The sequence below is a fragment of the Ornithorhynchus anatinus genome, chromosome 16, assembly GCF_004115215.2.
Source record: "Ornithorhynchus anatinus isolate Pmale09 chromosome 16, mOrnAna1.pri.v4, whole genome shotgun sequence".
NCBI lineage: Eukaryota > Metazoa > Chordata > Mammalia > Monotremata > Ornithorhynchidae > Ornithorhynchus > Ornithorhynchus anatinus.
Genome location: NC_041743.1, coordinates 43,216,777 through 43,330,336, shown reverse-complemented (window position 1 = coordinate 43,330,336; position 113,560 = coordinate 43,216,777). Strand labels below are relative to the sequence as shown.

At 50.6% G+C, this 113,560-nt stretch overlaps 3 protein-coding genes and 3 long non-coding RNA genes across 28 annotated transcripts; 3 read left to right on the top strand and 3 right to left on the bottom strand.

Annotated features, from left to right (window-relative positions):
* Positions 1-10,197: 10,197 nt before the first annotated feature.
* SRRM1 (serine and arginine repetitive matrix 1) lies at positions 10,198-40,841 on the bottom strand. 15 transcript variants are annotated; one of them, XM_039914392.1, is made up of 20 exons: positions 35,467-35,556; positions 34,640-34,762; positions 34,210-34,339; positions 33,682-33,825; positions 33,171-33,316; positions 32,219-32,389; positions 30,726-30,841; positions 29,146-29,349; positions 28,712-28,906; positions 28,204-28,323; positions 26,183-26,457; positions 22,829-22,909; positions 21,947-22,033; positions 19,565-19,709; positions 19,133-19,174; positions 16,681-16,788; positions 15,604-16,077; positions 14,627-14,822; positions 12,398-12,625; positions 10,198-11,286 (listed from the first exon to the last, which is right to left on the bottom strand). In XM_039914392.1, the coding sequence occupies exons 6-20, from the start codon at positions 32,372-32,374 to the stop codon at positions 11,182-11,184; spliced, it is 2,532 nt and encodes an 843-aa protein (XP_039770326.1). In that variant the 5' UTR covers positions 32,375-32,389; positions 33,171-33,316; positions 33,682-33,825; positions 34,210-34,339; positions 34,640-34,762; positions 35,467-35,556; the 3' UTR covers positions 10,198-11,181. The 15 variants fall into 15 exon arrangements, with proteins under 15 accessions (XP_039770326.1, XP_028936187.1, XP_028936197.1 ...); XM_029080354.2 differs by lacking the exons at positions 33,171-33,316; positions 33,682-33,825; positions 34,210-34,339 and adding an exon at positions 40,753-40,841 and having other exon boundaries at positions 10,198-10,959; positions 11,161-11,286; XM_029080364.2 differs by having other exon boundaries at positions 33,171-33,825.
* On the top strand, positions 18,428-23,356 carry LOC107547859. The gene is made up of 2 exons (XR_003765027.2): positions 18,428-19,404; positions 23,239-23,356. It is a non-coding gene; the product is annotated as an uncharacterized LOC107547859 (long non-coding RNA).
* LOC107547858 lies at positions 26,433-30,170 on the top strand. 4 transcript variants are annotated; one of them, XR_003765025.2, is made up of 4 exons: positions 26,433-26,767; positions 27,820-28,125; positions 28,490-28,666; positions 29,377-30,170. It is a non-coding gene; the product is annotated as an uncharacterized LOC107547858 (long non-coding RNA). The 4 variants fall into 4 exon arrangements; XR_005660935.1 differs by having other exon boundaries at positions 26,436-26,910; positions 28,490-30,170; XR_005660934.1 differs by having other exon boundaries at positions 26,437-27,417; positions 28,490-30,170.
* A 4,376-nt stretch (positions 40,842-45,217) lies between the features above and the next one.
* Positions 45,218-55,477, top strand: LOC120638899. Of its 2 annotated transcripts, none has more exons than XR_005660937.1 (5): positions 45,218-45,326; positions 45,995-46,085; positions 52,672-52,764; positions 55,223-55,318; positions 55,439-55,477. It is a non-coding gene; the product is annotated as an uncharacterized LOC120638899 (long non-coding RNA). The 2 variants fall into 2 exon arrangements; XR_005660938.1 differs by having other exon boundaries at positions 45,992-46,085.
* On the bottom strand, positions 52,094-64,934 carry LOC100078321 (non-compact myelin associated protein). Of its 3 annotated transcripts, none has more exons than XM_029081563.1 (4): positions 64,901-64,934; positions 52,911-53,006; positions 52,655-52,739; positions 52,094-52,236 (listed from the first exon to the last, which is right to left on the bottom strand). In XM_029081563.1, exons 2-4 carry the CDS (start codon positions 52,993-52,995, stop codon positions 52,095-52,097), a joined length of 312 nt encoding a protein of 103 aa, XP_028937396.1. In that variant the 5' UTR covers positions 52,996-53,006; positions 64,901-64,934; the 3' UTR covers position 52,094. The 3 variants fall into 3 exon arrangements, with proteins under 3 accessions (XP_028937396.1, XP_007666143.1, XP_007666142.1); XM_007667953.3 differs by lacking the exon at positions 64,901-64,934 and adding an exon at positions 62,255-62,341; XM_007667952.3 differs by lacking the exon at positions 64,901-64,934 and adding an exon at positions 53,719-54,152.
* A 12,050-nt stretch (positions 64,935-76,984) lies between these two features.
* On the bottom strand, positions 76,985-105,842 carry RCAN3 (RCAN family member 3). 3 transcript variants are annotated; one of them, XM_039914284.1, is made up of 6 exons: positions 105,743-105,822; positions 98,656-98,725; positions 97,059-97,324; positions 82,246-82,419; positions 80,394-80,565; positions 76,985-79,312 (listed from the first exon to the last, which is right to left on the bottom strand). In XM_039914284.1, the coding sequence occupies exons 3-6, from the start codon at positions 97,251-97,253 to the stop codon at positions 79,128-79,130; spliced, it is 726 nt and encodes a 241-aa protein (XP_039770218.1). In that variant the 5' UTR covers positions 97,254-97,324; positions 98,656-98,725; positions 105,743-105,822; the 3' UTR covers positions 76,985-79,127. The 3 variants fall into 3 exon arrangements, with proteins under 3 accessions (XP_039770218.1, XP_028936336.1, XP_028936337.1); XM_029080503.2 differs by lacking the exon at positions 98,656-98,725 and having other exon boundaries at positions 105,743-105,842; XM_029080504.2 differs by lacking the exon at positions 98,656-98,725 and having other exon boundaries at positions 97,059-97,321; positions 105,743-105,832.
* Positions 105,843-113,560: the final 7,718 nt, after the last annotated feature.

The following is a 113,560-nucleotide window of genomic DNA, read 5'->3' as shown; positions in this document are numbered from 1 at the left end:
GGAGGGGCGTGGCCCGGGCGGAGCGCGGACCTATCACTGATCTTGGACGCGGAGGGGCGTGGCCTGGGGAGGAGAGCGCCGAAATACCCTTGTCCCGGGCGCGGAGGGGGCGGGGCCTGGACGGAGCTCCGACCTATCACCGGCCCCGGATGCCGAGGGGGCGTGGCCTGGGCGGAGCGCGGACCTATCACTGATCTCGGGAGCGGAGGGGGCGTGGCCTGGGGAGGGGAGCGCCGAACTACCCTTGTCCCGGGCGCGGAGGGGGCGTGGCCTGATCGGAGCTCTGACCTATCACTGGTCTCGGGAGCGAAGGGGGGCGTGGCCTGGGGCGGGGCGCTCCGACCTACCCCCGTCGAAGGGGGCGGGGCTTGGGCGGGGCTCTGACCTATCACGGGTCCCGGTCGCGAAGTGGGCGTGGCCTGTTCGGAGCTCTGACCTATCACGGGTCCCGGTCGCGAAGGGGGCGGGGCCTGGTCTGAGCTCCGACCCCTCCCTCGTCCCGGGCGCGGCCGGATGTTTAATAATAATAATAATGTTGGTATTTGTTAAGCTCTTACTACGTGCAGAGCACTGTTCTAAGCGCTGGGGGAGATACAGGGTCATAATAATGTTGGTATTTGTTAAGCACTTACTACGTGCAGAGCACTGTTCTAAGCGCTGGGGGAGATACAGAGTCATCAGGTTGTCCCACGTGAGGCTCAGTCTTAATCCCCATTTTACAGATGAGGTAACTGAGGCACAGAGAAGTGAAGTGACTTGTCTACAGTCACACAGCTGACAAGTGGCAGAGGCGGGATTCGAACCCATGATCTCTGACTCCCAAGCCCGGGCTCTTTCCACTGAGCCACGCTGCTTCCACTATAATCTAAAATCTGCAGAGCACTGTCCTTTGTGTTTGGGAGCTATGGAAGGTTGGGAGTTTACAAGTGCTCAAGGGATACAGAAGAACTGAATCAATCAATCAATCAATGGTATTTATTGAGCATTTACTGTGTGCAGAGCACTGAACTAAGCGATAAGGAGAGTACGGTATAACAGAAGAGGTAGGCACATTCCCCGCCTACAGAGAGCTCACAGTCTAGAGGGGGAAGTGACAATCGTGAGGAATATGACCTGGAAAAGTAGAAGTTAACCTGGGAAGGCTCCTTGGAGGGGAGGTTCCCTTTAGCCGGCTCTAATGGCGATTTGGTTTGACTGGGGTTCCCTGAACCCCCGTCTGTGAGGTGGTGCGGTGGTTAGAGAAGCAGGGTGGTTCAGTGGAAAGATCACGGGCTCTGGAATCAGAGGGCACGGGTTCGAATCCCAGCTCGGCCACTTGTCAGCTGTGTGACTTTGGGCAAGTCACTTCTCGGTGCCTCAGTTCCCTCATCCGTAAAATGGGGATTAAGACTGTGAGCCCCACGTGGGACAACCTGATTCCCCTGTGTCTTCCCCAACGCTTAGAACGGTGCTCGGCACATAGTAAGCGCTTAACAAATACCAACATTATTATTCCCACTCTCCCGCCACGGATAAGCAGGAAGGGAATGAAGTCATCCATGAGTTCAACGTTCCGGCTCCGGTGGCACCTCTGCCTGGGAATCACCCCGATCCCACATTTCCCCTCCACCAGCCCGAGACGGATGGCCGGAACTAAAGCGAGACCAAGCCTTCTCACTGCACCTCCATCTCGTCCATCTCGCCGCCAACCTCTCACCCACGTCCCGCCTCTGGCCTGGAACGCCCTCCCTCCTCATAACCGACAGAAAATGACTCTCCCGTCTTTCAAAGCCTTCCGGAAGACACATCTCTTCCAAGAGGCCTTCCCCGATTAAGCCCCCCTTTCCTCTTCTCCCGCCCACCTCCGCGTCACCCTGACCTGCTCCCTTTATTCATCCCCCCGTCCCAGCCCCTCGCCACTTACGTTCATATCTATCATTAATTTATTTCTATTAATGTCTGTCTCCCCCCTAGACTGTAAGCTCGCTGTGGACAGGGAATGCATCTGTTTATTGTTGTATTGTCCTCACCCAGGCGCTCAGTACCGTGCTCTGCACACATTAAGCGTTCAATCAATACGATTGATAATAATAATAATGTTGGTATTTGTTAAGCACTTACTATGTGCAGAGCACTGTTCTAAGCGCTGGGGGAGACACAAGGTAATCAGATTGTCCCACGTGAGGCTCACAGTCTTAATTCCCATTTTACAGATGAGGGAACTGAAGCCCAGGGACGTGAAGTGACTTGCCCACAGTCACACAGCTGACAAGTGGCAGAGCCGGGATTTGAACCCATGACCTCTGACTCCCAAGCCCGGGCTCTTTCCACTGAGCCACGATTGACTGACTGAAACCTGAAAGGTTGGTGGTGGGGGTCTCTTGGGGGCCCGAGCGAGAATTGGGAAAGACCTCCTCAGGAATAATAAGATCTACCAATACATCAATCAATCATATTTAATAAGCGCTTATTGTCGGCTAACCCCTTCACTAAGTGGGAGGGAGAGTACAGTAAGGAAGGGTTTGTCCACATGGGACTTATCTCCGTCCACACGCAACCTATGGTCTTCGGGGGGAAGTGGACATTAAAGGAGATTAGGCGTAAGGGAAATAGTAGAGCGTAAGATTTACCTAAGTATCTTGGGGCTGGGGTGAGGATCAAAGGATTTACGGCATCCATAGCCAAGTGCGCAGTTGACTGTAGAGAGGACAGAGAGAGGAAATAAAGGGCTTAGTCTCCTCTGGGAAGGCCTCTGAGAGGAGATGTGATTTTAGGAGGGTTTTGAAGGTGGGAAAAGTGGTCAGATATGAAGGGAGAGGGAGTTCCAGGCCCCAGGGAGAATTGGCGTAAGGGGGTCAGTGGCAAGAGAGTGGAGATCGAGGTGCAAAAAATAGGTAGGGGTTGAGGAGTGGAGCGTGTGGGTTGAGGCGTAGTAGAAGATCAGCAAGGTTAGGTAGCCGGGAGAGAGGGATCACCACCATCGCCAAAAGACATTTCTTAATTAGTAGGCGAAGTAGCCGCAGTAATTAGAGCTGTTCCTTACCCAAAATGAGCTTATACTCTAATAGGAGAGACAGACATAAAAGAAATCAATTAGAGTAAGCAAAATAAATGATTGACTGTACAATTAGGCATTCCTTGTGCGTGGCTGGCCCCGACGAGGCATTTCCAGTTTCAGATACGTTCAGAGAAACTTCGTATATCAATACACAGTCAGCTGTACAAACACCGGCAGGAGGGCGTGCTGAATTTTCACTCTGCACAAGCAGCGGGGTGAGCATTTTTGTGGCGTGCGTGGTGAATGGTGGAATATTCAGGTGGTGAAATGCTCCGCTGCTCATCTCTGTTCTTCCTCTGCTCCCCATCGTCCTACTCCCTCCCTCCGCTCTACCCCCTTCCCCGCCCCACAGCACTTGCGTATGTTTCTACTTATTCATTATTCTATTGATTTGATTAACGATGTGTGTTATCATGTGTATAATGATGTGTATAATTATGTGTATTTATCTATTTTGATGCTATTGATGCCTGTCTGGTTGTCTTGTTTTGTCGTCTGTCTCCCCCTTCGAGACTGTGAGCCCGCTGTTAGGTGGGGATTGTCTCTATCTGTTGCCCAATTGTACTTTCCAAGCGCTTAGTACAGTGCTCTGCACACAGTAAGCGCTCAATAAATGATCGAATGAATGAAAGAGGGGATCAAGTTAATCAGTCGGCCAATCAATGAACAATACTTACTGAGCACTGGGCTGGGCTGCTCAAGGCCGCAGGAGAGGGAAGGCTTTTGGCCTGGTCTGTGGAGATGCTAATGGCCTCTGAGGAGATTTAATCCAATTAAAGTCATGGCCCTGAGCCAACGTGTTCCTCAGCTCAGGCTCCAGCCAGAGTCCGGGGAGGAAAATGGAGCCAGTGGTGACCGGCTCAGAGGCAGAGCCCAGCAGGGCCTAGATGGGATCGGGGTGGGGGAAAGGGGGTGTCTACTCCCCCCTTTCCCTCTGCTCCTCCCCCTCCGCTCAGCACTGTGCTCATTTGTATATATTTTTATTCCCCTATTTATTTTGTTAATGAAGTGTCCATCCCCTTGATCCTATTTATCGCTATTAAGTTGTCTCGTTTTTGTCCGTCCGTCTCCCCCGATTAGACTGTAAGTCCGTCACTGGGCAGGGATCGTCTCTATCTGTTGCCGAATTGTCCATTCCAAGTGCTCAGTACAGTGCTCTGCACATAGTAAGCGCTCAATAAATACTGTTGAAAGAATGAATAATAATATTGGTATTTGTTGAGCGCTTACTCTGTGCAGAGCACTGTTCTAAGCGCTGGGGGAGATACAGGGTCATCAGGTTGTCCCACGTGAGGCTCACAGTTAATTCCCATTTAATTCATTCAAAACCAAGAAAAGTGTAAAAAAATACACACTGGAGAGACAACTTGGGTTTTACTATGGGAGCGGAAGAACAATAAGCTTCCTAAACTACTGCCAACAATTTATTGCACAGAATAAATATACCTTTCAATATTTATCACTTTATACAGTTAGTTAATCCCCATTTTATTCATTCAATAGTATTTATTGAGCGCTTACTATGTGCAGAGCACTGTACTAAGCGCTTGGAATGACAAGTCGGCAACAGACAGAGACAGTCCCTGCCCTTTGACGGGCTTACAGTCCAAGCGGGGAGGTAACTGAGGCACAGAGAAGTGAAGCGACTTGCCCACAGTCACACAGCTGACAAGTGGCAGAGCCGGGAGTCGAACTCATGACCTCTGACTCCGAAGCCCAGGCTCTTTCCACTGAGCCACCCTGCTTCCCTTCCAGTGTCCCTCAACCTGCCTAAGGCCAGTCCTGGGGAAGGACTGCAGGGATGGGGTTTCGGCTCCCACCGAGTTTACGGACCATCCCGGCACCACCCAATAAGAAGAAGCAGTGTGGCCTGGTGGATAGAGTCAGAAGGACCTGGGTTCTAATTCCAGGCTCCACCACCTGTCTGCTGTGCGACCTTGGGCAAGTCGCTTCGTTTCCCTGGGCCTCAGTTGCCTCATCTATAAAATGGGGGTAAAGACTGTGACATGGGACGGGGATTGTGTCCAACCCGGTGCACTTGTACCTACCCCAGTGCTGAGTACAGTGCCTGTCACATAGTAAGTGCTTAAAAAGTACCATTTCAAAAAGAAGATTGATTATAATAATTGCGGTATTTGTTCAGTGCTTATGGGCTATGCCCTGTACTAAGTGCTGGGGGACACAGTCCCTGTCCTATAGCTCCTGGTCTAAGAAAGAAGGAGAAGTCAGCTAGAAAGGCTGCCCTCTTCAGAGCAGAGGAGGCTGAATTCTATCCCCCTCTAGATGGTAAGCTAACAGCGTGGCTCAGCGGAAAGAGCCCGGGCTTGGGAGTCAGAGGTCACGGGTTCGAATCCCGGCTCTGCCACTTGTCAACTGTGTGACTGTGGGCAAGCCACTTCACTTCTCTGGGCCTCGGTGACCTCATCCGTCAAAGGGGGATTAAGACTGTGACCCTCACTTGGGACAACCTGATGACCCTGTATCTACCCCCAGCGCTTAGAACAGTGCTCTGCACATAGTAAGCGCTTAACAAATACCAACATTATTATTATTATTGTGGGCAGGAATGTGTCTGTTGTCCTTTCCCAAGCACTTAGTACAGTGCTCTGCACACAGTAAGCACTCAATAAATACAATTGAATGAGTGAATACCTCTATTTCTCTCCTCACACTCTACCGCTTCTCCCTGTAATTTATTTTAACGTCTGTCCCCCTTTCAGACCATAAGCCCCTTGAAGGTAGGGGATCATGTCTACCAACTCACACTGTACTCTCCCGAGCGCTCGGTACAGAGCTCTGGACTCAGTAAATATCTGTTGATCACTTACTATGTGCCAGGCACCCTTTTAAGTGCTGATTAATCGGGGGAGAGGAGGGGGCCGGAGCTGAGGGAACAGGCGGAGGAAGGATGGGGAGGGGGAGGCCTGGCCTGGTTCTTTCCCCAGCTGGACCTCTGCTCTGTGCCACTCAGTGGCATCTGGACAATGGAGCCCGTCCCGCGGGGATGAGGAAACAAAAGGCAACCTCCCCGGGCCCCTTCCCTCCCTCCCCGAGCCCTGGGCCGCAGCTGCACCGACACTGCCGGGGGCCTCCCCGTCCCCACCTGCCCTGACTCATCCCTGACTCAATGGCCCCACTTGTGCCTCTCGGAGGCTTGCGGGTCCGGAGACACGGTCGCCCGCCCGCTGCCAGAGGGCCCCGTCGGGATGGCTCTCCTCTCGGGAACGCCGCTGCCGAGGGGGACGTCCGGGGTCCCGCGACAGCGGACTCTGCCGGGCCCCCAACTCTCCGCGGGTCCTCGGGCCCGGCCCTTGACCTCTGTGACTCCGTTGTTGTCCCTGAATAGCCTCTCCTTGCTCTTCCTTACGGTTCGCCCAGATGGGGTGAAGAGAAATGAGAAGCGGCATGGCCTAGTGGCAAGAGGGAGAGGACACGGGTTCTAATCCTGGCACCATACCTTGGGCAGGTCACTTCACTGCACTTCAGTCACCTCATCTGTAAACTGGGGGTTAAGACTGTGAGCCCCACTTGGGACCTGATTACATTGTATCTACCAGTGCTTAGAACAGTGCCTGGCATGTAGTAAGTGCTTAGCGAATACCACAATTATTCATTATTATTATTACTATTAAATGGGTTCATTCATTCGGTCGTATTTATTGAGCACACTTTAACAATGATAACCGTGGTATTTGTTAAGCTCTTACTACGCGCCAAGCAGCGTTCTAAGTCCTGAGGGTAGATACTATCCCGGCTCTGCTGTGCGATCTCGGTGAGAAGTCGCCTCACTTCTCTGGGCCTCAGTTACCTCATCTGTAAAATGGGGATTGAGACTGTGAGCCCCACGTGGGGCAGGGACTGTGTCCAACCTGATTTGCTTGGATCCACCCCAGGACTTGAAACACTGCCTGGCACGCAGTAAGCACTGAACAAATACCGTAATCATAATTATTATCATTACAAGGTAGTCGGGTTGGACACAGTCCCCGTCCCACCTAAGGCTCACAGTCTTAATGTGCTTATGGGATGTGGGGCTCTGTGAAGCGGCGTGGCTCGGTGGAAAGGACACAGGCTTAGGAGTCAGAGGTTATGGGTTCTAATCCCGGCTCTGCCACTTGTCAGCCGTGTGATTTTGGGCAAGCCACTTAACTTCTCGGCAGTTACCTCATCTGTAAAATGGGGATGAAGACTGTGAGCCTCATGTGGGACAACCCGATTACCCTCTATCAACGCCAGCGCTCAGAACAGTGCTCGGCACTTAGTAAGCGCTTTACAAATCCCAACATTATTATTATTATTACTAAGCACCAGGGAGTGCAGTACAACAATAAACAGACACATTCCACAATGAGCTTTGTGTTCGTCTCCCCGGGAAGCGGGCTATCCCCTGCCGGCTGTGCCCACGGGGCACTCTCCCCTGGCTCTGAATCACCCACCCACAGCCCCGGCAGCCCTTGCTCACCTCAGACAAGAGGAAGGTCTGTTTCCCCGAGACGGTGGCCAGCCTCCAGAGGAGAAGCCGCAGCCCCTCCTGGTCTCTGGTCACGTCCAAAACTCTTCCGGAAGGCTAACCTAACTCCCTCACGTTGCCGGTAAGGCGTACTTGGAATTAGGGGACGGTGGGCCGCTTTGGGGGTTCTCTGAATCCTTTCTTCCAGTGAGCACAGAGGGCACAGGCCACGCTGCTTCTTGTAGGACGGTGTTTGAACAGCCCCTCCCTTTGCCCGGAGAAGCTTGCTTGGCCTAGTAGATAGAGCACGGGCCTGGGAGTCAGAAGGATCTGGGTTCCAATCCCAGCTCCGACACCTGTTGGCTGTGTGACCTTGGGCAAGTCACTTCTCGGTGCCTCAGCCGCCTCATCTGTAAAATGGAGATTAACGCTATGAGCCCCATATGGGACCCGAACCGCGTCCAACCTGATTAGCTTATATCTCCACCGGCGCTTAGATCAGCGCTTGACACATAGTAAGCGCTTAACAAATACATCATTTATTTATGAAAAGCTCTGGGCTGCCATCCGCACACAGCTCCACCCCCGACCCCAGGGCTGGGACTGCGGAAAGCGAGGCAGGCGGGATTCACACTGAGCGTGAGGTTCCCCCAGCGGCAGAGGGGATCCGGGAAGCCAGGCCCGCTCCGCCCCTGCAGACCCCCGCCCCGTCTTGGGCTCAGTTCTGTAGGAGGAAGGCGGTGGCGGTTTCCTGTCTCACAGATGTGGTGAGATCATCGGCTGATGAGGGTAGAATCCTCCGGGCCGTTGTTCGTTCTTGCTACGCTGAACTCCGTGTACCGGTTCAGGGGTGGAATCCCCATCGCACTTAACGGGCGGGAGGCTTGAGGGGACAGGACATTCTGCCTCAGGGATCCCAACTAAATATCAATCAAGAGTATCATCGGCATTTCTCCTTTACACAGGTTTTGGGTAGCAGCAATTAGCCCCTTTGGGTTACTTAGTAATCTGATTTTACTCTGGCCTTCCTGCCAGATGCGTAACTCGAAAGAAAACTTAGAGAAAGGCAACTAGGTAGCGCTTTTGTTCTAGACCACGAGCTCACTGTGGGATTCTGTTGTATTGTACTCTTCCCGGTGCTTCCTACAGTGCTCTGCACCGGGAAGCGGTTAATAAATGCCGTCGATTATCCTGGAAGAGAGAGGCAGATATTCTTATTCCTGTTTTATAGATGAAGAGGACTAGCCCAAGGTCACTCGGCTAACCAGAGCTGGGAGTAAGATCTCCCAACTCTGACCTTCTCAGAGTTGGACTGTGTCTATTTTCCACCTGTGGATTCTTTATTTAACGTCTGTCTCCCCCCTCTAGAGTGTGAGCTCGTTGCGGGCAGGAATGCCTCTGTTATATTGTACTCTCCCGAGCATTCAGTACAGTGCTTTGCACACAGTAAGCGCTCAATAAATACAACTACTCTGCCGGGTTTTTTCCACCAGATTTCTTATGATGATGCCTTCCTTTCCCCAGCAGCAATCTTCCACCAGAAAGGCAGACTCTTCAGCTTCCACAGATTAGCACAACAGCCCCAACAGAGCTAATAATAGGCGTTTGAGAGGCAGTCTTCACTAAGAGCCGAATGGGGGCTTATCCGGATATAAAGTATTTAAACAACCGGGGACAACTTCCCAAGGGAGGTGTGAACTGCGGATGAAAGTCTCTCAGGCTTCCAGCCCGTGCTACTGTCCTCCGGGAAAAATATCCCAGACCTGGGGTCACTGAGTGACTGGAGAAGACATCTGAGCTCTGAAGATGGAGCCAACTATTTCGAGGAATGAAATCCAGACATCAAAGACAGACTTTCTTTTAATGAGGTCTCAGCCTCCTCCTCTACTGGACTTTTCATGGCTATTGGGAGTCAGGAGACCCAGGTTCTAATTTTAGCGCTGACCCGCTCTGTGACCTTGTTAGCCTCGGTTTCCTCATCTGCAAAATGAAAATAAGATACTTGCTCTTCCTATTTCTTAGAATGTCAACCTCCACAAGTTTGCCCGGAGGCTGTGGATACTCAAAGGCTTTTGCTTTCTCTGTTGGCTCGGCGATGACAGGGAGATGTGTAGAAAAAAAAGGAAAGAGGCGGGGAAGAAGTGCAAACTCAAGAGCGCTGGATTTTCAAAACTTGACTAGTCCACCATTCACTAGTTTAATCATTATGGTATTTGTTAATTGTTTACTGTGTGCCAAGCACTGTTGTAATCGCTGGCATAGTCACAAGATAATGGGGTTGGACACAGTCTCTGTCCCACATAGGACTCCAACTCTTAATCCCCATTTTCCAGATGAGGGAACTGAGGCCCAAAAGTGAAGTGATTTGCCCAAGGTCACCCGACAGACACGTGGCAGAGCCGGGATTAGAACCTGGGTCCTCTGGCTCCCGGGCCGTGCCTCTCCCTCTAGGCCACGCTGCGTCCCTAGTTCCCCGAAGGGGCACTTCAGGTGCCGTGGACGGCCGGGGGTTGATTTTGACGGGAGCATCCGTCGGGTCACACTACCTTCGGGCCGTCCGCGAACAGGTCGAACCAACCTGGCGGCCAGAGCACTCTCAACTCGGAAGGAAATTTACCTTTCTCTGCGCTGAGGGAACTTGTAGGTTTCTGTGGCTTTTCTGTGTGCTGGAGCTGGCATGGAGTTATTACTGTTGAATGACCAAACGGGATTTTAAATTTAGAAATTTATTCTGTTTAATCCACAAGCTTTATATAGCTTTAGTTTAAAAAAAAAATAAAACAAAAACAAAAAACCCCCAAAACAAAACAGTGAAAACATGACAATATCCAAAATCCAGACCCTTCCATCTTTCAAAGAAAAGAGCTCTGAAAGTTACATATACCAATGGAAGAACCATGACGAGACAAGAAATATGAATGGGGCAACATCATTTCACAAAACAAAATTTTATGGAACTGAAGGAACCTTTCTGGGACTCTAGTGAACTGCCCTTAGAAAAGAACAATTGGGAAAAAAAAAGGAGAGGAAAAACCAAAAAAAAAAAACTTCCAGTGTTCCAAATCAACTTGTTACATCGATAGAAACCCCCAGTGTCCTGGCAAAGAAAAAAAAACAAAAAACAAAACCAAAAACAAAAACATGCTTTCATTTATGTAGCATCCTAGAGTTCTAATCTTGATTCACTTCAGCAGAAACTACACAGGCAAGAGGAAAGAGATTGTGGCATGAAAATATTCTTTTATACTTTCTTGGTAATTAACAGTGGCTTCACTTCGGGGCAAGCTTACAAACCACAAAAGGTTAGAAGCAATCATAACTTAAGTACAGGTGCTAATAAAAGGTCCAAAATGTCTGCATCCGGTCTGGTGCCTTTAAAGAAACCCGACAGCTGCCAGCTACGCGTTGAAACCGTCCAGGTGTATTTCTTCTCCCTTCCGAAACAGGCTCGCTCCAGATGAAATGACGTCGGCTGTCAATGAAAGAATGTCACTAGTACACTGTGGACACCTTTTTGCAATGTAAATCCATGCCCTTTTTTTGTCTTTTTGTTTTTTTAAACATGGTGAACCTCAACCTAGCAATTATTACAACAAATGTTATAGTCTAAAGCTCAAACACAGTTTAGCGATTTTTGAAATTGAATTCAGAGTACAAACCAAATAAAATGTACATTATAACAAACGTTGCCCGCCTAAGACGGGGGTGACACTTGGGCCTTCCTCATCGACCTGAGGGCCTTCTCCCGCAGGTGTTTCTCTAAGTCGTCGAGGTTATCCTCCGCTTCGCTTTCCGTCTCCTGAACACAGAGAGGGGGTCGCGGTTAGTCTGAGGGGGGCAGCGGCCCGGGGCCGCTGCCGGGTGGGGGGGACGGGGAGGGAAGGAGACCGACAGACCATCGCCTCAGGTCGTCGCCTCCGTCTGGATTATCCGGGGCTCAGGTGGGCAGGTAAGGTGACGTCTGCACGGATCTGCTCTAAGAGGCCTAAGCTCTTCCCCTATGCACTCACCTCCCCCCGCCGCCTTCCCAAAGCCCTCTGACCCCAGCCCCACAGCATTTATACTCTATTTATTTCCCCTACCTTTAACTTGTTTTCAAGTCCGTCTCCCCCCCGTAGCCCGAAACCTCTCGGTGGGCAGGGACCGTGCCTACCAACTCTATTAAACTGTACTTTCCCAAGCGCTCAGTACACTGGTCCCGCACACAGACAGTGAACGTTCAGTAAACACCACTGATTGATCCCTCTGGAGCCGAGAGAACAGACTCCAAAAACCAGGGGCAGCAGAGTCTAGGGGCCAATCGGTGGTATTTATCGAGCGCTTACATGGGTGCGGACCACTGGACTGAGAGCTGGATCCCATCGATTCTTTGGGCCTCAGCTTTCTGAGGGAAAGGCCACCTTGGGCGGAAGGGGGGCAAAGGGGATCGCGAGCAGCTTGTGGTGGTTGGGTGGGAGGGGGTAACGCTCAGACGACCCCCGCCTGGCCGACCACCCCGCCAGGCCGCTCACACGAGCCCCTTCGACCCCTTTCCGGCAGCGGCCAATTCGAGGAAGCCACGAGTGCTTTTCAGAATTGCTTCCTCAGAGCTGTGGATGAGGAGAGGCAAAGAACGACGGCTGATCTCTAGACCGTCAGCCCGTCCTGGGCGGGGAACGTGCCTAGTTCTGTTGCACCGTCCTCTCCCAGGCGCTCAGCACGGTGCCCTGCCCGTAGCAAACGCTCAGTAACTACCAGTGACGACCAGTGACTGACCGATCCATTCAGCTGGGTACCCTCTACGGATCCCACGGCTCTGTCCCGAGCTCCCGCCAGCCAGAACTGCGCTTCCCCGTCCGAGCGCCTCGGAAGAAGCCGGTAGGGCCGGAGGACGATTAGGGCGCGTCCTGGGGGACCCTGCCAACACCCACCTTTTTGGGCTCTGCTTCTGCCTCCTGTTCTTCCTGGACTGACGTGCTGACGGCAGCAACGGCGGCGGCGGCGGCGGCGGCAGCGGCGGCAGGGGCGGCCACTACGGTTGCCGTCGCCGCGGCCTTTTCCTTCTTATGCTTTTTGTGCTTCTTGTGCTTTTTATCCTTTTTGTGTTTCTTGTCCTTCTTCTTCTTCTTCTTCTTCCCGCCGCCTTCTTGGTCGGAATTCTGGAAGAACGGAAACGGAGGCCCCGTCGCCGTTAGAATTTCGGCTGCTGGGGCGGCGAAGCCCTCGCGCACGAGAGGCGACCCCAAGGAGCTGGAGGGAGCGAGCCTGGTAAAAAACTTCCGACGTCCGACCGGTGAACGAATCTTTCTGCCTCGGGGTCAGCTTTGACGCGTACGGCCGAGAAGCCGCCGAGGCCCAGGACTGCATATCTTATATATGTATATCTTATATAGATATATCTATCTATATCTTATTACGGTGTGGCCTGAATCGGCACCTATCCCCCTCTAGGCTGTAATAATAATAATGTTGGTATTTGTTAAGCGCTTACTTTGTGCAGAGCACTGTTCTAAGCGCTGGGATAGATACAGGGTGATCACAGTTAATCCCCATTTTAGAGATGAGGTAACTGAGGCACAGAGAAGTTAAGTGACTTGCCCACAGTCACCCAGCTGACAAGTGGCAGAGCCAGGATTCAAACTCATGACCTCGGACTGCCAACCCCATGCTCTTTCCACTGAGCCACGCTGCTTCTCTAAGCTCGTTGCGGGCAGGGCATGTATCTGTTATTTGTTGCACTCTCCTGAGCGCTTAGTACCGCGCTCAACACAGTAAATACGACTGATTGATTGGATCAAGAGAGGGTCGGCACCAAACCCCAGCAGATTTCACACTCTGGGCTACTAACACTTGGTTTGGGCTACGAGGCGACCACATATTTTTTTAAAAAAAGATCGAAACCTCGGTCAGGATTCTCGACGAGCGAGGCCAAAAGCAGGTTCTGTTGTAATTCAGTCCTCTACCTTCCCTAACACCTATCATGCCGCTTGCATCGTGCACTTTAACACACAGCAGGGCACTTTCAACTCAAATATTTCCAGCACCTTTAAAACTTCCCCTGAAAAGCATGATCCTTACTCATAAGGTTGTCTGCCCCAAGGGCCCCAAATGCCACATGAAACAGCCCAGGATCTGTGATCTTTACAGCCACTCGGGGCTGCCTGAAACAATATTTAGATGAGTCATCCAAGTGGATGATCTGATTTTAAAAGCACGAAAGTTCCACCCGCAAAGGGAAAGATAGCAAGGAAGAACAACTCGTGCTTCACTTCTTATCTTACGCCCAATTTACGGGTACAACTTCGAAGAACCTTCCTGCCGCCAAAAAGAAACCCCCAAAACAAAACCCACCACTACCAAAAAACAAACAAAACGCTTCTAATTCATTGGGCTAGGAATATACACAATCACCCTTAGCACCTAAACACTCCAGCACAAAGCTCTACTAACCCTGTTACTTAAGCACTCACCTACATCGCCCATTATAATAATTCTGGTATTTGCTCAGCGCTTACTGGGTGCCAGACACTATACTAAGCACTGGGGTGGATACGAACAAATCGGGTTGGACACAGTCCCTGTCCCATGTGGGCCTCGTTTTACAGATGAGGAAACTGAGGCACAGAGAAGTGAAGTCACTTGCACCAGGTCACACAGCAGACTAGTGGCGGAGCCACGATTAGAATCCACAACCTCCTGACTCCCCCTTCCCTGACTAAGCCCTCCTTTTCTCCCATTCCCTTCTGCGTCGCCCTGACTTGCTCCCTTTAATTCATCTCCTCTCCCAGCCCCACAGCACTTACGTCCGTATCTGGCACTCAGTAAGCACTTCAAATACCACAATTATTATATATGTAATTTAATTATTTCTATCAATGTCTGTCTCCCCCTCCAGACTGGAAGCGCGTTGTGGGTGGGGAATGTGTCGGTTATATAAGGTTACCCTCTCCCGAGTGCTGAGTACAGTGCTCTGCACACAGTAAGGGCTCAAAAAGATGGACGGATTCGCTACTCTTAGGACGTCCGGGTGGACGAGGTCCGAGCGGCCCACCGCGACTCGGTGCTGGGTGAAAACGGCCACCCAGGAACCCCAGCGAGTACAAAAGCGGCGGCCAAAGATCCCGCTCGTTCTTTCCGCGACTGACGAGACAAGCACCTACCCTTGCTGGGGACGGGCTCGGGACGGGACTTTTAGCCTTTTTTGCAGGCACTGCCGGGGACCAGTTTGTCGACGGAGACCGAGACTGGGTCGGAGATGGAGGTGCTTGGTGCTTTTTGGCCACTGGCTCGGGGGATCCGGACACCGACCTGGAGGACGACACCCTTCTCACGGATTGGGGGCTCGGGGAAGCGGCCCTGGAAAAGAAGGCGGGGGGGGGGCGCTGAGTTCGGCCACCGGCGGCGCGAATCGGTGGCGACCGCTGCGCTTTCCGACTCTCCTGCTGTACCGGTCGGTTGCATCTCCTCTAAAAGCACGCTTCCGTTTAGCGCCGGCTAAAGCTCGGACCTCCCACCCGAGAAACGGCATGAGCGAGAGGGTGCTCGAGGCCTCCCTCTTTCTGCCTACACCTACTAAATCGCGGCGGGAGGAAAGCGGGCCAGGTGCCGGCCGCTGAGGACGTCCAGACGACGTTTGCAGCTGGGCCCCAAGGCAGAGCTGTTCGAACGGTATTTTTGGGGTGGCCCTCCTGAACCAAACAGCTGCGGGGAAAGTGGGATCCCAGGCAGCCGCCGCACCGCGCCGGCACCCTACCTCCCACCCAACACCCCGAGAGGTGCCACTGTGGGCGGGGGATGACGACAAGGAGGTCCATCTAGCCCGGCACTCCCTTTCTACCCTCCCCCTCGTCATTCTACCCGGGGGAGCCTCAGCCTCCAGGAACTAGTTTCTCAGAAAGCACCCCGAGAACCCACGGGGGTCTTCAAACCGGTTCCCCCCGGGGATTTGCGGCCTACGGCTACCGGCTCCTTTCCTGACAGAGTAAAGGAGAAACTTGACGACGGTAAAACCCACCCCAAAACCGAAGCGGACCCATCCTCCTGCTCTCCCCGTTGCCCCAGCCCCGGTAGCACTGGGGCAGCTGGGCAAGTTCAAGCGGGTCTGAGGGAGAGGGAGGGGAAGAACGCGATACTTTACTTTTTTGTCTTTTTGGGTTCTGGGGTCCTGGAGACTCTGCGGATGGGCCTGGTGCTGGGAGACGGGGACTGCCTTCTTTGGGGCGAGGACGAGGGTCCCCTGCGAGGCGGCGGCGGCGGCGGCGGGGGGCTCGAGGAGGGGTGAGCCGCCCGAGGCCGGGGCGAGGGGGAATGCCGTTTGTTTGGGGGCGGGGACCGGGCTTCCCGGGAGGACTTGCTCGGGGGGGAGCCTTTCCTATGCTTGGACGAGAGCGAGGGGGAACGTCTCTTTGAGGGAGGGGGGCTTCTCTGCTTCGGTGGGGAGTGGGAGACGCGCCGCTTGGGCGGCGGAGACGGCGACGCCCTCCGCTTGGGAGGCGGCGGGGGGGACGCCGTCCTTCTCTTCGGAGGCGGGGAGGGGGAGTATCTCCTCTGGATCGGGGGAGAGTATCTTCTCGGAGAAGGAGAGCGCCGGCGTGGGGGAGGAGAGGGAGACCTGGAACACACACCGAGAGGACACGTTTCCCTTTAGAAACTTAGGTTGGAGATCGGAACTGGGGGCCGCCGGCCCACCCGCAACACCTTCCGGGCCCTTTGCCGCTGGCAAGGGGGCGGAGGGAGAAGACGAGGAGGAGGAAGAAGGGTACATTCCCTGCCACTTCAGGCAGAGGAGAGCTTTTTCAGAGTTGCCTCTTTCAGGGCTTTAACTGGGTAATGAGGACTTGCGCCTCAGAGCCGCCCTGCTTTTGAAGCAGACACCTCTGGAAGAAGCCTTCCTCTTGGACGGCACCCCTTCCCCGCCCTCGCCGCATGTCCCTTTGGGTGCTGCTGCCCTTTGGGGACCACGCCCACTCCAACGGCCACTTCTTTATGCCTCGCGGTCAGGGAACGAGAACCTCCGCCTGCCCCCTCCGGTGAGCGTGTGCCAGACCCTCCCACCAAATGCCCCGGCGGGGCAACTTCCGGCCCCAAGAGCGCTCGGGGCAGAAGAGGAAAGGAGGAGACCTTCGGGGGTCCCTGGGCCGCGTGACCCCGAGCGGCCCGGCTTCTCCTCCCTCTGGAGGATGGAGGGACCCCGAAGCCCAGCCCCGAGAGTTACCTGCGCCGAGGGGGTGTCGGTGACCTACGCCGCCGAGGGGGAGGGGCGGGAGAAGGAGAGCGCCGCCTCCGGGCCTGGGGTGGGGATGGACTTCGCCGCCGCCTACTACTAAACAGAGAGGGAAACCAGGTTAAGCAGGGGAGAACCGGCTCCTTCTGGTGCCCCCGATCGGCCTTCGCTGGGGCAGATTGGGGCGCCGCGGAGGCAGACTGTTCCGAGGAATAGTTTGGGCCTCTGACCCTCCTGCCTCCCCGCCGGCCCCCTCCCCCGGTCACTTTCTTTAAACGAGCCGAGGAATCCAACAAGGCTTGACTGCACTCTTCCACGCGCTTCGTACAGTGCTCTGCACGCGGTTCGCGCTCAACAAGGACCATCGATTCCACGCCATCCGCAGCAAGCTCCAAAATTTTGCCCAGCCCACTTTTTCCCAGACTCTCTCCCAACTCTCCGGGGGATCGGAGGATTAAATGCAAATAAAGAAATGTATGAAACCAACACCTTCTAGTATTCATTCAGATAAATTTACTCCCACCCACCGCTGGAGTTCCAATTACCCAGAAGACAAATCTGACGGGTCAACTTTCGACTCCCTGTCGTGGGCAGTGCACGTGTCTACCAACTGTGCGGTCTCGGGCTTTCCCGAGCGCTCAGTACGGTGCTCGGCACACGCTAGGCGCTCAGTAAATACCACTGGCGATGACGACGACGGCAGCGGTGGTGGCGAGCACAGGCCACCCTGCTAACGCTCACCAACTCCGCACAGAGTGCGCAGACTCGGGATGTGGTCTGGAAGCCGGGAAGGGCCCGCTGAAATGATGTCGGGAGCCCAGGATGGGCCGGAGGGAGAGCCACCTAGACACAGAGTGGCAGCAAACAGAGCGACCCCACGCTCCGGCAAAATAGGAGACGTCAGCACCCGGGAGGCGACACCCCCAGACCGGGGAGCCGCCCCTCCCGATGGGTCCGCCCCAGGGGAAGGGGCTCGGTCAGGTGATTGGCATCGTGGACCAGGGCAGATCCTTCTCTCCTACCACCTGCCTTACCCTCTTCCCCCAGTCGAGGCCAAGCCGGGTAGAAACCGGCACAGGGATGGTAAGCGAGACCGCGCCTGGCACCGGCCCCGAGGGCTCTCTGGTGGCCACGGACCGTAAAAGCAGCCGTGGCCGAGCACCAGTTCCGACAGAGACGCACCCTACCGTCCCCTCGGCCTCCCGACGGAAGAAGGTAATTTTCCTATCCTGGTCCAGATCGATATTCGCTAACACGAATCTCTAAAACCCACGAGACAGTTGCTCCCCTAAGAGCCGGGAGGCCCATCAGGGTTTGAAGCCTGGGAGTGGGAAAAAGAGGGTGGCCGGTCTGCAGCTACCTGCCTCTTTGAATAAAACTGGGGTATTTTTCTTTCAGAAACAGCCCGGAGTCCAATCTCAAATAAACGCCTTGATGCCTCAGGCTTAGAACAGATGTCCCCCGCACCTAACCAGAGGACTAAGGCAATCCACGGAAGAATGAAAGACCGCACGGTTCCGAGGGCAGCCGGGCCCACCTCCACAGGTTGGAGGGCGTTTACCACCCCAAATCTCAGCGGGGTGAAAACTGAGGCCGAGGCAGGGGAAAACCGTCACGGGAGACTTTCCGGGATTATTATTTTCGGGGGGGGGGGGGGAGGGGGGGGACAATCCGCCACCCCTTCGACGGTCCCCGGATCCGGGGCAGTGGGGAACGAGACAGTTGCGTTTCTCCGGGCCCTGATGCCGTGGCTGAAAAGTCATGACGTCACAGAGCTCGAGAGCTCGGCTCAAGTGGGTCTGCCAACTGGTAGTGCCCCACAACCACAGGCAACTCTGATCTGGCCCTCCGGCCCCTTCCCAGGAACATCCCACCCCCCGCCCTCGGTCTGAGATCGGACCAAGGAATCGGGGACACTGGGATCAGCTCAGCAGTCTCAGGGGCTGGACTTCCTGGGCGAGTGCTGCTGAGGCTCTTAACTCCCTTTCCTTTCGAAGAATCTAGAAGGGACCCGTTAAATCCCTCTACTCATAAATTTCCACCTTCTCGGGAATCCGTATCCATTTCCTCCCCTCCGCCTGTCCACCCCGGGGCCCCGGCCGTCAGGTGGCATGCAGACGAGTCTCAGGGCCGCCTCAGGATCTGACTTTTGGGAAGTCGTCTTGTAGACCGGCTTTCGGTCTGTGCACTTTTCCGCCGGGTACCCGATCTGCGAAAGTCACCACGGACTCCGGAGACAAAAAGACTTCAAAAACGTGGCCACGAAATCCTCAAGAGGGGAAACCAAGGCAGGGAACGCCCGGGGTCGATGTCTCCTCGACCGATCGCCATCGGATTACCGGCTCTGGGTCTGCCACCCCTAGCTACGATGCATAGAGGCCCTAAGGAACCGAGGTCCCAAGCTTTAACACTTCATTCTATTTCGGAGTAAGTTCTAACCAACCTTTTAATCATTGGCGATTGCCATCTCTTTCCCATCTGCATCCTGAGAGCAGTGGAGAAAAACACATGTCAAGAATTCCATTTACCACCGATCGGCTTTGACACAAGATACTGACGATACCCTTGAAAGCGTTCGAAAACTTCTCGACGCTTCAATCAGTCTTTGGTCATGCACGTGGAAGACACAGCAATCTGAAACTTCTGATCGGATCGGTGCCGGTTCCACCAACCACCAAGGGAGAAGCAAATCCGTCGCCCCTGGCCGTCTGGCAGGTAAGATACCCCCCTCCGCTCGGCCTTTTGATGCCACGCTGTGCTTCAACTCAGGATTGGACTATGTTTCCCACCCACCGGAGAGTCGGGGATGTAGGGAGACTGACGGGGCAGGGGAGGGGGAGGCAGCGAAGGAAATCAAAGAAGGAAATCAAAGTACCGTGGGGAGGAATCTTTTTGGCGTTTCCGAGGCGACGGAGACGGGCTCCGGGAAGGTGAATGTCGTCGCCGCCTACCCACTTCGCCGTTTTTCACATTCGACCTCTTTGGTCGCTCCTCTTCCGAGGAGGAGGAGGAGCCAGAGTCTAGAAACACACACAGAAATGGCCATTAATGTTTTTCTGCTCACACAAAGTGCCCTCTACCGCCGGCCTGGTCGCACCCGACTCTTTCCAACGGGCCGACCGGGCTCCCCCGGTGCTCTCTGGCTTCCCGCCCAAGCCACGCCGGTCGCACAGGTGGAGGCGGACACAACGGACCGTCCGATTCAAATATCCGGTAGGGACACTGCCGGCCTCCTACCTCGGCCCGCGTCTGGCCAAGCCAGGTCTGTATCGGACTAAAGACAGTACATGGTAGAAAGATGAGAAGTTATGTCTCGGGAGTACGAGTGACAAAATAGTCTGCATTTCTTGTAGTTTTGTCTTTGGTTTGGTTGCCATTCTGCTGAGTTATCACAAAACCAGCCTCTCAGGCAGAGCTGGGGGTAGGGAAGGATGCTTGGCTGCTCTTGAGGGTTTACAGAGTATGGAATTTCGGGATTTATGGAATTCCCAATTTAACCTGATTTCTTCCTCTTAAATCAAACGTAAAAGACAATTTGGGCTAAACCTCCCCTGTGAAAAATAATATGAAAACAAATATTTTAGATCCAGTGAACGTATCAATGAAAATCACCAATGTATGAATTTCCCAGGATTCTTCCAGATTGACCCAAGTGAATTCACTGTGCCGGGTGATAATCGCATTTATTGAGTGCTTACGGGGTGCAGAACACTGTATTGAGCACTTGGGAGAGTATAACAGAGTTGGTAGACACAGTCCCTGCCCACAAGTTACACCCTAGAGAACCAACTTACAGTTTAGACGATGAACTTCTCAGTATCGCCAGCACTGCCCATTGAAACAACAGGTGTTTTGAAATGTGGGGTCTGGAAGGTTTAATCAATCTGATTTTATTGGCGGCGGGAGTGGGGAAGGGATTTCCCTTCTTCCCACGTCCTCACTCTTCTCTGCCTAAAGTCTGGGCTTCGACACCGATTAGGGAAAGTGGCCTTGACACCTCTAGGACCTCCTAACTGTTGGGTTTATCAGCAAAAGCTGCATTACCAAAGAAACACATCCCATGCAGATGACTCTGTGAACGAACTCTAAAAATCAAGGCCAACTCTTGGACATTTAAATCTTACTTTCATCTATTTTTTTTTTTTTTTTTAAAAAAAGCACACTCCCAGATTTAGCCACTTTTTGCAATCCCCCAAATCGAGCCGCCTCTGGTGCAGCACGCAGTGAGGTTTGAAGGTCACGAGCCAACGAGGAGATGACACCTTGCGGAATTAGGCTACTAAACAACAGCTAGGGCCATATACCTACCACCCAGCCCTATCCGCCTAGGACTCTGACAAAACTCTTCCCCTCCGGCCCCCGCAAAAACCACTTGCAGTGTAACTACAGGCTGTTAAAACGTAAGGCCCGAGGTGGCAAATAAACAAGAACCCACCGAGGCATGCTCTGCTTCTTGCAGGTTGGTGTCCTGTTCTATCCTCTTTCCTTCGCTGCGATCATCATCAGAGCACCTGTAGTATGTTAAGCGCTTACTTTGTGTCAAGCACTAATCTAAGCGCTGTGGATAGGACACAGTTCGTGTCCCACGTGGGGCTCACAGTCTCAATCCCCATTTTCCAGATGAGGTAGCTGAGGCCCAGAGAAGTGAAGTGACTTGCCAAGGTCTCTCAGCAGACAAGTAGTGGAGCTGGGATTAGAACCCGTGACCTTCTGACTCCTAGGCCTGTGGCTCTAGCCACAACACCATGCTGTTTCTCTGACTGAACTGCCAGTGAGGGATCTTGCTGTCTCCTTCCTGAAACTTCATCTATTACAACTGGGGAGTGTGTTTTTTTTCCTTTTTAAACCCTTTCAGTTAGTTCATCTAATCCCACTGAAAAGAGCTATTCCGCCGTTCCGGCAAGGGGCCACTGCAATGGATTCCCGAGGTGGGTGCGCTCGCTTCTCTCCACACGTGGGCAGGGAACGTGTCTACCAACTCTGTGGTATTGTCCTCTCCCGAGCGTGCGGTGCAGTGCTCTGCACACAGCAAGAGCTAAGAATATACCACGGATGATGATTTGCGCTGGGGCACAGAGACAAGGGGTGGCTTGTGCCCATCAAAAGGGGGATGGCAGAGATGGGCTACTACGCTTCCCCCCCTTCCGGGTACCAGGCCAGAGAATGTCCCACGGGTCCACCTTACCTCCCCACAAACGGACCGGACCCCAAGAAACCCACCCCCACCCACCACCCCACTACGAAGGAGTTTCCGTACCCGATGAAGACTGCTGGTTTTGCCTTCTGTACTGGCGCCTCTGTTGCACTGAATCTGCTGCTGCCATTTTGCTGCCTTTGTCTTCTTCTGAAAGATATATGCATTTAGAACCCAAGGAAACCCACAGAGGCAGCCTGGCCTAGTGGACAAAGCACCATCTTGGGTCCTAATCCCGGCTCCGCCACTTGCCTGTGCTGTGACCTTGGGCAAGTCACTTCACTTCTCTGCCTCAGCTTCCTCCTTTGTAAAATGGGGACTTATATACCTGTTCCCCTTCTTCGACTGGGAGCTCAGTGCAGGATGGGACCTGTGTCCAACCTGACTGACTTGTATCTCCCCCATTGTTTAGAACAGTGTTTGACACACAGTAAGCGCTTAAATTCCACATTACTATGACAATAGTAAACGCTTTTTTTTTTAATGGTATTTGTTGAGTGCTTCTACAGTCCCAGGCACTGTACGAAGCGCTGGGGTAAACACAAGCTAACAAGTCTGGTCACCATCCACGTCCCACGTACGGCTCGCTGTCTTAAGCCCCATTTTACAGGTGAAGTAGTTGAGGCCCCAAAGTTAAGTGATTTGCCCAAGGTCCCACAGCAGACAAGTGGCGGGGGCGGGACTAGAACCTAAGCCCTTCTGACTTCCAGGTCCATGCTCCATCCACTAGGCCACAAATGCTTCTCCGGGGACACAGGGTGGGGGCGTCTGTTTGGCGAGTCTCAGGGTAGGAGGAGGATTTCGAGAGCCCATGGTTCACATTTCCTTAGAGCCACCAGGCCTGACACCACCCCGGCACCGTCTAAGGGAAGGCGGTGGAACTTCCAAACCCACGAAGGGACACCTACGCCGGGCCAAAGATCGGTAACATCGAGAAAAACGTACCTGACTCTGACAACTCTACTTTCCTAGGTTTTGGTGCTGGTGACGGCGACTCTCTTTTTTCAGGAACTTTATGCTTTGTCACTGGAAGGGGAGGAGAGAGGAGAGGAAAAAAAAAAATCTAGATCAGAGGAAAGACATCACAAAAGAAACTGGAACCAGATTTGGGGCGTATCACTCCAAGAACTACATGGCTCGGTCTGAGCACAGCTTTGCTGAGCTTGCCCAGAGCAAGGTATTAAATGATGGCTTTAAATGTCCTCCGGAGGCCCTTAATATTTGCAATTCTGAAGGCTAGATCGATGAGAAGTCGCCCTTATGCAGCAAAAAAAAAAAAAAAATCTTAAAGCCGCTATAACATGAGCATCTACCTGCCTGATTAAAGCCCCATAAAGCCTTTTGGTGTCTTCCAGGTGAGACCACCCCACTGTCAAACCAGGAGGCCAGCCTGCCAGAATCACCAGACCAACATGAAAAGTTAAGGGTGAGCCGTCATCAAAGTTTTGCAAAGTAAATATTCAGAGAAAGTCAGCCGCTCCTTTTTTGTTCTACTAAGCACAGGAGAAGAGGGGTAGCTAAAATTAAAACTATGATGGTGGGAAATTTCCCTCTCTGGGGAAGAAGAGAAATTCTACTTGGTACTTCAGAGTACTTCACGGAAGCAGATAGATTCATAACAACAACAACACAGTGCTTGTTAAGTGCTTATTAGGGTGCTGGGACCCAAGCTAATCAGGTTGGACACAGTCCCTGTCCCACATGGGGCACACAGTCTTAATACCCATTTTACAGATGAGGTAACTGAGGCACAGAGAAGTTAAGTGGCTTATTCAAGGTCACACAGCAGACAAGTAGTGGAACTGGGATAACAACCCATATCTCTCTGACTCCCAGGCCCATGCTCTATCCACTAGGCCACGCTGCTTCTCGACTACTGGGATTGCTTCGGCACTAGAAAATCCTTTCCCGAATCAAAGTGGCCCTAGGCCGAGTTTAACTTTAAGGGAGGGTTTATATTCCTTTCTGTTCCTTTTCTTTTGCGATTCCACACTTCATGCTTCCTTAGCCTGGCCCCACCGGGAAGGCCGCAACAGAACAATGTACAAACACCACTCCACAGAGCTTCGCCCAGGGCCTAAATGTGACGTCACTGATCTGAAAACCAAACCGACAGCTCTACTGGCCGCTCATTTTTGCAGAACACAGTGTCCTTCCCTCAGAAGAACAATGTGGTCTTGAACTAATTCCACCAGAATACAGAGTTCTCCGGTAAGACATCAAAAGAAACTTGGGATGATACAGTGTGGCACTTTGGCCGGGGGAGGGGAGAGAGAAGGGCAGCCTTCCCCTCAGCTGAGAGAATCCAAGGGTACTGGGACTGAGAGCTGTCCGCCACCAGAGTTTTTCACCTCTCTAGTATAGGGCCACTTTAAAGAGTCCTCCTTAGCACTACCTGGAAACCTAATCCCCTCCCATCATTGCTATCACCCGTTTGTCTATCAGCACCCCTAGAAGGTGGGTGGTTCTTCTAGGGTTCAGCCAGTCCCCGGCTCTAGAGGGCTGTTGGTAGTTCTGGAACGTTCTTCCGAACCTCCCTCCGGCTTTCCGGCTTTCCTCCGTCGGAGGCCCTCTCCGCCTCTCTGGAAGCAGCCCCAGATGCAAGTGGACAACTGAGTGCACAGGGTAAAAAGCAAGTATACTCATCGCTTATCACTCCTAAAACCACACCTAATCTCCCCCCTTTCACCCTGGGGCTCCTTAGGGGCCTAGAAGCGTTTCCCTGGGATGGTTCACTTGGGCTAGCCACTCCCCGAGTCTACCCTCTGCCCTTTTCCTTCCAATCCCGGGGTGGCCTCTGCACTTCCCACATCCAACGTCGGAGAGGATCCGCCCTTCTACCCGAGATCTCTCTTCAAATGTAGAAAAAGCCCTTGTGGCTTCTCCCAAAACCCCCTTTAAACCTCTCCCCAACTCTTCCTCCTGAATCTCCGCTCTGACTGGTTTCTCCTTTACTAGCTCAGGCAAGGTTGATCTCCTGCTAATCGATCTCAGAGAAGAGCGGCTTCCTAGCATTGAACTTTGAAGCCATTGACCTTCGAATATAAACAAGACCTTCTGTATGGAAATCAACCCTGTTTCTCTCTACCTAGCCTTCAGATAGGATTCCTCTTTCCATTATGTGAACGTCAGGAACGGCTAGCAAGCTCAGGCTTTCAGCTCATCCTTCTGAGGGTCTCTTCACTAGAAAATCCCTCTTTTTCCAGACTTTCTGACCTTTGTTATAAGGTTCCTCACTGATTCAGGGCGATGGGTCTCCGAGTGTCCGGGTACCCTCTGAATCGCAAGGCTGTTATGTTCACCAAAATGATTTGACTGATGAAATTTTGTTTCCCCCTAGCCCGCTCCCCTTGAGCCTATGGAATTGCACTGTCCAGAGTTGCCACTGGCAAGGGAAGAAACTATTAAAAACGGCCCTCCGTGTTGGTGCCCCTGAAGAGTCAGGGAATGTCAGTTCCCTGAGCAGGTCAAAGGGAGTGGATGTGAGGTCGAGGCCAGGAGAGAGGGCCAACTACCTGACTGACCAGGATCCGTTCCATCTCCCCAGCTGCACCCCGGTCAGTCCTGGGGCTCTACCAGCAGCGGGGGGGAATGTTTCCGACAGAAGAACCAGTGTGGCCCAGTGGATAGAGCACGGACTTGGGAGTCAGAAGGACCTGGGTCCTAATCCCATCTCGCCGCTTGTCTGCTCTGTGACCTTAGGCAAGTCGCTTCGTTTCACTGTGCCTCGGCTGCCTCACCTGCCAAATGCGGAATAAGACTGTGAGCCCCACGTGGGACAGGGACTATAATAATAATGTTGGTATTTGTTAAGCGCGTACTATGTGCAGAGCACTGTTCTAAGCGCTGGGGTGGACACAGGTTGTCCCACGTGGGGCTCACAGTCTTAATCCCCATTTTTACAGATGAGGTAACTGAGGCACAGAGAAGTGAAGTGACTTGCCCACAGTCACACGGCTGACAAGTGGCAGAGCCTGAATTCGAACCCATGACCTCTGATTCCAAAGCCCGTGCTCTTTCCACTGAGCCACGCTACGTCCAACCTGATGGCCTCGTCTCTAACCCAGTGCTTCGTACAGTGCCTGGCAGATGAATAAGCACGTAACAAATACCATTTGAAAAAGAAAAGGAAAAAAAAAATCAGCTAGGACGGGTTCGGGAAGGATCCTGAAAAGAAGTGACTCACGAGGTGACAGAAGGGCAGTTTCCTGGGCCCCAAGATTAACGGTCACCCGGGTTCCATGAGCACTGGCAGGAAGCGTGTATGGGGGGGGGGGAGGGCAGGGTGCTTGACTTTACCTTTTCCTGAGGTTCTCCCCGGAGAGGCGGAGCCCCGGCTTTTCCTCGTTCGGTTAGACTGCTGGGGTGTCGGCGAGCGGCGGGCTTTGGGCGGCGGGCTGGCGGGGGGTGACGGCTGGCGCCTCCGCCTCGGGGGGCTCGCCGAAGGAGTCAGCCGGCGAGCTTTGCGGGGGGGGCTGGATGGCCTTTTGGGCGGCTTCTTGGGAGGGGACCGGGACCGGGAGGAAGACGACGACGAGCTGCTCCCCGACAGGGAGGCCGACGACCGCCTTCTCCTGTGGGAGAAAGGGCCGCCCGCTCACCCACTGAGCCGACCGGGGGGGCCGGAGAGAACGTCGAACACACGCGAGGTCGGCGTACGTTACTAGGGACTTCCGTCCCCTCGTTCCACTTGCGAATTTAGGGAACCGAACACCCTAGCGATTCAGAAATGCCAGAGGAGGCTAAAGGTTGGAATACGGGAGCAGAGGGAAGAGCTACGTCGGAGGAAAACGCTGGAAAAGAAATCGCTCTGGCCGATTTTTCTGGCCCGAGAGCCGTGAGCTCCTTCCTTCCGGTGCACCGGGGTGTCCCTGGGGCTTGTGGGTAAGCGTGCCCCCCATCAGACCGCAACCCTTCGAGCACTGTGTTCCCGAGCGCCTAGTACAGTGCTCCCTCCTCACGAGGGAGGTGTTCACTATATGCTGCTGCTGAGGAAAACCGACTTTTAAAGTCTTTCGTGTGGGAAGGTACTTTTTCCCCCTCCTTTCCTTTTAAGATGAGCTATTTCTCCTTTTGGATAGTTAACAGATTTGATTACAGCGGGGCTAGCCGGAGAGAAAAACTCCCTCTGAACGGTCTCGTGCTAAGTAGGCAGAGGGTGAGGTCTCCAAAATTCTGCGGCAAAGATCGGTGGCAATTTCTGTTGCATTTTTATGTACCTGCAGAATGCACCTTTGGCTGCAGAATATCTGGGGACCTGAAAAAAAGAATCCCCACCTTGAGTGCGTACCGGTACCACCGAAAGGGGAATGTTACGCAGCTCAGGAGTGCTCTGCCTTACCTTACCCAACTCCAACAGAGCAGCCACCTCTCCGGAGGCCTTCGCTGAAAGGGAGAGGGGGAAGGCTCTGATCCAGCGCTGCCTGTTTTCGGGTGACGCGCTGCCGATTCTGACTCAATAATTGTGGTATTTGTTAAGCGCTTACCACGTGCCAGGCGCTGACTCGGAAGGAAAGGCCAAACCGAGTCCCGAGGTAACGAAAGGGTCCTCGCCCTGTCCCTCTCTCCCAAAGGCAACCCCAAGACCCAGCTTCCAACGTGACCCTATGGCACGGGGGTTGGGAAAACCCCAAGAAGCCACTCTTTGGTGTGGCACCGAGGGCCACTTTTGTTCTCCTGCTTTAATCCCACTAGAAAAATTTTGCTAGAAAAATCTCAGGCTTTGAATGAAAGGAAACTTGGGGGGAGTTTGGAATCTTTAAGCTACCTTCTTATCTGCTCTCCCAGGCATGCAAAAAGCCAAAAGACCAAAAAAAAAAAAAAAAAAAGAGAGAAAAAAAAAGTGACCGATAATGGCTTTTCAGCCACTTGCTAAGCTACAATGTCAAGCCCCAAAATGCTTTATCTTTCTGTGACCTCCTTTTATCGTTTTCAAGGACAACTGGGATATGGGCAGTTATGGACCGTTATGCCCAGCTGCTTACGACAGCAGTATTCTAACTCTCCATGAACAACTCCAGGGCTCGCAAGACCAGCCAGTCAGGAGAAGCGCAGGACGGGGGTGGCAAAAAGTTCTCCTGGACTGACAAAACCTAGAAAAATGGCGAGGGCGGTTTTCACAGAGCCGAGCAAAACCACACGGGGAGGACTCGGGAGTATGGAAGAATGGGCCTCCCCAAGCCCTACCCCCATCGATGACCATGACGATTTCCGGGCCTCTGGAGTAAATGTCGGAATGAGAGGTGGGCATGGCGAAAGCAACCGTCCCGGCTCCTCCAAACGAGCCCCACCCTCCGCGTCCGCGAGCCGAAAAATCTCACCGCCTCACTGGAGATCTGCTTCTTCTATGCCTCGGTGGGGGAGGCGGGCGTCTCGGAGGGGTTCTTCTTCGAGGAGAGGGCCGCCTTCTAGGACTCGGCCGCCTTCTGGGGGAATAGGACCTGGCACCAACCAAGAAATCCACTGAGCCGGGAGAATGGGGTTTCTCTACGGTGGCGGTGAGGTGCGGGGGAAGCGATTCTTCCTTAACAAACAATGCACCCACACCCCAACCCTCTCTCCCACTTCGGAATTTTTTTACACACAACCTTTCTGCTCTTTTGACAGTGTCCCTAGGAAGCAGGCTTCGGTGCCCAGGCAGGAGCCCGTAATTCCCAGAGAACATGGGAAAGCTCAGTTCCTTTGAACCGTGAATCCACTGCCCTGGTCAAGGATGAGGCAAGCCTGGAGTGCCGAGGGCCGGTTCCGGCAACCTGCAGGACCCCCCGTGCTCCCATAAGAACAGTTAATGGTGGCGGGGGGGTGTGTGTGTGAGGGGGAACTACTCACCTGGATCGTGATCGGTGCCGCCGCCTGGGCCGGGTATGGGAGGGGGACCGGGAACGAGTCCGTGACCTCGATTTGGATCGGGATCGGGACCGGGGGCGGGTTTTCTCCTTTTCTTTCTCTTTCTTTGAATTCTTCTCGGGAGAAGGTTCCTTCGGTTCTGGGACGGGTTCGGGTTTGGGGGCTTTGAGGATGTCACTGTTAAAACCCAAAGTTGGGACTTCTCAGCGCTCTCTCTTTTCGTATGGCGGGCGGGCCCCGCTGAGCTCTCCTCCCCCAGCTGCCGAGCTCTCGGCACTCGCTGGCTCCAAAATGGGGGTAGTTCTCAATCACACCCGGCCAGTACGAGACGGCTCGGTTACGTTTTGGTCTCGGGGACCGCCGGCCGCTTGGGGCCGAAGCTAGCCCGCCTCCCGGATCGAGGTGTCTATACTTGCCTAGTGGACGTGGCCTCTTGAATAGACGGTTCCTTGGCTTTCAGAGAGGGTTCTGGGAGCTCTGGAGTGGCCTCTTTCTTTTCCGGGGCGGGGGAAGCGCTCCGGCTCTTGGTTCTGTGACGGGGAGATCGAGAGTGACTGCGCTTTCTCTCTCGCCTTACTGGGGAGGACCGTCTTCTAGGGGAAGGAGATCTCGATTTGCGTCTAGGACAAAAGCAGTTTCTATTTCAGGTCTCGGGCCGACGCAGGGGACAAGGCTTTGGTGGAAGGGAAAAGTCTGCGTTTGCGGCCTGCTCTGGAGAAAGCCCCTCCTGGAAACTCACTAGGCATTCGAGGTGCATTCTCACCGCTGATGGGCTGTGGGGAGCGAGAGCGCCAGAGGGGTCAGAAAACAGAACGATGAACTGAGACGGTTCGTTATGGGAAAGGCACCGGTGGAAACTGACCTGCAGGCTGGATCTTGGCACTGTCCTCTCTCAAGGGGGAGGAAGGGGACAGGCTCAAATGAGCCTGAAGGCCAGGGGACACAACCTGGGGTCAGGGTGACCCCCCATTTCATTCCCCGCCTCAAAGAGGACCCCAGGTATTTGGCTTGCCACTAGGTCTAGTCACAAAACCATGACAATCAGAGAGCACTCCTCTCCCTATGGTCCTTTAGATTAACCCAGAGGAACACTACTGACCAAGACTGACCAATGTCCCTCCTGGAAATTAAGCAAGGATCACTGAACTGGTCCTTCACTCAGAACGCTCTCCTTTTCGATGTGGGTAGGCTACTCGGCCTCAGGCTTTCAAACGACTAAGGAGAGCACCACACTACACCGCTCAGAGTAAAGCTTTCTTTCACCTCTAAGCAGGCTTCAGTGGTAAACGCTTAAATGGAAAGGATTAAAGATTTAATGAATTAGCACCACCTTCTCTTGGTTTTGCAAGGGGCAGCTGGAAAAGAAAACACCTGAGGAAAAAGGGAGCCCTTGGAAATCTCAAAAGGCCTGCCAAAGAATAAAATGCGGACTAAATCCAAACTGGCCTGAAATTTTCTAGTGGAGTCCAAGTAAGTCGGGCCAATTTGACACGGGAAGGGAAGGATGGGAACGTGGTAACTGGATGAATGAGGGTGGCTTTCAAAAGGGGGAAGATGACGGTGAGGAAGCTGGGGTGCAAAAGCATGAAAGATGTAAGAGGAGCGTTGTCACAGGAGTAGATGAGGAAATCAAACGTAATAAAGCCGTATGCGAGGATCAGAGCAATCGGCAAGCTCGTTATGGTCAGGGAACGTGTCCACCAACTCTTGTACTGTACTCTCCCTGGTGCTTGGTATAGTGCTCTGCCCACAGTAGGCGCTCAATAAATACCACTGTCTGAAAGAAAATGGGATTAAAAAAAAGGGACAATAATAATGGGATTTAAAAAAACAAACAGAAAACCGGACAATAAATGATCACGATTTGCAGGGAGGGCACCTGCCAAATTCGTTTTCCTAAAATCTCCGGCCGAAGAGTGAGACCAGGTAAAAGAACGACTCCCCAACGTAGTGGGGGGTGGGGGACACTAAGACACCTCTGGGGTGATGGCCATACCTTCTTGGACTCCTCGACCGCTCCCTCTTTTCTCTGCTGCTCTCTTTTTCTTCTTTTTCTCTCTTGTCCTTGTCTTCATCTTGTTTCTTCATCGATGCCAATTTCTCCTGCTCAATCTGCAAGTAGGACTAGGTTATGTGCATTCAATTTATGGTTTCCGCATGGGTGGATGTCTGAATCAGTAAAGTTTATGTAGAGAAGTCCTCTCTAGCAGGAGAGCAGTTATTTTCGCCCTGAAAAACTCCCTTTCCCTCGAGTCTAGCCTGGGGTCAGCGAAGCCACCTGATGGCTGACCACATTTAATGACATTCAGCTTTCTTATTCTGACTTTGTATCATGTTTCTCATGAGCCCATTTCTTCATCTTATTTTATTTTATTTTACAAAAACCCAAAACAGAACCTGGATTATGACAAGTAGAACTGCCCTCCGAATGAAGTGGACAAAGGTGCTGAGAGGCAACGTGGCCTAGTGGATAGAGGACGGGACTGGGAGTCTGGAGGCCTGGGTTCTAATCCGAGCTCTGCCACTTGTCCATCGGGTGACCTTGGGCAAATCACTTCACTTTGCTGTGCCTCGGTTACCTCATCTGTAAATGGGGATTAAGACTGGGAGCCCCATGTGGGACGGGGGCCTTGTCCAACCTGATTAGCTTTTATCTACACTTAGTACACTGCCTGGCACATAGTGAGCACTTAAATTCCATTAAAAAAAAAAAAAAGGAAAAGATGATGGTCAGAAAAAGGTTCTAAGCAAGAAGACGCAGATCTCAGACCCTTCTTAATTTCAACCACTCAGACTAAGGCAAGTCCCTAATAGACTCTGCATATTCTTAAGACCAAATGCAATCCCTAAAATTATCCATGTGTTTCCAACGTACATATATTACCTGGCCGATTATTTAAGCACTTATTCATGTCTGGATTCCCCTTTTCTTCCTTCGTGTAATCTATTTTAGTGCCTTTCTCCCCCATTAGATTGCAAACTAGTGGGAGAAGAAGGTGAAGGTTCAGGTCTACAACTTTAAGATACCCTCTCAAGCACCCTTGACCGACTGACCTCAATTCCAAGCAACACAGAATCCTGCGCACAGCCAAGCCTTTCCCACTGGGCTCTCTCCTTGCACTCCCCCCGCTCCCCAGACAGACGGGGAACCTTTTAATACTTTTTTCCATCTGTTCAGTAAAATAATTTACTAGAACATCTACAGACCAACTGGGTACCTCTACTAAGGACTTAAGCGCTTAGTAGAGCATCCTGTACTCAGAAAGCGCTCAAATACAGCCAACTGATTGATCGCCCGAGGAAGGGGAGAACCTGGACCAACTGTCGACTCTCATCGGTGCCAACGGAAGGGACCTGCCGATTACCTATATTTCCCGAGCACTTTACTGGGTGAGGAGCAGGGTCCCTTCCGATTACGTCTCTGACCCGTCCGCGTCCCTTCCGGCACTTTGGCCGTCTCCCCTCCTCCGCCCCCGAGTCGTCCGTCACCTGTCTTTGCTTTATTTCCTCTTTCTTCAGTTCCAAGAAAGCAGAGGGGATCCCGGCGATGTTTTCTTGGGCACTCAACAGAAGGGGCCACAGCTCTCCCATAAATTCTCTAGCATTTTTCCCATTCAAGAACCCAGTCAGGTTGATCTGCATCATTTTGGAATCCGGATTCTGCGGAGAGACATGACAGGAAGATCTACAGGTTACTTTGAAAAAAACCCGACACGCTATAAATTACTTTAAAACAAGTCTACCAGTGGGGCTAAGATTTCATATACAACTGAATGCTAATTTTTTTTTTAATTTCCATAATGATTTCTCAGCCAAATAGCACTAGCTAGGAAGACCAATTTCTCCCTCTCTCTCAATCCCTCTCTCGCTTTTACCAAAAATTCAGAGCAGCCTCTTAATCCTTTGTGGATGATGTAAATTTTTTTTTGGGGGGGGGGAGCACTGTGTAGCTGGTAAATGACTTGGAATTCAATCATCACTTACAAATTCTCTCACAGATAGAGGAAAATGCTGCCTTGGACAATTTCCCTTACTGCGTGGATCTGCAAAGTGTACCGAAATGGCACGTGAGCATAACCCGATAGGTGGTGTTCTCTAACGTCCCTTATGGCCTGCTATGAAGGCTCACAGGAATTGAGGCATGCATTTTCTTACTCTCTCCAAGACGCTAGCCGGAAGGCCTGCCCTGACTACTGTACAGCCACCAAAATACAAAACAAAACAAAAGAACGAAACCAAAACGAAAAGCCCCTCTTGTTACCAAACTGTCTCAGTCCGATTCTGTACTGTCCACAAAGGGCTAAGAGGTCTAGAGGGTCTCAAAAAATAAGAGGGGGGAAGGGGGAGGAAAGGGGAGGGGAAAGAGTCGAAAGGCTACGGTTGTTGGTCAAGCAACAAGGCCCCATAGAACAAGCACAGCTCAACAGCACAAAGCAAGTACAGATTCCAGGTGTCTTCAGTTTCTTCTTGGAACCTTGGGGGGGGTTTGGAATCGCCAAGTCCCCTGTAGAGAAAGATGGTCCCTTGGCTTGCTTCCGACTCCCTACTGCAACTCAACCACCTTGAGTTTAATGTTATATCATTTATCTAAATTGCAAAAGACGAACAAGCAATAATGAGTACACAACCACAAAAAAAGAAAAGATCGTTTCTTTTTTTTTTTAAAAAAAAAAAGTTCTAAACTCTAATGTCATGCTCAGGATAAGGGGAATTATACCACTATAGGCTCTAGGGCACTAACATACAAGTCAGTAAAACATTTGTTCAAAGGAAATTTAAGCTTTAACTTAGCGCTTAAACTGACTTCCCTGGTTTTGGTTTCTTTCGAGTAAAGGGCGTAAAAGCCTCCAAAGACGTGTGTATATTTGTATAAAAATAGATATTTAAATTAAGTATTCTTTATAAGTTAAATCAAAAATGCAGCTAGTGAATCATTATAAAAACGGCAATACCTTATCAGTTGAAATGTCAACTGTTCGTTCAAAGGGGTGAACTCTTTGAAAAAAGGATTAACGTAAAATACATTTCACATAGCATGTCTGCCAATAATTCAAATGGTACATCTTACAGTCCCTTGGGTTGCAGTGGCACACTATCTTAATAAAAATAAAAAAATAAAATTAATTTTTTTTTTCAAAAAAGTCAGTTTATCACCATCTCAGACCTCATAGAAAAAGCTATCTCATCTGAGTCTTAACAAGGCTGCCAATTAAATTCAGTCGGAAGCTTAATTTAACTGAAGTGGTCAATCAAAACCCAAGCCGAGATTTAGGCTGTCGCCTCTTCTAAGAGCTAACTGGGCCCTTGGTATTCGCAGTTAGAGAACGAGCTGCTAACCGACTCCTACCGCCCCTCGCGCTTCACACAAAGCTCCGTCCACGTTACGGTAATTTCAAAGAGCAGTGTGAAGCTTCGCCCCATTGCTCTCTCGTTCTCCTGTTTGTGCTTTTGTTGTTGTTCGGCCACTTTACACAACTCACCTCCAAACACACACTGCATCATCAAGGGAGTTGGGTCAGAGCGACAATGGGACACTCACTCTGCTGTGACCTAATAAGGTGATGGTGCTATACTTCAGACGCAAGGAATAACTTCCATTTTGGTTCAGGCCTTTTAAATCATAAATCACATCATCATTAGAAAATTGCTGTCAAAGTACCTTAACATGTAACAGCAAAATTACAAACAGTAAGTTTGATTTTTTTTTTTTTCACCTGCGTACGCTTTCAAAACTATGCACCTTCACTAAACTTCCAGCCTTAAATTACAAAGTGAATTTCTTTTCACAACATACATTGCAATAAAGCCCTAATCGTATCATCTGTATTCCACTGAGAAATTCACAGTTCCCACAGATTTCATAACATATCATTACACATTCAGAAACAATATCCACTTCAAAGTCATTACCTTTACTTCCAGCTGGTTGAATATAAATTCAATTACTACATCATCTTCGAACCCAAGGATTTCTGTTACTCGTTTTGTTATCCAAGGCTTTATCACTTCCAGGTTTACTTTGCTCATGTCTACCTGTTGGAAGAAGGAAGAGCGACAACTTAAACATCCCCATCCGGTGGGATTCTCCCTCTTGTTTTCTCGTCCAACCCTGGTCTAACGCACTCCGCTATCAAATGGACTGTGATACGCCCCTATAAAAGGGGGGGGGGGTCTTACCCCGGCTTTCAGAGGGCAAATCGCCCGCGCCGAGGGATCTAATTCTCAGCTGTGTAGTCTCTCCCGGCGCTTAGTACAGGGCTCTGACCCCAGAGCTACACTGCTATTAAAAACCGTTACTACTACTTACTGAACAGTTTGGATTTGGCTCTGAAGGGCTTTCAAGACACTCCTGTGCTGGGCGGCAGCGGGACGGGAGAGAGTCGAGGGCAGAAACTCGAGTTTATTGTGCGGAAGAAGGCAACGGTAAACCGCTTCCGTGTCTTTACCAAGAAAACTCTAAGGATACGCTACCAGAATGGCTGCAGATGGACAGTGGGGCGTCCTGGGAGAGATGCGTCCATGGAGTCGCTACGACTCGACAGCACAAGAGAAGGAGTGAGGCTCTTTGGGTCGGGGGGAGAATGGGAGGGACGAATTGGAAAGGGGATTTCAATTTCCATGCCAGGAGATACTGGGGATGAAGACCCTCCTTGATGCCCATTATACTGTGATGGACGGCTCGCAGAATAACCCCACGGCGTATTTGTACCGAGACCCCGTACGGTGGGAGGCGGTACCTTTTTTTCGAGACATTCTGCAAATTTCAGCTGCTTCAAAAGCTTCTTCTGTTTGTTGCTGAAACGATTGTCCTGTTCTGCACTCGTCCCCTATTGGAAAATGGAGGGAGGGAGAGGGGAGGGTCAGAAAGAAATACTTTAATTGGGGTCGCGATCAATCTACGGCGTATATTGAGCGCTCACTGTGTGCAGGGCACTGTACTAAGCGCTTGGGTGAGGACACCACAATGGAGTGTCGGCAGAAGCGTCCCTGGGAATCGATTTTCACATCTGGAGAAGGGGCGTCCCCTTGGTCGGACGGCACCCCCGGGACCCCCTTAGGCCACCCATTTTGCCTTGAGCCTTGGGGACTCCCATGGAGAGTTCAAATGAAATGAAACCCAATAATGCCAGGGCCAGTTCGGTTTACTGCTTTCGCCGACTGAGGCAGCGGGGCAAGATAAGACGCAGCTCATCTTGCCAACCGCTCTTGACAGATTTGCTGGACTGGAGGGCAAAAACGGGAGGCCCGGAATTAACACTCCCAATTACAACCAGAGGCTGCGGAAAAACGAGGCGCTAAAAATTAATCAGATTTCAAGGGCCTCGTTCCCGGCAGAAAGTCACACCATTCCTTTATGGTGACATTTCTATTCGATCCGGATCATCTGTTGTGCCGAGAACGAGAAAGTATAATCTGCACTCTCCCGCTCTGACTAGGCTTGCATTGACGACTGCTGGTTCTACTTCTATTTTTACGGAACTGAATCGGGGTCCTATCAAGCGAAACACAGGAATACGAAGAAACTACTATCTTTTTCTTTCTTTCTTTCTTTTTTTTTTTTTTAATAGAAGATGCAGAAGCAGTACTAAGAGACTGGTTAGCAACATGTAGCAAAATCTGACTGTGGAGGAGACAGCAGGAAACGGGTACCTTACAGGTGCCTCGTTCTTGGATATACACTCAGGGACTAAACTTCCTTCGAGAGAGAAAAAACATCTAACTGACCTAGAAGCTCTTGAAGATCACACTGGCTCAGAGCAAGTCCATGTTTTACAAATGAGGAATGTGTTGCGATCACTCATTTGATTCTTCCAGGTTGATACACCATTATCTCAATGACCCACATGTGCAGAAGGGGCTAGAATTACTTTGCCCCTCGTTGGGAAAAACCACCAAAGGGACATTAGCACTCTAAATCAAAAGGGATTCTTCTCCTTGAACCCAAATGACGAGGTAAACACCACAGAGCGAATTGCTAAATGTGAGCATTATCTGAAGTCCGGCATGTTCTGATACCCTGGCAGGGTAGGATGCCAACAGATGTGCGTTCCAACTTCCACTTTTCATCGCGGGGGTGTGTCCTTGGTTAGAAATTCACTGTAATATGTTTCATCCACACCTGGAGTAAAACCATCTTGCGGGAAAAAATAAAGCTGCTACTTAGATTCATCAGGTTGCGGAAGAAAATCCCAACTCTCCGAGAGCTGGTGTGGCAATCAAATTCCCAATCCCATCTCACTCTGCGGAGTGTCGGGAACACGCACGTCCGCTTTGAGAACCCCATAACCGGACTGGGAAGTATTTGGGGCCTCCGGCGGTCAAGTGAACTGTTGAAAACCGTGCTCAGATCTGGCTCGGCTTGCAAACTACCTACTTGAGGGTGGGGAAAGCAAAGAAGTGCCGCTGATTTTTCGTGTGTCCCATCTGCAGCATGTGGTTTTCTTTGGGGTGGGATGAATGAATCTTCAAAGCGGGACACTTACTACGATAAGTTAGCAAAATTCGAACAGATTTACCAGTGGAACAATGTGCCAGTCTGCACCCTGCTCATTTCACGTGCCGCTTGACAGGCCGTGTGACCTGATGGCTAGAGCAGGACCTGGGTGCTAATCCCTGCTCCGCCACTTGTCTGCTTTGTGACCTCGGGCAAGACACTTCCCTTCTCTGGGCCTTGGTTAACTCATCCGTAAAATGGGGATGAAGACTGTGAGCCTCACGTGGGACATGGACCGTGTCCAGCCGGATTACCTTGGACCTACCCTGGCATTAGTAGAGTGCCTGGGCACAGAGTAAGCGCTTAACAAAGCCCATAAAACCAAAACAAACACTGCCAAACCAGTCCAGATGCTTAGTACAGTGCTTGGGCACATGGTAAGTGCTCAACGAAACCTATAAAACAGAAACAAGCACTTCCAAAACAGTCGGGATGCTGATTTCCCACACGGTTAGAGAATGGGGGGGGGGGGGAGGACAGACGGACACACACATCCACACCCGAAGCAAGCCTAATTAAACGTGGGCCCCTCCAGGCCACAGGTCAAATCGTGGCTCCTTCTGGTCACCGTCGGAGCCCGGTGCAATCGAGGCAGCCTGGCTTACTTGCACCCACTCGGGCATCACAGAGAAGCAGCGTGGCCTAAAGGACGGAGCCCGGGCCTGGGAGTCAGAAGGACCTGGGTTCTAATCCCGACTCCGCCACCTGCCCGCTTTGTGACTTTGGGCAAGTCACTTCATTTCTCTGGGCCTCGGTCCCCTCGTCTGCAAAATGGGGACCAAGACTGGGAGCCCCATGTGGGATGCGGACGGTGTCCGCCCCGATCAGCTTGGATCTACCCCAGCGCTTAGCACAGCGTGGCTTAGTGGAAAGGACACGGGCTTGGGAGCCGGAGGATGTGGATTCTAATCCCGGCTCCGCCGCTCGTCTGCTGTGTGACCTGGGGCGAGTCACTTCACGTCTCCGTGCCTCCGTTACCTCAACTGTCCATTCCAAGCGCTTAGTACAGTGCTCTGCACATAGTAAGCGCTCAATAAATACAATTGAACGAATCTGCGAAACGGGGACTAAGACCGTGAGCCCCACGTGGGACAACCTGAGTACCTTGTAACTACCTCGGCGTCTTAAAACAGTGTTCGGCACAAGGTAAGCGCTTAACAAATACCATTATAATACCAATAATAATACAGAGCCTGGGACATAGTAAGCGCTTAACAAACACCACAACTATGACGATCATTTATCTGCCCTTAAAGGCTCCTCTGCCCCAGGTCTTTCCCTTCCACCCCGGCCTGCAGGGCAGGGCTTAACTAATGATGATGATGATGGTATCTGTTAAGCGCTTACTACGTGCCAAGGCCTGTTTTAATTTAATATCTGCGATATCTGGTAGGTGCGTACAATGGGCAAGGCACTGGGTTAAGCGCCGGGGGAAGACAGAAGCAGTAGGAGAATTAGGAGAAACACCGTGGCTCAGAGGAAAGAGCCCGGGCTTGGGAGTCAGAGGACGTGGGTTCTAATCCCAGATCTGCCACTTAATAATAATGTTGGCATTTGTTAGACACTTACTATGTGCCAAGCACTGTTCTAAGCGCTGGGGTAATAATAATGATGTTGGTATTTGTTAAGCGCTTACTATTTATTCATTCAATAGTATTTATTGAGCGCTATGTGCAGAGCACTGTACTAGGCGCTTGGAATGGACAAATCGGTAATAGATAGAGACAGTCCCTGCCCTTTGACGGGCGCACAGTCTAATGTGCAGACATTAGACTGCACATTAGACATTAGACGGGAGACAGACAATGTGCAGAGCATTAAGCGCTGGCATAGATACAAGGTCATCAGGTTGTCCCACGTGGGGCTCACAACCTTCATCCCCATTTTGCAGATGAAGGAACTGAGGCCTGGAGAAGCAAAGAGACATGCCGCAAAAACCTGACAGGTGGCGGGGGGCCAGAATTAGAACCCACGACCTCTGACTCCCAAGCCCGGGCTCTTTCCACTAAGCCGCGCCGGTATTTGTTAAGCACTGATAGGTGCCAAGCACTGTTCTAAACGCTGGGGGGGGGGGGGATACAAGGTGATCAAGTTGTCCCAGGTGGGGCTCACCGACTTCCATCCCCATTTTCCATTTCTCTCCTGTCAGCTGGGTAAGCCATTTCACTTCTCCGGGGCCTCAGTGACCTCATCTGGAAAATGGGGATTAAAACTGTTGTGCCCCACGTGGGACATCCTGATGACCTGATATCCCCCTGCAGCGCTTAGAACAGTGCTTAGCACATAGTAAGCGCTTAACCAACACTGTCATGATGATGATGATGATGATGAAAAGCCGAGGGCTTCTCATCTGTCCCTCCCACCCGCGCCGAGACACGTGGAGGGGAGGGTCGGGGAGCATGACGCCTTTTCTTTTCCGGGATTGGCCTGGTGGCCAGAGCCCGGTCCTGGGTTCTAATCTCGCCGGGGAAGCAGCGAGCCCGGGCAGGGGCGTCCCCTGTGGGTCGTGGGTTCCAATCCCCGCCGCGCCACGTCTCAGCTGGGCGACTCTGGGCAAGTCCCTTCCCCGGACCTCAGTTCCCTCATCTGGAAAATGGGGATGAAGTCGGTAAACCGGCCTGATCACCTTGTAATAATAATAATAATAACGTTGGTATTTGTTAAGCGCTTCCTCTGTGCCGAGCACTGTTCCAAGCGCTGGGGGAGACGCAGGGGAATCAGGTGGTCCCCCCCGTGGGGCTCCTCGTCTTCACCCCCATTTTCCAGATGAGGTCACTGAGGCCCAGAGAAGTGAAGTGACTCGCCCACCGTCCCCCAGCTGCCAAGGGGCCGAGCCGGGATTCGAACTCACGACCCCTGCCTCCCCAGCCCGGCCTCTCTCCACTGACCCCCGCTGCTTCTCTAGTAAAAATAACTGCATCCTCCCACAGAGTCAGCGCTTAACCAATGCATTATTATTATTATTAACGGGGGTAACCGTTAAGCGCTGACTCCGTGCAGAGCACTGTGCTAAGCGCTGGGGGAGACGGAGGGGCATCCGGTCGCCCCACGTGGACACCGCAGCGCTGAGCAAACCCCACCCATATCCCTGCCGACCGTGGGCAAGCCCCTTCCCCCGGGGCCCGGGGGGAAAATGGGGGATTGCGCGGCCCACGTGGGACGGGCCCCGACGCCGCCGGCTCGTCATGGGGGCCAGCGCTTCGCGCAGAGTGCGCGCCCGGAGACGCCCTCCCTCTGGTGTCCCTTCCCGCCCCCGGGGTCGGACGCGGGGGGGGGGGGGAGGGGGACTTGAGGCCGCCGTCCTCGACCCCCCGCCCTCCTTCGCGGCCGCCATTTTCCCGGGGGGGGGGGAGGGGCGGGGAAGGGCCCCCCCCCCCCCTTTCCCCCTTCCCGCCCCGCAGGACGGGCCGGGGCCGCCTCCCGTGAGGGGAAAGGAGGCGCGGGGAGGTCCCCCGCGCCCGGCCCGGCCCCGCGCTCCGCCGCGCCCCGGCCGGGCAGGACCGGGCGGCCGGCGGGGAGGACGACTTACGCGGAAGAAGCCCGCGTCCATCTTGCCGCCTCGCTCCGAGCTGGCTCCCCGCCCCACAATGCACCGCGCCGGGGAGGCCGGGGCCCCCGCGGCGCGCGCGCGCGCGCCCCCGCCCACCCCAATCAGCCTCGGGCCCCCCGGCCCCGCCCCTCCGCCCCGACGCCCCGACACACGGACGCAGCGCCGGCGGAGGGAGGGAGGGAGGGAAGGGAGGAGAAAGGGGAACCAATGGGAGCCGAGAGAGGTGCGCGGAGGGCCAATGGGAGCGGAGAGGGGCCCGCGGAGGACCAATGGGAGCGGCGTCTCTCTCTCTCTCTCCCTCTCCCCCCCCACCCTCCTCCGAGGGCTTCAGTCAGGAGAGGCCGGCGGCGCGCGGGGAGCCAATGGCAGCGGGGAGCGACTCAAGGGGAACCAATGGGAGCGAAGAGCAGCGCGCGGAGGACCAATGGAAGCGCCGTCTCTCTCTCTCTCTCTCTCTCTCCCCCCCTACCCGTGCCCTCTTCCGAGGGCTTCAGTCAGGAGAGGCCGGCGGCGCGCGGGGAGCCAATGGCAGCGGGGAGCGACGCAAGGGGAGCCAATGGGAGAGAAGAGAGACGAGCGGAGGACCAATGGGAGCGCCGTCTCTCACTCTCTCTCTTTCTCTCTCTCTCTCTCCCTCTCTCTCCCCCTCTCTCCCCCCCTCTCCCTCTCCCCCCGCCCCCCGTGCCCTCCTCCGAGGGCTTCAGTCAGGAGAGGCCGGCGGCGCGCGGGGAACCAATGGGAGCGAAGAGAAGCGCGCGGGGAGCCAATGGGAGCGAAGAGAGACGCGCGGAGGACCAATGGGAGCGCCGTCTCTCTCTCTCTCTCTCTCTTCCCCCCTCCCTCTCCCCCCGACCCCGTGCCCTCCTCCGAGGGCTTCAGTCAGGAGAGGACGGCGGCGCGCGGGGAACCAATGGCAGCGGGGAGCGGCGCAAGGGGAACCAATGGGAGCGAAGAGCAGCGCGCGGAGGACCAATGGGAGCGCCGTCTCTCTCTCTCTCTCCCTCTCTCCCCCTGCGCCCTTCTCCGCGGACTTCCGTCAGGAGAGGCGGGCGGAGCACGGGGAATGAAGGGGAACGGCGCACGAAGAACCAATGGGAGCGAAGAGAGGCGCGTGGAGGACCAATGGGAGCGAAGAGAGGCGCGCGGAGGGCCAATGGGAGCGGCGGCGCGCCATCTTTCCCCCCCCCCGGCCCTCGCCCTCCTTCGCGGGCTTCAGTCAGGAGAGGCGGGCGGAGCACCGGGAACCAATGAGAGAGAAGAGAGGCGCGCGGGGAGCCAATGAGAGCGAAGAGAGGCGCGCGGGGAACCAATGGGAGCGAAGAGACGCGCGCGGAGGACCAATGGGAGCGTCGGCTCTAGCTCTCGCTTTCTCCCGCCCTACGCTCCGACCCTGAGGTAACGAGGACTTGTTATGGCGTCTGACGGGAAGAGAGGGAGCGGGATTATAACAATAATAACAGTAATGGCACTTGGTAAGCTCTTCCTCTGTGCCAAGCACTGTTCGAGAAGCAGCGTGGCTCAGTGGAAAGAGCACGGGCTTGGGAGTCAGAGGTCATGAGTTCGAATCCCCACTTTGGCACTTGTCAGCTGTGTGACTGTGGGCAAGTCACTTCACTTCTCTGGGCCTCAGTTTCCTCATCTGGAAAATGGGGATGAAGACTGGGAGCCTCACGTGGGACAACCTGATGACCCTGTATTTATAATAAGAATAATAATGTTGGTATCTGTTAAGCGCTTACTATGTGCAGAGCACTGGGGCTCACAGTCTTCATCCCCATTTTCCAGATGAGGGAACTGAGGCCCAGAGAAGTGAAGTGACTTGCCCACAGTCACCCAGCTAAGTGACAGAGCTGGCATTCGAACTCATGACCTCTGACTCCAAAGCCCGTGCTCTTTCCACTGAGCCACGCTGTATCTCCCCCAGCGCTTAGAACAGTGCTCTGCACATAGGAAGCGCTTAACAAATACCAACATTATTATTCTAAGCGCTGGGATAGATACCAGCTAATCAGGTTGTCCCATGTGGGGCTCCCACTCTTCATCCCCATTTTCCAGATGAGGTCACTGAGGCCCACAAAAGTGAAGTGATTTGCCCAAAGTCACACAGCTGCTAAGTGGCAGAGCTGGGATTCGCACCCACGGCCTCAGACTTCCCAGCCTGGGCTCTTTCCACTGAGCCATGCTGCTTCTCATCGCCTGTGTGACCCTGGGCGCTCTCCCCAGCGCTTAGCACAGTGCACTTCACATAGAAAAGCGCTCATTAAGCCACTGGTTGATTGAACCACCCCTGCGCTTGGTAAGGTGCCTCGCTCATCAATCAATTGTATTTCATTCATTCATTCATTCAATAGTATTTATTGAGCACTTACTCTGTGCAGAGCACTGTACTAAGCGCTTGGAATGAACAAGTCGGCGACAGATAGAGACGGTCCCGGCCGTTTGACGGGCTTACGGTCTAATCGGGGGAGACGGACGGACGAGAACGATGGCGATAAATAGAGTCTAGGGGAAGAACATCTCGTAAAACCAGTGGCAACTAAATAGAATCGAGGCGATGTACAATTCATTAACAAAATAAATAGGGTGACGAAAATATATACAGTTGAGCGGACGAGTACAGTGCTGAGGGGATGGGAAGGAAGAGGAGGAGGAGCAGAGGGAAATGGGGGGAAAAGAGGGTTAAGCTGCGGAGAGGTGAAGCGGGGGTGGTAGAGGGAGTAGAGGGAGAAGAGGAGCTCAGTCTGGGAAGGCCTCTCGGAGGAGGTGAGTTTTAAGTAGGGTTTCGAAGAGGGGAAGAGAATCAGTGTGGCGGAGGTGAGGAGGGAGGGCGTTCCGGGACCGCGGGAGGACGCGGCCCGGGGGTCGACGGCGGGACGGGCGAGACCGAGGGACGGCGAGGAGGTGGGCGGCGGAGCGTGCGGGGTGGGCGGTGGAAAGAGAGAAGGGAGGAGAGGTAGGAAGGGGCAAGGTGACGGAGAGCCTCGAAGCCTAGAGTGAAGAGTTTTTGTTTGGAGCGGAGGTCGATAGGCAACCACTGGAGTTGTTTAAGAAAGGGAGTGACAGGCCCAGATCGTTTCTGCGGGAAGATGAGCCGGGCGGCGGAGTGAAGGATAGACCGGAGCGGGGCGAGAGAGGAGGAAGGGAGGTCAGAGAGAAGGCTGACACAGTAGTCTGGCCGGGATATTTCTTGAGCGCTTACTGTGTGCAAAGCATTGGACTAGAGAAGCAGCGTGGCTCAGTGGAAAGAGGCCGGGTTTAGGAGTCAGAGGTCATGGGTTCTAATCCCGCCTCCGCCACCTCTCAGCTGTGTGACTTGGGGCAAGTCACTTGACTTGTCTGTGCCTCAGTTCCCTCATCTGTAAAATGGGGATTAAAGCTGTGAGCCTAATGTGAGACAACCTGAGTACCCTATATACCCCAGCGCTTAGAACAGTGCTCTGCACATAGTAAGCGCTTAACAAATACCAATATTATTATTATTATTCTCTGTGCCTCAGTTCCCTCATTTGTAAAATGGGGATGAGGACTGTGAGCCCCACATGGGACAACCTGATTACCTTGTGTCTCCCGCAGCACTTAGAACAGTGCTCGGCACATAGTAAGCCCTTAACAAATACCATCATTATTATTATTATTATCATTAAGCAGTTGGCACAGAGTAAGCGCTTAACACCATAATTATTATTACTAAGCAGTTGGGAGAGTACAATATTACAGCCTGCAGACACATGCTCTGCTCACACCGAGCTCACGGTCTAGAGGGGGGAGACAGACATTAACATAAATAAATAGTTACAGATATATATACACAGATATAAATGTATCCTTGCCCACATCCTTCCTCTGGCCTGGAATGCCCTCCCTCCTCAAATCCGCTAATCACACTCCTCCCATTCAAAGCCCTACTAAAGTCTCACCTCTTCCAGGAGGCCTTCCCAGAATAAGCCCCCCTTTTCCTCAGCTCCCCCTTTCCTCCCCATCGCCCCGACTTCCTAGCAGCGTGGCTCAGTGGAAAGAGCGTGGGCTTCAGAGTCAGAGGTCATGGGTTCGACTCCCGGCTCTGCCACTTGTCAGCTGTGTGACTGTGGGCAAGTCACTTCACTTCTCTGTGCCTCAGTTACCTCATCTGTAAAATGGGGATTAACTGTGAGCCTCAGGTGGGACAACCTGATTACCCTCTATCTCCCCCAGCGCTTAGCACAGTGCTCTGCACATAGTAAGCGCTTAATAAATGCCAACATCATTACCCTCCTCCCCGCCCCACAGCACCTGTGTATATGCGTACATATGTGTAATTCTATTTATTCACATAAATGCCTATTTACTTGTTTGGATGTGTATTTAAAATTCTACTTATATTGATGCTATTGATGCCTGTCTACTTGTTTCGTTGTCTGTCTCCCCCCTTCTAGAATACGAGCCCGTTGTCTCTGTTGCCGAATTGTACTTTCCAAGCGCTCAGTACAGTGCTCTGCACACAGTAAGCACTCAATAAATACGACTGAATGAATGCAGAAGGCATAGACATCTCGCTCGAGACGTTTGGATTCGAGGTGGGGTCAAGGGTTTTTTTTTTTTTTAGGAAAGGGGAGACTTGAGCTTATCTGAAAGCAGAGGGAAGAAGCCTTTGGGAAGTGAAAGGTTGAAGCGTCGTGGTTAGTGGAAAGAACCTGGGCTTCGGAGTTAGAGGTCATGGGTTCGACTCCCGGCTCTGCCGCTTGTCAGCTGTGTGACTGTGGGCAAGTCACTTCAGTTCTCTGTGCCTCAGTGACCTCATCTGTAAAATGGGGATTAACTGTGAACCTCACGTGGGACAACCTGATGACCCTGTATCTACCCCAGCGCTTAGAACAGTGCTATGCACAGAGTAAGCGCTTAACAAATACCAACATTATTATTATTATCGAAGGTGGTCATCAGGGAGGGAAGAAAGGAGGGGACAAGTGTTTAGATAAATTGCACAGGGATGGGGTCAGAGGCCCTGGTGGAGCGGGTGGATTTTGAGAGGAGGTGGGAAATCTCTGGAGATGCTATTGGGAAAGATGGGGAAGTCGAAGAAGAGGGAGGAGAGGAACTGGGAAGGAGCAAGGGAGATTTTAGGGAGCTTCCCCCTAATAGTTTCAATTTTCCAAGGCCTGGTCATTAGGAGCAAGAGACTGGGGTTGTGGGAGGAGGAAATGGTTCAAAGGGTTGTAATTCATTTGGATCTCTATCTTAGTAGAAGAGGTGCTAATGGCTTGCGAAATGGCTTGAAAGTCAGAGGACCTAGATTCCAATCCCAGCTCTGCCAACTGCTTGCCGTGTGACCTTGGGTAAGTCAATTCACTTCCTCTCGGTTTCCTCATCTGTAAAATGGGAATTAAATCCTATTCCTTACTGCCTAGACTGTGAGCCCAATATTCATTCAGTCAGTCAGTCGTATTTATTGAGCGCTTACTGTGTGCAGAGCACTGTACTAAGCGCTTGGAATGGACAACTCGGCAACAGGTAGAGACCATCCCTGCCCATCAACGGGCTCACAGTCTAAACGGACCCTAGTATGGGGTGGGGACTGTGTCCAACCTGATTGTCTTGTATCTACCTCCGTGTTTATAACGGCGCTTGCCACAAAGTATTTACCAAATATTATTATTCTTATTTTTACTATTATTATTATTGACACAACCCTCACCTTCTAGAAGAACTGGCTGCATTGGATTCAGGCTGAGAAAGATAACACTAGATGGGGCTAAAAGCGTTTTAGTGACAGCTAGTTTGCTCCACGCGTTAGTGGGTAGCGCTACCCAAAAATACTTGGAAAAATTCCATTAGGCAATCAACGGTATTTACTGAGCGCTTACTATGTGCAGAGCACTGTACTAAGCGCTTGGGAGAGTACAATACAACAGAGTTGACAGATATGTTCCCTAAGAAACAGCTCTTTTCCCACGTTACTTTCAATCAGTCATTTTTATTGAGTGCTTCCTGTGTGCAGAACACTGAACTAAGCGCTTGGGAGAGTACAACAATGAACACATTCCCCGCCCACAGCGAGCTTACAGTCTAAAAGGGGAGACGAACATTAATACGAATCAATACATTACAGATATGGACATAAGTGCCGTGGGCACTTATTTAATATTATTTTAATATTGTATTAAATATTTTATTTTAAATTATTTTATTTGATAAGAAATGATCAACCCATCTAGCACCTGTGTATTTGATTATATCCTTCCCCTGTGTATATATATATATATATATATAATCAACTGTTTAGTTGATTATTTATTCTGATTTCCTCATGTGTCAATATTTTCCTGTCTGTCCCCTTCTTTGAGAAGGTGGGATCTTAGTGGGCAGGGAATAAGTCTCATGATTATGATTATTATTAATACAATATATGTTAAGATGAAGCAGTGTGGCTTAGTGGAAAGAGCACAGCCTTGGGAGTCGGAGGTCATGGGTTCTAATCCCGGCTCCGCCACTTGTCTGCTGTATGACCATGGGCAAGTCACTTAACTTCTCTGTGCCTCAGTTTTCTCTTCTGTAAAATGGGGATTGAGACTGTGAGCCCCATGTGGGACAGGGACTGAGTCCAACCTGATTACTTTATCTACTCCAGAGTTTAGAACAGTGCTTGGCACATAGTATGCACTTAAACACCATAATTATTACTATTATTATTAACACTTATGTACATATCTATAATTATTGATGTCTATCTCCCCCCAGACTGTTAGCTCGTTGTGGGCAGCGAATATCACCATTTATTGTTGTACTTTCCCAAGTGCTTAGTACAGTCTTCTGCACACAGTAAGCGCTCAATGGTTACAATCTAATGAACAAATAAGCTTCTCTGGGCCTCAGTTCCCTCATCTGCAAGATGGGGATTAAGACTGTGAGCCCCATGTGGGATGGGGACTGGGTCCAACCTGATTACCTTCTAATAATAAATATGCTATTTGTTAAGTGCTTACTATGTGCCAAGCACTGTTCTAAGCACTGGCACTTTGTACCTACTCCAGTGCTTAGTACAGTGCCTGGCACATAGCCAGTGCTTAACAAATATCATTAAAAAAAAAAATTGGGGAGTTACATAACAACAGGAACGGCTGTCTGGCGACGTGAAGCGTGGTGTATATATACACACTCAGCAGTGCTGGGGACCAGCCTGGCCTCCTTCATTGACTTTAATCCCCTGCCTGGCTGCTTCCCCACTCCATGGTTGCCCAGTAGCCCGCTGGTCTCTTGGCTACCTATTTCTCCGCCCAGGCCTCTGCCTGACCTGTCTGAATTTCAGCACAGCACCCTCTGCTCCCAACACAACAATCAACCATCTTTGCGGCACGGACGTTGCAATTTGAGGGAAAGGGGAATCCGGCGTCAAGGCCAAGTAAAGCGGCCTCTCCCCCGCCTCCTGGTCCCGGTTTCATGAGGGCAAGAATAGATCCTTCCCTGACTAAGCCCCCCCTTTCCTCTTCTCCCACTCCCTTCTGCGTTGCCCTGACTTGCCCCCTTTATTCAATCCCCCCCCCCCAACCCCACAGCACTTATGTCCATATCTGTCATTTATTTATTTCTATTCACGTCTGTCTCCCCCTCTACACCATCAGCTGGGTTGTGGTCAGGGAATGTGCCTGTTTATTACTCTATTGTCCTCTCCCAAGCGTTTAGTACAGTGCTCTGCATACAGTAAGCGCTCAATAAATGCGACTGAAAGAATGAATCCTGAAAAACCACCAGGAGAGAGGCAGCCAGATGCTTCCCGTGCCCCTGCAGGATCTGAAAAACCCCAACATCTTTCACTGTTCAAATAAGATTTTTATTTTAAAACAAACCAACACGGCTTACCCTTCAATCTTCTCCTGGTTGGGGGAGGAGAGCTGACCATGCTTCCCGGGTTAGGTGGATTTTCTCACCTAATTAAATAAGCCCAAACTTCAAAGCCTTTAAAACAAAGAGCAGCTGTCTGATGGAGGAGGAAGGGCAGGGATCTTGGAAGAGGCTTCTCCTTCAGGGGCCAGGGATGGAGCACAAGAATAGGGTGGGATTTAATGAAGCTGCCTGGAAGGGGCAGATCAGAGCTGACCCCGATCAAGAATAATAATAATGTTGGTATTTGTTGAGCGCTTACTATGTGCAGAGCACTGTTCTAAGCGCTGGGGTAGACACAGGGGAGAATCCCGATTAGACTGTAAGCCCGTCAAATGGCAGGGACTGTCTCTATCTGTTGCCGACTTGTTCATTCCAAGCGCTTAGTACAGTGCTCTGCACATAGTAAGCGCTCAATAAATACTAGTGAATGAATGAATGAATGAAAAGTGCTTGAGGAGTCCAGGAAACAAGGAGTAAATACTCCAAGCCCCCTGAGGGGCAGGTCCAGGATTTACTAAATTTTTTTTTTTTAATTCATTTGATTGTTGTATGTGTTAAGCGCTCACTATGTGCCAAACACTGTTCTAAGCACTGGGGTAGGTACAAGTTAATTAGATCGGACACAGTCCCTGTCCATTATGGGGCTCACAGGCTAAGTAGGAGGGGGGACAGGTGTTGAATCCCCATTTTTCATTTGAGGAAACTGTGGCCCAGAGAAGTTAGGTGACTTGCCCAAGGTCACGCAGCAAGCCGGGATTAAACCCGGCTCCTCTGACTCCCAGGCCTATGCTCTATCCACTGGGCCAGGCTACTTCTCTACTAAGACCACCGGAATCAAACTCAGAAAATCTGAATCTCCTCACCCCTCCCTGTCCTCTTTCCCTCTCTATTGGCCAAATAATAATAATAATAATAATAATAATAATAATAATAATAATGATAATACTATTATTTGTTAACTACTTACTAGATGTAAAACACTGTTCTAACTGCTTGGGTAGATGCAAGATAATCGTTTCCCACAAGGGAATCACGGTCTAAGTAGGAGGGAGAATAGGTATTCAGTCCCCATTTTGCAGATGAGGGAACTGAAACCCAGAGAAGTTAAGTCACTTGCCCAAAGTCACACAGCAGACAAGTGGCAGAGTCAGGATTAGAACCCAGGTCCTCCGACTCCCAGGCCTATGCTCTTTCCACTAGGCCACGCTGCTTCCCTACTCTGTGCCTCCTCCATGAGTTCTTCCCCAGTACGTGATATAGTACCACGCACAGACTAAGCTACTATTATTTCCAGATCTCTCCCAGATGTCTGTGTGGGCTTGGGCGAGTCATTTCACTTCTCTGTGCCTCAGTCACCTCACCTGTAAGATGGGGATTGAGACTGTGACCCCACGTGGGACAGGGACTATGTCCAGCTCTATTTGCTTGGATCTACCCCAGCGCTTAGTACAGTGCCTGGCACTTAGTAAGTACTTAATGAATACCACAATTATTATTTTTATGTCTCTTCTCCCCACCTTCCATTCCCTGGGTCTCCTCCACCTCGGGTTGGGCTGTCGTTTTCTCTCCCTCTCTTGCTTCCGAGCCCCCTTCCCATCCCTGACGGCACCTCCTCCCACTCGTCCTTTCACTCCCCCCCACCCACCCCAGGAATGCCAGGCAACTCGAGAGCTGGGGAGATTAAAACTGGAGCTCCATGTGTGCGGGACTGAGCAAGTGCTTATCACAGTGTTCTGCACATTATATGCACTCAGTTGTATTTATTGAGCACTCCCTTTTTGTAGAGCACTGTCCTAAGCACTAGGGTGAGTAGAATCGTAGCCTGTGATCGATCGACTGACTGAATGAGCAGTTCCTTTAGCTCTCACTGGACATTTTAAAACAAGACATGTAGTTTTCTATCAAAAAAAACCCCATTTATTTGAAAGTGAAGAACGGTGAATTGACAAGTAGAAAAAAACCTGGCCTCCGCCCCACCCCGGAGTCTGAGCCTTCTACTCACGTGACCCTTCCCGAGCTGGTCTCTCAAATAGCCACTTCGCCAGGTGAGAAGCAGCACCCAGCAGGTGCAGAGAAAAGACTCGGATTCCTTTACCTTCCCCCCTTCGCACCATCCCGGGGAGGGGGAGACGGAGGAAAAAGCTGAGGTCAGCCCGGGGGCCGCAGGGTGGCAAGCCGGCCGGCTCCCCTGCCCCCGGCCCCAGGGCCGGGCGGGATGGAGCGTGGGGCTCCAGGACACCGAGGGCCACGTCTCCCCACGGGGGCCGGAGAGGCTCGGGTTGGCGGGGCGCTTAGCGGAGCACAATTAGACTACAGAGAGAGCGACAGTGCGGCCGCTGTGCTTCCGCCCCCGGGGCCCGGGGCGATAGCGGGGCATGCCTGGCGAGCCCCGCTCTCCCCGCCCCCTGGCATGGCAGGGAGTCCCAAGGTAGCAGGCGGAGTCTGCTCCAGATTCGGGTTTTCGGGGAAACGCGGCTCTAGAGTGTCTGCTTTGTCCCGCTCATGGACCGCGGCCTTGCAGGTCCAGGATAGAGATGTTCCAGGTCCGGGTGCCCTGCTGGCCTCCTCCCGGGGCACCCCCTCACTTCTGCTGGGGAAAAGGAGTCAGTGCCCGGGGGTGAGCTCCTGCCCAGGCCCGGTGTGAGTCAGTCAGTGTTCTGATGGGCAGTGACGGAGTGGCGGTGGGGCCCCGGGCCTTTGGGGTGGCTACAGGAGCCCACCCAACTGGCAGGAAGGGCGAGACCAGCGTGGGGTGGGTGGCTCCGGGCTCTCCAGGATCTCCGGCTGCTGGGCTCTCCGGCAGTTGGGCCTCAGGGTCTCCTCTGAGGGGCCCGGGGGTCCCCAGTTAGTGAGCAGTCTCTCTAGCTGCTGGACCCCAAGCTCTCCAGCCGGAGGCCCCGGATTCTCCCGGATCTCTAGCCACGGGGCTCCTGGATCTTCGGCTGTTGGGCCCCAGGGTCTCCGGCCACCAGGTCCCAGGCTCTCTGGCCGCCGGGTCCCGGGCTACCCGACTGCTGGGCACTGGACTCTCCGGCTGCTAGGCCCCGGGGCCTCTAGGTTTGTCCACCCAGCCTTCTGGTAGCTACCAGAGCCTCTGCCTTCATCCGGGAAACAGCCGTTCGCAGATCCGGACCCAAGATCGGGAGATATGATCCGGAGCCTTTGGGGGCCAGGCATCAAGGAAACGTTCCGTCGTCCACCCGCCCCGCTGGCCATCTCCGACCATCTGGGCGGATCCTGGCCGAGCCGCTCCCGGGAGGAGTCGCCATCAGCTGATCCCAGGGAGGCCAGGGCCACGTCAGGAGCCAGTGGCCCCTCTCTGGGCCCGGCCACGAAACTGGAAGTGGGGAGGGGGTGATCCTGCTGCTCAACCTACTCGCTCTGGCACCTGCTGCTGGCCCCCACCCCAAACGAGTTCTGAGCTCCACGGGCCGGACCCGGGCCGCCCCCCGCCCTCCCGCCCATCACCGGTTCTCCATGTGGATGTCCACGGGGACGAAAGTGAGTGCGGTGGGCTGGCCGACGGAGCCGCTGCTGGGCCCCAGGGCCGGCGGGCAGGAGGCCTTGCTGCTCTTCGGTTCCAGCTCCCGCTTAGTCCTCATTTTCCTAGAAAGAAACACCCACACGACTCTTGAGTTGGCCCCTAAATAATAATTGTGGTATTTGTTAAATGCTTACTATGTGGCAGGCACTGTACTAAGCGCTGGGGTAGAAAGAAATGTAAGAAACCCCAGGCAGGGGGAGGATTTTTTTCACTGTCCACTGCGGTAGGATGGTGTGAGGGAAGGGCTTCACGAGAGCCAGGCCCTGCAGGTGACTGGGAGTCAGGAGGCCTGGGTTGAATTCCAATCCCAGCCTCATTTATTTGTTCATTTGTGCATTCGTTCATTCAATCGTATATACTGAGCGCTCTTCACCAAAGCCCACCTCCCCCATCGGGGCGAAACCGAACGCTGAATTTCAACCCGTTATCATTCCCCGTCCCGGGGAAGGAGAAGTGGCCACTCCAGCCTCAACGGCCTACCTGTTGTGCATTTTTAGGAGCACCAGCACCACGGTGAATACGACAATGACGAAGATCACGATGGCGGCCACTATTGCTCCAGAACCTAGAGAGAGGGGCGGGCGAAACAGGTCAGCGCCTCCAATAGAGTGGAAATGGGTTCTGTGCTTCCGATGCACTTTCCCAAGTGCTCAGTATAGCGCCTAACCCTCGGTGGGCGGTCAACCAATAGTGGGGCTACTTCCGTGACCGCCGCAAAAATACCAACGGCCCTTACTCTTATAGAGGAGCTCCTCGGTTGTCTTGGTACTCGTGTTTGACGGGAGGGAGGTGGTGTCACCCAAGGGTGCAACCGTGGTCATCTTGGCTGCGGCTAGAGAAGAGGAGAAGCAAAAAACAAAGGTGAAAATCTTTCCCGTTATCACCTCCGATCCTCCCTACCCATCTTCCCTCTCTCGTTGAGAGAACCGCCTGTGACCCTGGACGCCTCTAGACTGTGAGCCCCAGGTGGGACCTGGGCTGTTTCCAACCTGATTAGCTTTTGAATCTATCCCAGCGCTTACTACAGTGCCTGGCACATAGTAAGCACTTAAATATCATTAAAAGAAAAAAAATCACAGAGTAACTCCCACTCCATCTTTGGAACATCAGTCAATCAATCAAGGGTATTTATTGAGCGCTTATTGTGTGCAGAGCTTGGGAGAGTATCATCAGAGTTGGCAGACACATTGCTTGTCCAGGAGGAGCTTGATCAATCGATGGTATTTGGCGAATGCTGACTATGTGCAGAGTACTTTACTCAGCACTTGGGAGACGACAATAAAACATACTTAGCGGGCACATCCACTGCCCGTACGGAGCTTCCAGTCTAGAGGCAGAGAGGGAGGGATGGATATTAATATAAATAAATTACAGATACGGACAGAAGCGCTGTGGGGCTGAGGGAGGGGATACAGAAGGGAGTGGAAGATCAAAGGAGGACTTAGTGGGGGAAGGCCTCTTGGAAGAGCTGTGCTTTTAGTAAAAGGCTTTTAATAATATCCAAACAAACGCCCATCTGGGATAAGGTCTCCCTGTCCAGCTACCTGGAAGGTCATCTGATGGTGCAGCTTCCTGGAATAGAAGGCCTTGTCTAGAGGCACAGGTGCGGGCTGAGCCTGCTGACCGTCGCTTTGGCTGGAGAACAGAGAGTCGCCTCCTGGCACAGCTGACCGTCTCGGGGAGGGAGAGCATCCAGATCAACCCAGCGGCAGGAATGGGAGGGAGGAGAGGCGCATTTTCTGCTGAGAATGTGGATTTTTTTTCTTTTGAGGGGGAGAAATGGGATGGGATGGTTGAATTTCCATCTCCATCTCCAAGACTGTAAGTTTATCGTAGGCGGAGAATGCGTCCGCCGCTGCGGTTGTATTGTACTCTCCCGAGGACTTAGGACAGTGCTCTGCAGCATGAAATAGTAATGGCCAGAGCCTGGGTCAGGGAGTCAGAAGGACCTGGTTTCCCATCCTGGCTCCACCACCCGTCTGCTGTGTGACCTTGGGCAAGACACTTCATTTCTCTGTGCCTCAGTTACCTCCTCTGTAAAATGGGGATTAAGAACGTGAGCCCCATGTGGGACAGGGACCGTGTCCAAGCTGATTCACTTATATCTACCCCAGCGCTCAGTACGGTGCCTGGCACATAGTAAGTGCTTAACGCGGCCATTAAAAAAACAAAAAAGCACCGTACTAAACTCCGGACTAGAAACAAGGCAGTCAGTCAGTCACTGGCCCTGTCTCACAAGGGGCTCACGATTGAGGTAGGAGGGAGAACAGGGATTTAATCCATAGTATACAGATGAGGAAACGGAGGCAAAGAGGAAGTGAAATGACTTGCCCAAGGTCACCAGGCAGGCAAGTGGCCGGGTTCATTGCATTCAGTTGGCTTAATGTAAATAATAATGTTGGTATTTGTTAAGCGCTTACTATGTGCCGAGCACTGTTCTAAGCGCTGGGGTAGATACAGGGTAATCAGGTTGTCCCACGGGGGGCTCACAGTTAATTCCCATTTTACAGATGAGGTCACTGAGGCACAGAGAAGTTAAGTGACTTGCCCACAGTCACACAGCTGACAAGTGGCAGAGCCGGAATTTGAACTCATGACCTCTGACTCCCAGGCCCGTGCTCTTTCCACTGAGCCACGCTGCTTCTGCAGGGTAAATAGCCCTGGCCTCTGAGTCAGAAGACCTGGATTCTAATCCAGTTCCTCCACTTACCTGCTGTCTGCGCCCATCATTGCCTTTCCCCCCGGGGGACTCAGACTCGGAACGCCACTGCAGCCGCCCGAGACCCTCACCCCCCGCCGCTGGCATCGCTGCCCTGCCGGACCCGGGGTTCGCCAGGAGGCCAGAGTTTCTGGAAACGGCCCAGACTTCACGAGGCGGCGGCAGACGCCGGGGGCCGAGCGCCAGGGCGGGAGTCCGGCCAGGAGAAATAACTCAGGACGTACAGTGAGGCGTTTGTTTGGAGGACTAACAGTTTCATTTAAACATTAAAAAATACAACGAAAAACCTCTTTTCATTCTCCTTTTTTGTTTTTCCCCCTCACATTCAGGCCCAAGGGACCAGCTCGGGGCCCAAAATGCCCCAGGTGAACCAGCCATCTCCTGGATTGGCCCAGTCCACACTGGGGCCCAGAAACCAGTCTGAGGTAATAATAATAATAATCGTGGTATTTGTTAGGCGCTTACTATATGCGAAGCACTATTCTAAGCGCTGATGCATCAGCCTCCTTGCCGATTTCCCTGTCTCCTGTCTCTCTCCTCTCAAGGCCATACTTCATTCTGCTGCCTGGATCGTTCTTTTAAAAATCTGTTCAGTTCACATCTCCCTCAAGACACCTCCAGTGGTTGCCCACCCACCTCCACGGCAAACAGAAACTCTTTAAAGCACTCAATAAACTTGCCTCCTCCTACCTTACCTCACTGATTTCCTACTCCAACCCAGCCCGCACACTTCACTCCTCTAACGCCAACGTACTCACTCTGCCTCCATCTTGACTTTCTCGCCACCGACCCCTGACCCATGTCCTCCTTCTGGCCTGGGACTCCCTCCTCCATCGTATCCGACGGATCGCCGCTCTCCCCATCTTTGAAGCCGTATTAAAATCCTATCTCTTGGATGAGATATTAAGCCCTCTTGCCTCGCCTCTTCCCGCCAGCCCACAGCCCCTCTCCAAAACAGCGTGGCTTAGTGGTTAGAGCATCCGCCTGGAAATCATAAGGACCTGGGTTCTAATTCTGGCTCTGCCACTTCATTCATTCATTCAGTTGTATTTATTGAGCGCTCACTGTGTGCAGAGCACTGTACTAAGCATTTGGAAAGTACAATTCAGCAATAAAAAGAAATGATCCCTGCCCACACCAGACTTACAGTCTGGCAGTGGGGGACAGACATGAAAACAAGTAAGCAGGCATCAATATAAATAGAACTATAGCTATGTACACACATATATATATATATATATATATATATACAAGGGCTGTGGGGGTGTGTTTGCTGTGTGACCTTGGGCAAGTCACTTCACTTCTCTGCGCCTCAGTTAACTCATCCCTAAAATGGGGTTATGACTAGGAGCCCCATATGGGACAGGGACTGTGTCCCACCCGATTATTTTGTATCTACCCTAGCGTTTAGAACAGTGCCTGGCACATAGAGAAGCAGTGTGGTTATAGAGAAGCAGCTTGGCTCGGTGGAAAGAGCCCGGGTTTAGGAGTCAGAGGTCATGGGTTCTAATCCCAGCTCCGCCACCTGTCAGCTGTGACCTGGGGTGGGTCGCTTCTCTGTGCCTCAGTTCCCTCAACTGGAAAATGGGGATGAAGGCTGTGAGCCTCACGTGGGACACGTCTGTTCACTCATTCATTCAACAGTATTTATTGAGCACTTACTATGTGCAGAGCACTGTACTAAGCGCTTGGAATGGGCAATTCGGCACCGGATAGAGACAAGCCCTGCCCAATGACGGGCTTATGGGGGGGGCCAGATGGACATAAGCAAGACAACTTAATCACAATAGAGTCAAGGGGATGGACACCTCATTAACAAAATAAATAGGGTAATAAAAATATCTACAAATGAGCATAGTGCTGAGGGGAGGAGCAGAGGGGAAAGGGGCTTAGCTGAGGGGAGGTGAAGGTGGAGCAGAGGGAAAAGGGGAAGCTCAGTCTGGGAAGGTCTCTTGGAGGAGGTGACCTCAGTAGGGCAGTCTCCCCCAGCGCTTGGAACAGTGCTCAGCACACAGTAAGCGCTTAACAAATACCAGCATTATTATTATAGTCTGCACTTAACAAGTGCCACAATTTTAAGAAACAACAGCCAAAAAAAAAAACAACCCTATAAATGTGTTTCTGTCAGAACTTGAGGCCTGTAAAGCCCTCGGCCGGGCCCCACCTCACAAAGAGGCTCTGTGAAGAGCGCGGGCCGTGGTGCGCACGCGCGGAGGCCGGGGTTGGGAGGGGCGGAGGAGGGAGAGGGCGGCGGTGCGCACGCGCGGGGACCGGGCGGGAGGGCGGCGATGCGCACGCGCGAAGGCCAGGCGGGAGGGCGGTGGCGCGCATGCGCGAAAGCTGGGCCCGTCCACCGCCCGCCCCCCCCCCCCCCAGTTGTTGCTAAATCCCTTATTGAATTTGCTAATTTGTGCATTAATTAATATTGTTAATTTGTTCATTAATTAATAAATGGTTAATTAATTCATTAGCCATTAATTTGTTCGGTTGAGCCATCCCAGCAACTGTTGGGACAGAAGCCACAGGTGATCCACAGGAGTGCCCAGGCCTCGTCGAAGCAGCCCCGCCATCAGGAAAAAGAAGGAGGGAAATCTCAGCTGGAATGGCCTAGTGGCTGGAGCTCGGACCTGGCACTTGGCTGTTGGGTGGCCTTGGTCAAGTCCCTTCACTTCTCTGGGCCTCAGTTACCTCATCTGTAAAAAGGGGATTGAGACTGTAAACCCCCATAATAATAATAATGTTGGTATTTGTTAAGCGCTTACTGCGTGCCAAGCACTGTTCTAAGCTCTGGGGTACCTACAAGGTCATCGGGTTGTCCCACGTGGGGCTCACAGTCTTCGTCCCCATTTTACCGATGAGGGAACTGAGGCACCGAGAAGTTAAGTGACTTGCCCAAAGACAGGTGGCAGAGCCAGGATTAGAACCCATGGCCTTTGCTTCCTAAGCCCATGCTCTTTCCACTGAGCCACGCTGTTTCTCCCCCATGCGGGATGGACTGTGACCATCCTGATTAACTTGTATCAACCCCAGCCCTTAGTACAGTGCTTGGCCCGTAGTAAGCGCTTAACAAATACCATTTAGAAAATGCATGGCAGAGCAAACCCTGGAGGTCCAGAGGTTCCCCAAGACATCGGGCTCCTTCACCCTCATCAACCAATCAATTGTATTTACAGCACAGCACCCAGGGAGACCAGGGGGCTCGGGAACGATCCCAGTTATTCAACGGGGGAAACCGAGGCACTTACGCTTTGCCCAAAGGCACACCAGCAGTCGAAGATTACTGTGAAGTGGTGCAGGATTTTTATTTTTTCCAAAATGCCTTCACTCATTCATTCATCATTCAATCGTATTTATTGAGCGCTTACTGTGTGCAGAACACTGTACTAAGCGCTTGGAAAGTACAGGTCAGCAATAAAGAGAGATGGTCCCTGTCCACAACAGGCTTACAGTCTAGAGGAATAATAATGGTATTTGTTAAGCACTTACTATGTGCCAAGCACCATTCTAAACAGCGGGGGAGATATAAGGTAATCAGGTTGTCCCACGTGGGGCTCACATTCTTAATCCCCATTTTACAGATGAGATAACTGAGATACAGAGAAGTGAAGTGACTTGCCCAAGGTCATGCTGCTTCACCTTCTGCTTCACCCTCTCCACATCTCTAGGAAGGAGGGAGTCTGTGAGGAAGGGAGTGGCAGGTTTTATTATCCCCATTTTAAAGATGAAGGAAACTGAGTCCCCGAGTAGAGGATCTTACAGTCTACCAGTGGGGACAGACTCTAAAATGATTCACAGATCAGGGAGGTGAGGGTGGGATAAAGGGATACATATATGAGTTAGTGCTTAAAGTGATAAGGTATGTAAAATATGAATATAACTGTGACAGATTGTGAGTATTCAAGGGCAAATGAAAACATAATAATTATGATACTTGTTAGGCGCTTACTATGTGCCAGGTACTATAGTAAGTGCTAGGGTGGATACAAGTAAATCACGTTGGACACAGTCCCTGTCCCACGTGGGGCTCCCGGTCTCGATTATGGTATTTGTACTACGTACCCTAGTGCACTGGAGCAGATACAAGATGAGCAGATCAGACAAAGTACCCCCGTCCCGCACATCTCCCTACTACTTAGACTTTGAGTCCCACGACCGGGATTATGTGTGATTTGATTATGATGTATCTAACCCAATGCTTGGGCAAACAGTAAACGCTTAACAAGCAGGGCCTAGTGGAAAGAGCACGGGCCTGGGAGTCAGAAGGACCTGGAAGAAGGGAAGTGGGAAGGAGTGAGAAGCCTAGGATTGCGCCAATCTGTCCTGGAAGATTCCCCCTCTCCCCCCGCCCACCTTATTGGGGGACCTCAGTGGAGTCAAGATCCAGCGGGCCCGGGGGAGCAAATCAGTCTCTATTTCCTGAGGTTTTCCCAACTCCCGCTTCCTCCTGCCTTGGGGCTCTCTCGGCCTGAGGGGTTCCCTCGGAGGACTTGGCAATGTGCCTTTGAGGGGGGCGGGGAGAAAGGGAGGACAAACAAGCAGAACCAGGTAGAGAGGCCCAGTCAGGCTTGGCCAGCTCCATGGGCCCTGGGGGTGAGATCGAATTTTGGCACCTGTGGAAAGCAATCAATCAATCAGTGGCGTTTATCGGGCATTTAATGTGTACAGAGCACTTCCCTCAGCACTTGGGAGAGTGCAGTGGAATTGGTAGACCAGTCCCTGCCCTCTAGGAGTTTTTAGTGTAGTGAATGGGGTGGCCAGCTGCCTCGCCGGTCTCTGCCCAGTCCTCCCCTGCCTCATTCGGGGGGAAGGCTCAGAGTCTCGCAGTGGAGGAAGAGGTCAGGGTTGAGAGTTAAACCTAGTAATCACGACAAGAAAAATAATCATGATAATACAACTAGCACTGCTGGGGTATTTGTTAAGGTCTCACTAAGTCCCAGGCACCGCACTAAGTGTCGGGGTACGTTCAAGAGGATCAGATTGGACACAGTGCCTGCCCCGCAGGGGAGAGTGCTTTGCACACAGTAAGTGCTCAATAAATACGGTGGAATGAATGAATGGGGCTCTCAATCCAAGAAGGAGGGAGACCGAGGATTGAATCCCCTGTTTACGGATGAAGAAACTGAGGTCCAGGGAAGTAAAGTGACTTGCCTAAGTCACCCAGCGGGCAGGAGGCAGCGAGAAGCAATGAGGATCTGGGTTCTCATCCCGGCTCTGCCTCCAGTCGGAGGGTGGGGGGCGGTGGGGGGCATCTGCTAACGGGCCTGCACCGAGACAGAGAAATTCGGGCCGTGGGGAGACCTTCACCCTCCCTCTCTCCCTATCCCCCTTGAGATGGGTGGTGTCCCCTCTGCCAGTCAATCAGATTTCCTGAGGGCTGTGTGCCGAACACACAGGTTGGCATTAGAGGAGCCAAGCGTGCGGGCTGGGGTATAGTAGGAGAGTAGCGCGGTGAGTTAGAAGGGGGCGAGGGGACTGACTGCTTTAAAGCCAAGGATCCCCAACTACGTGGGTAAGAGGTCCCGGGGGTCTGGATGGACTCCGGACTCTCCTCCTGCCCTCCTCCATTCCTCTGAGCCCCCGCCACGTGGTCCCGCCCTCCCCGCCCCCTTGAGCCGTAGGGTCCTGGCCCACAGCCTGAGCACTGGCCAGAAGCTCCCTGCTCAGGTAGCCCTACCCTGCCCTGCTCCTCCCTGGGGATAAGGTCCAGGGAGGAGCCCATTCCAGTCCAGTCCGGTCTATCGCCCCGTCGGCCCCGGCTGTGTCAACCGAACCTGCCCGTGTTGGGCACGGGGTGGGAGAGGGTGGGAGAGGAGGCGAGAATAATAATAATAATGTTGGTATTTGTTAAGCGCTTACTATGTGCCGAGCACTGTTCTAAGCGCTGGGGTAGACATAGGGGAATCAGGTTGTTCCACGTGGGGCTCACAGTCTTCATCCCCATTTTACAGATGAGGGAACTGAGGCACAGAGAAGTTAAGTGACTTGCCCACAGTCACACAGCCGTCAAGTGGCCGAGCCGGGACTCGCACTCATGAGCCCTGACTCCAAAGCCCGTGCTCTGTCCACTGAGCCACGGACAGAGTGGCCGGAGGAAGCGGTTGGCCGTTTCCCGGCTGGATTCTGGGCAGCTGATCTCCCAGGGTGGCTCCCGACCCTTTCGCCAAATTCTTGGATCAGGCCTCTCCGCCTCCAGGGACACCCGGATTGCTGCTGTTAATGGTATTTCCGAACTGTACTTTCCCAGCGCTTAGTACGGTGGTCTGCACACAGTAAGCGCTCAATAAATACGACTGGCTGAACGGATTTCTTAAGCGCTTACTATGTGCCAGGCACTGTCCTAAGCGCTGTGGGTCAGAGGATCCGCTTTTTTTTAATGGCACTTGTTAAGCGTTTACCGTGTGCCAGGCCCTGTGCTAAGCGCTGGGACAGATACCAGCTATCCGGGTTGGACACAGTCCACGTCCCACATGGGGCTCCCGGTCTGAATCGCCGCCTGGCAGATGAGGGAACCGAGTCACAGAGAAGTGACGTGACTTGGCTGAGGTCCCACAGTGGCCAAGGGGTGGAGCCGAGATTAGAACCCGGGTCCTTCTGACTCCAAGGCCCCGGGCTCGATCCCCTAGTGCTTCTCGGGGTTGACCCCTGCCCTCCGCCACGCACCCCCAACCCCCTCAGCTCAGCAAGTAGCAGAGATGGCACCCAGATAGCCCGAGGAACCAGGCGTGCCTATCCAAATCAAAGACGGCCTCCCCCACTGCCAACCGGTTGATGGGCAGGGGTGCGCGTGTGTGTGTCTGCCTGTGTGTACATGCACGTGCGTCCGTGCACGTGCGTCCACGTACAGCGATCGGAGGGAGAACAGGCCTCTCTGTCTCCGGCGCTGGCAGACACCCCCGCTCCGTCCTGAAGCAAAACAGCAGCACCCTCCCCCGAGAGTCATTTCCAACCACAGAAGCGGCTCCCTTCAGCCGTTCGTCCTCCTCGCTCCAGCCCTGGGGCGGGCGGGGCGGGCCGGGGAACGGGCTCCGGGGGCCCCCATTTTCACCTTCCTGCACGTTGGGGGACTGGAGGCCGTTTCCGTGGGCAGCCGCCCGGTGTGTCGGCCCAGATCCCTTCCCGTCCCCCTCTCAGATCCGCAGCTCCCGGCTGGATTTCCTTTGGGTCGGAGGAAGCAAGTGAGGGGGTGGGGGAGGGCGTTTCTGGGCCGGATCGTAGGGAACGGGGCTGGGTCTCGCTCCTGGCGGCGGCCCGTGGGTCCCTTCGCGTGGCCGGAGGAGGGGGACGGGAACACCGATGCGGCGATCCGGCCCGGGGAAACGCCTGGGGAATTTCGATCCGCAGCCCGATTCGCGGTGACTTACAATGTGAAGGCGTTCACTACAGTGGCCGCCCTTCTCACCCAACAGCCCAGCAAGAGAAGCAGCATGGCCGAGTGGATAGAGCACGGGAGTCCGAAGGACCCGGATCCTTATTCCGGCTCTGCCGCTTGTCATTCATTCATTCAGTCGTATCTGTTGAGCGCTTACTGTGTGGAGAATGCTGTGCTAAGCGCTTGGGAGGGCACAATACAACGATAAACAGACATATTCCTTGCCCACGACGAGCTTACGGTCTAGACCGGGGGGAGACAGACAGGGCCTGGGGGAACCTGGGGAGAGAAGAGAGCCCTTCAAGGCTGGGGGACCAACCTTGAGCAGGACCCTGCTCCCCCACCCCCGATGCGGGCCCCCTTGTCTACTGCGTGACCGCGGGCAAGTCAATTCACTTCTCTGGGCCTCAGTCACCTCACCTGTAAAATGGGACAGCTGTGCGACAGGGACTGCATCCAAATCATTTTGCATGCATTCGCCCCAGTGCTTAGTACAGCGCCTGCCACATGGTAAGCACTTAACAAATCCCACTATTATTAGCACCAGAGATCCGTTGGCTGTCGAATGTTCGTCTGCCCCTTTTCTTTCTCCCCCTCTAGACTGTAAGCTCGTTGTGGGGAGGGAACATATCTACCAACTCTCTTGTATTGTACTCTCCCAAATGCTTAGTACAGTGCTCTGCACCCAGTGAGTGCTCAACTAATACCCCCGCTCGATTGATTCCACCTCCTTTGAATGCATCCTCCCCTGGCAAGAGGATTCCCCCCCTTCTAGACCGTTCTAGACCGTGAGCCCATTGCTGGGTTGGGATTGTCCCTATTTGTTGCTGAATTGTACTTCCCAAGCGCTTAGTCCAGTGCTCTGCCCACAGTAAGCGCTCAATAAATACGATTGAAAAAATGAGTGAATGAATGAGGGTGGAGAAGGGGGAAAGGGAGAGATCACCAGTCCCCTTGACTCCTTGGATCCTCATCCCTCTTGCCTCTCCCTCGCATATCATCATCATCGACAGAATTTTTTGAGTGCTTATTATGTGCAGAGCACTTTACCGAGTGCTTGGGAGAGGACAACACAACAAAGTTGGAAGATACGTTCCCCCGCTTTTAAAATAATATTTGTTAAGCACTTATTCCGCGCCAGGCACGGTACTAAGCGGTGGGGTAGACGCAAGTTCATCAGGTTGGACAGAGTCCCCGATCCCCATGGGGTTCACAGTCTTAATCCCCATTTTATAGTTGAGGGAACTACAAGCCCAGAGAAGTGAAGTGCCTTGCCCAAGTTCTCCCAGCGGAGCGGGATTAGAACCCAAATCCTCCCGACTCCCGGACCGGCGCTCTATCCACAGGCCACGCTGCTTCCCCGCCCACAATGAGATTACAGTCCGGAGGTCGTTGGGGGCAGCCGGCCGGGGGGTTTGGGGGGGGGGGGGCATCCCCAGTTCTGGGCCTGCAGAATCGGGAGGGCTGGAAGACTCGAACCCAAGCCAGGAGGGTAGGGGGCCGGGGAGGGGTGGGGGAGGTCAGGCTGCCTCCAGGGAAGCAAACGCTCTGTTCTAACTGTCCCTTTGAGCCCATCACTGGCTGCCCATCTGACCGGATGAGGTATGTGTGTGTTTTGGGGGGGGGGTGTGTGTGTGTAGAGGCTTAGGGAGAGAGGGTGTGGACGGTTGGGGGAAGGAGGTGTGTGTGTGTGGTAGAGGGTTGGCGGAAAAGGGTATGTGTGTGAGTGTGTGGAAGGGTGGGGGAAGGAGGTATGTGTGTGTAGAGGGTTAGGGAGAGGGGGTGTGTGTGAGTGTGCAGAGAGTTGGGGGAGGGAGGTGTGAGTGTGTAGAGGGTTAGGGGGAGGGGGTGTGTGTGTAGAGGGTTGTGTGTGTGTGTGTATAGAGGGTTAGGGGGAGGGTGTGTGTGTAGAGAGTTGGGGGAGGGTGTGTGTGAGTGTAGAGGGTTAGGGGAGGGTGTGAGTGTGTAGAAGGTTAGGGGGAGGGGAGTGTGTGTGTGTGTAGAGGGTTAGGGAGGGAGGGGTGTGTGAGTGTGCAGACAGTTGGGGGAGGGAGGTGTGAGTGTGTAGAGGGTTAGGGGGAGTGTGTGTGTGTGTTTGTGTATAGAGGGTTAGGGGGAGGGTGTGTGTGTAGAGGGTTAGGGGAGGGTGTGAGTGTGTAGAGGGTTAGGGGGAGGGTGTGAGTGTGTATAGGGTCAGGGGAGTGTGTAAGCGTGCAGAGGGTTGGGGGGAGGGTGGGTGTGTTGGGTGGTGGTGGTGATGGTGTAGAGGGTTGGGGGGAGGAAAGGGCAGCGGAAAGGTGTCTCACACCGAAAACTTGGGCAGAGACAGCAGGCGCCCCTTGCCCGGGGCCCGGGCCGACACGGACACGGACACGGACACGGACACTGTCGGTCGGTCTGGGGGGGTGTGTGTGTGTGTGTGTGTGTGTGTGTGTCTCCCCGGGCCCCAGACGGTCGTCTGTGTGCGGGCAGGGCCCGTCCGTCCGTCCGTCCGCTCTGTTCCATGGAGTCCCCGTCCCCTCCCAAAGGTTGAGCGGAGCGCTCGGCGCAAAGTGGGCGCTGAAGCAGCCGCGCGGAGTGACGGACCGACGGCTCCCACCCCGGCCGCCCCCCGCCCACCCCCCCGGGCCCCGCTCACCTCCGCCCTCCGCCCTCGGGCCGGCCGGACCCTCGGCGGCCCCCGGACCTCTGCGCTGCGGCCCCGGCCCCGGTCCCGCTCCCGCTCCCGGCCCCGCCCGCCGCAGGTGACCGCCGCCCCGCCCCCTCCCCGAGCCCGGGGGGCGTGGGCGGCCGGGAGGAGGGGGAGGAGGGGGAAGAGGGCCGGCCGGACCAGAGACCCACGGAGCCACCGACCGACCCCCCGCTGCTCCCCCTCCTGGAGGCTCCCGACGGGGCCGGGAGCACAGAGCAAGGTGCAAGAAGCCGGGAGCACGGAGCAGGGAGCACGGAGCCAGGTGCAGGAAGCCGGGAGCAGAGAGCACAGCCAGGTGCAGGGAGCACAGAGCAAGGTGCACGAAGCAGGGAGCAGGAAGCACTGAGCAAGGTGCAGGGAGCAGCGAGCAGGGAGCACAGAGCCAGGTGCAGGAAGCCGGGAGCAAGGAGCACAGAGCAAGGTGCGGGAAGCCGGGAGCAAGGAGCACGGAGCAAGGGGCGGGGAGCAGGGAGCACTGAGCAAGGGGCGGGAAGCCGGGAGCAGGGAGCACAGAACAAGGTGCGGGAGAATGGGAGCTGGAGGCCACAGACCCGATGGCACAGAGCCGGGAGCAGGAGGCCAGGGAGGCCGGAGCACAGGCCCCCAGGTGTGAGCACAACCTCCTTTCCCACCCATCGTAAGTGGCACTGGGCCCCTCCTTCCTCCTCCTAACGGGGCAGACACCTCACCCTCACTCCAACAGTTCACCCCGCCAAACGCGGAGGCCGGGAGGAGCGTGCCCCCCCATCAAAGGTGGCACGGCGACGCTCAGAGAGGTTGGGCCACTCGCCGAAGGTCACCCGGCGGGTGAGCGACAAGTTCTCTATCCTCTTACCCCCTGCTTCCCCCCCCCCCCCCAGACCAAGCCCTCGGAGCTGGGCTAGAAACTGCAAGCCCAGGGGTGGAAGCGGGGGAAAGGAGAAAGAGATGGAGGGGTCACAGAAATTCAGGCCGGGGGGCCGGAGCGCTGTAATCAAATCGGACCGGACGGTTCACCGCCCGGAGACCCGAAAGAGACGCCAGCTGTGAAGTCACAATGGGCCGCCAACTCCTTGGGAAAATAAATGCCTTGGAAGCGCACGGGTGAAAAAATACTTAAAACGAAAACGTGATCGAAGTATGGTTTTGCCGGGTGACCCTAGGCAAGTGACGTATCTGCTCTGCGGCTCAGTTCCCCCGCCCGTTCACGAGCCTGTAACCTTGGAGTTCTCCTCGGTCAGGCGGTCGTCTATCGAGCGCTTACCGCGCGCAGGGCACCGTACCGAGGCGCTTGGGAGGGGACAAGACGACAATATAACGGATACATTCCCCGCTCGCGATCTCCACTTAGATGTCTCATTCAACTCACAGATTCAATCTCTCCCAAATTCCTGTCGGTTCGACCTTCACGACGTCGCCGAAATCCTTCCCTCTCCATCCAGACCGCTAGCACGTTAATCCAAGCGCTTCTCCTGTCCGGCCTTGAAAGACGAAGATAGAGCACACGGTGCCGAGCACGACTCGAGAGATGGGACAGGGTAGAGGATTCGGATGTTTTGACCCCCGACGTTTTTCCCTCTGACGGTCACTTCCTCATTTTCTTCTCTATTTTGAGGAACTCCCTGACGGTGTAAACCTGTGTCACCTCGCTCGGTTTTACAAATTACAGACTTTTAGGAGCCCAAGGCCGGGTGTTAAGTGGGAGTCTCTCGTTCATTCAGTAGTATTTACTGAGCGCTTACTATGTGCCGAGCACTGTACTGAGCGCTTGGAATGGACAATTCGGCAGCAGATAGAGACCATCCCTGCCCATTGCCGGGCTTACGGTCCGATCGGGTCTTCCCACCATCGTCATCCCCCCCGTCGTATTTATTGAATGCCGGCTGAACGGAGAGCGCTGTAGTAGATGTTTGGATGCAAAGCCCAGCCCCGGGTGTTTGTTACAACAGAATGGGTCGACACGATGCCTGCCCTCAAGGAGTTTAAAACATAGTGCGGGAGACATATTGATGTCTGTCTTCCCCTGTATTCACTCAGTCGAATTTATGGAGCGCTTAACTGTGCGCAGACTGTAAGGTCGCTACGGTCAGGGAATGCGGTCGGCTAATTCTTATATATTGGACTCTCCCAAGCACCTAATATGGCGGTCTTGCACATAGTAAGCACTCAATAAATACCTCTGATGGATTGACAGATTGATACAAAATATTAACATCGGATACAGATTCTGTCCCCCATCGGGTTCACCATCTAAGGGGTGGGGAATGCCGATGTTTTATCCCCCTTTTCAGATCAGTCGGTCAAGCGTATTTACTGAGCGCTTACTGTGTGTAGAGCACTAAGCGCTTGGGAGAGTATGACGGACACATTCCCTTCCCATAACGAGCTTACAGTCTAGAGGGGGGATACTTGTTTTGTTCTGTTTCGTTTTGCTGTATGTCTCCCCGGTTAAATTGCGAGCCCGTCATTGGGCAAGCGATTGTCTCTGTTGCCGAATTGTCCATTCCAAGCGCTTAGAACAGTGCTCTGCACATAGTAAGCGCTCAATAAATACGACCGAATGAATGAATAAATGTGAGGCCCTGAGAGGTTAAGGGTCTTGTCCCAGGTGACAGAGCAAGCCGGGGGGAATGATAAAAATGACAATAACAGCAATAACAGTAAGCGCTGAACAAATGCCTCAGTTATTATAATATTCCAAGCACCGTACTAAATGCCGGGACGGGTGCGATCAAGTCGGATCATCCCCGGTCTCTGCCCCGCATGGGGCTCAAAGTCTCAGGGGGAAGGAAAACAGGTATTAGTTAGAAGCAGCGTTGCTTGGTGGAAAGAGCACGGGTTTGGGAGTCGGAGGTCACGGGTTCTAATCCCAACTCCACAACCTGTCAGCTGCGTGACTTTGGGCAAGTCACTTGGCTTCTCTGGGCCTCAGTTCCCTCATCTGTAAAATGGGGATAAAGACTGGGAGCCCAACATGGGACAACCTGATGACCTTGTATCTCCCCCAGCGCTTAAAACAGTGCTTGGCACATAGTAAACGCTTAACAAATACCATCGTCATTATTATTATCATTACTGAATCTCCATTTTACAAGTGAGGAAATGGAGGCACAGAGAAGTGAGCCTATTTGCCCAAGGTCACCCATCAGGCAAGCGGAGGAGCCAGGATTAGGACCCAGGTCTTCCGACTCCCAGGCCCGTGCTCCTTCTACTAGGCCACGCTGCTTCCCAGGAACCTTAACCTCCCAACTTTTCAACACTGATTCTTTTGTTGGGTCCCAACAAAGGACGGAGTGGGTTATCTAAGCTCTGGCCAGTAGATTTTATTGGGGGGGGGGGGGGAGAAAAAAATCATCAGTCACAACTTGTTTGGCCAAAGCGCAGAACCTGTTGCGAGGTGATGTCACTTGGAACCTACAATGGCCCATTGAGAGAGGGGATGGGAAGTCCAGGGCCAGCAGGAGGGGAGTCGGGTTCAGTTTGCCGAAGGACAATGCAGCCCTGCCCCGAGCGTGTAGAAAACACCCCTGCGAGGTAACTCAAGCTCTGGAATGATGTTGACATATCAGCGGGGGCCCGAGAGAAGCCGGGGGCTCGAGAAACGGCTGCCCACTCCGCGAAACACTGCGGAAGAATGTGATTCTTCATTGTTTTGATTGGAATTCTCTTTCCTCCTCCACCAGATCTACACTCGTTTCTGTCTGGCTCTGGACAGAAGGCATTGTTTCCTCAGTGGGCCTGTAGTGTTTCTTCAAAGCGGAGAAATAAGAGGACTTCGGGGAAAAGCCCTCTTTTTCCGGCTCCGCCACTTTTGTCTGCTGTGTGATGTTGGGCAAGCCACCTCACCTCTCTGTGCCTCAGAGAACCCCATCTGTAAAATAGGGATTAAGACTGTGAACCCCATGTGGGACAGGGACTGTATCCAACCCGATTTTCTTGTATCTACCCCAGTGCTTAGAACAGTGGCTGCACATAGCAAGGGCTTAACAAATTACCATTAAAACGAAACAAAAAAAGCACAGGCCCGGGAGTCAGAAGGATCTGGGTTCTAATCCGGGCTTCACCACTTGCCTGCTGTGTAATCTTGAGCAAGTCGCTTCACTTCTCTGGGCCTGTCACCTCATCGGTAAAATGGGGATTAAGGCAGTGAGCCCCATGTGGGACAGGGACTGTGTCCAACTTGATTAGCTGATTGCTCCAGTGCTTAGTACAGTGCCCGGAACATAGTAAGTGCTCAACACAAACCATGAAATAAACCATGAAATAAAAGAGACCTGGGTCCAGCACCGATCCCATTCCTCAGGATGTGAGGTGGAAATCCTCAACAAACGAAGATCCACAAACGAAGAGTGACCGTGAGCCGGTGAGCCAGAAACAAGGGGGAGTTTCCTCTTCCATCTCCCACTCCACACTCTAGGAACGTTTCCCGCCGGATTGGCCAAAAGCGGAGAGATGCAAGCAGCATCTGATAACAAAGAACCCTGGGCCCGGCCTGTGGAGCGAGGTCATTTCGGGGGAACGAGAAAGGCCTTCTGGTGATTAATTACTCAGTAATATTTATCGAGCGTCTACTTGTGAGCAGAGCACTCTTCTATCTGTCTGGGAGAGGACAACAGAGTTAGTGGACAAGCTCCCAGCCCTCAAGGATCTAATAATAATTAATAATTGTGGTATTTGTTAAGCGCTTACCGTGTGTCAGGCCCCGTGTTAGGTGCTAGGGTGGATATAAGCACGTCGGGCTAGATACGGTCCCTGTCCCACATGGGGCATTTGACAGATGAGGTAACTGAGGCGCAGAGAAGTGAAGTGACATGCCCAAGGTCACACACAGCAGACACAAGTGGTGGAGCTGGGATTAGAACCCAGGTCCTTCTGATTCCCAGGTCTGGGCTCTATCCATTAGGCCACGCTGCTTCTCTGTAATGGGAATCTCTTTGGGGAAAACAAACCGCCCCCTTTGCATCCCACCGCCGTACAGTCCTTTTTTTTCTTACCTTTGTGGGCAGTTGTAGTAATTGTTTTTTGTTGCCAGATGTTGCTTGCATTTCTCTCCGCTTTCGCTCAGATCCGGCGGGAAGTATTCCCAGAACGTGAGGAGGGTGATGGAAGAGGAAGGGCCCTGGTATTCTGTCTCACTGGCTCACCGTCACTTTTCATCCTGAGGAATCGGATCGATGCTGGGCCCAGGTCTCTCTCTTTTTTTTAAAAAAGGTATTTGTTGAGTGCTTACTACGTGTCAGGCACTGTATTATGACTTTTTCTCCCCTTCCTTTCCTCAAACCTGCAGCCTACCTACGCACTTCTCTCTCCGGCTTCGAAAGCTATCCGACAGCCACTTACCTAGCTCCAGGAAGACAGATTTCCGAGGTGTTTCACTCTTTATTTGCCTGAATTATCCAGCGTAGAAAAATCAATCCATCGGTGGTATTGATTGAATGCTTACTATTAGCCGAGTACTGTACTTACGACGCGCTTGGGAGAGTACAACAGAGTTGGTAGACACGTTCCCTGCCCGCAACGAGCTTACCATGTAGAAGGGGGGAGAGATATCATGACTTTGAACGCTTTTCTTTCTGTTCCAAGCAAGGGCTAAGCACCTGGCCTGCCCCGTGTATAGATTCCCTAGAGAGAAATACTCTCAAGTGTACTCTCTCCAGCCCCAGACTTTCCAGTTCCTTCCCAAGGGACATTAGAAACCCCGGATGGAGAAGTTAAACAGTCGGTAAAAAGACCAAAGCAGCGTGGCCTGGTGGCTAGAGCCCAGGCCTGAGAGTCAAAAGGACCTGGTTCTAATCCTGGTTCCACCTCTGCTTGTCTGCTGTGTGACCTTGGGTAAGTCACTTCACTTCTCTGGGCTTCTGTTACCTCCTCTATAAAATGGGGATTAAGACTGTGAGCCCCATGTGGGACATGGACTGTGTCCAAACTGATTATTTGTATAATAGTAAGCGCTTAACGAATACCAACATTATTATGTGCAGAGCACTGTTCTAAGCGCTGGGGGAGATACAGGGTCATCAGGTTGTCCCACGTGAGGCTCACAGTTAATCCCCGTTTTACAGATGAGGTGACTGAGGCACAGAGAAGTGAAGTGACTTGCCCACAGTCACACAGCTGACAAGTGGCAGAGCTTGGATTCGAACCCATGACCCCTGACTCCCAAGCCCGGGCTCTTACCACTGAGCCACACTGCTTCTACCCCACTGCTTAGAACAGTGCTTGGCACATAGTAAGCACTTAACAAATACCATTTTTTTGTTTAAAGACTGGTATTTGGGCCAGTACCCCAGAGAGCTGATCTTCTAGACTTCTAGATCTTCTAGTAATAATAATAATGTTGGTATTTGTTAAGCACTTACTATGTGCCAAGCACTGTTCTAAGCACTGGGGTAGATACAGGGTCATCGGGTTGTCCCACGTAGGGCTCCCAGTCTTCATCCCCATTTGACAGATGAGGGAACTGAGGCAAAGAGAAATGAAGTGACTTGCCCAGGGTCACGCAGCTGACAGGCGGAGCCGGGATTAGAACCCATGACCTCTGACTCCCAAGCCCGGGCTCTTTCCACTGAGCCACGCTGCTTCTCTCTAGACTGTAGTTGTGGGCAGGGGTTGCCTCTCCTTATTGCCGAATTGTACTTTCCAAGTGCTTAGTCCAGTGCTCAAGTGCTCAATAAATACGATCGAATGATCTCCTACGTGCTGCTTAAATAGAGCATGTGTAATTCAGATAACCCCGAAAACTGCCTTCCGGGAATTTCAGGAGCGAGGATGACAATCCCCAGTCTTGCTGGGCTCTGCTTTGGATCATCGCTTAATACAGTCCTCTGCCTCTGAGAAGCAGCGTGACTCGGTGGAAAGAGCACGGGCTTTGGAGTCAGAGGTCATGGCTTCGAATCCCGGCTCGGCCACTTGTCAGCTGTGTGACTTTTGGGCAAGTCACTTCACTTCTCGGTGCCTCAGTGACCTCAACTGTAAAATGGGGATTAAGACAGTGAGCCTCACGTGGGACAACCCCATTCCCGTGTCTACCCCAGCGCTTAGAACAGTGCTCGGCACATAGTAAGCGCTTAACAAATACCAACATTATTATTATTATTACAAATACCAACATTATTATTAAGCGCTCAATAAATACCATCACCCGCATCGGGCTGCCCACGAGGCAATGGCCTGGTCGAGCCACCAGAGGGCGCCCACCCGATTCCTTTTTTTTCCCCTGGTGTTCATCAAGTGCTCACATTGTGTTAAGCGCTGTTACCGGGGTAGATCCAAGTTAATCGGACCGGATACAGTCTCCGTCTCCAAGAGGCCTTGCCAGACTGAGCTTCCCCTTTTCCCTCTTTTCCCTCTCTGCCCCGCCCTCCCCTCAGCTAAACTCCCTTTCCCCTCCGCCCCTCCCCTCAGCACTGTGCTCATTTGTAGATATTTTTATTCCCCTATTTATTTTGTTAATGAGGTGTCCATCCCCTTGATTCTATTTATTGCTATTAAGTTGTCTTGTTTTTGTCCGTCTCCCCCGATTAGACTGTAAGCCTGCCGATGGGCAGGGATTGTCTCTATCTGTTGCCGAACTGTCCCTCCCGAGCGCTCAGTACAGTGCTCTGCACATAGTAAGCGTTCAATAAATACTATCGAATGAACGTGTTCACAAATTCTGTTTGACCGCGCTCTCTCCCGAGCGCTCAATAAATACCATCGACGGATTGAGGGAAGTAGATGAGAAGCGGCGTGGCCTAGTGCAGAGGGCACGGACCTGGAAGTCGGAAGGATGTGGATTCTAATCCCGGGCTCTGCCCCTTGTCTGCCGTGTGAGCGCGGGCAAGTCACTTGGCTTCCCTGGGCCTCGGTTACCGCGTCTGTAAAATAGGGATCAAGACTGTGAAACCCACGACGTGGGACGGGGACTGTGTCCAACCTGATCGACTTGCATCTGCCCCAGCTCTCAGTAAGCCCTGAACTTCAAAACAAACAAGAGACTGGTATATTGTCCTCTTCCAGTAGTTTACTACAGTGTCCTGGCATTCAATAAAGGCAATCGATTAGTTGACTGATAGCGATTGTGCCCGATTTCCCCGGCCTGCCCGATTCACTGTTCTAAGCACTGGGGGGAGATACACGGCGATCAGGTTGCCCACAACGAGCTGAGAGTATAGGGAGTGGAGACAGACCTTAATATAAATAAATTATAGATATGGAAATAAGTGTTCTGGGGTTGGGAGTGGGGAAGAACAAAGGGATCAGGTCGGGGCGAAGCAGAAAGGAATGGGAGGAGAGGAAAGGGGGCACTTAGGGAAGGCCTCTTGGAGGAGGTAAGGCCTTGAGGCGGGCGGGGGGAGTAATCGTCTGTCGGATTTGAGGAGGGAAGGCTTTCCAGGCCAGAGGTAGAACACGGGCCAGGGGTCGGCGGCGAGAAAGACGAGATCGGGGCACAGTGAGAAGGTTGGCAGGAGAGGAGGGAGGCGTGCGGGCTGGGTCGTAGTAGGAGAGTAGCCGGGGTGACAAAGAAGGTGAGGGCTTTAAAGCCAATGGTGAGTTTACTCCCTTCCCCCCGCCTCCACACACTCAGAAATGAACACCTTCATCCAATGAGTTGTTGAAAAATACTAACTTTATTTCTTAGTTTTGAAAAACAAAACTTCTTATCAGTAATCACGAAGCTTCCAAAGAAAAAATACATTCTGCTTTTGCCACCTTTCACAGCACGTGGTGTGCTAGACTGTCCTTGCAATACAGTATGGTCCAAGTTGGCTGATCACACACCGACTACGATTAAGATTGTCACCTCGATTACAATCAGACGCGGAGTACATATAAATAAATACATTACCGTACCGTGTTTTGAAGTACACCAAGAACACTACACGTGACAGGACCAGAGAAGAAATGGGTCACTCAAATAGAACACGAGACCACAAATGGAGTCAGGGCAATCCGGGTCCACTATGAAGGAAACTTCCGGAGCGGACGGTCACAGACGGACGTCGGGGTTTAGGCGAACGACTGAGGAGATCTCCTTTAGTTATCACCCTTAGTACCGGGGTGCCGCGATCGCCAGCCAAGCTCCCTAAGACAGTCACTTCTGGCCACAGAGCGTTAGTAAGAGTGCGACAGAAACCAGCCACAGATTGTGCGGCTGTTCTTTTTAACCTCCCTCCGTCTCTCACCTCCGGCTTCTCCCCGACGCGAGGCTCGGGGCCGAGTGGAGAGAGCTGCTGGGGAAAAACTCACCCACCATCGGCCCGGGCGACTCTTCCATTCTCTCGAGACTAAACACTCTGCAGAAGATTCTTCACGAAGGAAGACGCAGGTCACCCGGTTGTGCGTTACTTCAGGGGTCCGGGGAAACGTCTCCGGGGTGGCCCGAGCGTCGGGGGGCTGCCTGCCGGCCGGTCACCCCACTTTTTCACCCGGGCGGAGAAACGCCAGCTTGGAACAATCGAGGCTTTCCTGGCCCTCGCTGACGACTTCCACGATGCGTGTGCCGTTTTCCACGATCGTGGCGGGCGCTATGATCCTAATGATTCCTACGGGTGCCGCAGCTGAGCACAAGAGCACGAATTCTTCTGAGCACAAGTTTTTTAATATTTTTTTCTACGTTCTGAATCACGGATTTCTAGAAAACCGAGCGCACAGCTTATTTTTGCCCAAAATCCACATGAAAAATACCCCCGCAAAAAAAGATCTCAAAGCGGGAGGTGTTGGGAGGGCAAGATCCATGCTTTGACAGACATGATCTGAATACTAAGGGGAAGCCTGACCCCAAAACATATCCTTTATTTTACATCGTCTGTTGTCATCTCCCATGACAACTTTATGCCCCAAGCCTAACTAAGGGCCCGAGAAGGGTGGGGAGGTCAAGGGGAAGGATAGTTAAATAAACATCCCGATCAATTGTACGATGTACATGGAATGGTCGACTCTGGAGAAAGTCTAGAGGGAGTGGGTGGGTCTCGTAAAAATCTAGAAGAGGAAGGCAGAGCTTGGCGGTGGTGGATTTCTGCACTGCCGTGGAATGTTCGTGGCTTCAATCGACCAATCCCTCAGTGATATTTACTGAGCCCTTGTGTGCAGAGCACTGAACTAAGCACTTGGGAGAAGACAATACAACCTAGTTGGCAGACACATTCCCTGCCCGTAACGAGCTTACAGTCTAGAGGGGGGCGGATATAAAAGGGATTCAAACTCACAGAGCTCGGAGGGGAGGCCCTATTAAAAGCCTGGACCAGCACACTGAGCTATCACTAAAGACTTCCTCTTTCCGGACAAAGCCCCGGCCTGGATTAGATTTAAAATCTCGGACGGGACAGTGGGTGGGACACTGCTGTCTTCAGCCTTTCAGTCAGCCTGCACGCAGTTAAGCACTCCAGAAACACCACCGATCGATCAGAGGATCGGATCACCGAGGGTCACGGCTCTAACGTGTCAGATGGAGGTTTCGTGGTCTTGCTGACCGGAGAGGTTCTTCGATGATTTGGAGGTCTCTTTCGGCTTCCCTACGACCAGGTTTTCTCTGGGCACAGCGCCTACCCAGCCTCCGCACCCCATCACGGCCATTGTCCCCGTGCCCTGCCGATGCAGACGACTTGGGCGTCTCTTTTTTTTCCTTACTGTATTTGTGAAGTCCTTGGTATGTGCCAGAAACTGTACTAAGCGCTGGGGGTAGACACAAGCTAATCAGGCTGGACACGGTCCGTGTCCCACGTGGGCTTCCCAGTTCGTTCACTCAATCGTACTTATCGAGCGCTTACTGTATGCGGTCTTCATCCCCATTTTACGGAGGAGGTGACCGAGGCCCAGAGAAGTGATGTGACTTGCCCGAGGTCACACGGCAGGAGCCGACATTAGAACCCAGGTCCTTCCGACTCCCAGGCCCCAGGCTCTATCCACTAGGCCACGTTGCTTCTTGCTGCTCTGCATTGACCGAGGAAATGAAAGCTGAACCAACACTGAGAACCGGGCTCACCTGAGCTCCTCCATTTCCCGGCCCCACAGTGGAATCTAAGAGTCAACTTCGGGCTGGGCCGGAGAAAGGGATTTGAAGGTGGGCTCGGCTCCTGCCTCTACTCCAACCACGGGCTCCTCTGCTTTCCGGAGTGGATTTTGGGGGGCTCTGGGGTGGACCTGAACGTGCTCCTTACACATCAAACGGGAAATTAAGGCAGGGACCGCTCCTGAAAACCCATCCGCTCCCAGAGGCAGCTAAGGCAGCCTGTGTGAGATGCTAAAGGCTTATCTTTGGGAGACGTGCATCTTCCACGGCTTACGTCCAACTGACGTGATTCAGACTTCCGAGTGGTCGGATCGAACCAGGAGACTGTCGGGATGTCGCTGGGAACAAGGGAACGTAGACCACTTTCTCCGGGAAGGCGAAGCAATCGAGCCGAGCTCAGTCTCCCTCCACCTTTCCCATCTCTCGTCTCTCCCTAAGGGAGAGGGCGAGACAGCAGATCTCTCTGGAGCCGTGCGTGTGTCCTAAGCAGATCTGCAGCTCATGCCGGGATTCAACGAGGGAATCCGCCCTCCGCCAGCAGAAACGTAAGGAGCGGTGGGTCTCGCGCATACACGATGGACCCCGGAACCGAGATTATTCTTCCGCCCTCATCCTCGTTCCGGGGAACAAACTTCCCCCGCTGCTAGTCTGGGGCACCTTCTTTGGCCCTCATTTTTCTAAGGCTCTTGCTCTCCCTGATACTCGGAGCTCAGTAAAAGTGCTCTTTCACCAGCTTCCAGAAATGTGATTTCCAAGAAAGGAAAAGGCGCACAAGTTAGAAATAAAGGAAAAAGGGCAAAGCAGAGGAGACTTCCCTTTCAACGCCGAATGCATAGCGACCAGAAACTAGGACTAGTAACAGTATCTACTAAGCGCCTACTTTGTGTGGAACACTGTACTAAGGGCCGAGAGGGTGGAGGGGGCGGGGACCCACAGGTGGAAGTGCGAAAAGGGGGGAGCTTCCTCACTAAGCGTGGTGGGTGGCTTTGTGTGACTTGTTCTCCTCGTGTTCACCCGGTAGACAGCTCACACCGGAACCGATGTGACAACGTGACCTATTCAAAAAATCTTGGCCGACTTGATAATTTGATAAATAGATATTTGACAGAAGAGCTTCGGTTTGGAAATTTTGCAACTCGTTCAATCTATTTTCCAAAAAAGGAGATAAATTGAGCAGTTAACCCAGCAGGAAATCCTAAATGGATTTTCTGACGTTTGCAAAGGCCTTAAGGTTTATTGATGGCCCTTTCTTTAACTGGGTTAGGGCTGAGGAGGGGAGGGGAGGGTAAGGGGGCCCACAGAGGGAAGCCGTAGGAGAGCGTGGTGATAAAGAGGAATATTAGCGGGGTGGAAAAACCGAGGACAACAAATACAGCTCGGCCTGGGTTTTGATAATTTAGACAGTAATGCTGAATTGAAGCTCACTTTAGAGGAAATTCAATAGCTTCCAAACCACATTCAGAACTCACTCGGCTTCCTGACTGCACGACTCCGGTCTGGAACTCCAAGCTGGGGGCCCGGAAAGATCGATACCCGGCCCGGTGTTGAACTCAGTTCCCCAGAAGCGAATTCATTAGGTTGCCACATGGCCAAATGCTGATTTCAACTGCGTAAATTGCCTTTATAAATCCTAGCCTTTAATGGAATTCACAACCAGTACCACGGGAGAGTCAGGGCAGATTCCAGATGCAGATTTATGGGCCGGGAACAGTCAAAAAACAGCTCTCCCCATCATTCAGGGACCGGGGACAAAATTTAATAAGGACATTTACCACGCCACAAATGGGCACAAGCGTGTCTATCCCAGAACGCCCAGTAGGCAGACGCTTGGAAATAGGTGAGGGGAACCCTTCGAAAGGTGTGTCTTGTAGCTCAGAAATACCAAAGGGTGTCGGCCCCAATTTGGGAAGTGAAGAACAGCACCGTGTTTTGTGAAAACTGCAAGCCGTGACACCCGTCCCCAATTAATCCCCAGGGAACAGAACAAACCCAACCGCCCCCATCCTCCTCTGCCAACGTTCGGACCCACGGGAGGACGATCACATCAGAGTATACAAATTCTCACCTTCCAAAAACAAAGTAAGCTGAGAACGACTAAGTGGGCAAGACGCCAATGACTTTGGAAATCATCCTACCGCTACAGCTGCTCATCGGACGCAGAGGAGCAACGGAACTGAACGGACGCACGGAAAACGGACCAGCTTAAGAACCAAGTGGACGGTACAACATCGGTGGGGGAGGGGGAGGATGGATGTCTCAAGGCTGAAGGCGGGTAGCCACTCTACAATGCTGAAGGAAGTTGGCGGACACTGAAGCTGTTCGATCCCGTACTCAACCGCGCCGCCCGGGAGAACCGTCCCGCTCTGTCAGGGCGGCCTCCGCCTCTCGGGGAATCGGGCTTGGGGAGGCAAGAGTGTTCGACATGTGGCAGAACAGAACCGCCCGAGAGTTCCACACGCTCTTCCCTTTGCTCCTTCTGGTGAGGATTTTTGGGACCGGAGCTGCCCCAGGCACATAAATCTGGGCTGTCTTTTCATCATTAGTGAATTTGGCATTTCTTCTGAAGGCGGGGGAGGGGGCGAAAAAAAATACTCAGGAAGATGGGTCAAATAATTTTCCCCTAATCACCCTAGATGTGAGATTTCTAACCATGCAGAAATCTTGGTACATACCGAAGGACGCTAATATTCGATCGATAAATGAATCAGGAGCTACCGGATCAGCACACGCCCACGTAGGATTGTTAAACTCTGGGCTATTTTCTGAACCTATAAAAATGACACTGGACCGAGCTAATATATATCGTTTTAGGTCTGGATACCTCACGTCTGCTGGTAGCAGGGAAAAAGGAACGTTCTCGGATGACAGAAAACCAACTCTCCGGTTTGGCGCTATTGAAACCTGCCAGGATTGCTACGTTTTGGGGCTGATCCTCGAAATTAAAGTGCAGATTAGAAGACTGGCATCTAAGACTCTGAACGTGAAATAGACAATTACGCGTAACATCTGCTGCTACTATAGAATATAGAGCTAATAGAGGCAACCCTCAGAATAGTACAGGACGGATGAAAATATGCATCGCGTTGCAATCACCCTTCTCCTAGCCTTACCTACGTCGTCGGGGGCGACGCAGGAAGCGGTAAGGGGGATAATCTACTCTCCGTTACCGAGACCCCCGGGGGCGGCGCCTGGCTGCCCGGTCCCTTACAGCGTACAGTCGAAAGTCGGGGATTCGTTTAGTATCGTAGAAGGTGGCTCGGGGCGCCTCGTCTGGGTAATTTTCTGTTTGGGGTTTTTCATTTCCTCCTCCTCCTCGGTTTCACTTTCGCAGACGTGGACGACCACGCTCGGTGTCGACTCGGTGCCCGCGTGAAGCTCATACTTCTCTCCTAAGGGAGGAAAAAATAAATAAATAAATAAATGACAGGCAACAGAGCGGCCGCCTCTTCTTCCCTTCCTTTAAACTGTGTCGTTGACGTGTCGCCCGGGCTTCTACTCTGCTACCCACAGGAGGAGTATGGCCCCACCTAGGAGCGAGCGGGCACGTATTACCCATTCCTCAACGGGATCTGGTGGTTCTGGTCTGGCGGGCACTGCTCCCCCAGACATTTCCACTCCTTCCCCTTGATGCCTTATGATGTCTGAAGCCTGGAAAAGGGGAGCCCAAGGGCCAGGGCAAACAAGGACCCCGCTCAGGCCTCTCTACTCTGTCGCAGTGGGGACCGCCCGGCCTCGCTGTCCGGGTCTGGCATCGGCCCAGGGGACATCTCACCCACCCGGTCTGTACGGCTGAAAGCTCCAGCCTCGGGCCGACTGGACAACCGGCACGGGCCTCCCGGGGCGATCCCGGTTCTCTGGGTTTAATGCCGCTTCAAAGTCTCCAGTGGCACTTCCCTGGTGCCCGAGGGAAAGATGGGAATTCTTCTATGCCCCCCCAGGGGCCTCGTGCTACAGCGATACTCCATTTGGGCTTCCACGGTCACCCTCCCTGCCGGGCCGATCTTTGATATCACCGCTGCCTTAGGACGATGGAGGGCCCGGGTGCAAACCCCAGCCGCCAAATGCCCTTAAACCAACTCTTTTCCTGTTCTACTTTTACACATAAGTAATGTTTCCCTGGATTTGGGGGAAAATGAAGGGCCCAATTTGGAGGAAATTATCTAGAAATTGGGAAAGGGGGGGTCTCGGAGAACCAATCAATCAATCAACTGCATTTATTGAGCATTTACTGTGCGCCGAGCACCGTACTAAGCACGGAGACTCTCTGTTCCGCTACCAATCTCCGGAAACTCTCCCGGTGTCGCCGGACTTGGGCTTCTCCCTCGGTCAACTGAATTCCACAGCTGGCCGACCTCAGGGGAGGAGCCCTCAGATCGACCGGTGGATCCCCGCGGGGGGTCCGGGGAAACCCGAGGCGACCCCAGGCGCTGGAGGAAGCCAGCCGAACAGTCCGCAGGATAACGTCCTTACCTGGGCCCAGTTTAGAAACGGCGCAGAGTAAGTCGTAGTTTATAACGGGCATCGCGTCCTCGCTCTGCTTCCACCCGACAGGGGGAGATGCTGGGGGGGATATCAGGAACTGCTTGACAGGCTGAGGGGGCAGTAGGTAAGATTTATCTCCAGTTTCGTTAGACATTTGAACCTGAGGGGAAACAATTCATTCACTCGTTCATTTGTATTTAAGGAGCATTTAGTGTGTGCAGGGCACTGTACTAAGCACTTGGGAGCGGACGACGCAACAATGAAGAGACACATTTCCTACCTGAGTCAAGTTTATAGCCTGGGGAGGGGGAGACTGACATCAATACAAATAAATGACAGATATGTACAAAAGTGCTGGGGGGCTGGGAGGGGAGAAGAACAAAGGGAGCGAGTCAGGCGATACAGAAGGGAGAAGGAGAAGAGGAAAGGAAGGGGGGGAGGCTTAGTCTGGGAAGGCCTCTTGGAGGAGATGTACCTTCAATAAGGTTTTGAAAGTGGGGAGAGTAACTGTGTTTCGGATTTGAGGAGGGAGGGCATTCCAAGCCAGAAGCGTACTCTTTGGCAAACCAAACTTTTCCTCTATTCTTCCTCACACTGTCCATCCCCTATCCCTTTCCCGCTTTCTCTGGTGAACTGGAAACCCCAAGCGGAAGAGAAGTGGCATGGCCTAGTGAAAAGAGCACAGGCTCGGGAGTAAGGAGACTTGGGTTCTGATCCCGGCTCTGCCAACTGCTTGCTGTGTGATCTTGGGCAAAGCACCTCACTTCTCTGGGCCTCAGTTCCCTCATCTATAAAACGGGGATTAGGACTATGAGCCCTTTGTGGGATAGGGACAGCGTCCAACCCTTACCTTGAACATACCCCAGCACTTAGTACAGTGCCTGGCACATGGTAAGTGCTTAACAAATACCATCATTATTATTATTATACAGTAGGCACTCAAGTACCATCTGAAAAAGTAGGGTAGGTGGGAGCTGCAGATCTTATTTGTTAGTACGAGTTAAAATTAGCCAACTACCACTGACAGTCCTGCCTCCGGAGCATATGTCGGCTTGAGGCAGCCTGATACGGCACCAAACCCTGATGGTACAAGACGTCTACTGCACTGGGTTTTACAGAAAGGAAATTGAGCCGGCCAACGATGAATGTAAGAACACTAAAAATAGCAACTGACATACCGGGCTATGCCAGCGACCCAGGATCTAGTAGTCGACAGTAGTGACGAGAGATCCATGCCAAGCGGCACGGTCTAGCGCAGAGAGCACGGGCCTGGGATTCAAAAGATCATGGTTTCTAATCCCGGCTCCGCCACTTAGGCAGGTCACTTCACTTCTCTGGGCCTCAGTTTCCTTGACTGTAAAACAGAGATTAAATCCTCCTCCCTCCTACTTAGACTATGAGCCCCAGGTGGGACTGAGACTGCCCAACCTAATTAACTTGTATCTAGACTCTAAGATCATTTTGGGCAGGGATTATTTTATCATTCTGGTGTACTGTACTCTCCCGAGCGCTCAGTACAGTCCTCTGCACAAAATAAGCGCTCAGGCAATCCGATTGACTGACAGAAAATATCACTGATTGAGTGACCTACCCCAGAGCCTAACACCACAGTAATAATGACAATAACAATAAAAGACAGGAAAGAGAAATCACATATCCCTTTTCAGCTAATACGGGAATTTAGAAACAAGTTCCACTTAAGACTTAATTGTTAAAAACAAAGACTACCCATGTTGCCAATCATGGACTGTACGTGGAGCTCGCCAGTTTTTCTCAGCTTCAGTACGACAGAGGGACCAGAAATGCTAAAAGGAAAATGCCCTTTTGGGCCGTGAAGTACCTGAGCAAAGTACAGCTTCAGCTTTTTGCCATTGAAATCCGTTTCATGGAGTTCTATTCGGGCTCTTGCTGCTGCTTCCGGTTTACTGAAGTTTATCCTGACTCTTCGAAAGCTTTTAAACAACTGAAATGTAACTTGGTCATCGTAGACGGTGAAAAGTGCTTCAAATCTCTCCTAAAGGGACAGAGGAGGGGGGAAAAAAAGACTTTCAGTGAAAGGAATTTTAAGCGGTTTAAAATCTAAATATAATTTTGCTGCTGGGGCACTTTTACGCTAACGTTTTATTAGCTTGAATCTACCCAAGCACTTAGTACAGTGCCTGGCACGGAGTAAGAGCTTAACAAATACAAAAAAAAAATAATATTCTTTCCAAACAGTGCAAGGTCTCCGCTCCATTACTGAAATGTCACCGGTCGTCACAAAACCGCATCCTACTTTGGTTACGGTAAGTAGCATAATGCTAAAATTTAGGCTGGCTCATAGATTTTGACAGGAGTTCCAGGCCAGAGGGAGGACGTGAGCAAGAAATCGGCAGGGTGACAGGTCTCCCCGTCTAGATGGCAGCTCGCTGTGAATAGGGAACACGTCTACCAACTCAGTTGTACTGAACTATTCCCAGCACTCAGCATAGTGCTCTGCATTCAGTAAGCAATCAATAAATATCACTGATTGACTGAGAGTCCCTCATTGCTAAAAATTCTAAATTGCTCCTCTCATTCCCCCATCTCTCCAGGTGCGACCCCGAGAGGGGAATTCCCAACTCGCTTGTGATGAAAAAAAGTCTCCCAATTTGGAATAATGTGTCGGTTTATTGCTATTCTGTACTCTCCCAAGAGTTTCGTAAAGTGCTCTGCACAGAGTAAGGGCTCAATTTATACGACTGAACAAAGGAACCACCAGTTCTCATTTTCTGGCTCCTGATCAACTCCAAGATCATCGCACTGGTTTTTCTTTCCTTCCTAAAGAAAAGGAAGGTGTCTGAGATTAATTTCCACCTTCTCCGGCAGCAGAAAGTCTTGTTTTCCCTTCCCCTCTGTGGATATGTTTGGGGTCGGCTTATCCCAGTGATGATCTTCTGTGTTATCCTCAGCCCTCACGCTCTTCAAGTTTTTTTTTTTTCCTTAGGGTGGGAGTAAAGTTGGAAGTAGAACAGACCCAAGCTAGTGCAAGAAACACTCCAATCCCAGAAAGCCAGGTGAGACTCAGATACAAATGCATCTTATTCCTTGGGAGGGCTTTGCAGGGGAAATAAAGGCAACAGGAAAGTTCTACGAGAGTTGGGAGGAAAGGGTGAATCACCAAACCTGCAGATATAGACATGTCCGCCACATGTCTGTTGTGTGACCTTAGATAGTCACTTAACTTCCCTGTGCCTCAGTTACCTCATCTGTACAGTGGGGATTAAGACACTAATGTGGGACAACCTGATTACTTTGTATCTACCCCAGGCTTGGCACATACTAAGCGCTTAACAAATACCATCATTATTCTTATTCTTATTATCATCGGCATGCTGGGAAACCTCTGTTACAGTGAAATTCCTTATCAGGAAAGGCTGTCAAGAATAGTACTGGCAATAATAACAACGATAATGATAATAATAGTATTTATCAAGTACTTACTCTATGCCAAGCACTGTACTACAAGATACAAGATAATCGGGTTAGACACAGCCCATGTCCCTCATGGGACTCCCAGTCTAAGGGGGAGGGAAGTTCTTAGAACAATGCTGGGCACTTAGTAAACACTTAACCAATATCATAAAAAAAGAGAAGGAAACTGTAAATGGTCCACAAAACCAACAGAACAATAAAAACGATGGAAAACAGATCCTAGAAGGAGCGGGTAAAAGGACTGAGTTTATTTGCCTATTAAAAAAAAAAAAAGGACACAAAAGGTAATTACAGGGTAGACACTGACCAGCCACCCTTCATACCCACTGAAATCTGAAAAAGAGTTAAACTTAGGCAGGATAGTTTGGGGTTTTTTTCCACTGAAATTTGAAATAGGGTTAAACTAAGGCAGGATAGTTTGGGGTTTTTTTGGTCTCTGTTTCTGATCATTTGTTGACTGGCCGAAAAACAGTGGAAAGACCAGAGAATCCCTCCATCCCACACCTACATGGAACGATCTTAAGAAGTTTAGCCACTCACCTGCCTCAAGGGAGACTCAACCAGCCCTCGAGACCCCTCGGGGATCCAGGACTTGTAGATGTGCGGGCTGGCCACCCTTTACCAAATTTTACCCACAAATGACAAGGAAAAAATTCACTGGGCGCCGCCTTCCTCCAAAATAACAAGTGGGGAGAAAAAACAAAACCACCCCAATTAAAACGTATCTCGAAATACCTGACCGAAAGTGATAATGGTACTTGTTTGATCCAAAGGTCACCGATTTCAACAGGGCCTTTGCGTCCTCTCACCAGAACGGTCCCCTCAGACCTGAAGTTTCACCTGTGTTTACAAATCCTCTGGTCTGTAAGCCCAGTGTGGGCAGGGAAACTATCTGCCAACTCTGTTGCAGTGTGCTCTCCCAAACGATTAGTACAGTGCTCTGCACACAGCAAGCGCTCAAAAAAAATACCACTGATGGACTGATTGTGGGCAGGGAACAAATCTGCCAATTCTGTTGCGCTGCACTCTCCCAAGCACTCTGTATGGTGCTCTGCACAAAAAATATCATCGATGACGACGATCTGATCTTTTTTCTGAACCTTAAAATATCACCTGGAAAGAAGACTAGAGAGGCTGGAGTATGATTTCCTGAATTTGAGTACATTTCTCAGCATCTCTCTTCTGGGCTCATTTCCCAAGAGGGATCTGTTCTTACTAAGTGCTGGATCTCTGATTTTTTAAAAATCAATCTCTTTTGGCCTTCTTTGGAGCACTTTCTAAATGCTAAACAGGGTGAGAGGTAGCTAGGAATCATTAGCATTGTTCAGATAAGTACAGTTTGTGCAAGAGCCTAGTTCTTCCTCTTTTAAAATCTAATCTGTTTAATTGCTTCCTTCTTTTTACTTCCCTCCCTTAAGCAATATGTTTTATGGACTAGTTGGAGGTCAAGAATGCAAATAACGCCACCGATATTCTGCAGGCAGGGTAGCTTATCTGATCCTGGAAGCTACAGTCCCTTCTCCATCTTCCTTCCCAAATGACTTCTGGTTCTCTCACGCCAGAAACGTGTTTTTTTTAAAAAATTTTATGATGGTTGTTGAGCGCTCTGACTCCGCCACGTCTGACCTTGGGCAAGTCACTGGTCTGTGCCTCAGTTACCTCATGTGTGAAATGGGGATTAAGATGGCGGAGCCCTATGTGGGATAGGGACTGTGACCATCCTGATTAGCTTGTACCTACCCCAGTGCCTAGTACAGTGCCTGGGACATAGTAAGTGCTTAAATACCATTTAAAAAACCCTTTCTAGGTGTCAAACATTGTTCTAAGCATGGTGTAGAGACAAGTGAATTAGGTTGGACACAGTCCCGGTTCCGCACGGGGCTCACAGTCTAAGTAGGAGGGAGAACAGGAGAACTGAGGCACAGAGCAGTTAAGTGACTTGCCCAAGGTCACACAGCAAGCGTTTGGCAGAGTCGGGACTTGGTCCTTGTTCTTTCTGCTAGGCCACGCTACTTCTCTATTGTTGTTAGTTGGGGGGGGGGTCAATCAATCAATGATCTTTATTAAGTGCTTACGGTGCGCAGAACACTGTACAACATAACCGAGTTGGTAGTCATGGTCCCTGACCACAACGAGGTTAGAGTCTAGAAGGGGAAGACAGGCATTAGTATCAACAAATAAATTATGGATATGCACAGAGGGGTAAATAAAGGTTACAAATCAAGTACAAGGGTGACGCAGAAGAGAGTGGGAGAAGAGGAAATGAGGGCTTTGCCGGGGAAGGGCTTCTGGAGAAGATGGGTCTTCGCTAAGGCTTGGAAGGTGGGGAGAGGGATGTCGGTCCCAAGCAGGGGCTGGTAGGGAAACCACATAACTCTGCCTGTGTTGGGTAAATACAGTGGGGACTGTACTGAGAAGCAGTGTGGTCTAATACATAGAGCACAAGCCTGGCGGTCAGAAGGACTGGGTTCTAATCCCAGCTCTGCCACTCGTCTGCTGTGTGATCTCAGGCAAGTCATTTAACCTCTCTGTGCCTCAGTTACCTCACTTTGAAAAATGGGGATTAAGACCGTGAGCCCCATATGGGTGTGTAAACTCACTGTGGGCAGGGAATATGTCTGTTGTACTCTTCCAAGCATTTAGTACAGTGCTCAATTAATACGACTGACAGGGACTGCGTCCAGCCGGATTACTTTGTATTTACCCAAGCACTCAGAACAGTGTCTGGCACCCTGTAAACACTTAACAAATACCATTGAAAAACAGGAAGCTGTGGGCACCCAAGTAATAAAAATAAGTGGGCACTAATAGTCCTCTAGGGTCATAAGCCTTTCCCCAAGCTGGGCAGTGTTCAGAGTCACAAGCAACAACCTCTCTCGCCTGGGTCACTGTTTGCTCCAGGCCAAATTTCACCCTTGGGAACCTGGCTTCCAAAACGGAACAGCCCCACCATGAGTAACAAAGAGAACCCACTAAATCCATATGGATAAATGTATACATTCTGAATAATCCAAGCTTAAATGGAAATACTGTGGCTTATGTGATTCCCTTTCACGTCTCAAAGACTTCAATGGGTTTACTTTAACATTTTAATATTTTACGAACGCTAAAAGCAACCTAGCAGACAGGTGCCATGGAATTACGGGAAATGGTTTTTTGGACTTTGTTGGCTTTTTTTTCCAGTAGAAGAGTCCAAACCAAAAAACAAACCAAAAAAAACCCCTTATTTGTAATAACCCCTGACATTTTCAAAATATTGAGTTCACCAATGTGTACCTTCATCATTTCCATTTTTTCTGCTAGAATACCAATTTATCTGAAAAGCCAATATTTTTTTGTGTGCAATTAGAATTAAAAATCACTGCACACAGCCTGGCTTTGCCATCTGTCCCAGAGTTATTTACTTCAGTAACGTTTCATTTCATTTCCTTTGCAGGATAGATGGAATATCAAATAGCACAGTTACGTGATTAGGTATTCAACATGTGGACCAGTGGACTTATTTCACTGGAACAATTCCAGATTTAGTCTATAACATCACTGTGGGGACTCTAAATTCATATGCTCAAGTGAACAAAGCTAAAGATATGAGTATTCCAAAACGAGTGCGGATTCTGTTGCACTGTACTCTCCCAAGCACTTACTTCAACTATCTGCTCATGGTAAGTGCTCAATAAATTAACAGACTGACGGAGCAATCAACGATTTTGGATGGTACTTTCTAAGCTTCAGAAAATAATTCACGATAATGTGTGGCCTCTCATTTAAACCAAGTTAAAAAAAGAGGATTCTCTCTCAGTTTTAGTTATCTCCTAAGTTGAAAATGCTACACATTGAGACTTAAAAACAATGAAACCATTCTATCATTTGAGGAGGGAATATTTAGTTATTTGAGGCTGCAGTGTTCAGCGGCATTTAAGTATCTGTGCTTTGCAGCAATCAGCACCAACAAAATGCAGTTTTTGCAACACGAAAATGACAAAATGATAAAAAGAACAGGCAAGAAACACAGTTCAAAGAGACAGCAGTGAAAAAGCACACCAAAACAAAATGGAGGCAAAGCTACTTCTGCATGACAACACACTATTCCTTGGCTGATAACAGGGGCAAAAAGTCAATGCTAATAGGCACATGGAAAATTTGAAAGTAACATCTGAACATGTGTATGTACAGAGAAGCAGCATGACCTAGTGGACAGAGCACGGGGCCCGGGAGTCCAGAAAGACCTGGGTTCTAATTCCGGCTCCGCCCCTTGTCTCCTATGTGCTTAACTTCTCTGTGCCTCAGTTACCGCATCTGTAAAATGGAGATTAATACTGTGAGCCCCAGGTGAGAGATGGACTGTGTCCAACCTAATTAGCTGTATCTATCCCAGCGCTTAGTATGGTGGCCGGCACTCAACAAATACCATGGAAAATACAAAAAAATCTATGTGCAAATAGAGGTTTCAGTGATCGTTAAAAGTCACCTATACTAAAAGAGGTAGCTCATTTCAGTAGATACAAAACAGTGTAAGAGAAAATCTAGGCCTTTTAATAACAGCGCTATTTGTTAAGCACTGACTGTGTGCCTGTCACTGTACTAAGCACTGTTGTACAGAAGATTCCTCAAACCGGCTTCCTCAGCCTGCCCTTCTTGTCACAAACTCGATAAGATTTCTATTTTCCCCCCCTGTGGTTTCAACATCAAATCTGAAATTAATTTCTATTAATTAGAAACAAATTTCCTAGCTCATGAGCCCTCTGAGGGATAGAGGCTCTGATGTAATCATCCTGCCTCAACCTCCGGGCTTAGCACAGCACTTAGCGGCCAGTGATTGCTCAAGAGTTACTGTAGGGCTACGGTGGACAAAGAAAGGGGGAGTCAGCAGAGTAGGGTGAGGAGAGAGGGAGTTGCAGCAGAAGAGAGTATGCCTGAAGGAGCCCGGGAGAAGTAGGGGGTAACTTCTCTGTGCCTCAGTTACCTCATCTGTAAAATGGGGATTAACTGTGAGCCTCACGTGGGACAACCTGATTACCTGATCACCCTGTATCTACCCCAGCGTTTAGAACAGTGCTCTGCACATAGTAAGCGCTTAACAAATACCAACATTATTATTATTATTACTGTGGGGAAAAGTCCGACTTGACCGAACTCTCTCCAACACCCTGACTGACCCCTGAGAAACTGCTGTGGTCTAGCAGAAAGAGCACAGGACTAGGGGTCGGAGGCCCTGGGTTCTAATCCCGACTCTGCCACCTGTCTGCCGGCAATCCTGGGCAAGTCGCTTCACGGTGCCTCAGTTTCCTCATCTGTAAAACGGGGATTAAGACAGCGAGCCCCATGTGGGACAGTGACAGTGATCATCTTGTATAAATCCCAGCATTTTGTACACCGCCTGGTGAGCTCACTGTGGGGAGGAATTTGTGTTTTCGTACTCTTCCAAGAGCTTAGTACAGTGCTTTGCACACAGTAAGAGCTCAAGAAATACGACTGAATAGTAAGTGCTTCACAAATACCATAATTATCATTATTAAGATGAGGAGAAATGTTTGCCACTCCTCCCCAAACCTCCTCAAAGCCAGACCTTCCTCTTGCCTGCAGCTACTTTTCTAGAGGAGGAGAAAACGGAGGTTTTTTGGACACCAACTCTTGAGTACATTCACATTCTTGTCACAGCCTGCCGGCTACTGGAAAACCTCCTCGCTGACCTCCCTTTCTCCAGCCTTTCCTCTCTCCAGACCACGTTTCACTAGCCCGCCTGGGTCACTTTGCTACAGAATCGTTCTGAACCCATCTCCGGATGCCTCACAAACCTTCAACGGTCGTCCATCCATCTCCACATGAAGTGGAAACTCCTTCCTCGTCGGCTTTAAAACACGCCAACGGTTCTCCCCCTACCCTAGGGTGGTGAGGCGTCCCCTAGGTCCAAAGTGAATTTACCCTGTGGGCTAGTCTGAATGGGCTTTAGGGCAGTAATTAAGTGTCGGGCCAAATGCCAGTTTAGACAAGCGCCTGTGGGATTTTATAATGGCTTCCAACACCTAAGAGGCCTTGGCTTTTACAACCTCATCTGAAAGTGCCTCAAGCTGTGAGTTTGGGCAGCCCTCCAGGGATCCTACTCTTTGTTTTTATGCTATTAAGTGCTTACTATGTGCCAGGCGCTGTTCTGAGCATGGGGGCAGATACAAACTAACCAAGGTTGAATATAGTCCGTGTCCTACATAGAGCTCACTGCTTTAATCCCCTATTTTAAAAATGAGGGAAGGGAGGCCCAAAGGAGGCCTCTCCACCCTAATATTAATCAATCTTATTTATTGAGTGCTTGCTGTGTGCACAGCACTGTACTAAGCACTTGGGAGAGTACAATACAACAGAATTGGTAGACACATCAAGTTCTTTCCTGATGGGGGGGCCTGACCTGAGTGCCGAGATGTCACCTGTCATCCCAGGTGGTTTTGCATTCCCACCACAATGCAGTTTAGGGAAAGAGCGACAGTGGCTATTAATAACTGGGAGATAAACGGTGGCTCCGACTTCCTGCTCGGTCATGGTTTTAGGGAGAACACGAGGGAACCTCACTTGACAAATGCCCTTGTGGGGGTCAACGAAGGAACAAACTACTGAAATGCCCAAAATATAGGGCGGGGGATGTTTCTAACCCTCTCTATGCCTAGGACAAGGGACGGGCACTGACGCAAAAAGGACATAGGAGAACGGTGGTCAGGAGATGCAGGAAATGAGCTGTTAAAATGGAGGAACATAATAATGATAATAATTGTGGCACTTGTTAAGCGCTGTGTGCCAAGCACTGAACAAGCACTAGGGTAGATACAAGATAATCAGGCTGGACACAGTCCCCGTCTCACATGGGGCTTATAGTCTTAATTCCCATTTTAAAGATGAGGGAAGTGAAGCCCAGAGAAGTGAAGTGACTCGCCCGTGGTCACACAGCAGACCAGTGGCAGAGTCAGGATTAGAACCCAGGTCCTTCTGACTCCCAGGCCTGTGCTCTACCCACTAGGCCACACTGTATGAGGGTTGGAGACCCCACCAAGTTTTGTTTTAGCTAGAGGACCAGATCTGAAATGTTTCTCTGCCAATGGTTTCTGTCAATAATAGAGCTTCAAAATGTTTCTGATGGCACAAAACGGGGTCAGGGTGAAGGGGCATGGTGGCACAATTACTGCAGAGAAAGGGGCTACGGGGGATCAAAATCACCACAACTGTTGGACTCACTTGAGAAGCAGTATGGCCTAGTGGAAAGAACCCAGGCTTGGGAATCAGAGGATGCTTTTCTGTGCCTCAGTTTCCTCAACTATAAAATGGGGATCAAATAAGTGCAGTATTCACCTGAGAAATAGCACGGCCTAGTGGAAGGAACCCGGGTTTAGGAGTCAGAGGACTTGGGTTCTAATCCCAGCTCTGCCAATTGCTTGTTGTGTGACCTTGGGCATCACTTTCCTCAACTATAAAATGGGGATTAAACTCCTGTTCTTCCTCCTACTTAGACTGTGAGCCCTTTGCGGGACAGGGACTGCGTCCAACCTAATAATAATAATAATGTTAGTATTTGTTAAGCGCTTACTATGTGCCGAGCACTGTTCTAAGCGCTGGAGTAGACACAGGGGAATCAGGTTGTCCCACGTGGGGCTCACAGTCTTAATCCCCATTTTACAGATGAGGGAACTGAGGCACAGAGAAGTTAAGTGACTTGCCCACAGTCACACAGCCGACAAGTGGCAGAGCTGGGATTCGAACTCATGAGCCCTGACTCCAAAGCCCGTGCTCTTTCCACTGAGCCACGCTGCTTCTCTAATTAACAAGTTAACCTAATTAACTTGTATCTATGACAGCATAAAATCTGCAGGAAACAGCCCAGATAATGCAGCCTAAGAAACAATCCCTAAGGTCCTTCCTGTTATTAAAAAGGAATTCTCCACAGAATACAGAGTAGAGGCCGATTTAATTCACCGAAATCATTTGAGCTAGAAGTCAACAGCTCAGGAGACAAACAGTACCAGCAACAACTGGGGAAAAAGAGCACAAATATGCATCCATTTGGCAGGGGACTCTAAAGACGAGCCATGGAATAATACCTGTAGATGGAAAGCAGTCTAAATATAAGCAGAGTGTTTTGGGTTTTGGGGTATAAAATGGAGACAGGCACTTTCACAGATTGAGCAAGAAGGAAATTGGGTCGCAAATCATCTGCCGCCTAAGGAGGGAATATACCGCTACCTGAAAAATCCCATCGACTCCTGAAAATTCATTTCCTCCAGGAAATGTTTTCCAATTAACCAGAGTGAGATGCTAAACACCACCCTATATCTTCACCTCTGGTCTAGAAATTTAAAAATCCAAAGGACAAGAGCCAAGAAAAGGATACTACTACATGGTGGTATCTTGCACAGGGCAAGTCTACTTTCAGGGATTATTTTCCCACTTTAAACAAGTAATTTGGCCCATATATTTGGAGAGCAAGACAAATTTTTAGGCAAGCAGAGTGAAGAAAGAAGACTGTAAGAACTAAAGCAATACTATTACCTGGCCCCTCCATCAACAGTTTATCCAGGACAGAGTACTTACTGTCCCTCTGAGTAAAAGTGTGATGGTTACCCTCCTTGCTAACTGGCACAACGGTCACCGTTGAACCACCTGACAGCCCTGATTTTTCCTCTCTATAGGGACATCGGCCAACCTGTCTTTCGGGCTCTTCCTTTTACCTTTAGGGTAGTCTTCCTAGCCCACTTCTGCCCTGGGATGCTGAGGAAAAAAGGTCCTGGGAAGTGGGCATGAGAATTTGCATGGTTTAATAGGCCTGAGTGCCAGAAGACCTAGGTTCTAATCTAGGCTCTGCTTTTGTCTCCTGAGTAACCTTGCTCTGTACCTCAGTTTCTTCATCTGTAAAATGGAGGTTAAATGCTTGTTCTCTGTCCTTGAGACTGTGAACACCATGAGGGAGAGGGACTAGTGCCTGACTTGATTACCTTGAATCTTATTTGGCACATAGTGAAGCCTGAACAAATTTCACTATTATATATATATATATAATACACACATATATATACACACACATATATCTTGATTAGCTGTCCTATTGAGCACTAACTCATGAACGTATCTTTTCTTTCTTCCTCCTGTTTGAATACTATTTTAGAGTCTGTCTCTCCTGCTAGACTGTAAAGTCCTGGAGGACAGGGATCATGTCTTCTATATTATATTCCCCTAAGTGCTTAGTACAGTGTTCTAAACACAGAAGGCCTTCCATGTATAGCATTGATTTGTTGGACATAATGTTATATTAGGGAGACAATCTGAATGACAGAGAGATGTTTGTTTATTACCAAGGAGGCCTGCCTTCTGCTAACAATAGAGCAGGAGTGGGAGCTGAGAAATAGATTTGATTGGGTACATAAAAAAGCATGGTTATTACCAGCTTTATAGTAAAGAAGTAAGTAAATAAAAGAGAATAAGAAAAAGCTAACACATTAGCAGACTAGTTTACAGTACTGCTCAGGAAGATACCTGACCAATCAGGAAAGATAACTTGCAATTTCATATGGGGAGAGGGCTGATTTAATTCCTCAAACCAAACAGACTGCACATATCCAAATGAATAACAAAAATAAGAGTTGTAAACCCTACTTTCATCATACCTTTAAGCAACTTAAAAGTTAGGAGTTATACTTTTCAAAATAGTATTTTTTAAAATCCCAACTGCACTGCCTTTTAAGGCAGTTTGAGGTTTTGGAGGTGAAGGGCTTTGAAATTTGTGACAAAGAGCTTTTCCTAGATTTTTAAAGTACCATAAAAAAAATCACTTATGAAATCCATTTATCATGAGTCCCTGAGATGAATTACAGTGGTTTCCTGGATACCTGTTTGTCTGGAAAGCTGTACTAATGTAAACTGGTTGTGAGAACAGGATTGCAAAGACAGGGAAGGTGAAAGAATGCATACATGGAAGGTGAATAAACAGAGGGATTTAAACATGATACGTTTCTATATATAGCCTGTCTGTTTAGAATTTAACACTAAAACCACCAACTGAACACTTCATGAACAAAACATTTTCACAGAACATAGTTCCAACCCTGGAAGTTTAAAATAAAAACGACAATGATATAAAAATCTCGACACTAACAAATCTAAGTCTAGATCTACATCAAAATCGATCTTCTCTCTGAATTTGATCTCCCTCTCTGGACTGTGAGCTCATTATGGGTGTGGAACATGCCTACCGTACCCCCTCAAACGTTTAATTCAGTGTTTTGCACAAAGTAAGCACTCAATAAATATCACTGATTGATTTGAAGAAAGGGAAAATCGGGAACAAAAGAATAGTTGAAAAACTATCATACTGTGTCAAGGTTACAGATGGCCTAGTGGCAAGTTCACGGGCTTGGGAGTCAAAGGATGTGGGTTCTAATCTAGGTTCCGCCCCTTGTCTGCTGTATGACCTTGGGCAAATCACTTCACTTCTCCGTGCCTCAGTTATCTCATCTGTAAAATGGGGATTAAGACCTCGAGCCCTACATGAAACAGGGACTGTGTCCCACCTGGTTACCGTTTATCTACCCCAGTGCTTAGAACAGTGCTTGGCAAATAGCACTTCATAAATGCCATAATTATTATTATCTTTTAAAAAGATTTGGAAGCCACAGGATTCTTTCATTAACTCCTTAACCAATTTCAGTACTGTGATGGTTAAAAACTGCTGACAATTAAAACAAAGGATCTCAATGATTACCTTTCATATTTACTTTTAAGCTTTTAAACTAGAGGGCTTTTTCAGCATTATTGGCTACTGTTAGCTAACAGCTTGAATTTTGCAGGCATGCTCTTCCACTACTGAGTACAGGAGGGAAAATCGTAAAAGTCAGGATTTACAACATCAATGGAATGATCTTAACTCAGGTTTATAATACCTTTTCACCTCCGTATTAGATGAAGTACAACTCTGGATAAATCCTGCCCAAGCTTAAATGAAGATTCACCTTTAAAAGGTAACAGCCCCAGTGACATTGACATAACGACCAGGTGGATATGAAATCAAGAAGCATTAAAGGGCTTCTTTTGACAAATAAATGACTATTTCAATCAGCTGCCCGGCCTTAAAGAGGCAGGGTTGGTATCTTTGGCAGATATGGATGCTCATACACAGAACATGAGATACAAGATTTAGAGTCAGTTGGAAAAAAGGTTGTTTTGCCCTTTTTTTAAAAAAAAAACTACCAGCATGATTTCACTTCATCTCATCTATTTTCCATCCCTTAAAAACCTCTTCTCTGCTCTCTGTTGCCTATATTTTTTCATTTTCCATCCACTAGTCTGAACACTTTACAAAATTTTGTGAGAGGATGCTTATTTGACAATTGTATAGCCATGTTTTTTTCCCCCTTTGTGCAAAGGTTTATTACTAAGAACTACACAATACTTTGAAGCCCATTAAACTGATCCTAATACTTTTACTGGGATGAATTCCAAAGCAAATTTAGTTGAAGAATGATCTCCTACAGGTTTCTCCAGTAACAACAAGTAATAGAAACACAGTGTGCTGTGGATAGAGCACGGCCCTGGGAGTCAGAAGGATCTGGGTTCTAATCCCAGCTCCATCACCTGTCTGCTGTGTGACCTTGGACACATCAATTCACTTCTCTGTGCCTCAGTTACCTCATCTATAAAACGGGGATTAAGGCTGTGAGTTCCATATGAGAGATGGACTGTGTCCAACCTGATTATCTTGTATCTGCCCCAGCGCTTAGGACAGTGTCTGGCACATAAGCACTAAGCAAATACCATTAAAAAAAAAGAAAGCATCTACATGGCAAGTCTAGATCGAACTGCTCAAAAATCTATTCCGTTCTACAACCACAAAAAACTGGGAAGACTTGAGCAGGATTGAAGGAGGGGGACCGCAGTACAAGGTTCATCAGGATATGAACTTTGGACTCTCACTATAGAGGAATTCAAGAAATGTAATAACAGATCGGGAAGATTAACACATTTGGAATGTGCATATGGACGAACGTTTACAATGACCATTAAGTTGGGAAGTATTTTGAAAACAAACTCAGGAGGGAGAGGGGAAGAACAGACAATATTTGGAAATGTCAATAAACAGGAAAATGAGCAGTTGAGTTCTAACTTAAGGCTACGTTAATGGAGTGAAGTTGGTTGAGTGACAGGGAATACCTTGAGGCACAAAAGTGTAGTGGGTGAGAGGGGGGATACTTGAGTAAAAGTTTCAGGGTAAATAAGAGCAATTAATAAATAAAGCATTTGAGTCATTGCTTATTTATGACTAAACACCCAATGCCTTTTGCATGAAAATCACAGAAAAACAAAAAGCACCTTCAAACTCCGAGTAAATAATGAATGAACTAGGAAAATTGGTCTTTAAAAAGCAAGCTCCGGCCAACTTGTAGAACTTCAACAGTAACACCCATCTGATGAGGTGCTAAGATTAAGGTCCTGGAGGATAAGACATTCTAACCTGCCCAATTTCCCAATAGTTAATAACCCACAGACAACACCCTAAGGTTAATCTTTTGGAGACTGATTCGATGGAGCACATAATCGGGTCTCTCTGGTTGGCACGGCAGCAAAGGCACTTCAGAGACCAGGCAGTAGGCAAGTAAGCACGGAAGGTATTTAAAAAAAAAAAAAATCATCAGGCAAAACAAAAGCTTTTGAATTCCACATCACTCTCTAATGCTCAGGGGAAATTCCTGTCTATTAAAGACAAAGGGAAGGACAAATAAAAGCCCAAGGATTGATGGCCAAAAATGCTTTCTGGGAAGTCATGGTACACTGTGTGTTCTACAGTGGAAGCACACCTTTCCCAATCCTGACCTTCAAGGAAATGAAGCAAGTATTTGGCTATTTGTACTTCCGGGTACAGTGGGCGCTTGACTGGCAAGGAAGAGAGGATGATAGCGGGGCTGTGCAAACCACTAGCGCTAAAATCAATTCCTTCACACAGATTCTCGGTACTAGGACCGAAGCTTGTTCGCCATCGAGGGGAGCCCTCCATCCTCATTGTTTTATGGATGTATAGGAAGACAATCTACATCGGTAACTTCACTCCAAATATGTGCCCTCCAACACCATGAGTATGAACCCAAGACGCTGTTTGGGGGGGAGGGTGTGGTTGTGTGTAAAGCATTTGAATTAAGCCTTCCTCACTACTGATCAAGCAACCACGTATGTACCTACCTTCTGCTCTTGTACCTCAAATACAGTTTCATGCACACTGCATGCAAAAAGCGAGGTAGGCAGATCACTTAAATCCATCATCTCTTCTAAATCGTCTTCATTTTCACCAAAGATCATCTCTTCTTCCTCTTCTTGGTCACTGCTATAGAGATCTGATTGGCTGTCACTCCAGGATTTCATAGTGTCTCTTAGCATGGTCCTCTAAAAGCAGATCTCCCTGTCACGCTTTTTTGGTTTGAATACCCGAGAGGTCCCAAAAGCACCTGCTAAAGAAGAAACAATAATACAAGTTCACGATTAACCAATAAATTACCAATAAGTCCCATTTTCTTAGGTCAGCACATCATCAGATTTATGCTAGAAAGTGAAAGAGAAATGAAAATTTTCAGTTGAGCAAAATATAGGCTCACCTAATTTCAATCCATAAAAACAGCTGCAATTTCAGAAATTATGATGTTGAATAGGATGCATTCTATTAGCAAGACAAGGAGTTATGGCTAGTGGAACGAACATAGGCCTGGGAGTCAGAGGACCTGGGTTCCAATCTCAGCTCTGAAAGTTCACCTGCTGTGTGACCTTGGGCAAGTCACTTCACTTCTCTATGCCTCAGTCTTCCCATCTGCAGAATGGGGATTCAATATCTATTCTCCCTCATATTTAGACTGTAATGTCCCATGTGGAATCTGATGATCTTGTATCTAACTCAGCGCTCAGTACAATCCTGGACACACAGTAAGAGCTTAAATACCACAACTGAACATCACAGTTAGCAAGAGGTGAGGAAAACGCCCCTTTCTAGCAAATCTGGAAGGAAACAACCAAGCGAAATAACTGGTGTGGTAAAAGAGTTTGCCAATTCGGAAACCAGAGTTGCTTCTGCATATTTGTTTGGGGCTTTAACTTGTCACCAACACTGAGAAACTGGTCCACACGTCCCACTGATTCATTGACCATCTGCAATCATCCATCAGGGATGTGATTGTGTTGGCTGGTGATTTCATTCTCTTAATCAGTTTGTTCTTTTGAAGAACGCCCTGACAGACAGATGAATGAGAGTTGTATATCGTCAGCCTTTTACATTTTGGTTTCTTAAAATAAAAATCAGCCAATAAGAGCGGGTCCTTTTTTAATGTATGTTTTAGCTCTCCTTTCAAAGTACTCCTTGCATTCAAGTGAGACAAACCAGAAGCAGAGTAAATCAAAAAGCCTGAAATGTCAGTGAACTGGAATCCAAACCCAGGCTGCCACCAACCTGATCTCTGAGGGGGATGAATTAACCAGGCCCAACGTAAGGCAGCTGGTCGGCCACAGAATCAGTCAATATAATCATCATTTTTACTGCTCTATTTCTAAAGTCATACAGTAAATTCAACATTTGGCTTTACCAAGAAAGATCCTGTGACTTCTTTTTAACACTCATAAAATGTCACTGAATTTTGGTACTTTCAGCTTTATTGTTGTGTGGGACAGACATATGCCCCATTTGACACCTGAGGTTGGAAACACACCAAATTCTGGATGTTTTGATTTCTTTTGGTTTAAACTTCCACTGTCCCCACCCCTTAAAAAAAAAACCTCAGCAAGCAGGAAACAATACCTGAATTTTTTTTTTTTTTAAAGATTCATAGTATCTTCATTTCCTGTTTTCTCCCTTTAAGTCTTTAACCCTGCAGTTAAAAGATGAGATTTCAGTGATGAGATTTCCATAATTCATGGATTATTGGCCCCATAGGTTGTTACAGTTTCTTCAAGAGGCTTACAGGCTATTGAATCTAAGTATATTTTCCAACCGGATTCCAAAGTACAATGGCTGAAAATAAAATTGAAGTGCAGTACTCAAACAGAGAACTACAGAATTGACATAAAGACAGCGTATGAGTGTTTTAGGTAGTCTAAAGTTCAAGTGATCATGAGATTACTCCCATAACTGGTGAAACTGGTGTCCCCACAATAACAGTGTGAACACGCATCTCCAAAACATCCAAGTCCCTGCAACAAATGACACCAGAAAAACATGTTTTGTACACTTGGGATCAAGCACGAATGCCAAAATAACTGTGCTATGAAGTTATGTGGCTCACCCTTGAAAACTCAATTTACATCATTATGGAGGAAAAAAGGAGCTAGCCAAGACCCATGCTCCCAAGTTGACCTTTGCCTTGCTTCCATTTTGTATTAGCCACGAAAATCTTGAAAGAGATTTTTAAACTGACAAACAGCCTTTTCAGGACAGATTGTCCCTGATTGAGGATCTGTCACCGTAGAACACATTAGATTTTCTGAATCCGATGAGTGCCACGTCTTACAATAATTTCCTACCGATGCTGTAATTGCTGGTTATTTGATGGGAGATATCAGTTGGCTCAAATATTGAGCATGCCACCCAGGCTGGTTGGGGTAAGGAATTAAGCGATTGTTAATCTGTCAGGAGTGAGGGCTACTATCTTTTCCCCCCATTACAAGGGGACAAAGATCAAGCTGCCCCTGGCGCCATTTGGGTGACTCAGGGGCAGCTTGGCTAGACAAGAGCCACAGGTCTAAACTGCAGTTCTTTTCTCCAGTTTCTCCAAGCCAAGGACTGAGCGAACCAGGGTTCAGCACCTTTTTCCCTGCCAACTGTAGCTGTGATCTAGCAGGGTGTAACATCACACGGACCATGAAATGACGAGAAAGACTCCTAAGGACATTGTCATCTGTTAGGCTACCAAATCTTTGAGAGAAAAAAAAATTCAGGCCCCTTCTGCCTGTACATGACTTGCGAGTTTAAGGCCGGGAGAGAAGTTACCTTAAGTGATCCTAAATCCTCATCAGGGACAGTCTTTCCATTGCTAAACACTGCAGTGACCTTTTGGCTCTAATGAATACTTGTGATGATGGATGAGGAAGGTCAGATTCACAGAAACACACAACCAGAGCGTGAATGTCCTGACGAATAGCACTCTGGTCTTTGATGGGCCCACAGTGCTAATACGCAAATCTGGCTGCCAAGTGGGATTCTATTTTGAGCTCTATCCTTGTCTCCTTTCAGAAGAGTCTGTGTTTCAGTTGCCTTGTCTGTAAAATGGGGAAATTATCTACTTCGCGTCACAGGGATGTGGTGAAGTTCACTTTGGTTCTACTACAAACTAAGAAACCACCTCTTTATTATACCACTTGTAACATCCAAGTCTTCCCTTCTAACCCTTTCACTATATGCCATTGCATGGTGTAGCGGATAGAGCACGGGCCCGAGAGTCAGAAGGTCATGGGTTCAAATCCCAGCTCCGCCACCTATCTGCTGTGTGATCTCAGGGAGGTCACTTCTCTGGGCCTCAGTTACCTCATCTGTAAAATGGGGATTGAGACCGTGAGCCCCACGTGGGACAGGGACTGTGTCCAACCCAATTTCCTTGTATCCACCCCAGAGCCTGGTTCAGTGCCTGACACAGAATAAGCGCTTATCAAATGTCCACTTATTATTATTATTTTCCCCAGAGGATGTACAGGGTCAGAGAAGGTAAGTGAAACAAGCCAAAATTCACATTTGGTGGGAAGAGGCTGAAATATGTGGAAAAAAGGCAGCATTTAGATCATCATTGGACATCAATTATCCATGATTTCTTGGTGTCCCATCTCTGCATTAATAAATGGAAAATTGGTGGTGCTGATGTTACAGACACTCAACGCTTTCTTAAAACTTGTTCAATATAGTGGTATTAGTAAGAGAGGGTGAAGCAGAGTGGGACAGAAAAATCAACTGGCAAAGAATGAATGAAATTTTCAGTCAAGTCTCTAGGAAATGGAAAAGACCTCAGGCATTTGGTTATCAATCCCCTGCTACCTTTGACAACTCCCCCCTACCCGAATTAATCTCTGGAGTCTGCCTACCATTGCTTTGTCTTATCTTATTCTGGGGACTTTCATAATATTCTTTGGGATATTCCACCAATAAAAATAATAAAAAAAACCACCTCTCTGCTCTGTAACTTACACACTCTCAGGGAGGTTCCGGGGATACACGTAGCCAAACATAGTCAGTAAACAGGAGGGGTCTAGATATAAATGGAAAAACCCCCAAAACAATTAAATCAATAAAATAAACACACATTTCTGCCTAAGTGGTTTCTTTCATTCAATTACTCTTCTGCTTTTCCTACATAATGTCTTTTGTCCTTCCCCAAGAGCTTAGTAGAGTTCTCCGGTACAGGAGGTGCTCAATAAATAGAACTGGCCTGATTCATTTTGAAATGTCAGAGAACCATAAAAGTTTTAGAGCCCTCTTTAAAAAGAGCACCTGATTTCTCTAAAAGGCTTTGGAATCTCTTCTGAAACAAGATAATGGTACTTTAACAGTGAAGAGGCACTGGAATTCAAAGTAAACAAGATTAGCTCCTCCCTCCCACTTAGACTGTGAATCCCATGTGGGACAGGGACTGTGTCCAACCTAATTAACTTGTATCTAACCCAGGTTTTAGAGAAGCCGAATAGTGGATAGAGCATGGGCTTGGGAGTCCAAAGGACCTGGGTCCACCACTTGTCCCCCGCGTGACCCTGGGCAAGTCATTTCACAGCTCTGCGTCTCAGTTACCTCATCTGTAAAATGGGGACTAAGACTTTGAGTGCCACGTAGGAAAGGGACTGTCCAACCTGATTAGCCTGGATCTACCCCAGTGCTTAGTACAGCACCTGGCATATAGTAAGTGCTTTATAAATACCATTAAAAAAAAGAACGGGGCTTGACACACAGTAAGTGCTAGCCAAAACCATAATTATTAGCTGCATGGCTAAGAGCTGGTTTTCAGCCCTCTCTGTTCCTCTGCATCACCAGACAACTTGGGACCACTTCAAATACGAGGGATAAAATGTACCCACTAGAAAACAGAATAGATTGTATGATGGATAAACATCCAAGGAGTACGTGAAACTAAATCCAAGGTTGTCTTATTATAACACGAAGTACTCAGCCCAAGTTAATCAAACAGAACCTTAAAAAGAATTGTCTGTACATTATATGGTCATAACTACAAATAGGAGCAAATTGCTGCTTTTTCAATCTTTTATGCACTGCAAATCACTGCAAGCAACCCCAGAGATGTTTTTTTGTTGTTTTTTTTTAGTACTGTCACCAAACAGGTATTTTTAGTGCTGGGTATTTTGTTTTTAAAAATTTTCCTATAGCATTATATTGAAAACATCTCTGCTAAACACTCACGATTTTGATCTGAGACATTCAGAGGGGTCTACGTTACTGATGGGTTTAAGACCAACAGAACCCACGTAATCGAGGGACAGAGTCGTTGGTGATGATCCAGAATCATCTTGGCCGGGTAGACAGGCCAGACACTGGATAAGTTAATCGTGAGCCCTCACTGTGTGCTGAACACTGCATTAAGCTCTTGGGAGAGTTGGTGGACATGTTTGGAGGCAGATATGCAAGTTTTAGGAAGTTACCGGATAAGTAGGCCAATTGGGAAAAACCTATCAACACACCTTTCCAGCTTGCAGGAGCAGGTGAAGTCTATTAATTATTATAATTTAATTTAAATTGGGCCTTGGAGGAGAGATGAACTGACTGTTCAGAAAGCAGCTCTCTCTTGCAGCCATATCCAATCTACGGTTGGACACCAGGAAGCCAGAGGAATCATATTAATAATAATGATGGTATTTGTTAAGTGCCAAGCACTGTTCTAAGCACTGGGGAAGAGAGAAGGTTATCAAGTTGTCCCACATGGGGTTCACAGTCTTAATCCCCATTTCACAGATGAGGGAACTGAGGCACAGAGAAGTTAAATGACTTGCCCAAAGTCACACAGTGGCTTTCAAGTGGCAGAGCCAGGATTAAAATCCACTCCCAAGCCCGTGCTCTTTCCATTAAGCAACGCTGCTTCCCCATGGGGTGGTGGGGAGGGGAAATCAATCGATCAATGGTATTTACTGAATGCTTACTATGTGCAGAGCATTGTACTATATGCTTTGGAGACAGAACAATGAAACAGAGTTAGTAGAAAGGGAGAGTTGGGAAAAGGGAGGCTGGACACTGATGAGCAAACCTCTTGACCTCAGTGACTGCGGGAAGCTTTCCCACCCGATCCCCACCTCCTCTCCCTGGGTTGGGGGTCTCCTTCTTCCTTGAGCATGAGGCTGAGAAATCTGCAAAAAGGCACATACAGAAATTCAAGACTGGTGTGGGAGGCAGCAACCCCAGCCCGTGGCTTAGTGGAAAGAGCCCGGGCTTGGGAGGCAGAGGTCGTGGGTTCTAATCCCCGTTCCGCCATTTGTCAGCTATGTGACCTTGTGCAAGTCACTTCACTGGGCCTCAGTTCCCTCATCTGTAAAATGGGGATGAAGACTGTGCCCCCACGTAGGACAACCTAATTCCCTTGTATCTCCCCCAGCGCTCGGAACAGTGCTTGGCACATTGTAAGCGCTTAACAAACAACATTATTATTATTATTAACCCAGGAATAGCTGAGGTCATTCAAGAGGCAGCACTGCCCAGTGGGTAGAGCCCGGGCCTGAGAGTCAAAAGGACCTGGGGTCTGTTGTGTGACCTTGGGCAAGCACTTCACTTCTCTGGGCCTCAGTTACCTCATCTGTAAAATGGGGATTAAGATTAAGCCCCATGTGGGACAACCTGATTAGCTTGTATCTCCCCCAGTGCTTAGAACAGTGCTTGGCACGTAGTAAGCGCTTAACAAATACCATCATTATTATTATTCTTCTAAACCCGGCCCCGCCACTTGCCAGCTTTGTGACTTTTGGGCAAGTCACTTCACTTCTCTGAGCCTCGGTTCCTTCGTCTTTGAAAGGGGGAATTAAGCCAGTGAGGCTCATGAAGGACACGGACGGTGTCCAACCTGATTAGCTTGTATTTACCCCAGCGCTTAGCCCAGCGTCAGCGCTGAACAGCAGTGTAGCCTAGTGGCTAGAGCCCAGGGCCTGGGAGTCAGAGGACCTGGGTCCTGATTGGGGCTCTGCACCTAACCTGCTGTGTGATCTTGGGCAAGTCACTTCACTTCTCAGTCCCTCACTGGCCTCATCTGTAAAATGGGGATGAAGAGTGTACACTCCAGGTGGGATCACCTGATGACCTTGTATCTCTCCCAGCGCTTGGAACAGTGCTTGGCACCTAGTAAGCACTTAAATACCAAAATTGTTATGATTAACCCAGGAATAACTGAGGTTATTCAAGAGGCAGCACTGCCCAGTGGCTACAGCCCGGGCCTGGAAGTCGGAAGGATGTGGGGTTCGCTGTGTGACCTTGGGCAAGCACTTTACTTCTCTGGGCCTCAGTTCCCTCATCTGTCAAATGGGGATGAAGACTGGGAGCCCCACGCGGGACAACCTGATTCCCTTTTATCTCCCCCAGTGCTTAGAACAGTGCTTGGCACATAGCGTGCTTAACAAATACAAACATTATTCTTATTAACTCAGGAATAACTGAGGTTATTCAAGAGGCAGCATTTCCCAGTGGCTACAGCCTGGGCCTGGGTGTCGGAAGGACCTGGGTTCTAGAGAAGCAGTGTGACTCAGTGGAAAGAGCACGGGTTTGGGAGTTGGAGGTCATGAGTTTGAATCCCTGCTCTGCCACTTGGCAGCTGTGAGACTGTGGGCAAGTCACTTAACTTCTCTGTGCCTCAGTTACCTCATCTGTAAAATGGGGATTACCTGTGAGCCTCACATGGGACAACCTGATTACCCTGTATCGACCCCAGTGCTTAGAACAGTGCTCGTCACATAGTAAGCACTTTACTAATGCCAACATTATTATTATTATCCCAACTCTGCCACTTGTCAGCTGTGTGACCTTGGGCAAGTCACAACTTCTCGGTGCCTCAGTTCCCTCACCTGTAAAATGGGGATGAAGACTGGGAGCCCACGGGGGACAACCGGATTCCCTTGTATCTCCCCCAGTGCTTAGAAGAGTGCTTGGCACATAGTAAGCCCTTAACAAATACCATTATTCTTAATAACCCAGGAATAACTGAGGTTATTCAAGAGGCAGCACTGGCCAGCGGCTACAGCCTGGGCGTGGGAAGGACCTGAGTTCTAATCCCGACTCCGCCACTTGTCAGCTGTGTGACCTTGGGCAAGTCACTTCACTTCTCTGGGCCTCAGTTCCCTCATCTGTAAAATGGGGATGAAGTCTGTGAGCCCCACGTGGGACAACCTGATTCCCCTTGTATCTCCCCCAGCGCTTAGAACAGTGCTTGGCACATAGTAAGCGCTTAACAAATACCAACATGATTCTTATTAACCCAGGAATAAGTGAGGTTATTCAAGAGGCAGCACTGGCCAGCGGCTACAGCCTGGGCGTGGGAAGGACCTGAGTTCTAATCCCGACTCCGCCACTTGTCAGCTGTGTGACCTTGGGCGAGCCACTTCCCTGCGCCTCCGGTCCCTCGTCTGGAAAATGGGGATTTAAGCCCGGGAGCCCAAGGGGGGCAAGGCCTGCGTCCAAAGGCCATTTACCTGACGCCTCCCCCAGCGCTTAGCGCAGGGCCCGGTCAGCGCATCCCACAATCAGCATTCTGAATGAGGACCGTGGAAAATAAAATAAAATAAAAACAAAAAATGTGAAAAAGCGAAGGGACTGACGTGAGGCGCCTCTTCCCCCCGGGGCGGGCGGGTCTCCTCAGGAGGGGAGGAAGGGAAAAGATGAGGGGGTGAAATGGGGGAGGGTCTTGGGGCGACGTCCAACTCACCTCAACTCTCTGAGGCGGCGGCCGGGTCGTCGTCGCTGTCGTCGCTGTCGTCGCTGTCGTCGTTGTCGTCGGGGCGCGGCCGCCGCCGCCGCCGCCGCCGCTGAGGGGAGGGAGCGGCGCGCGCGCCGGCGCAGCGCGCGGGGAGGGACGGCCCATCGCGCACGCGCGAGCCGGCGCGAGCCGGCGCGAGCGACCGAGCGCGAGGACGGCGGCGCGCGGGCGGGCGCGAGCGAGCGCGCGAGGCCCTCGGGAGGGCGGGAAACACCCCCCTGGGCCGTGCCGAGGGACAGCGCGCATGCGCGACCCCGCCCCTCCCCCAGGACCCGCCCTTTCCCCCGCCAGGTTCATTCATTCATTCGATAGTATTTCTTGAGCGCTTACTAGGCGCAGAGCATTCATTCATTCGATAGTATTTCTTGAGCGCTTACTAGGCGCAGAGCATTCATTCATTCATTCAATAGTATTTCTTGAGCGCTTACTAGGCGCAGAGCATTCATTCATTCGATAGTATTTCTTGAGCGCTTACTAGGCGCAGAGCATTCATTCATTCATTCGATAGTATTTCTTGAGCGCTTACTAGGCGCAGAGCATTCATTCATTCATTCGATAGTATTTCTTGAGCGCTTACTAGGCGCAGAACATTCATTCATTCATTCAATAGTATTTCTTGAGCGCTTACTAGGCGCAGAACATTCATTCATTCATTCAATAGTATTTCTTGAGCGCTTACTAGGCGCAGAGCATTCATTCATTCATTCAATAGTATTTATTGAGCATTTACTAGGTGCAGAGCATTCATTCATTCATTCAATAGTATTTATTGAGCACTTACTAGGCGCAGAGCATTCATTCATTCATTCAATAGTATTTATTGAGCACTTACTAGGCATAGAACATTCATTCATTCATTCAATAGTATTTCTTGAGCGTTTACTAGGTGCAGAGCATTCATTCATTCATTCAATAGTATTTCTTGAGCATTTACTACATGCAGAGCATTCATCCATTCATTTGATAGTATTTATTGAGCACTTAATAGGCGCAGAGCATTCATCCATTCATTCAATAGTATTTATTGAGCGCTTACTATGTGCAGAGCACTAGACTAAGCGCTTGGAATGGACAATTCGGTAACAGAGACAGTTCCTGCCCTTTGACGGGCGCACAGTCTAATCAGGGGAGACGGACAGACAAAAACAATAGCAGTAAATAGAATCGAGGGGATGAACATCTCATTAAAACAACAGCAAATAAATAGAATCAAGGTGATGTACATCTCATTAACAAAATAAATAGGGTAATGAAGATATATGCAGTTGAGCGGACGAGTACAGTGCTGAGAAGAGGGAGGGGGGAGGAGCAGAGGGAAAGGGAGGAGAAGAGGGAATTCAACTGTATATATTTTCATTACCCTATTTATTTTGTTAATGAGATGTACATCACCTTGATTCTATTTCTTTGCTATTGTTTTAATGAGATGCTCATCCCCTTGTTTCTATTTATGGCTATTGTTCTTGTCTGTCCGTCTCCCCCGATTAGACTGTGAGCCCGTCAAAGGGCAGGGACTGTCTCTGTTACCGATTTTTCCATTCCAAGCGCTTAGTCCAGTGCTCTGCACATAGTAAGCGCTCAATAAATACTATTGAATTAATGACTTTATTGAGCGCTTACTAGGCGCAGAGCACTGGACTAAGCGCTTGGAATGGATAATGTGGCAACAGATAGAGACAATCCCTTTCCAATGACGGGCTCACTTCACTTCTCAGTGCCCCAGTTCCCTCATCTGTAAAATGGGGATTAAAACTGTGAGCCCCACAGGGACAACCTGATTTCCTTGTACCTCCCCCAGCGCTTTAGAACAGTGCTCGGCACATAGTAAGCGCTTAACAAAGACCAACATTATTATTATTATTATGAATCCCAACTCCACCACTTGTCAGCTGTGTGACTTCCGGCAAGTTACTTCACTTCTGTGGGCCTCAGTTACCTCATCTGTAAAATGGGGATGAAGACTGTGAGCCCCATGTGGTATTTGTTAAGCGCTATGTGCCAAGCACTGTTCTAAGCGCTGGGATAGATACAAGGTCATCAGGTTGTCCCATGTGGGGCTCACAGACTTAGAGAAGCAGTGTGGCTCAGTGGAAAAAGCACGGGCTTTGGAGTCATGGGTCATGAGTTCAAATCCCAGCTCTGCCACTTGTCAGCTGTGTGACTGTGGGCAAGTCACTTCACTTCTCTGTGCCTCAGTTACCTCATCTGTAAAATGGGGATTAAGACTGTGAGCCCCACGTGGGACAACCTGATTCCCCTGTGTCTACCCCAGCACTTAGAACAGTGCTCTGCCCATAGTAAGGGCTTAACAAATACCAACATTATTATTAATCCCCATTTTACGGATGAGGTAACTGAGGCCCACAGAAGTGAAGTTACTTGCCCAAGGTCACAAAGCTGATAAGTGGCAGAGCCGGGAGTAGAATCCATAACCTCTGACTCCCAAGCCCGGGTTCTTTCCACTTTATACCTATAATTCTATTTATGTATACTGATGCCTGTTTACTTGAATGCATTCATTCATTCAAACGTATTTATTGAGTGCTTTACTGAGTGTGAAAGCAACATGGCATCGTGGTTAGAGCCTAGGCCTGGGAGTCAGGTCATGGGTTCTAATCCTGCTCCGCCACTTGTCTGCTGTGTGATCTTGGGCAGGTCACATTACTTCTCTGGGCCTCAGTTACCTCATCTGTAAAATGGGGACTGAGACTGTGAGCCCCACGTGGGGCGGGGACTGGGTCCAACTCCTTTTGCTTGTATTCATTCATTTAGTCTTTCGAATCTATTGAGCACTTACTGTTTGCAGAGCACCGTACAAAAGAGCAATTTCCTCTACCCTGCGCTGCTAAGCCATGTACTGTCCTGGTGGCCCTCAGCCCCGTTTTATCCCGGACACCACAAAGCCCCCCACCAAGGGACTCTTGCCGAAGTGCATTTTTGTGACTCCGATTCGAGTCCTCCAGGGCCGAGGCCTTGAATCCCTAGTGGGGGGGAAACTGAGACCTCAGAAACCAGGTGTCCCGCCCCTCCCCACAGCCCAGGATTAAAAGAACACTTCCAAAAGGCCTTCCCCAACTAAGCTCTCATTTCCTCTTCTCCCACTCTCTTCTGCAACATCCATGCACTTGGATTTCCTCGCTTTATTCACCCCTCCCTCAGCCCCATGCCACTAATGTCCACGTCTGTCATTTATTTATTTAAATTAATGTCTGATTCTCCCTCTAGACCGGCAGCTCCCTGTGGGCACGGTGTCTACCAACTCTGCGATACTGGACTCTCCCAAGTGTTTAGCACAGTGCTCTGCCCACAGTAAGAAGGATCGGCGTTCTAATTCTGGCTCTGCCACTTGCATGCTTTGGGACCTGGGGCAAGTCACTTCACTTCCCCCTGCCGCAGTTACCGCATCTGTAAAATCGGGATTTAAAGCTGTGAGCTCCAGGTGCGATAGGGACTGTGTCCAACCTGATTAGCTTCATCTACCCCAGGGCTTAGTACGGTGCCTGGCCCAAAGTAAGCGCTTAAGAAATACCAAAAAATAAATAAAATACCATTGATTGACTGATCGACAGGTCACTCAGGGAACACTGGACCAGACACAAGACGAGCATTCGATAGCTATTACTTAAATATTTTTATTAAATATCATTTTAAAGTTATTCACTTAATGGACACAAATACATTAAAAAAAATATGACGTGCAACATTGGTTATGAAAAAATAACAAAATATAGCTGTCCGTATAGTACACTCTGTAAGGTGCCCTTATTTACATGTCTTTCTGGGGAAACCGACAAATTTCTCCACACGCAGGCCCTTTTCCAAGCCGGTCTGTGGTTCAGAAGGTCACGGGTGAGGAGTACAAAGAAAACACACCAAAGGCCATTATTGCAGTGGAACACAGTAAGGAAGCAGCTTGGATTTACAGGATTAGGAGTCAGAAGACTGAGGTTCTAATCCCAGCTCTGCTCCCGGCCTGCCGCGTGACCTCGGCCCAGTCACTTAGTCCCTCGGGCCCTCAGTTTCTTCATCTGTAAAATGCAGATAAAAGATACCCGCTCTTTCTCCTGAGACGGTGAGTTCCAAGAAGCACAGGGACTGGGCCTGACAGGATTATCTACCCTTGTGCTTAGCACAGTGCCTGGCACATAATAAGCGCTGAATAAATATCATAATTACACTAGGGAAACAAACAAAGAGCAACGGCAACATCGGCTGTCAGTTCTCCAAACAGATTTCAAGTCCCGGGCTGAAAAACAACTCACCCGACACGGAAATGTCATACACTGAACGGTGGAACTGTCCCGCTTACATGTGCGAGTAGAATCATACCTGCCGGGTGCCCCACACTTTAGTGACTACGGGGGCACCGTTATTTTACCTGTCACTAAAATCTAGGGGGATGATTTAGGAACGGTTCAGCTCGGCCCTGTAAAGAGGCCGGTCAGCATTCTTTTAAACCAGGCTGAGCGACTTGTGGGGCATCGGGCCTAGTTGGGACGGAGATGGGCATTTGAGGTTCAATGTAGTAGACATGGATGCTGGGGTGACTGGAGAGGGTGTCCCTCTGGGGATCAGACTAAGCTCCTTGAGGGTAGGGATGGCATCCTCTTGCAAACACTTAGTGGAGTGCTCTGTGCACAGAAATAAATACTGGAGAAAAGGGGGGAAAAAAAACAAAGTCCCTAACAGGCCAACCAGTTCTTCAACCCGAGGGTTCCCGGTTTGATCACGCAGCCGTACTGCCCCCAAAAGAAGCAACAAAACAGCATTGTCTAGCGGGTAAAGAATGGGCCTGCAAGCCACAGGCCCTGGGTTCCAATCCCAACTCCACCACTTGACTGCTGTGTGTAACCTTGGGCCTGCTCTGGGCTTCATTTTCCTCAACCGCTAAAGGAGGATTTTTGTTTTGTTTTCCCTCCTTGCTCAGACTGCGAGTCCCACGAGCGACAGGGACTGTATCTGGCCTAACTTGAATCGACCCCAATGCTTAGGACAGTGCTTTAAGCGCTTAAATGTCATAAAAAAAAATCATTGACTTAATTGAGAAGAGTTGGGGAGTAACGGGAAAGGCTAGTCGGATTCTCCGGGGTCACTCGGGGATAATCACGCTCTCGGCGGCAGGTGCTGTGAAGGTGCCATTTTTGGCTTTCAACAAGCACAGGGTGTTTACACAGTAGGGCCAACTGGCAGGGGGCATCTAGAAAAAGAACCCGCCTCTCCTCGGGATACAGACCTCAACCTCCTCCTGCATCAGCGGCCCTGGTCTTCCGGCCTTATCGCCCCTGAACTGCCCCCCAACTCCCCAAGGGCTCCTGAGGGGCCTTCAGCCACTCAATCGCTCTGTTATCCACTGAGCTTTCACTGTGTGTGTCCTAAGCGCTTGGGAGAGTACAAGACAGCCGAGTTGGTAGACACGTTCCCTGCCCACGAGGAGCTCACAGTCTAGAGGGGGAGAAAGACGTGGAAATACATTACAGATAGGGGAAACGGCAGGATATAGGGATGTGGACATAAGTGCTGTCGGGCTGAAGATCAAGTGCTTCAAGCTCCAAGTATATATGAAGGCAAAGCGGTTAGGCCAAATGAGGGCTTAGCTGGGGAAGGCCTCGTAGAGGGGATGGGATATTAATAAGGCTCGGAAGGGGTGGGGAGGGCAGCGGTCTGTCCGCTTTGAAGGGGGAGGGAGTTCCCGGTCAGAGGGAGGACGTGGGCAAGCCGTCGTCGACGAGACAGACGAGACCGAGGGGCAGTGAGTAGGTTGGCGTTAGAGGACCCAAGCGTGTAGGCTGGGTCGCAGTAGGAGACCAGCTGGGCGAGGTCGGAAGGAGAAGACGGATTGACTGCCTTGAAGCCAAACGAAGGGTAAGGAATTTCTGTTTGACGCAGCCATTGTGTGGGGCTGCAAATCTGCAGGCTGAGAGACAGCCACCTGACTCCACAGGACAGTTTGGGGAAGAAAGTTACCCATTCCTCACACCTTCCGAAACACAAAAAAATCCCGGGCCAACGGCAAGGCCTCTCTTTGCCCTTAGACAATCTGTATTGGGTAAATTTCACCTGCTTCTTTCCTTCCATACAACTTCTCAGGAAAATCTCCAAAGCGCAGAGGAAAATGGACCTCGTACCTTGTTCCCGACGTTGTCCCCTCTAGATTGTAAACTCATTGTGGGAATGTGTCTGATTATTATTCTGTTGTACTCTCCCAAGCGCTAGTACAGTGCTCTGCACACATTAAGTGCTCAAAAAATACAACAGACTGAAGCAACCACAGTCATTATTTTACTCCCTGTCACTAAGTTTCTCCAGGAACATAAGGCCTTAAAGAGGAGGTAAGTCAGAGAAAAGCAAGGCCTAGTGGGAAAAGCCCAGGCCTGGGACTCAAAGAACCTGGGTTCTAATCCTCTCTGTGCCACTTACCTGCTGTGGGACCTTGGGAGAGTCACTTTGCTTCTCTGGGCCTCAGTTTCCTCAGCTGTAAAATGGGGATTCATCACCTGCTCTCCTTCCTCCCTTAGCCTACGAGCCCCGTGTGGGTCAGGGATCGCGTCCAGCCTGATGATCCCATATTTTTGTGTGTAAATGCGTAACAAACAACCCGGTTATTATTCCTCTCCCATTTTTACCCGCCATGTTGTACTTTTAATGAACTAGTGCTGCCGCATTTCCACACCTGCCCGGGATCCAGAGACAGTGGTATGGATCGGCGTTCGCCTACTCTCCAGATGAACGTTCTCGCAACGCTAATCTACTAAGATTGTCTTCCTGCCTATTAGCGGTCAGTAGCCCGGGGAAGCCGAGGGGACATTTGGAGGCGCGGACACTAGGATCAACGCTGGGCAAATCCCTTAACTTCTGCTTCTCAGTTGCCTCATCTGTAAATGGCGATCCAGTACCCGTTCTCACTTTTACTTAGCTTGTGATTCCCTTGTGGGAGCTATCTTGCATCTACCCCAGTGCTTGGCACACAATAAGCGCTTAAATACCGCAGTTATTGTTGGGATTCAATATCGGCTCTCCCTACTTAGACTGCGAGTCCCACGTGGGGCAGAGACTATGTCCAACCTGTTTAACTGGTGTCTACCCCAGGGCTTAAAATAGTGCTGGACACATAGTAAGCGTTTAACTTACTATGTGGATAGACCAGGGGTCTGGGAAGCAGAAGGTCATGGGTTCTAATCCCAGCTCCTGTGTGACCTTGAGGAAGTCACTTCACTTCAGGGGGCTTCAATGACCTCATCTGGAAAATGGGGATCGAGACTTTGAGCCCCACCTGGGACGGGGCTGTGTCCAACCCGATTTGTTTGTATCCACCCTATCACTTAGTACAGTGCCTGGCCCACAGTGAGTGATTAACAAATACCACAATTATCATTATTATTAGCAAATGCCATTATTATTATAGCTATTATTATTGTTTTTAAGAACCCCAGGTGAAATTCCGGCTCTTATCCCTTTTCTGCTCTTTTTTCCACTGAGATTTCCCATCCCTGAGCTTCTCGACCACCTAGCTTGACTCAAAAGGAAGCTGCCAGCACCCCAGCAGCACCCCCATATGTCACGACCTGGAGCTCCAGAGCCCCCTTCAAGAGTTCAAGATTAGAACCCAGGTCCTTCCGACTCCCAGGCCTGTGCTCTATCCACTAAGCCACACTGCTTCTCGATGTACTCTCCCAAGCGCCTATTGCAGTGCTCTGCACACTGCAAGCGCTCGATAAATACCATCGACCACAGGGGTTTCTGGCCCGTGACAGGTCCCTTCCCCCAAAA

Bases quoted from the DNA above. Each gene is read 5' to 3' on its own strand.
- RCAN3 (XM_029080503.2), bottom strand. From the start codon at position 97,253: ATGCTAAGAGACACTATGAAATCCTGGAGTGACAGCCAATCAGATCTC. The intron at 82,420-97,058 runs GTAGGTACATAC...CTGTCCCTTTAG, and splicing joins TTGAGGTACAAGAGCAGAAG to GAGAGATTTGAAGCACTTTT. The intron at 80,566-82,245 runs GTACTTCACGGC...GTTTCCCCTCAG, and splicing joins TGAAGCTGTACTTTGCTCAG to GTTCAAATGTCTAACGAAAC.
- LOC100078321 (XM_007667952.3), bottom strand. From the start codon at position 53,866: ATGCTCTCCCTCCCCGAGACGGTCAGCTGTGCCAGGAGGCGACTCTCT. The intron at 53,007-53,718 runs GTAGCTGGACAG...CCTCTTCTCTAG, and splicing joins ACCATCAGATGACCTTCCAG to CCGCAGCCAAGATGACCACG. The intron at 52,237-52,654 runs GTAGGCCGTTGA...GTTTCTTTCTAG, and splicing joins CTCCTAAAAATGCACAACAG to GAAAATGAGGACTAAGCGGG.
- SRRM1 (XM_029080353.2), bottom strand. From the start codon at position 40,773: ATGGACGCGGGCTTCTTCCGC. The intron at 22,910-26,182 runs GTAAAGTCAAGC...CTCCCCTTCCAG, and splicing joins GGGGAGAACCTCAGGAAAAG to TGACAAAGCATAAAGTTCCT. The intron at 16,078-16,680 runs GTAACTCTCGGG...TGTGTGTTCCAG, and splicing joins CCGACACCCCCTCGGCGCAG to GTCTCCCTCTCCTCCCCCAC.